Genomic DNA, 144,179 nt, shown 5'->3' with positions numbered 1-144,179 from the left:
AAGCAATTATTGCGTGATCGTATTGCTTAATTATTGCCATCCGTTGCTATTTGATCACCATTGAAGCGTAGTGTCATTTTCTGATAATAATAGGAATAATCATTAGCTAGTAGAAAAGCTAATATTTTTTTTTTTAATAAATTCATCGTAAATATATAACTATAAATATTGTTCTTATTGTAAGGATGTTACAATTTTAAATATTCTTTAACTATATAAAAATATTTGCAAGTTAAAATTTGGCACGTAAATTTGCATCAAATCGTTGAACATACAATTCCTCTACTTTTAATGTAAAAATAAAGCAAGTTGGGCACCATCGCCGCGTTCAAATGATAAGCGTCCGTTAAAATATTAATACTCGACTTTTAATGAGAGCTGCTCATCTTCTCCCTTATAGAGTGCCACTGCCCTCTACCCTTCCCCCTTATCATTCTCTCGTCCTTCGACCTTCTCCCTTCCAGTTTTCTCCAATAAACGCTACGTAAAGAATCTTGAGTCGTGACTTTCTTGTCTCATATTTTCTTTGTACATGAATGTCATCGGCCGATGGAAGTTAAGTACAATTAAATAAAATATCAGATATTCGTACAATGTTCTTTGTATATGTTCGATTAAATTCTTAGTCCATCTATGGTTACTTCGAAGAATGATTTCAACGTGGATTGTATTGAAAAAAAAAAAAAAAGAAAAAAAAAATTCTTACAACTATATGCGATCGAAAGATATTTAAACGTTTTATAGACCTTGACATATAGTAAGAAACACGTCAAGCAAAGATTAATATGTGTCACATATAACCAATTAAATAGGCTTTCTTATAAAAGTCTCTTAAAAAGTAGTATCCATCAATCAAGCCTTGTACGAAACACGAACATACTTTCACGAAAATTTTGAAATCCATGGGATCGAAGGAGGAAGACCTTTACAATCTGCAAAATTACCATGAAAGGAAGGAAGAAAGAGAAAGAAATGAAGAAATGAAGAAAGGAAGAAACAAAGAAAAAAAGAAAGAAAGAAAGAGAGAGAAAACGTCCTTGTTGATAGAATCTCAACAGTCTTAAAAGTAGTTTCGGACGATGTGATAATGCGCTCCATCGAATGATCCAGGCATATCCTGTATCTTTGTTCAGCGCACGTTCAAGGACTGTGCACGACTATGCTATACACAACTATATATATATATATATATATATATATATATATATATATATATATATATATATACACTCAACACACATACATAAATAAATATATATATATATATACGTGCTATACTCGCATTCTTCCTTCTCTTCTCCTTTCTCCTCTCTCACTCTCTCTTTCTCTTTCTCTCTCTCTCTCTCTCTCTCTCTCTCTCTCTTTCTCTTTCCCTCTCTCTCTCTCTTTGTTCGCGTGTAGAGCCGCCGCCACCGGCATAGCCATCACCAGTGGCGGCATCGTCGCCAACTGTTAGTCCTGTGCCACCTTCTAGCATACTCTGTACGCCTGATTATGCCAGGACGTTTCCGCGCCTTCATGGCTCGCCGCTGGCGCCGACTCCATAAATCCCCCTTTTCATAGGGATGCTCAATAGTACATTCTCTATGTGCATCATCTTGTGAATTATAGTTAAACTCGATGATGTTATTGAACGTTTTACTGATTTTCTTTTTTCTTTTTTCTTTTTTTTTTTTGTTTTTTGTTTTTTTTTTTCTTTTCTTTTTTTTTTTTTTTTTCTTTTTCTTTTTTTTTTTTTTTTTTTTTCGTTGGACATTTACTATTTTTCAAAATGAAGGAAATTAATTGTTTGGAATGTTTTAATATTTTGATATATAACGTGACAGGTCAGACATTTATTTGCTGTAGAACGACGATCGATTAAAATTTTCTACATTAACGATATTTTTTTATTCGCATCACTTGTGAAAGGCATTAAATTTTCTGCATACATTCACTATGACGGTCAATGATAACTGCTTGTTTCCATCCATTTATCACGTATATCATATAAATGCAAACATACTACGAAACTCATCAATCACGTTTTTAATTATATCTTAAAATTATTATTAGCGATAATTATATTTTTAAATACATAATATCTATTTATAAGCTATAAGCATAAGGAAATGTTTATGAAGTAAATTGAAATAAGTATTTCGTGAAAAAAAAAGAAAGAAACGATAGGTTATAATACTTAGAAAATGTTAAGGCAACTATTCAATAACTTTGGATAAAATCAATAAAGTAAAACTGCATTTCAATTAATCTGTACTCTAAAGATAAATAACGATTTCAAATCTACAACTTTTAAGTCTTCTATTTATCTATTTATCTAATTGTAGTATGTAATTTATTAGAAACAAAGGTCACAATTAGAGATTGGTTATATAATTAAATATATGAGCGGAGACAATGTAATTATGTTGAGTAACGAACGATTAACTACGAAGTATATTTTTAGAAAATGAGAGTATGAAAAAATTCAATTAAGTTACAATTACAAATGACTTGATTCGTGTCACTTGTTTCTTTTCTTGGACATATGCTTTTTACACATTTTCTATAAATGGCAAAGAGCTATCTTTTGCGATATATTACATTTAATTAACATACTTTTAATAAAATGATCTCATCACGTATTATAATCTATTTGATATCACGAATGTCTCGATGTTTTGTAAGCATAATGATTAAGAAAGAGCGCGAGCATGTGTACATGGAAGAGTGAATGAGTGAGAGAAAGAGAGAGAGAGAGAGAGAGAGAGAGAGATACACAACATACCTATATATACTACAATCGCACGCGCGTTGACATATACACACACGCGTAAGGACACGGACAGGACACACGTTCTGTATATTACAGACAAGATAGGTCGAACAATGGCTTCCATTACGGCTAAAGGCTGCCTGAGTTAATGGGCAAATTGTCTGCTAAGTCATTTAAAGGCCTAAGCTCGCCGTACGAGAGAAGCCTTGGTTCCAACCTCTTTACGCGGTTTGCTGACAATCGATGCAATTAGATCGATGCCTTCTCATTAATGTCTAATACGATCGTTAAGAGAAATCTAATTGAACTCGAAGACAATGACGATGTCTTTTGAGGGAAAATATTTCTTTTCAATTCTCCTTCATCATGTCATTAACAATCTTTCTTTCTTTCTTTCTTTCTTTCTTTCTTTATATCTTTATTTTGGTTTCTTTGATTTTTTTTTTTATATTATTGAGAATAGTTTTCATACATATGTATAATACATTAAGATTATCAAGAAATTAAAGTAAACTATTTCTTATCTTTCTATTAATGAATTCTTAATATTAATGTTCTCTTCTATAAAATATATATATATATATATATATATATATATATATATATATATATGTATATGAAAGTTATCTATGTTTACATACAGCACGAGTATTTCATTGATATCAAACGTGCATAAACAAAAACATTAAAACTTTAGCATTTAAATCATTTAAATTGGTTAATAATATATGACTTACGAAACTTGTTTAATAAAATATAATTAATAAAATTGTAAATTCTTTTCTTATAGATATCTGCTAAATTATATATTAGAAATTAATTGTTAATGAATTGTACTTACTGCATCAGCTTAAAAGATCTAGATCTAAAACTTGAAAGATCCAGAAGATTCCTTATGACACGTTGTCCTTAAACGTTCGATCGATTTTTATTCTATTCTTTTAAATTCTTCTCCGTCTCTTTATTTTATATTAAGTTCTTTTCACAATACACCACTTATAACGACACGGTATGAGAGCACGTGGTCGATTGCAACCAATCACCGGCACGTTTCGAACGTAGAAGCCCGCCTTTTTTTTTTTACGAAGCTTTCGAAAAGTATAACTATTATAAAATTTTTCCAATTTTAAACATAAAACGAAAAGAATAACATTAATTTGAGAAAACAAAAGCCAATGATATTTACGATCTCTTAAGTTAGATCGATTAACCTACGAGTGATCACATTCATCTTTGTACATATATACATATATATATTAACATGTACGTATGTGTATTTGACGGATGAGATACGAGTATATATGAATCACATTTATATTAAAAAAATTCGTGATAAATAGCAAGGAAGAAGAGAATGAATACACATGACTCCGCACGATGCCAGCTCGCGGCTAACTGACGTCGAGAGAATCGAGGAGCCGGGCGTGCGCCTCTCTCATATCCCCAGGGACCGACTGACTCGAGCCACGAGTGCGCAAAGGGCGAACTCTCGCTCTCGTTTTCTCTTCTGCTTTCCCTTTAATACTAATCTTTCTCTCTTTCTTTCTTTTGTGATTATATTATTGGGGTTGTCTTTAGAAGAAGAATATTTTTGTTTTTCTTTATTTTCGATTGTTTGAATGTTAAATTTGAAATTAAATATATATATATATATATATATATATATATATATATATATATAGAGAGAGAGAGAGAGAGAAAAAGAGAGAGATAAACAATAAATTTAGAAATTATTAAGTGATAATAAAAAAGGGAAAAGATTGTTGAACGTCGAAGAAACGTGTTCTCTCGTTTTATTATTGGCTGTTGCTTGTGGCGGGCTCTCTCACCCAGAAAAGACAACCTTACGGTCGAAGCGCCGCAACGCGACTGCCAAGGCAACGTGCAAAGAAAACGCAATGCCATCTATCGACGTCTGATAGAACGAATTCAGTCTTACTAGTTTTCCGTAGGCGACAGAATGAGAAATCATGAGCCTATATGGATGTATAGAAAATCTAAAAGAAAAATAATAAATTATGTTGGAATTGTAATTATGATTTCAAATTTAATAAAAAAAAAAAATTGCACGATTTAATGAGGTTAAGATGATGCGATGTAATTTTTTCGATATCAAGCTTTCACGGATATAATAAATTTTATTACTTTCATTCCTTTCTATTACGTTTATTTTCATTGATAAAAACGCATTACAAATTGAAGATTAAATTTTAATAGATAATCTTATTACATTTTTCAACACCATGTAACAACATTTCTATAAATAAATATTATATTTTCTAATGTATACGAAAGTTTAATAATTATTTAAAAATGTTGTTTATAAAATTATCTAACTTATTTGTAAACAATAGCAAACTTTAATCTATGAGAAAAAGATGCATTCATTTTTTTAAGAATCATAATATATCACCGCAAACAACGTAATTATATCTAATAGTTTTGGCGTAATAAAACATTTTTATTAATCAAATAAAACATAAAAGAACAAAACAATGGAAAAAGTAAAAATAAAAAATTTTTAGTAAAAATTATAAAAATTTTTATACCTGGGATTTCGCTAGGTCGTAGAAATTTTAACAAAAATCGAAGTATCTTTATAAATACGTACATACACGTATAGAAAAGAATTATGAGTAATCCTTCCAATTGGCCGATCAGCCGAACATCGAAAGAAAACGAACACGGAAGGTCATAAGAGTCAAACGTAAAAGCCGCAGGTGCATGTGGGCGGGACATGCAGCGCAAGCGCAGGTGCAAACCACACCTCCAAAAGCTCGTATAGGGAGGAGCAAGACACGAAAACGTGCAACGACTAGTACGCCATTGGGTGATCCTGTTCACCTGCTTGGCCCCATATTTTTGCCACGTTCGAGTCTCTCCTCCTACGAGTACTACCCTTTCGTTCTGTCTCTCTCTCTATCTCTCTTTTTCAGTCGAGAAGGGACCTATTAATACACCTGCATGACGTCAGTAATCACCTTTCCCCACGCTGAGTTCTCGTTCTCCTACTTCTTCCATCTTTGCAATGTCTCTCTCTCTCTCTCTCTCTCTCTCTCTCTCTCTCTCTCTCTCTCCCTCTCACTCTTTCTCTCTTACATCTTTCATCACGTATCTCTTCTTTAGAAATGCCTTCCTGATTCACGTGTCATGTATGATTTGGCTACATTTTAATTTTTAATTATTTCCAAAATATTCGATTGATTAGTATATAAATTTGATATTTAAATTATTTTCTTTTCGAGATGCCTCTTTCGAAAGTGAACAGTTAGATTGAATTTGTAACTTAATGAACATCCGAGGTAACAATGATGTATATACATAGCTATGATACCTACTGTGGAATTTATGAGCGAATTAATTAACCACGAAGCCACGTAAAGCACTTTGATGTTTCGACAGGCTTCCCACAGAATACGTAAGGTTCGAGATAATAAACGCTACTACTATAACCACACAATGAAATACTTGGGCTTATTGTTGGAACAATGCATATCTTACGTTATTATAAAATTATATATATTATTAGAAAAAATAAATGTCATCATTTAATTATGATCTAGCATTAAGACAAACGGATCTTATAGATATAACAGTAGCCACTGTATAATTTTAATTTTGTAATTAACGAGAAAGAAATTTCTATTACCGAGATAGGGCATATAAAATTTATGAAATATTGTAATTATTTTGAAAACAAAAATATTGCGAAACAATTCAGATTAAAATTTGACGGGGAAGAAAAGAAAATAAAAAAAAAGAAAAAAAAATATCATATACAAAGTCGAATAAGGAAAATGGTTTTCTCCTACTACTTGCACAAAGTCTAGAGAGCGGGATAAGAGTGGCGCTTGAAAAGACATTTACAAAACAACAAGACAAAAGCTTCGAGAGCTTTTTCTTCTGGCTGTTCGAAGTTTCTTTTGTGACGTGTTGTCAATCCCGTCTCGAATGCTTGAGTTTATTGTGCTTCATCATCCGAGCGCAACTCACCGCACATTTCATCTTGTGGAACACAGCGGATGAACGTTTTGTCTTTCACATGATTTTAAAAACATCCTATGCACTTGGCTGAAAGAATGAAGGAAAAATGCAGGAAAATACGAGAATTTTTTGTTTTTTAGCAATTTTATTTTCTTATAGAGTTGAAGAGATACTCATTAGAAATAACTATTCAGTCGTTGAATGACTAAATCTGAGCTAATGTATTATCCGTGATTAAATTCTTCAAAAAAAAATTTTTTTTTTCAACTACCATCTGAACTTTCCTCATTCCGATCTTCGATAGCAGCTGCATGTAAAATTCTACAATTCTATAATTTGAAAGTACGTTGAAAAAAATCCAACGCATAAAATGTAATAGATAAATGTGCATCTTTTTAACTGCAACGAAGAGATTAAAAATGAACTAAATATTATTTCGAAAAATAATTGATTTTACATCGAAAAACATGGATGCAAATTGGAGTTATTTAAAAAAAAAAAAAAAAAAAAAAAGAAGAAGAAATGAAATATAGGAAGTAAGGGATAAACAAATGCGGAAGTTTCTCAAGAGAGATAATATCTGACATTAAGCAACTTCAATAGTAATCTCGTTAACGACGTCTTTGCGGTGAAGCCTGTGCATGTCTCTTTCATGTAACACATAAAAACACATATACGCAAACGTTTACATCTTATCTCTGTTTCCGTCGTTAGTCCTCTCGTTATCGTCGAATCGCTCGTAAATCGAGCGAACAGAAGGGCAGAGGGTTCCATTCCGCTCGTTCACTTCACGAGCAATCGATTCCGACTCTGTGTCTACTCTAAATCGCAAGGAGAGATCACTTGAAAGCCTTTCGAGAGGAATCGTTCGAAATCACGCATCTCTCTTTTCCCTTTGAGATCCTCCTTGTAACGTCGATCGATGGATATACTTTTGGACCGAGGAGATTTTCTGTACAAACTGCAATATCACTACTAGCAAGAATATATAAAAAGAATCCAAAGCGGATATACTTGATAATCGAGTTACTTATTCAAGTTCAATTTCTCTATGTTTTTCAAGCAAAATTATGAGAAGAAGATGGGACAGTTTAAGTGTCGCTTAAAAAAGACAAAAAATAGAAGGACAATGCTTCGAGAGCAGAAAACCCCTGGGTTAGCCCTGTTCGAGGAAAAGGCAATGAAGAACATTATGGATTGAGCATGAACGGTGGATACGAAGTTGGTTGGGGGTTTAAAAATAAAAGGAGAAACTTTAGCCTTCCCATTCTCGACGTTATCGCGATTATCATTGTCGGGAGCCGTGTGCCACGGCTTATTAGAATAATACGCTTCCAGTATGTCGTGGAACGGGACGATGGCCAGCTAAATACGGAGGTAATTGTTCAAGGGATTGTTGTTCCAGGTTATTCTTATGTAAATCTTGACCAAGCACGGTGCTCGCCGCTGCGAGAGTGGGTATACTCTCTCTTTCTCTCATTCTACGTCTCTGTCTTTGTTAACTGTATCTGCTTCTATACGTTTGGAGTGTGCGAGAAAGAGAAAGAGAAAGATATAGAGGGCGTCACTGCCGTAAGCGTCTACGAATATTTGCACGGGGTAATTATTTCGTCCCTCGAGGAAAAGCCGGATTTCCGTCAGGGAGTTTTCCACGTGTTATTTCACGCCGAGCTGCGCTCCGCTTCTCGTTATAACAGCTATTGTTCTTTCCTTCAGTAGAACCTAGTGCCCACGTAGACGGTGAGGAAGACGATAACGATGAAGAAAACGACTTTACGATGTCCAAAAATTTGTAAGATCCTCATATTTGATTCTGCTGGATAAATAATATCGATTGAAGAAGTTTAGAGACTTTATGAAATTTTTCAATTAAAGATAAACGTATTAATTAATCAGCTTCTTTGTTTTATTGAATTACTTTTAAATCGACGAACCTAGCAATCTCTTTTCCTGCCTGTAAGTTAGTTACAAGATAATAAAAAAAAAAAACGAGAACGAGACAATTGCGCAGCCAAGCAGTAACGAAAATACAACGGTCACGTTTTCAAACTACCGATGTCGAACGAGAACGAACAAAAAAGAAACAGCTAAAAAGTGACAAAAAAACAAAAAAAAAAAAAACAAAAAAAAGAACAAAAAAAAAAAAGAAAGAAAAAAACAAGAGGCTAGAAGAGAGGAAATCGTCGAGGCAGGATTCGAGCGCGAATTTGACAATAAAGCACACCGGGCTAAGCAGAAAAAAGAGAGAGACAGTGCGAGATGAAGACGAGGGGATAGGTGGTAGGAGGGATCGAGGATTAACGTCGCGAAATATCGCAAAAATATGTAAATATATCGAGAGACGGGCAGTCGACACAGGTAGAAGAGGGATGAAGTTTCGATAGGGTTTTACAGAATCGCTCGAGAGTCGAGAGAGAATAAAGAGGAGAGAAAGAGAGATAGATTTCGAGAGCAGAGGAGCCCCATTGAAAGATTAAAAAACTCGCTCGTATACTCCATGTCGAATCTATACTCACGTCTCTCCTTCGTCCCTCCGTTCGCTCTCCCTTTTTTTTTTTTTATCCCTGGACGTACAAGTACGCGCGTAAACGGACCGTCCCGAGGAAAAGTGTAGAAGAGTATGAGGAGTAGAGAGAGGTGGTGGGTGGTTGGGTGGTTGGGTGGTTGGGTAGTTGGGAGGGAAGGGGAGGGTAAAGAGAAAGAGCCTCAGGTATTTAACTACGAAAATGTTCCGGAAAAAGCCACCATTCTGATCTCAGGCATAACCTAAGCTTCGCTCCCATTCGGTTACGTGGACGTCGTGAAAATACATATACATATACATGGACATAGGCACATACATGTGTGCTCTAACGGAGAAGGGAAAAAGCAGACGGCGTAGGTAGAGGGTCGGGAACGTTTTACTTCATTTTATTCCCCGGAACTCTCGGTTCAGTAGGTACGTATACTAGTAGGTAGGTTGTAGGTACCGCAGCATCGCATAAAATCTGCCCATTGTTCTTCCTTTCCGCGAAAGAAGAGCCACGTAGTAAAGAGAAGGCTTAGTTCTCTCTCTCTCTCTCTCTCTCTCTCTCTCTCTCTCTTTCTTTCTTTCTCTCTTTCTCTCTCTCTCTCTCTCTCTCTCTCTCTCTCTCTCTCTCTCTCTCTCTCTCTCTTTATTTCTCTTTATCTGTATCTGCCTAAATATTTCTATCTCTCTTATTCGCATTCGAGTACCGATCTATTCGTCTCTCTCTCGTACTCTTATTTTCCGTATTTTGCTAGGTCGTTTTAGAAAACGCTTAATACGACCGCCATGATCCAAACCGGCGTAGAATTATAGCGCAAAGCGTCTCGCGTCGGGAAATATCCGAGTTGCCGCTTTTTGCCGAACGTTAAGACCATGCTTGAAAAGGGAAAAAAATAGAAGAACTGGTAGATAGGTGCATTGCCGGGATGCTGTCTTCTTAAGGCGCGCGCGCGCGCACGTGCCGCGTTTCCACGATTGGAAGGGGTCGAGGCCTCTTACTTTTTTTGCCTCTTTCTTGTGCGTACTTCCTTTTTTCCTTTTTTCCTTTACTTTTTATTTTCAATTTATTTTTATGCCGGTGGATCCACTTTTTATTTCGTCTTTCAGACACGCCGACGAACTCATTCGCTCGCATTTTTCGTTGCGGCTCTATCATTTATTTCAGTCCGTTTCCACCGTTTCTACGGTTCTTGAATGAGGCAAAGAAAGAAAGAGGAGAGAGAAAGAGAGAGAAAGAGAGAGAGAAAGAGAGAGAGAGAGAGAGAGAAGAGAAGTTTATCCTCGTGAAAGTACAGATTCGGCAGAGATTAAGAATACGGTGAAATTTAATAAAGACAGACTTGTTAAAATAAAGACAGGAACAATTAAGCAAATGACTGAGAATGATCGGAAAGTTTATATTTTTCTTTTCACCTGAAAAAGTTATTTATCTATAAAGTATATTATTGTGTTATTTCATTTATTAGGAACGCTCGTTACTATTTATTCGTTTACAAAGAAAACAACTTCTCTAATTATTTACCATCATTCGAGCGCGTTAATGATATGTGTACATAAACATAATGAAACGTTGTTTATGAAGAAACAACGACTACATGTTGTTTCGAAAAAAGTTACCTGGTTAACGGGAAAACAAGAGAGGAGAAGGAAAAAAGTATTCTATGAGAATCGCAGGAAAAGGGAATGAAAGAGAAATAGAGAGAGAGAGAGAGAGAGAGAGAGAGAGAAAGTGAAAGAGAGAAAGAGAGAAAGGGAGGGAGGAGGGAGATGGAAAATGATTCGATAACGCAATCAATCGTATCAGACAGATCGTTCGTTAGGTTCTACGTTACCATCGCCTCTCGAATTGCAAATAATCAAAGTCAGGGAAAAACGTGTTTGAAATATAATATCGCGCGCGAGTTTGTTCGCATAGTCCACCCTTTGGCGAGTGCAGGGGTGTCAAAGTGAGCCCCTCGAGCATTTTTTCCTATATTCTGTTCAATTTTTCTTTATTCGCTCTATATTTCACGTGCGAAAACGGGCGCGCGCGCGCGCGCCCACTTCCATCCATCCAAACTTCTACCACATCTCCTCTCACCAAGCTGGTTTGAAATACCGATCCGCGAAATTTTTAGCATCGCACTTTGTGCGCGCGAGAGAGATTTAATAGGATAGAAGGCAATGGGATCGGTTTATCGAATGACTATGAGCGTACGTGTGCCGATCGTGTATTCTACGCTTTGCTTTTAAAATTGTGTTTTTTAAACTATATAGTTTTTAAAACTATGTTTTTTTTTGTTTTTCCTTTTAATTTTGAATAAATAAAAACTTTATTTACCATATAAAAAGTTTACTTAAAAGTTGCAAGACAGAGATGGATTAAAATTTAAAGGAAGAATGGTAGAAAGGTAAACGTAAGAGAAGAACGGAACGTCGAAGGGCAATACCGCGAGGTACATAATTACGGTTCGACGCTTGCGTCAGAAATCTCGGACTGGAGAGAAGCTATGTTATATGTGTGCCGGTGTGTTAGTATGGACTTCAGTCTCTCTGTTTCTCAGCACAGCCCTGCCCGAAGGGACGATTTCGATCTCTCCGACTATCATCCACGACGTATAACCTCAGTTCTCTCTCTCTCTCTCTCTCACTCTCTCTCTATCTTTCTCCCTCTATCTTTTTCTCTCTCCTCTGCATGTATATATATATATATCTATAGATGTATGTGTGTGTATGTGTGTGTGTGTATAACATCACCTCATCCCTTCTCAGAGTCTCTTTCCCAACATCACTACCAACATAGTCACGCGTAATAACCGCGAACGATTCGTTCCAGGCATTCCGTCGATCAGATTAGAGAATCCCAAGCTATACGTGCGTTCGCGTATTAGATCCTCGTGAGTGCGGCTTACCCAGATCTTATCGAGACGATCCCGAAGAGAAAACGCTTTCCACATGGTCCCCGACCACTATTCGTTACCAATGTCCTCCCCAACTACACAATAAGTTGGAATTTTGGTATACCCATAAGCTTTCGAACCTGTCGGATATGTACTACAATATTTCCTGTTTCATTTTTACCGATATTAGTCAAGAGAATTCATATTCCATATAATATTATGGTAATAAAATATATCAGAAATTAGATAGAAAATGTTACATGAATCATCTATGATATAGAATGAATTTAGATTTTTGAAAAAGTTTTAAGAACTTAGAAATTTATATGATAAGACCGTAAAAAATAATATTCTACTTGTTTTTAACCATTATAATTGAAGGACGAAAAACTATATGTGCTGCTCATCGTACATCGGTTTCTGAATATGAACGAGATGAAGGAACAGGATGAGAGAGACAGAAAGAAAGAGAGAGAGAGAGAGAGAGAGAGAGAGAGGCGGAGGATAGTTGGTTGGTGCGTTCCTCGCGTATGGTATGCGCAAGGAGGGCATAAACCGAGACAATAGTCGCCTTAGGGCATTCGAGATGACCGCCATTAGGCGCACGTCCCTCACCTCCTTCGCTTCCCTCATCTCCCTGATCTCCTTCCGCCCTCCCATCTCCACCTTTACTACTCGTCCTTTACCTTACGAACGTAACCACCAGAAAGGACAAACTCTCCTTCTGCTTGTTGGAATTTCATCCTGGTACGTCCACTCATACTCTATCTATTTTCCTCGTAGTAAGTTATTACAATCACAAGGATGGACAAAGCATTTTAATAATTCACGGTTGTTATCATTGTTTATCTAATTTTCGAGTCAAGTATTTCAGTAGGAACTCAGTAAATGGATCCCATCAATTACAGGATCATTCGATGCAATCAGTACGAACGATCCTGCCTAATCTACCTACAAATCACTAATCGTTAGTAAGTACATACTCACCGGAAGCTTAGAAAGCAGAGATTACGAAGGTAGTTTCGACGCGTGAAACTTTGCCCACAGAGAACACATTATTCTCGGATGCGATAATCGGCATATTCATTCTCTCTCTCCCTCTCCCTCTCTCTCTCTCTCTCTCTCTCTCTCTCCCTCTATCTCTACCTATCTATCTACCTCTCTCTTTCTTTCATGAAGAGGTAGAAAGGGATGTTACGATCTCGAGTCCGTTTTCAACGTGTTCCTTTCGAACGAGAATAGAGGAGGAGTTTCGGAGTCTCAGGGCCGAAGGGAGGTTTCCGTGCGATATATGAAAGTGAGGCTAACAGGATGGTGGAAGGAAGTTGCAACGAGAATCTACTTCTCTGTATCTATCTCTTTCTCGCTCTTACCACAAGTGAGTAATAAGTACCTGCCCGCCTTGAAAGCAGAGACTTGATTCATTTCGCGGTAAGTACAGAGCACGGCACACCGGCATGACGCCTTAGGCTCTCTCTTTCCTTCTTACTTGTTTTATGTTTCTTTCTTTGTTTTCACTTCGTGCCGTCCGTCCCACAGAAACGTAGTTATTCCCTTCCGAAGCGTACAACTCGGCACTTCGGAGGTGGAACCGCGTATTTCTTAGATCTTGGTATGCTAATGCTGTGTGCTTAAAAAAAAATTCTTTATGCGTGGAGATCTTATACTCTTGCAAGCACTATTAACTTTTTCTGATACTTTACCAGAAAGCATGAATCCTACATAGGTATATACGATTAATTATACTATTGTTTCATTATCAATAGATCGATGTTAAATTCATTACAGATTGTATTATCGTTAAATCAAAGATTCCTAAAGTAACAGGATCACGAAGCAGTCGATAAAAATTCTCTTTCTTTTCTCTAAGCCATTTTCTAAACGATCAGCCATTTGGAGTGATCACGTAGTAACATTTTGACGTTCCTTGATATGATTTTGCCAAAGAGAAAAAACATGAAAACGTGAAAAACGAACGTAGAGAGAGAGAAAAAAAAATAGATAGAACGAGGCGGAAATATAAAGAAATAAAGAGGGAAAAAGACAGGGAGAAAACAAGGGTAAAAGAAGGGCAATGTAGCAAAAAGGGGGTTTGCGGGGTAGGTGAAGGTAATTCGATTATGGCAGGTAGACGGACTACGATCGTACGTAGAGAGTTCGCGAAACTCGAATATGTGTGAGTGGGAGAACGTGCTAGAGAGAAGGACAGTCAGATGAGTAGCGAAAAGAGAAAGAGAGGAAGAGAGAAGAGCGTTGGAGGAGTACACGTAAAGTGGTCTGAAACGAGGTTATCATTTTCTCTGGGAAAAGCCGTCAGTCGAGGACCTGCGGGGATAGGATGCCGTTAGATGCACTGAAACTCGATGGGAGAAACGTTTGACGGACGAATATACCAAGTTTTCACGTTGGGGAAAACGTATACGCCGATATCCATGAATTAGGAATGAATCTCTTCTATCCTGTATCTCTTTTTCTCTTTTTCTCACATGCCATGGACCTCGAAGAGTGAAAAGTAAAGATGTTGGTGGTAGAGATAGAGAGAATGTTCGTTTGTTGAAACTATCATAGCTTTTGCTCCTTCATAGTTTCTTTTCTGCGCTCGTGTTTCCTTTTCTTCTGTCGCATATAAAAGAAAAGACGAGTAAGATTCTAATAAATGTGTAGCACTTGTTTTCTTTTTTCTTTTCTTTTTTTTTTCTTTTTTCTTTTTTTTTTCTTTCTTTTTTTTTTCTCTTTTTTTAGCAGGTGAGAATTTAAACGAATGATTAAGCACAATCATATTGTTTTCTCATCGTATCCTAACAAAAGAAAAAAGAAAAGAACGAGGTACTTTGAAGAAAAACAGTATCGTCAGATTTTTATTATTACAGTTTACCCTCGCATAAAGTGTTCTCAAAACTACTTGGAAAAAGACAATAATGGTGGGAGTAGTAAAAGGTAAGACAAACCGTTATGGATTGGAGCGTTTGCTTTTGCCGAAAGTACGCGATAAAGGCTTTCTCAGCCGAACGTATACCTTTCCCGATCGTTTCGCGAAATCGTGAAATATTCTGGAGTTTTGGGTAAGCCAGCTGCTCCTACGAGTAAAGTCGTAGCCAAAGCCGAGTAGGAGTTACATGCGCGATCGTCCTGGTCGTTTAGTACTTGCGAGACTCCAAGCGTGTAAAAGAAGAAAGAGAGAGAGAGAGAGAGATGGAGAGGAAGAGAGATAAAGGAAAGGAGAAAAGTTTTGAATTTTACAAAATATACCAGCAATAAAGTTTTCAAATATGTCGCCCTGTGAGCTTCTTAGAACGTTAAAAGAAATGCTTCGTTTCTTTTAGCAACGTCGGTATGGTAAGGTTCCACTTTTAAAAATATAGCGAACGATAGACAAAATGGAAATCTTCTTTTATATATTTTGGTTAATAAGATAATAGATAATAAAACTGTATCTCTGTATAAAAGATAAGAAAATATTCAAGTAGAATTTTCCTTTAGTCGAAAAAGTTAAAGAAATCTTAAGTTGCACGTAGATCGTTATTAATGGTCGTCTCTTTTCGTGGCAGAAAACTTAAGCAAAGTTTTACTACCGTAAACGAAAATAAAGCCTCTCTCCTTGTTGAAGAGTTTCGAAGGAAATATTCGTAGAAACGCAGACGGAAAGATAAGAACATCTCGAAGAGAAACACGAAACATTTAACACAGCGTACTCGGTATCGTGGCCGAGAACGAAGGTATATACGATGCGCGATAGTGGGGATAAAGTGGCGGGAAACGGTAGTAAGTACGAAAGTGACGGAAAAGTGAGTCTCGCGTTTCTCCAGTTTTCTTCAATGTGATGAAAGAGCAAGGAGCTTACCCGCAACATTTCCCAATGAAAATTCGCTGGTTTTATATACAAAAGCAATAGCCATCTTTTCCGGCGTGTATAATTTTCCAACACTCCAGAGACGAGCGTGTTGTTGTTTTCGCACTACGTAGCCCTAATAGCTGGAAGCCCTGGCAACTCTGGGATTTTTATGAGGATAATTTGACACTTGTTTTATCTCGGCGTTTGGTGAACGAGGCGTTCCGAAGAGCTTTTGAAGCGCGATACGCGAACGGCCGAACGTTTGCGACGAAGGTTTACGAGCGTACGTGTGTACACGTTAAGTGTGTGTTCGTATACGTAGAGAACGGCGACCCGCACGAAAACCCTTCTTTTTATTTTATCGTCTTTTGTCCGCGTGTAGGGTATATAGCGCGACGACAAAGCACGCAGTTTGCCGTGCGCATTACGCTCGTTATACCTTCCACTATAGCTCGTTAATCTCACGATAATGTTTTTCATCTCGCTTTCTGCGTTCGCGCTCGCTAATTTTCTAAAATAACGTCTGTCGACGGATTTCTTTTTTTTTTTTTTTTTTTTTTCAATATCCTTTTCCCGTTCTTTTAATTTTCCAGGAAGAGATTGTTTATCGAAATCTATTCAGGCTTATAATTTTCTTATAAGTTGTCTTTGTTTTTATATCTGTTGATTTTTATTGGAATTAGATCTTTCATCAATCCATTGATATTACGTATTTCTTTAAGTCATCAAAGTAGTCACGTTAATCGGAATAAGAAAGAAACGAAAATAGAAAATAAAATAAAACCATAAACGAATTCGATGTTTGCGTTAAATGCTTGCCGGCCAATACCTAGGAAAATACTAAAAGACGTATCAATAATTAACGATTTGACATCTTCTCTGAAGTACGTGACAGCGTATCTTTCCCCTTGAGGGACGGAGAAATTCCTGACGAGTCTCCGAAATGGTCTGAATAAAGAAGAAGAAACGCGTGAGGTTCTGGTATACGGTGCCAGTTTCTCGAGACCTCACCATACACCTCGTATATTTTTAATACACACCTCCTGTAACTCATGATACTAGGAAAAACCGCGAAAATATTTACGGGAAAGAGCAGATCGTTTTTTATTATTATTGCTGCGATGATGAATCGCGTAAATAACAAAACAAGATCAAAAAAAAAAAAAAGAAAGAAGAGAAAAAAAAGAAAAAGAACAAGATCATAAAAAGACTTTTATCGTTTCATTTGAAAAAAGATAAGACAGAAAAACGAATCGATTGTTTTAAAGTTGTATAACTTTTTCGCTCTAAATGTAAGTTCATTTTTTAAAATCAGCTTATTAGCTTTCCCTGAACAAGAGTATGATATTTAAAAATTATTTTTAGTTAATGACCTACTACTTCGAATTTTATGAATACAATGATCAGCGATCAACAAAGCAAAAAAAAAAAAAAAGAGAAAAAGAGAGATTATAAACCTGGACCAGAGACAGGTCAATATTAATAGCAAAACGGTTCGTTCGAATGATTCGATCAAATCGCACGAAAGAGACTTGTATAGATGTTTGAAAATACATATGCATATATGTATAAATGCGAGCATATACATTCGTACGAAAGCAGGTAGTATGAGTGAAAAAGCTGCCGGCGGGCGTGATAAGAGAAAGAGAGAGATAAAGAGAGGTAGAGAGAACTCAACCCCGTGAGGCTGATCGAACAGGAGGATCAGAGAATGAGAGAGAAAGAGAGAGAGAGAGAGAGAGAGAGTACGAGTGATAGAGGGGTGGGGATTGGGTAAAGGGAATTGATTTTAGCATCGGGCTTTGTGAAATGAAACCTGGCCGAGCCATCGCCATTAACAACGATAAAAATAATCCAATCCGACATTTGTTTGATCTATCAACGCCTATACCTTGCGTTCACTCTATTCGACCAATTGCGATCGTTTTCTATATCTTTTTCTCTCTCCCTCTCTTCTGATGAAAATATGTATGTATGTAGGTGGTATATAGGAAAAATATTGAATCAGATATGGTCGATCGTGTATTTTAAGATTTTACCAATCCAAAGAATGTGATAATGTTAAGAGTCTACAAATATTCGCAATACAATTGCTGAAGATTAAAATTGGTTAACCTCATCCCCCTTTTTTGAATTATGAATCATTCTATTTTTCTCATAAAAAAAAAAAAAGTAAACGTTCAATTGCAAAATTTTTCGGTGATCTTCACTTTTTGATCACAATAGGCCGTCCGAGAGTATCGGATATTGGCACTGATTTGGCCAAAGTCGAATCGATAACGCCATTCATTGAAATCGCCTGCGGCAAACTCGCAGGACAATCGTCATTAATAATTTGTCGACAAAGACAAAGGTGACACCGCGATCGGGCGCCGCGGTCTGCCGTGTGTCAACAGGAACCTTCCCGATGGAAGACAAACAGTCAAATGTTTGACGCGAATCGTCGAATTTCGAAAAATGTCTTTCGCCATACGACTCGATGGATTCAGTTATGAAATGTTATAGTTCGATTCGATAGAACAATTAATAAAAGAAAAAAAGAAATTTTCTGGATTCAATAACAATTTGAAATTTTCGATCGCGTCTCTTTATTTTTACTGGCATATTATTATTATTCTTCTTTGAGAATAAATAAAAAAAAAAAAAAAAGAAAAAAAAAAGAAAGAACAGAAAAAAGGGAGAAGACAAAGAAAGGGTGAAATGAAGAGTCACATTATAAGGACTGAACGAGAAGTGAGAGATGTGCGCTCGGACGAGTCCAGACTTGAAATTACCGTAATTACACAATTGTTATAATTGGCCGACTTCTTAATTTACTTATATGCTAATTTTCCTCATGTTCCGCTCGACTCACCATGTAGGGAAAAAGAGAGAGAGAGAGAGAGAGAGAGAGAAGGAGAAAGAAAGAATAAAAAAAGGAGATACACCTTCCCATGAAGACTACATATGAATTATTAATTGGAAAGCTATGCGTCTCAAATGACTCTATTATAATTTATTACTTCAAATCAATATAATGTTGCAGTGACACTCTTGCGAAGAGATTGGAATCTCTTTTTTTCTTATAAATTATATTTTTAACAGTATACATTAAATTTACAATTCTAAATATTTTCGAGTTAACCACGCATAATTCTGAATATATTCTTACTTTACTTTAATATCTTAATTCCAAAACAATTTTAACTTTCTGTTATATATATATATATATATATATCATGGTCATCGCTTAATTTGACACGTAGAAAGCATACTATAATTGACTAATAATTAAAATTATTCTTGCTCTAACGAATAGTATCGTCCTTTCGAAATAGGTCCTTTCTCTTTCTACTCTTTCTCCTCTTCTGAGGATCCCTTTTGATAGGTATCATAATGAGAAGGCCGCACTTCGCTCAGAGATCCGCAACTTTAACGTAGACTGCTACCACAGTAGAAGAGACGTATTATTATTTCCTAATTGGGCCATTATTCATGAAACTAAGGCCACGTGACTTACAATATGGAATGCGGAATAAATATGCATAGCCGATTAAATTTTTTGTGTTATCATATTTATTTAACAATCTAAAAATTGAATTAAATTTAGAATTATACGTAATATATACATTTGTGCATATAATTAAAATAAGAAAATACATTATACAGAATTGCTCCTAATATGAAAAATTAAATTATGAACAAATCGATTTATGTGGAACAAAAAGAAAAGAGTACGATAATGCGATTGAAGAAGTATGAAGCATGGAATCGAGTAGAGATTGCGAGAGACGGGATGAAAATTACAAAAAAGAAAAAAAAAGAAGACAGAAAAATCTCAAAATGCCACGTTTGAGTTCCGGTCGTAGGAACGAGCGAGCTATTCGTTCCTTGGAAACCTAATTTCAACGTGTACCATCTCCCTTCCTCTCTCTCTCTTCCTCTCTCTCTCTCTCTGTTCCTCTCTCTCTCTCTCTCTCTAACTTTATGTCTCAACACGTAGGCGGATACCAACACATCTATACATCTGGATACCCTCCGTCATTGCCGCAGCCTTAATTAAACGGCGTTCCACGGATAATTAGCAATGAGTTTCGCTACTTTTGCCGCGTGCGGCCCCAAGATCCACTTCATAGACAATCGGGGTCGTGAGAACACCAAGGTAGTCATTCAAATACGAACGCTCGCGCTTATGACTCGAGCCGCTAATTATATTTGCAATTAACCCCAGAGAGAGAGAGAGAGAGAGAGAGAGAGAGAGAGAGAACGAGAGAGAGAGAGGTCTTTCTTGTGAATGCGCGCGCGCACGCAGCCTCTGCTTAATGTCTCGCGCACGAATTCCAGTTTATGATTGCAAATGAAAGCCGACCTCCATTGTGTCTCGAATTAAGCAAGTATGGCGGGCAAGTAAGTAAGTAATTAGTCCGTCAAGAGCGTGCGTACGTTTATATACCAGTCCACCCGTTCAAGCGCTCGCGCGTCACGGAGTTAATTAGCCGGATTGTGTGCCAGGCAGTATTATAATGACGATTGAATTAGACATTGATTGCAAGTTCTTACTTCACCCTCGCTATTACTCTCTCCTTCTCTCTCTCTCTCTCTCTCTCTATCTCTCTCTCTCTCTCCTGCTCTACTTCTATCCTTCTATTTCGTTTCTTGAGAATTATTGAATTTTTACGTCAATAACGATTTAAACTCGATTCGTATAAGCCTATACTTATTATCTTAGATTACTTTACTTTCTCTTTCTCTCTCTCTCTCTCTCTCTCTCTCGTTCTCTCTCTAAAATAGCGAATTATTTAAAAAGATAACATCATTTCTTTGATATAAATGTACATCGTAACTTCACTAGATAAGGGACTTTTACATTTTCTAAACGTGTTAATGTGTTTCGATATAAACAAAGATAGATAAATGTCAAACAATTAATGCATCTATTTCCATCTCTTTCAGTTTCACTCCCCCAACATCTCTCTATCCCTTTAACCATCATTCGATCTGAACCATTATTGCTTTCTCTCTCTTCTTACTCCCGCTTATGTCCCTCCCCTCTCTCACTCTCTCTCTCTCTCTCTCTCTCTCTCTCTCTCTCTCTCTCTCTCTATCTCTCGTTCTCTCTCGCTCTCACTCACTTCACTTCTTTGGCTCGACCACTTAAGGGCACTTAACCTGTTTGCTAAAAATATTAAGCGCCGGCAAATATCGTCAAATAGAACAAATTCGTGCCGAGTGCTTTTGCGTGTGACTGGCTGGTGCGAGTCTCTTTGTGGAAAGGAATTTTTTTTTTTAAGCGACGCCGGTGTGCTTCCACCCTTTTAAACTTTCGACCTAACTCGACCGTCGTCGTGATTATATAGAGAGGTAGACCCTCAAACTTTGCATATGTGTGGGTGTATTTGTGTATTTATGTAAACGCACACGTATACGCACGTTCGTATTATATTAACGTTCGTTAAGCGTAGTTTAAAGGAGATCCCACAACATGATAATTCTCTACGTTCTCTTCTAAAATCAACCTTCTCAGTCAATACCTGCTACAATAATACATGCTATATAAAGCGTAACATGTATGTGTGTGTGTGTGTGTGTATGCGTGTATATAAACGAATCGTTTGTGTACGAACGTATGTGTGACGAGAGTTTATGTAAAATTGTTGGACCTCTTGGAATCAGCAGCGTCTATATCTTAGACTAACAAATGAGTACCGCTCGTCCGTCCATTCCATCCTATTAGATCCTCTCATGTCCTGTGTATCGAAAGTGAGGGCCGTCGTTTTGAATATTTATTGAAATATTATTTTTCTAAAAAAGCATATCTCTTCTCTCTTATATTTCTATCTGCCGTAATTTTTTTCTTTTTGTCTAAACAATAAATATCCTAAAGGATCGAGGCTAGATAAAAAAATATTTCAGACAAAAATGGTCCATTTTTAACGTAATATAATATGCCAAAGTTATAAAAATTATAAGTTTCTATTTAAAAAAAATATAAAGTTGATTTGAAAATAATCTTGAAAACTTCCATTGAATGAGAGATAAATAATACTATTACGTTAGTCGCTAAAAAACCAAATAACTTTTGTTTCAAACTTTCTTTTCAAAAATGCATTGTCTTTGAGATATTTAGGTGTTTCAATTTGAAAAACTCACCCTATATATTGTACAAACATATTAATTACAGGGATGATTTTAAACGAACTCCTATTCACCAGCGTTCTCTCTCTTTTTCACGAATACATAGGAGTAGCATAATACACGATACGATTACGCGTGCGGTTTTACGTTAGAGGTACAATTTCATGAGAGGCTCAGGATACGAAGCGTTTTAAAGGAAATCCCGTGGATTTCTGTTTCCTTCCTCTCTGGCACAACGCGAGACATACGACTATAACGTCCACGGTGACAACAAGGACGTAAGCCGCTTATCGTCCTATTGACATATAATATTCGCCTACCCCGTTTCCAATCCTCTTCTTCCCATCCTATCTTCCTCCCCACCATCATTCTTGCCCTACTACTAACTCCCTTCGAGGACATACGTATACATCCACTTATAGTAAAATCCACGTTTAAATCCATCGTATGGTGTATCTTTCATCTAGCATACCACAATATGTACTCACTTTTCCCTTCTCGCAAGATAGATATAACATAAACGATTAAACCATAAATGTAAATTTCATTAATTACATTAGACAACATCTCATTAACTAAGTACTTTTAAGAATAATATTAATAGATTAATTTTTCAATATTTATTTTTGTATCAGCAATAATGTAGGTTTATAGAAAAAAAAAGAAACATGAAGTTCATAGGATTCGTGTCCTATATTTAAAACTTCATACGATAAAGATCTTTCGAAAACTTATTGAAGAAATTATACAAAACCTCCCCTGGTTGAAATATTTGAGTTTGAGAATTATTCGCCCGTAAGAATATACACGTGTAAAGATCTCACACTATCAGTGACATATTCGTATACATCACGCACAGGTGGATAGATAGAAAGAGATGCTCCCCGATTCTCGGTGATATTTGCTAGTGGGAATCGACAGGTGTCCCTACCCTGGATGTACCCCCTAAGTACCGCTTACTAGGGAATTATGTCTGTCACGTCTGTCCGTTTTGCCCGATTCATTTCACATTGCCGTCTTTCCTCGACCACCTTCTCTTATTCCAGCTGTACCTGCACACGGGCTTCCATTTTCCTCTTTCCCTTTGAATTCGAACTGGCTTACGGCATTCGAGCGTGACAAAACGCAAATGCCTTCTTCAATACTGTAGTGGGCAATTTTTGATTTCTAGCTACATCACGAAATAGAAAGAAGAAATCAATGAAATAAATTCAATGGTGAGATATGGTAATGTGGTTATTATAATACTAGTATATTTTCCCGCACGGTGGACTACTAAGATTAAAAAAAAAAAGAAAAAAGGAACAAACATTTTTGTACTACTTCTTTTCACTCAATCAATTCATTTCTAATATAACCAACTTCACAATTTTATTTTCTCTCTCGCTTTGTATTTTACGTCGATCTTATCCCCATCTTCTCTTTCTCTCTTTCACTCATTAATGACATTGTAGCTTTTGTTATGGCTAATATCTATGCAAATTAATTAGTGTATACTTTTTGTCAGATCATAGAGAGCAATTATTCAAAATTTTATCATGATTGTCTAAAAATAATAAGAATTTTTGAAAAATTACAAACACACAGATAATAATTATTTGTAAGAATAGGAAATTTTAATCATACTTTTGGAAACTTAAATTATCCATTCTTTTATCTTACTTACGTGTAGATTTCGATAATAATACTATTTGACATATACGTAATTTGTTTCAATGCTAACTTCTGCTGTAAATATTGGGAAAATTGGATAAATTGGAAACTCTAATTTTTCTCACTCTCATACATATAGTACATGTACATTTCGTAAAACAAGAAAACACGATAATATCTATTGGAAAATGCGGCGATACGAGTTGCACGCCGTAACACCTAGCCTACACAGACAGACAGAGAGCCCGAAAACCTTTATAAAATCAATACTATTTAATCCTTTGAAATCTCCATTTTTGCTTTAACAGGGATTACCAGTATACATATTCAGTAAAAACTTTTGAACAATTCGTCGAAAAAAGAATTCTTTGCTAGGACTAAAAAGTCTCTATTAAAAGTTCAGAAAAATATTTTTAATTGCAAACTTTAAATGGTTCTTTAAGAAGCAAACTTGATATCAAAAAATAGAACACTTGAGAATGAAAAAGATTCATTGACTTTCGCAGTATTTTTCAAAACCTTTTTTTTTTTTTTTTTTTTTTTTTTTTTCTTTCTTTAAACGAATAGTTACCTCTAGAAATTATATCTCTTTCTCTTTTTCTCTTCGCCCCTACCCCTTTTTCTTTCTTACCTTTTCCTCTCCTTTCTTCTACCTAGAATAGAGTTAAACTCAAGCTTTGGATATGCAAATCGGGCAGCACGCGTGTGTAACTAACCCGACACCCCTTCAACAGTCTAGCCCAACCTACCCTATAGGATTTCTTAGGGAAGAAAGTCTCCACAACGTATTTATAACCTCTTCCTTCCTTTCTTCCTTCCTTCCTTCCTTCCTTCCTTCCTTCCTTTCTTCCTTTAGACTACGCAAGACTCGACTCTCCCTGATAAATGCTCATCTTAGATTTAAGTTTATTAAACTAACTTGCTGAAATAATGAATAATTCTGGAGCTATTGTGTTACCATGAGAGAAGAACCGGCAGTCGTACTTTTTGTTTCGGCTTTGTTACCAGAAAGAGAAAGGGTGCTCAAAATCAAACATTTCGCTTTTCCCAATATTTAAAGAAGACAATACGACCATTAAAAAGAAAGGAAGGAATGCAGAACGAAGATAAAATGATTGGACACATTTGTGAAAGGGGTTACGTTTTACATATGCATGTACACAGCGTAAAAATATGATATACAATATCATATATTTCTTCGTTTTATAAATTCCTGTAGATACGATACCTATAAGCTAAAAATTTTCATAATTTCATGTTTACTGAAGCTTCCGATAGAATACTTAAAATTATTTTTTTGTTTGCAACGTTACAATCCAAATTTTAGTATTTTATATTCATTATTCCGAATTTATTGTTCAATATTTCTTATTTTTTCAGAGCTATATAATCAAATAATTCCCGACCAATATTACTGAAAATAGAGGAAACAAACTTTATCTTCGATTTATATTTCAAAAATATTTACACATATACAGATACATACTTCGTGAATTTCGTTGAGATAAAAGTAGAGAAGAGGAAGAGAAAGCAGGATTGAGGGAGAGAAGAGGAGGGAGTGAAAATGCGTCGATTTCGAGAGGGATCAACGCGAAATCGTCTGCCCTCTTTTTCCCGTAAACACTTGAACGAGGTCGGATGGTTACGTCGATCGCACTCGACAATCGCAATTATCCGGCAGGTAACGATTTCCCGGAGGGGCCGCCGCTAATTAATATAACCAGCGACGATTCGTTCGCGATTGACAGGAAAATGCACGATGAGAAAGAAAGAAGCAGAGGAGAAATGGGAGGAGGGGAAGTAGGAGAGAGAGAGAGAGATAATAGAAAGGGTTGAAAAAGAGAGAAAGAGAGAGATATGGTTCTGTGACCATGGTTGGCAACACAACAACGAAACCAGAGAGTAAAAGAGAGAGAGAGAGAGAGAGAGAGAGAGAGAGAGTGAAGAGGAGTGGAAGTGGAGGGACAGAGGGCCGCAATTTGTCAGGTGACAGCCAAGAGACTGGAATAAATGGACAATTACACAAATACAATGTTTGACGTCATTTCAATGACGCGAGAGACACCTGTGATTGATTGTTAATTGCCTCGGTTTGTTACCCCGACCAAGCCCGGTTGGGAGTTCGGCGAGTTAGCATCCGGGGTGGGTGGAGGCTGGTGATGCCGGTGGTGTCCGCTGGATACGAATAATTTAATTGAACCGATCGATGCGCAGAATGTTTTCACTACTCTTTATCTACTTTTCGACAGAGGCCTCTCATTTTCTCCACGGTTCTTCTTTATTTCTTATGAATTTTTACTTGTATATTGATTTACCTACTTCAAATCTTATCTTACCGTTCACTCTGTTAGATTAATAACACATTTACTAATCTTGCTTATCGATTTATTGATAGTATGCGGTTCATTTTCCCATTTACTCAGCAATATAGTCCGTTAATTATCCCTGAAATTGAAGGATAATTAGCGATTATAGCGAGGTAAGACGTGGAACCGTGAAGTGGTAATAGTGATGGTAAATCTCTTGTCTCGTCCTTTGGTAAATCGAACACGACGCGAAATCGGGTTCTGTTGATGAGCAGTAGGTCAGGGTTCCTATGTATTGGTGTTTGATTGAGACCTCACTCAAGCGTGTATGTTGACTGATAGCCCCATTAACACGTTTGCCACGCTATCTATATTTACCAGCGTGTATTGTAATATGCAAGAATCACGTGTGGACTATGCGGATAAGTTAAAACCCCTCTATGCTTTCTGTTATCTCATTGAAAAGTAAAAGTTCCTTTTTATAATACCATCTTTGCAATATTGATTTGGTTTATCGATGAATTTCAATATGAAAATGAAGAATATATAGAATATCTCGAAGAAGTTTGATTAAGTTTCACAAACATATCCGTACTAAAACCCGACCTTTCACCTTGCTCACCATGTATTCGGCGATGACCGTCAGCGAAGGTTACCTATTCGAGGAAAATTTTCGCCCTCAGAGACACGGGACATTCGTCCGGGGGCTGAGTTGTCCCGTATGCAAATTCGTTTTATTGTCGCAGCATAGAGAGCGAGAACGAGAGAGAAAATGAGAGAGAGACAGAGAGTCGGCCAGACGTGGACCCGTGTAAACGGCCATCTTCGCTACCCGCCTTAATTTCATTAATGCCCCGCTGCCCCCCAACCACCCTCTTCTCCACTTTAATTACTGCCAATTGCCCTTGCCGCACGCGAATTATGTCATTTCCACATGAGCAGCATTTTAGCGAAATTTTCGCAAGGTAGTTAGAAACGAGACGACTGCAGTCGTTCTCTCTTTTCCTCTCTCTCTCTCTCTCTCTCTCTCTCTCTCTTTCTCTCTCTTTCTCCCTCCCTTCACGTCTAGCTCGTCGTAGTGCAGCGCTTAATAAGGGAATAATTAATTAACTGCACTCCTGTACTTCGTTTTTGCAGTTCAACCTTTTGCCGGAAAATAAAATGTACCATGTATACTCGGGATCTAGTAATGAAACGCTATGTGCATATTCCTTTGTTTTGCTCCAGTCGAATATAGCCCCTACTACGAATTTAATTTTCCAAATTATATCTTGACGACCGGTTCGATAACGGCTTCAAGTATTCGTCTCAGAGATCTCTCTCAAAATTGTATTTGAAAATACTTATAAATATTATATCTATATATGTGCGTTCCCGCATGATCAAAAATTCTCGTCATTTCACAATTTTCTTGGCTGAACGTTGCATGCTCGAATTTCCCGCGTCGCGAGTATTTCTATTTTCGAACAACGTCATTACATCCGGCTAACAAGGCGTTGTTCTCGTGGCCTACGCATGGATGGAAACTTTTTTTTGGGAACTTTTTTCATCCACCGTAGCCTTCACAGCTACGCTACAAATCAGTCCTGTCGGACTTGCGCTCGGACTAGCGAAATACAACACGCTGCGAAGTAATATCGCTAATTGAGAAAAATAACCCAGGTGCGATAACATGCTTCCGCGCTGATACCTACAACGACGACGACAACCCAACAACAAGAGTTGTCTTATACTTACGTCAAAAATCTTCGCGATTTCCATGTATTCTTAATCATTTTATTTCTCAACCAATCTAGTAATATTTCCAATTTCTTGCTTAATTAGGCCATATCCAATTTAATCCTGAAACAATTGCGCCATACTATTTGAAAGAGGGAAAAAGTGTGGATGCTGGAAGCATTAAATTTTCATGGACCTTCGCCTTGCAGCAGTTAGGATGTCGAAATGTCGTTGCTTGCTGACCGACCCGAGGGTAAGTACCAACTAACCTTCGCAAGGCTAAAAGGTCGGAAAGCTCGCGCGAGCTCATGCTTTGAGCTCATCTAATAACCTGAATGAAAGAGAGGGGCTGCTTTGTTGGATCTAAAAATAACAATATATAATTGAATCAACGACTGACATGGCCGTACCTTTCTCTATACACTTTTTTAATACAACACTCTTCCGTGCACTTTTTCTGCTTCTATATTACTTCCTTTTGACAGTCTCCTTGTAATAAAATTAATACTGAAATCTTATGAATACTAAACAGAATATTATTTAAAAAAATAATATTAAATGTGATTGTTAACTTTTAAAAGAAAATATTTCTTTCGATCGATAAAATAATGGTGGAGCAGAAATGATTTCACGAGAAGTTTAAATGAGAAGGTAAAGAAGAGTAGCGGAAGAAAGATAGAGGAGATGATTCGTCTAAATAGGCAACATAACGCGGGAAAAGTTTGAAGACAGTTCTTGAAGACTGTATCCATCGTCGTCGTCGTCGTCGTCCTCGTCCTCGTCCTCGTCTTCGTCCTAGCCGATCCATTAGTGTAATTGCAATTTATTTAGTAATTACTTTAATTAGTGAGCACCTAGCCGGTGCTTCAAGATTCCGCGGGAGAGTTGCATCGAGAACAGCAAGAGAAGAAGGGAAAGAGAGAGAGAGAAAGAGAGAGAGAGAGAGAGAGAGAGAGAAAGAGAGAGAAAGAGAGATAGTGGGAAAGGTAGAAAGGAGAAACGAAGGGAACTAAGAGGGGTAAAACGAGGAATGGAAACGTCTTTGCATCTCTAAATGCAGAAAGAGAGAGAGAGAGAGAGGTGAAATGAAGGAGACAAACGGAATTAATTAATGAATTAGCCTTAAGGGATAGGCGTAAAAACAAGTGGAAATCGGGTTGAAACGGGCTGAACGCGACCGATTAAAGTAAGTGGGGACCAAGGAACGTAAGTAAAACGAGTAACTAAGTAAGTGACGACTAACAGCCACCCTTAGTCCTTTCAATGTTAAAGCTGTGGGAGAAATGGTGCCGAGCGTAAACCGTGTCCGAGAATGAAAATTAATGGCAACTTCCCAAATCCTTTTTCAGTCGGGTCGCCGTTTAAATGCCTAACAGGAGCTGATTCGATGCAAATTAATCGAACGTAACTCGCGAGATATGTTCCATTCGTAAAAGCATCCAATTCAAATGGGGTTACTATGGTATTCTCGATAGATTTTTATCGCGGTTCTTTATTCCGTTTCACGTTCTTGGTGAAAAGAGATGAGGATCTATGAAATCATAAATAACAATATCATGAAATTATATTATCACAAAATACATTTCGAGATTGAGCCCTCAAACCCTTTTTGCTAGAGATTCTCCAAATCCCTCAGTCTTTAATCCCTGTCTCAGCTCTCATCTAAGGTAGGTACTCACGACGCGAGGAAGTGATAAGCGATGTAAATTTTCTTGCGGGTTACCATTTCGCTAACCGCGGATTGGTATGGAATAGTTCGCGAGTTGAATGAACTAGGCTTGCTACATGCCTGGCTGATGTATCTTCAGGAAATCCGTACAGCTCATGAGACACCGTCTTGTTTGTCTTGCGTTTTAGGTGACTCGAATACTGTGCTTACATTTCCACGTTGAAGACCGAGACCTCTCGGCTTAAGGATTTGATTCCACATATAAATATTAATGCGTATCTCTTTAACGACCTGCTGCTTCTTCAATACATTTGTAAACGGCTGATTAAACTGCGACGATAATTAATTTTATTCATATTTCTTATCCAATATTTTTCTTTTATCATATCAATGTTATCCTTCTTATTTTATTCTATAATGAAAATATCAATGTCACAACAATATCAAATATTTCCTTATTGTTATACATATGTATTTCTGTACTCAAATCGCGAGATCTTTGTTCACATGCTGCGAAAAGCAGAGCTAGCAGTTTCTATACGTAAGAGAAAAGGACGAAGGCGTACGTGAAAGCTGGTCGATAACACGACGAGCTAGCTAGTGGAGGTGGAAACGGCGGCTTCGTGACGAGGCTGCGACATCGGGATTGTGATTAGGGGCCGGTCGGCAAACAATGCCTAATTACATAATTATTGTGCCCGGGCCCGTAATTAAGACACATTACTCCTCTCAGCTGGTAATTCATTACGCTTAATGTCTTCCCTCGGTCTGCCTGCCGTTTCATCGCGGATGACAGTCGCGACGGTTCCAGCTAAATACCGTTACCGTGAAATATTACCGACTGGTACCTTAGTTGGAATCACTCTTCGAGAAGAAAGACGATTGCTATTTGTTGATTTTACTTCGTCTAATTTTACTATACTATATACGTTGATATTAATAAGTCTCAAATTAATTGTAACTTGTGCTATAATTTTGGAATAAAAAATTTTACAACAGTTATGATAGTATTACGTATGCAATATGAAAATTGAGTGGTTCATACCTGGTTGATGATAATTTAAATATTTATAAGAAAATATAATAGAATAGATCATCAAATTACAAAATTTGTCATAAAAAAAAAAAACGTAAAGGTTTGAAAGAGATAGACCTGAAAGTAGTCTACTAATGCTGAAGTCTAAAAGTAGACCTGAAAGACTACCAAATGCATCAGCATTTACATGCATATGAAAAACACAAGGAAAATCAGGAAAATAGAGAAAACGGTAAAAGAGGAAAAGAGTGAGAAACTCATATACATTATCCAGTGAAAAAAAGATTGTTCATATGCAAGCTCTTCACACGAAGGAAAGAGGTTCCTACAAATGAAAATTCCTGAAAAAAACAGCTTGCCTTTTATTACAGAAACTGATACATGCGACACTGAAGAATAATATAAGTAAAAGAGGAGGAAGAAGAGGTAGAAGAGGTAGAAAAGAGGTGTAGAATACAAGAGAACCGATATTGTACTACTACTTTTATTTAGCTAACGTTCGAATATGAAGGGGTTCGGAGTAACGCCATCGTTTCCCATGGGAGTCTCCCTCATTGAAATCTAGACGAAGAGAGTCGCTTTATGACTCTTCAGTTTTCTGGTAATCTCGAAATGCTTGAAATACTTGCGAGAGGCTAAAAAGGAAAAAAGAAAGTAGCAGAAAAAAAGATAAATAAATAAAGGTGATGTGACACGAGCATCAGGATTCCCGAAGGATTAGCCGAAGAATATTGATTGGTATAATTCGTAGTGTTTTGCATTCTCGTTTGGGAAGAATTTCCTTTTTTCGCACACGACATTTTCTATCTTCGTTTTTTCACCAGTCTTTTCTTTTTCTATGTAACAATAATTCATATTTTTTATAGTCTTCGTTATCTCATTTTACATATCTGATGATGTTATTCGCTATACGGTGATAATTATTCTGATGCATTGCTGGTTGATTAATTGCCTACCTTAAGAACTGTGGTATAAAATTTTTAACGATTACGAGTTAACTTTATTACACAATACGCAGATATATATCGCAAACTTACTGACACGAAAGAAAGATAAATTAAGGTGTATTTTTTATATATGTCCACAATTACGTTCATCCATCACACAAATTATCTTGAAATTGTTATATTCTCAAATATTATATAAATCATTTCTGTGGATTCAGGAATTCAATTAATATTATCCAGGATGATGATATCCCTGTTACTATTCAATTAATATTACCTCCATCTCTTCCCCCTTCCCATACTCCAACGTTTCCTCTCACTTTGATCGCAAAATTTTGTAATACCAAATATTAAACGAAAACACAATTTGCGGGAAATATATGAGCATATTCGTTTGATTATCGTACCGTGAATTGCGTGTCAACAAAACTTACATTTTCAATCAAAATTGCGTTCTAATTATAAGCGTATCTATTTGTATTGACCATTGAAGTCGAGAACGATACGCGCCACGAATTTTCAAGTTCTGCGAACGAATCTCGTTCGCACTCTACCACCCACCATCTCCTTACTCCTTAAGTAGCTAACTTCTCTAAGTTAACAACGAAGAAATAGGATTTCGTTTATTATTTTTGTCATGATAATTCGGACTATTCTATCATTAGTGAATATTTCATTGATATTATGAATCAATAGAAAAATTTTTTAAATAATTCGACATGTTATATTGATTGAACTGTGAAATAGCTTCGGTGGCGCCAACGCACGGTACGATAACGAGTTAAAATACGAGATGTAGTATTCCCTTGAGGATTAGCTTTTTAAATGAAGTGTTGCAAATTGGAACAGAATAGGTCAATACTGTAATTCTAAAATAATTGAATCTTAACTGATTATTAGTATTGATAAAATTTCTACGCTGTCATAATTCAGATCTAAGATGAAATGTTGACACAAATCACTCAATAAAATAATAACATCAGTTCTGTATCTCTTAAAAAAAAATGTTAGATCAATCATCCGCAATCCTATATAATAAGATATTATAGTTTTATCGTGTCTCGTGATAGTAAATGTCATAATAATGAATTCGTCCTAATACTTTGTACAATCATTGAAAGCTTTCTGGTTCGGCGCGCATAGACCGCCGTCACTTATAGCGTATTGACATCTCGTAAGCCGAAGCTTTCTGGGGTCCTTCTCGTGTCCAAACAAGACGACGATGCACCTTGGGAATTGGAAGTCCTCGTTTGCACGAATTCGCAAATATAGCCAGGGGTATCGGAGCCAACCGAACCGAAGAATTGATAAATTAGTTATTCCGTTAGTCGCTCGAGTCCCTCTCTTAGCCCCTCAACCCTCTCCTGAGTCTCGTGCACACCACCACATTTGATCTGAGGTTACCGGATAATCACGCTTGTTTGCATCTGGTTCGACTCCTTCGACTCCTAAATCGCAAATTTGTGAATCGTATGTAGAATACATGATTAGAGTATTTTAAAAAAAACATATAAGGTAAAAATTGAATTAACGAAGTTTAATATTCAATATTTATTACTTACTAAATAATCCACACATACGTAAACGCACTTTCTTCGTGAGGTTATACGCTGCAGTGCAAGCAAGAATTACAAATATTCTCGTTTACTTACCGCGCAAAGGATAATCCGAATCTCAAAGATACCTACCTTCGGCGCGAAGCCAATTAATTCCCAAAAGAATTCGATTCGTACTGTATGATAATTCCAAGATAGTGCGACGATAGTACGAGATTAGGAAAATACAATATTTGCCCGACGATTTCTATCTCTAATAGGGTGTATCAAGATTATTTCCTTCGCAGCTGTGGCCTCCGTTCAACAAGGCCAAAGCAATTACATTGGAAAATATTTCTTTAATCTTTTCATCAATTTCTAATAAGTATGTTGTAATAAAAAAGATTCAAAAGTTTGAGAAATTTTCAGCCATTCTCATAAAATCGAATTATTTTTGAAAATTCATATTTGAACATTTACACCAGGACAGGAGATCAGTAACAGCAATAAGACCACAAGATTTCTCGACAAGATCTTCAAAAACTGTCTCTATCTATCTACAGATACATATTAGATCGACTCGAACCTGACCCGTTCTATAACCATACGAGATCCTACATAATGTCGCTTCGAATTCAAGATTTTTGTGGCTGCTAACCCGTTGGCTTTGGTCCGCTAACGTATTTGCAAGATCCGCCGCGTTGATGGACATATAATGCGACGTGTGATTGTAGGCCCGCCAATCGCGGCCGATTGTGCCTCTGAAGGCCCGCTAACTATCTCAAACTAGCCCCATTCAAGCTTCACGACCTCACTCTATCCACATCTCGCTCTATATCCTCCATCTCTCTCTCTCTCTCTCTCTCTCTCTCTCTCCCTCTCTCTCTCTCTCTTTCTCTCACCTAGCTATCTTTCACTCTTTCCATCTATATCGTTCTCCTCGTTTGCCTCCTCTCTTTCCCCCTCTTTCACTGACATACACGTGCACACATATACCAACACATTGATGTGCACACACATACGTATACGTAGAAAGGTAGAGAGACACAATCACGCGCGGTGGTTACGTAGGTACGCTTCTCCACGCGACGTACCATTCGTCTCGGTTCGAATCCTCGGCCCTATATAGGTATCCAACGCACGTTCTACGTGGAAATTTCAAATCTATCACCGACCCAGACGAATGCAAATCGCGCATGAAGCGCGCTTAATAAAGCTTCGCACGCAGCCTCCGCAAGTCGCAATTTTCTTTCCAACGTGTGCTGCCATGCTCGTGCTCGTGCGCTCGCGCGCGCACTCACGAAAGCTTTTAATGAAACGCTCACGTAATGCGCTCTACTACCGGCCTTTCGAGCGTTTTCGTCGACCTACGAGAGAAAGGTTCCGCCGTTACTCATTATAATTATGAGACGTTTTTAATATGGTTCAACCCCTCGAGGAAGAAAAGTGAAAGAGAAAGAAAGAGAAAAAGAAGATATGGGAAAATCGATTTTTGGAAAATTCCGATATACCTACTACTCTCTTTTGGCTGTTCTTCTTTAGAATTGTGTCTCATAGATTTTTGATCGTCATTTACATCAGAGATAAGGAACGAAAAGTCTTAATAACACTAATCTTGTCTAGCAATGATCTTTTAGAAAATATCAATAATTTTAATGAAACATGATAGGTCCTGTATCACGTTGGTATTTTAAGATATGTATATCGGAAAATTGACGTAATCGTTTGATTTACAGATCGGCGAATGCACTTTGATGCAAAACGTTTTCGACGCGGTCAATATTATCCGAATAGATAAGCCACTAGTCGCAAAGAGAGAGAGAGAGAGAAAGAGAGAGAGAGAGAGAGAGCGAGAGAGATCTGTGGTAAGAGTGAGTGCAGATAGAGTAGTCGATACCTAAGCGTAGTGGATGGAACCTGACGCGCTCAGACAAATTGGACGAACGTCAAATCTAAGTCGTACCATCGGAGGGTATCGATCGGACCCTTCCCAGTGAGAACCGTATTCTCAGTCACTTCTCTCTGAGAAATATTGACTCGTCCAAGTGAGAGCTTTCAATATGATTAAACGCAGAACACATAAAATCCGGTATATGGGGTGTCTCTGAATAGTGTACATTAATTTTCGAAGAACTTGAAGAAAATCGATGCATATTTCTAATATCAGTACCTTCTGATCTATCGGTTTATTTAAAATGAAAAGTCCGCGTTTAGATTTGATTTGTATCAATGATAAACTCAATAATTATCTGATAAGATCAGATAAATAGTTACAATTGAACACAAAAATTTAAAGAAAAGAACAAAATGAAAAGATAAGACCGAGTACTTGATTACTTCATTCCCAGAAACGGATAATGTCACATTGCCGATTTCGCACCTTCCACCATCGTTAAACAAGCTTCGCCAACAACGCGATCCGAGCAAACTCGTGGCAAAAACTGGCGAAGCGTGTTGAGTGAAGGTACACGATCGGTGGTGCGAACAATATCGAACCTGACGGCGCCGCTTTTGACCGACCGCATTTCGGGTCGGCGAAAATTGAATTTCCAACGTCAGGGAGGTGTGTAGAGGGGTAGAAAACGAGAGAGAGAGAGAGAGAAAGAGAGAGGAAGGTTCATGTAGGTGAACGAAGAGAGCGGCCGGTTATTTGCGTGGCCTTAATAAGGACGTTTGACGGCGTTGGCTTTCCCTTAACAAGCCGGCTAATATCCTGGGGCCTTGCCTCTCCCATCGTCATCGTCGTCCGAATCTTCTCTCTCTCTCTCTCTCTCTCATCTTTCACATGGTAGCTACCGTCGGGAATCACCAAAGCTTGAAAACCGAATAAACTCAGTTAGAGAACTCGGTGTGAAGCGAGTGGACCGCTCGACCAGGAACACGCTACTTGACAGGACGAGTCCTTAGCTCTTTGGCTATGTTGCTATTCCTCTATAGGAGGAACCATCCCTCCTACATGCTACTCTTCGTCGTGTTCTTAACGCACTCCCTAGTACGTTAAACTTAAGTTTACTGAACTTATCTTTCGAAGAGATAAATCGACTTATTCTTAAATCTTGAACTGATTCCACAAAATTTAGGTTAGTTCGAAATAAAGTCCGAATGTTCAAATGAAAAGAAAACGTAATGATGGTGTATAAATTATTTACGAACATATAAAAATATATTTTTCCTTCGTTTCACACTTCGTTCTCTTTTTATAACATTATATACCCACTATGTTAGTGCGTCATTAAGGTTCTAACATTACATTTACATTCTACGTAATAAAAAATTAAAAAATCAATATAAGCAATATTTTCTATACATTTTTACAGCATTTCGATATAGTCAAGAAACTGCTACGTCATTTTGATTCTCTTTCTGAAAGCAATTCAAAATTAAATCCCAAATAATGCATATTTAAAGAAAAAAAAAATCTTTGAAGCTATGTTACAAAATAATTATACCTTTTTGGACGTATCACTACGTTTGGATTTGTTCGGTAGATTGTTTAACAAAAGATTTACCGAAGATTGAGGTTCAGTCGTTGATCGATACCATTCCTCGTTCTGATATTTTGGATAAGGTAACCACCTAAAGATTAAGACAAATATTAAGTATGAATCATATCATATTACCAAATAATTATGAAATATTTGTAAAAATATAAATACCTATGTATTACCGGAGACAGCAACTTTCTATCTATATAAGAAGGATCCTTTGGTCCCGTCAACCAAGTGACTATTCCTCCAACTACAATTACTATAAGCGTACCCAATCCGGAAAACCAATGATAGGACAATAGGTAAAGAGCAAACACATCTTCTTCGCTGAAAATAGAAAATATAATTACAAGTAAATATTCGTAATAAAAAAAATTTCTTAATTATTTGAATTTATTTACTTAGGATGAACAAATTGATTTAGAAAAGTTTGACTTATATTTCCTGGACACTGAGCGAGTGGTACCGGAAGCTTCTTAGGTACTATGACACCGGCACTGATCGATATATTTGCTCCGAAACATGCCCAACCAGCTATTAAAAATCCCACAACAGCACCTACGAATGCACCCTAAAAGTAAGAAAATTAAAACGCTGCATCACATATACTTTTTCAAAATAACAAATAGTCATTTTAATTAATTTATTACCTGAGAATTAGTCCATGGAAAAAGCATTCCAAGAGTGAAAACTCCAAAGGAAATTCCTGCGGCAATTGCGGCTAAACTGTTCGTAACCTACACAAATATCAATATTATTAATACAAAAAGAAAAATTATCTCCAAATCAATACTTTTTCTATATATCTTATTTAAAACATCCAATCAGAAAATTATTGTATACCGACCACTAAAATGCCTCCCAATGTTTCGATGAAAAAGACAAAAGCCAACGCGAATAAACCAAGAAAGATAATTATACTTTTAACTAAAATCGTTGAACAACGTTCGCTCGGTTGTAGACCAAAGCAACTCTTCACGAAGTCTTCTAAAAGAACTACGGAAGTGGAATTGAATCCTACTGATAGAGAGCTGAAACAAATATGTTAAAGATATATCAATTAAAAAATACACACTATATGATTGATATTTATGCAAAATTTCAATTTTAAATACCTAAGGGCAGCCCCAAAAATACCAGCAATGAAAAGACCAGGTATACCGTGCAAATAACCAGCAGCTTGCATTACGAAAGCTGGAAGTAGTTGATCATCGGCCGTAATTAAACCAGTTGCTCTTGGATCGCATTTTGGTGGTGACCACCAAGCTAAAAGAACCAATCCACACCAGCAACATAGCGAAATAAAAATAATTATGCCAATAATAGATATCCCTATAGCTCTGCAAACATACATATATTTACATTTCATTTCATTTCGATAAAACTGAATTGCAATATGATCAATCAAAAAAGATCTCACTGGTATACTCACTTACAATTTAGATGTCTTCATAGTTCTCAATGATATATACCGTTGGACCATCGTTTGATTTACGGCGATATACGCCGTAGAATAGAGCCAAGAACCAATTAGAACACTCCAGACAGTGTGTCTTGTGTACGGAGAAGAATCGAAGCTAATAAATTGAAAAAGGAAATATATGGAAATTCTTTAGTCTGATCACTGTACACTATTGTAAAAAGATAAAAAAAAAAAAAAAAAAGAAAAAAGAAAAATTGAATTTACTTAAAAAATTCTATTCTATTAGCTTCTCGCGCCTTCTGCCATATTTCGGATGGACCGCCGGCTTCCCAAGTGCCTAACACAGTCACGATGATCATGGCTAGGATCATTATTATAACTTGAAGCATATCAGTCCAAACTACTGCTTTTAAGCCACCCTAAACAAAAAAAAAGACAAAGAATTGTTGATATGATCATGTGATCGGTTGTCGTAGCGATCTAAACGATCAAAGGAATCACTCGTTCGCGATAAATTCTCATTAATATCTCCGTCGAACAAATTGCTTGGATAATTACGCAGGCCTTCGTAGGTAGGTAGCCGCTATTAATCACTTCAAGGCTGGCTTTGTGATCTGCTACTACCGACCAACAAGCGCACACCACTCGACGCCATTGTTTCAACGAGCCATTGTCGACCTTTTCAGTTTCCGTCCATAAACATTTCGCCCGTGCTCGCACGAGATTCTTCGCGGCATTGTCCACCGAAAATTGTTTCCTCCGGGGCCCTTTCCTCATCCCTCTCCCTTTCATCCTCATTCATTCTCTCACTCTGTCTCTTCTCTTTCTCTTTCTACCCTCGGCAGGTCGAAGGAACTCGAACCACGCAAACGAGAATTCGCTGACGAAGAAGACTATCCTCCTAAACTAGCTCGGTCCCTTATGGTTATTACAACTTAACAGGAAGCTATACACCGGAAGCGTTAGAAAGAAAATTTTGACAACGTTATAACTCACGTGATGACACGTCGTTCCTCGACGTTTTCACAAACGTGTAATTGAAAATGGAAATAATGAAAAAGTCTATTGATCTATTGATACTGATTTAATTAATCATGCAAAATACTATCAAAGTCATAGGATGGTAGTAAGAGACTTAAATAAGACAGATTTATAACAATTCCATTCTTGATGCCATTAATATTATATATAAATTCTTTATGATATTTAAAAATTGAAAGATAACTTACAAGAACCGTGTAAAAGACGCACACTCCGCATAAAATGGCGCCGATGAGATGCGTGTTGATATCACTTACTAGAATAACAAAATGATGAAATGTTTATTAAGTTACATTATATAAATTGCAATGAATGCTGCAGAAATGATATGGTATTTAATGAATAAATATTTTTAAAAGCCGATCATTTGTATATGAAATGAAATTATACTAAGAATATTATGATCAAAACAATTAACTATTGAATGCGTACATTTTTTAATATTTTGAAGATAAATAATAACTTAATTTAACTATCAAAGAAATATTTGTGAAATTACCTTGATTTAATGCCAACGCAGGCACGTAAACTACTATCGATTGGTAAAGAACCTAAAATATGTTTTTAATGAAAAGAAAAAAAAAACAAAGGAAGTACAACAAAATATTTATAGAAAAGATATACTTACTGCATCGAAAACGAATATCAGTGATATTAAAATTCTAACGCCCTTGTTAAATCTTATTTCCAGATACTAAAAAAAGGATAATACAATATTACACGCATTCATATAAATTTACAATGATCTAATATTTAAAGACGTACCTCATATGCCGAGTTTAATTGTAAATTTACAAAGACGGGCAAATAAATGTTTGCAACGACTATTCCGGAAAAAAGTAAAGATATTACAGTGATCCAATATTGTGTACCAAAATTATAAATTTCTGCAGGAGCTCCAACAATTGTTACCCCAGATATGAAACTATAAATTAAAAAAAAAAAAAAAAACTTTATAATAATTCCGATTCTTTTTAATAATATCATCAATCGATCTCGTCGATAAACGTTTTCCTTTTTTAAAAATTGTACATTAAATATGCTTGTAAAATTCATATAAATATATTTAATGATATCGATGATGAAATTATAAATGAATTTCAAAAGAATCAGAACTGTTACCTGGCAATCAGAGATGCAGAAACCGGCCAAAGTCTAAGTTTTCTTCCACCGAGCAAATAATTCTCTACGGAAGATTGTTGTGCACTCTTGTAATGCCAAATGCCAGCGGCAGCGGACATGGTTAGCATAATGGTAAAAACCAGCCAATCAACCCAATGAAAGTGTCCTTTTTCTGAACTATTCACGGACATCTTGAAAAATTGCAAAAAAAAGATAGAGAAAAAAAATATCAATATACATTCAGATCTTTCTTATGACGTCATGAATTTGAATAAATAACTATCGAATCATTAATTTTACCCAGTAGAATAAAATGAATAATGATAAAGGAACAACATAATATTTTCTAATGATTGCGTTCTCATCGGACGGACTTTCTTTTCAATATTAAAATAAGCTGATTAATAAAGTAATCAATATTTCAAGGGGAAAATCGTAAAAATTACTATCATTTGTACAAATAGCACCATACGATTAATGAACTCTATTAGAACGTGAAGAATGACAATGTGAAATGTTAACAAAGCCAAATTGACGATTTTTATGTCGAGTAACGCTTGTGGATTCTACATATATAGGACAATGATTTAATTAAATCATTCTCGCAGTAAAAATGCCCAGATGAAATTCACAATTTACTCTTTCGATTTACAATCCATCAATTGTCACGCTCACATTTTCTAATAGAATATCACCGATTGTTCCTTCTTAAGATTTCTCCCACTTCTATTGCTTCTACATGCGTCATAAAAAAATGTCTAATTTTAGCCTGACCATGATCACTGCAAATTAATAACTTTCAATATATCAGTTAGAAATATTTTTCTTTCAATCGTGAAAATAAAACGACAAGGAGAATATTTCATATATAAATATTCAATTTGAAAATAAAGAAATTGTACAAAAGGTGAAAAAAGTATTACCGATTGTAGTTAAAACGGAAAGCGACACAAAATTTTATTTTATAACAATACGATCCCATTAAATGAAAATAAATAATAATCTCAAATCATATTTTTTTAACAAATATTAATAGTTTTTACGTATAAGTTTGTAACATTCAAATAAAAGGATTAGAGTTTTTTAATCAGGAATAAGATATATAAAATGAATAGAATCATTACCGACTGAAATGATCTATCAATTACGACATGACCATTAGTCGATAAATATACTTACCATTATATTCTATTAATAATACTCGTTATATTTAGAAGATGCAACTCTAATACAATTGAATATATTTGCGGTCAAGCAAACTTTTGTTACTTAAGGATCGTTGAATTTTCGACGATACTGTAATCACAATTTTGCTTTACATCTGAGAATGTTGTTAGTATATTAAGTTTAACGATTTCAAAACGACCTTGATCTACGATCGATAAGCAAATTACTCAGGAAACACGTGTATAGTATGCTATATAGTATACATTTTTTCCAGATAAAATTTATTCTTAGTCCTTTCTTCTTTTTCTTTTTTGATTCGAATATAATTTTACATTATCGAACAATATACGATCCAATTTTTTTGTGTGACCACTTATAGAGTAGTTTTATGGATTCTTCGTATTTACTTATCAAAATATCTTCACATCTTTTCGTTTCTTTTCTTTTTTTTTTTCTTTTTTTTTTTTTTTTTTTTTTTTTTTGAATGATGCGTTCCAGATAGTAAAGTTTATAAGATTCCAGATAATAAAGTTTATAAGATAAAACAAAAAAAAAATGGAAAGTGGCAAGGAATATAATACGTTTAAATTGCTTCTGCAGTCATTAGAACGATATATTTATTGATATATTTATATCGCAGAATATTATGGAACAATAGTCAATCATTATAGGTTCTATTTATCAATTCTATCCTTCATTCTCGAATCAAACGTATCGTAAAGAAATTCACTATTAAATATTACGATAAAAATAATCTATTGAAATAAACAGAATAAAACCAATTACTGATCCATAATAAAATACTTGAAATATTACTTCTGCAATATACATATATTTATCAAACAACATAGAGAGAAAGAGAAAGAGAGAAAGAGAGAGAGAAAGAGAGAAAGATCATTTCTACTTTATCTTATTTACGATCCTTGTATTAAACGATTATAGTAAAATAAACTTCTTATTTCTTTCCTGTGTAAGAATAGACGCGTTTATGGCAGAAGAAACTTAAACACCCATTCACTCGCACATCAAAGATCGATTAAACGAAACGATCACGAGGCAAAGAAATCTTGGTTCACGATGGTTCACGATGGTTCACGTTGGAATGGTTACAACGATCTATCTAGTGATTGCTACTCTCTCGACTCGATCGCGACTGAGTTGCACAATCGAGTCTTCGTCGACATTGATCCTCGCTCGTTTTCTACCAAAGAAAACGAAAAGGCACAACGATGACGATGATAATAAAGATTATCTTTTACTTGCAACTATCGTTGGTTGGTAAGTAATGGATGATTTCGACCAATCAAGAATAATGTTAGGACATCGTAGGAGGAGTATCGCCATAACTATTTATCACTGTCTTTTTCTTATTGTCTTAATTATTTATTAGTTAAAAATATTAACAAAGAACTCGTGATCCTATGGAATAGACGTTTTCTGCAACCATCTAAAGTTGAAACAATAAACTCAATGTATAAATGTCCAATTAAAAATATAACAATTCTTACGTCTTTCCACAGATATTTTATCTTCTTACCACATTTCCACAAATGTTTCATTTCTTGTTTCGTAACTCAATTATGATTATCGAATAGAATTGTGTTATTAACTATAGATATTTATATAGAATGAAATATTAATGTACAAAATTTACTACACGTGACTTTCTTCCTTTTCTTATTTTAATTTAGGATATACGTACTATTATAGTGCGCTCGTTAAACCACCAAACTTATTTTAATATCAATATCTTATTATTTTAATAATAGATTAATAAGAATTCATATTATAAAGAATACAATTAAATCATCTCTTATAAGTCATCAAATAAATTGTATTAAAATTTATGACACACGTTCGACGTTATGATAAATAAAATGTACAATGAATTGAGAGATAGAAGAATCTCATGACCTAAAAATTGGTATGTTACATGTTTCATAGTTACTATGTTATATATTCCAATGGAATTTTACCACAAAGGCAACTAATAATCTTGCATTATTTCGAAATAGTTAAAAACAATAATTTAAAAACATGACCAAAGTATAGATTATTTTTATCATTTTAAAAATAGATTTAAAGTTGATAATAATAAATTTCATGAAAAAGTTATTAAACAAAATCGAGGAATAAAAATTACAATAACGTAAAAGTTTAAAACATTTTTCATAACTTCGACTGAATGATTTTTCTTTACTCACAACAAAGAATACTTTTTATTACAAACCTTTATATTACAATGATATACAAGAAGTGTCGTTCCCAAAGTAATACAACATTAAAAAAAAAAAAAAAAAAAAAAAAAGAAGAAACAAAAGAGGAAAGGAAATATAAGTAAGGATAAGTGTACAATAATATTCGTGTAAGAATAAATTTCAGATTGATAATAAAAATATATCTAAGATTGATGAAGATAAAAAATAACAACAAAATTTCGACAATCTTGAATGAATATGTTGAAATAACTTCAAAACAAAATTTTTAATATCACATATTTTTGATATATTTGCAACCAGCAAATAATTTGTCCATGATGCGATATTTTGTAACACTATCCTTAAGATTGGAATGCAATTGTTACTATATACAATGAAATATATTAACCAGTGCATTCCACAATAGAAATAACAACGTAATACTTCAAAACAATAACTTCTAAAGTTATTTACATCTCCAATAATTATTCTTTTTCTTTAGTGAAGCGAACGGAATGTGTTCACGTGAAAAATTGCAAACAATATCTAATGGAATTAAAAAAAGTAATTACAGTTCGATAGCTCATTGATTGTGAGATCGAATAATGCACGCTGGTTACTTCAGTTCATTTTATGTAATTATTCTTAAATATTATATTAAATAATTACGATCCAAAATACAGAAACTTTTAATTATATATTAATATATTATAAAATGTCTTGAGTAAAAAAAAAAAAAAAAAAAAAAAAAGTAATATAGCAAGATATACAATACCTGTATCAGGATTGATTTATTTAAAACGCGTAAATGAATTCGAAAAATGATGAGATTATTTTTATGCCATTAAAATGTCTTATTAAATTATTAGGCTACCAACGACGGAATAAAATTTTCATATCTGATGTATGCTACCTCATGTAATATTACTGATTTTTACATATATTCTTCATGACGTTGTTAATCATTTCATTCCGTATTCTTAAACATAAAAATTATTATTAGTTTTTCCATTATGAATATTAAAATTCATAATAGATAATAAAATTATGTTCACAGATCGCATTTCCTTGATTTTACAAAGAAAAAATCGAATTATGCCATTCTCTATTCGCATCGCCTGCGTTTTTTGTTTTGCGCGAATTAAAAGTACATTCGACATATATATATATATATGTATACTAGGGTGTCCCATAAGTTTCTTTCCTTTTTCTAATATGTAATAAATACACAATGTTTACTGTTTAAGATATTATTTATTTTGTTATAAAAGAATCCTTTTGCTCTATTACCTTCTTCCATCTCTCAGGAAGTCTCATAATGCCTTCTTTTCAAAAAATGAACAAAAAATAATCTTGGAGATGCGCTTTTATTTCGCTGATAGATTTAAAGCGCTTATCGCGAAGAGAATTTTTTTAAGAACAGAAAGAAGTAATAATCAGATGGAGCTAGATCTAAGAGAGTATGCAGAATGTGATAAAACATCCCAATCAAACTGTAAAAATTTTTCTCTTACCGCTAATGCAATATGTGATCTCTGTCAGTAAATGCAGAACTCAAACTTCGCAGCGATTAACATGTCCCATCTTAGTTAGGTGATTATGCACTGTTGTTTTGGGAATCCTAATGGCATTCATTATCTCGCACACACTATGTCGCGTATTTTCATCAAGTATGGCCTTGATAAGGTTCGTATCCGTCATTTTGGGGTGGCCGCTGCCGGTCTTCATCTTTCAGATTAAAATTTCCCCCACTAAATTTTTTTAAATCAATTGCGAACGATTGTAATAGTTATAGCATCATCCCCGTATACACGGTACAAATCTCGTCGACAGTATTCTTTACACTATCACCTTTTTTGAAACGATGAAACATAACATGCCGTAAATATCACCTTTCTCTACCCATATTTAACGCTGTGGATAAAAGTTTTAAAAGAGACTGTGGCACGAACGAAACGTATTGTAAAAGAGCTTTGGGACGACTGAAACCGATAACATACGGCTAATAGATCAACCTGCATATTTGCACAAGCAGAACCAGATAAGACTATTCATAACGTGATAAGAAAGAAACTTCTGGGACACCCTAATATATATATATATATATTCGACATATATTATGTATGTATATATATGTATATATTTATGTATGTATACATATATGTATATATATGTGTATATGTATATACGTATGTATGTATGCATATATGTATATATATATATATATATACATATACACACATACATATATATATATCAAAACTTTGACACATACACGTCTTCTCTTCGAACTTACTTATTTTTTAAATCACTACATATATCCATTTAAAAAATAATACGTTTATACTTTAGGTAACATGAGATACTTAATATTTAGTATGTAGACAAATTATCTCAATAAAACAAGACCATTGAGACTTATTTCTCGTGCGTAAAAAGTATTACCTTATAAATTATGATCTTATTCAGAAAATGTTCTCATCACAGTTTATTATGTTTTCCCTCTCCAAAGAGCCATAAACAAGTTCTGTCAGCAATATATGCAAGCACAAAGTCTGCCACAAGTATTTGAACCAAAACTCTTCGAAACTGTAATAATTTTGACATAATTAATATTTGCGGTTTCTGTACTCGTAAAAATACTTACATCATTTGGAAAATCAACAATTTCCAATTGCGAAGCTACGTCTGGTAATATTCCACAAGCTAGTGATAAAACAACAGCAGAACTACCCAAGAGACTGTACAACAATGATTTATTTTGTGCTAGACTCTCCATAAATGGTTGACCCTATAAAATGAACGTTTGCATAATAAAAAAAATAAAATATTTTTATTAAAATTTCAAAATTATTTTTTTAATTTCGCATATTCACGATAAGTGAAATATTTGATATTCTTCGTTAATTACCCGATAATTAATGGCAAAAGTGGATATTTGAAGTGCCATAGCTATTATATAAACAGTGCTATTAATTAAATTGGCCTCAAATGGTTTATCTTCATTATTATTAGAAGAATCAATAGAAATATTTTGATTTACGTCTGCATTGGTAGCAAAAGTTGCTGTTAATTTATCATCCCTGATTATTAAAAATTTATTATTCATAATATAATTAACATATAATCATTATAATTAAACAATATTTAATCGAATTATTTACCTTACAGATAAAAGCGTAGCTTCTTTTACTAAAAACACAAGACAAAAGAAATGTACAGCAAATTGCAGCAAGACTGTTGCAATAGTGTATAGATTAAAAATATTTGGCAGTGGTCTTTGTTTAGATAGAGTTTTCAGTGGTTTTGATCTAGATATAAATAGAAAACAGGATGCTAAAAGAATACCCTGTAAAGTCGCCTGAGCATCACTGAATTTAATACCATCCAAATACAGAACAGATTGACTATAAGCCAGTACTAATGCATTCAAAGCTAGAATTTTAAACATCTGCAATGTTGTAACTAACGTACATCGTCCTTGTTTAATTACATGGCATACTATAACATAAAAATTCACGTTTTAATCAGAGTATCTAATTGTGTGTGTGCGAATATATAACAAAAAATGTTTTTAATGAATTTACTCACTACACTGAATAGAAGACATTTTGCTTGTAAATGGTGCAGCAATAGATGCATCTCCAAGTTTTATGATAACAGATTGTTCCTGTTCTTTAAGGTCTTTCAATATTTTTTGTATTTTTGTTTGCATATTAGATTGTTGTTTCATATTCATCCGGGGTCCATTACTTTTTGGTGTATTTGTTACAGTTGCATTTGTATTTCCACTTGATCCACCCGATAAATTTTCTCGTTTCTCTGATGCTCTTTCAGGTGCACTAGACAAAATTGCAACACCTGAAAAAGATGATTTTATAAAAAATATTATATAATACTCAAAATGCGCTAACAAAACGAATTTTTTTTTTTTTATCAACTTACCCACTTGAGCATGTTTTAATGCACCTACATCATTTGTTCCATCACCACACATCAATGTTGTATATCCCAATGATTGTAAAGAAACAATAATAAACTCTTTCTGTTTTGGCTCACATCGAGCAAATATTACAATATGTGGTAACAACTTTCGTAAAAGATTCATATTATTTTCATTCAAATACGAGAGTCCCTGAATGAATGGAATAAAATCTATATTAAAAGAACAAGAAAAAAATCATTGATTTATTACTAAAGAAAATTACCTCTCCAGTTATACAAAGCGTATGTTCTCTCCAAATTTCGCTGCCTTTTGAATCAACATTTTTATAACTTAAAGATATTCGTGTTTTTCGATCTACACTTTCCCAAAACCATTCATCATCGTTTTTTGTTAAAATTAGAGTAACCGGTTTTTTTGTAAAATGTAATTCACGACTAACGTGACAGGCTGTCAAAGGATTATCTCCAGTAATCATAACTACCTAAATGAAGGATATATGCAAATCAGGATTATATAAATGTTAAAAATGTTATATTGATATTTTTGTAAAGAATGATATTTCTAATCAATTTATCTTACAGAATGAGAAGCGTTGAGGATTTCTTTTATAACTGCCTTAGAGTCTGGTTTAAGCGGACAACTTATAATAACAAATCCAGCAAATAAAAGATTTTTTTCTAAATCTTCCCGAGTAAATTCTCTCAATTCCTGGGCAGATATAGGAGTTGAAAGCTTACGATAACCCAAAGCTAATACTCTTGCACCACGACGAGAAAGAGATAAATACGTTGAATCATAATTATCAGGAATAGAAGATAACTGAAATAATATGTAACTTATATAAAATAAATTATTATATAAAAAGGAACACTTTAATTATAATATTATATAAATTCTAACCATATTCTTTATAGTTTCAGGTGCACCTTTTACTGTAACTATGTAATGATTTTCAGATGAACCTGGTGATGTATATCCTGCGACAACTGACATTCTTTTTAATGCAGATGAGAAATGATGTCTTTGTAAAATCTTTAGTACAGGTGATTTGCCTTTTTTTGGTATTACAGAATCACCTATATGATAACATAAATAGTTTTTTTTTAATAAAAATTATTAAGCGATATTAATATGATATAACATACTTTTAGTGAGGCTCCAATTTACAGCTTTCAGTGTAGCTTTCTCAAGTGGATCTCCGACTATTCCATCGTCCAACTGAACAAGAGAATGGCATGTTGCAAGTACTTGCACACTTTCTAAACGTGCATCTGAGATTGGCATAACATCTGTTTTACCACTAAAATACGTAAAGTATAAGAATCAATAAATTTACTTTTTAATTTGTATAATTACATACTACATAAATTATGCATACTCAATCCCTGCTATCCCTTCGACAACAAGATTATCACTAGTCAAAGTTCCAGTTTTATCGAAACAACAAATTTCAACTTTTCCTGCGAATGGTATTCTAAAAGGTTCTGTACAAAATACTCCTAAAAATAATTTGCATTTTAATATTATGCCTACATGATACATAAATAAGAGATGAAAGTTAAATATTAGTAACATTTTCTAAATACCTAATTTAGATAAAGCTAACAAGGAAGTGTTTACAGCCAATGACAATTCAATGGGTAATTCTGGTGGTACAACGGATGTAAGAATAAGTGTACACTCTAAAAATAACTTGTACTTATTTCTTGTCGGATCCTCACTGCCTAAAAATATTATTAACATAAGTTTTCTCCTGTAAAATAAAAATATCACGTTTGATTATTTTTAATTACAAAATTAGTAGAATTAAACCTTTGATCCAAACATAAGCCGCAGCACCAATTGCAAATATCAGAAGAAATAGAATGAATCCAAATGTTTCAAGATTATTTGCTGTAACACGTTTAACTCCAAATAAGATGGTTCTTAAGAGTTTACCCTGTGATGTTGAAAATCCAGTACGCAAAACATAAGCAACACAGCCATTATCAACAGCTAAAATGTACAAACACAATTTAATTATTCTCTTTTATATTTCAATCGTTGTTTTAAAATGCATACCTCTGAGACCTGACACATTTTTACTGGGTGGTGTATGTTGTACTACTTTTGTTCCTCCAAATAATACATGAAGTTTATCATCGCCTTCTATGTTTAAATCTCTATTTCCATCTATATCATCTATTGGTTCTTTCATTTGAAGAACAGATTCACCTGTAAAAAAAAACAAAATGACTTAATTGATGTAATTGATTTGTAAATATTTAAATTTATAAGATATTACAACAATTACCTGTTAGCATACTTTCATCCACAATACATGGGCCTCTTAATAATAACATATCGCATGGAACTAAATTATCATTTTGTGATCTTGTTATTGAAACAATATCACCGGGAACTAATTGATCAGTGAACATATAACGCCATCTTCTGTTTCTATAAACCTTGAATATTAAATTTACATCATTATAAAATTCATTGATATGGACTATTAATTATACTGACCATTATCATATATGGTTTGTTTCCCATTTTTCGTATTTCAGCCATGTTTCTGAGTTGCTGTTGTACAAGCGTACATTCAAACATAATAAGCATAATAAGAGTGAAAATACTATAATACCAATATTTATCAAGACACCAAAGTGCCACGCAAAATACTTGAAAAACAAAGAATGGTGCTATTGCTCTTTCCTTAAAAAGTTCCCAAAACTCTGGTACAAACATATCCAATCTAAATAAAAATAAAATTATAATATCTTGCTAAATTGATCTTTTTTTTTTTTTACAATATTATTAAAATCATTTTTAAATTATGAACCCACTTATTTTTACCACATTTTTCCTCAGCAGCTGTGACTTCCTTCTCATCAATATATCCCTTCCATTCAGCATAATGTTTAATTGATTGATTGATTGGAAATTGAAGACTTTTAAAACATTTTTCATTTGGCTCCCAATAATATTTCGTTTTTTGAAATACAAACCATGGTTCTTGTTTGTCTGCATGATTTAATTTGACAAGTTCTGAACTTCCATTATTTGGAACAGGCACCACCTTTGCTACCTTTGCTATATATGGATTCTTTTCCTAATATATCAAATTTTCTTTAATTACTACATTAATAAATGTTATATAATTTCTTTGAAACTACTACAAAATATAATATGAAAAGATCGTAAAGACAAATTAAAAAGAATTCCATATATTTCTTTTCGTTAGAATTTAAAAAATCATATCTTCCCGCTTTATTAGTCATGTGACTTCGTATAGCAGAAGACGAAACATTCGTTCGAATGGCAGCCACGACAGTGTACATATTGTTCCGGCTAATTGGATTTTGATAGTAAATAAATAAAGAGAAATGTAATTCACAAATCAACCATGTATACTTACCGAACTGCAATTTAAAAAGGTATGCACATGCACAGACCATTGACAGCACAAGCAGATAAAAATTTGTAGTACACTGATTGCAACGATTCCAATCAGACCTGCTTCGTAATACTCATTGAAACCGTAAACAAATATCCAACTATAAATCCACACTAATTGCAATACTATGAAAGGTAAGACGTAACCATTGAATAATAATTTTCGCGGATTGTGTAGAGTAACAGTTTGTACGAGATCGTCCAGTCGTTGTGATTTGTTGGTCGCCATGATTATGCTACGGCCGAACATAGCATATATCTATGTATTAACGTGAAGTTATATGAAATTCCTTCTTACACGAATCTCGATACTTTTTATAACGGCTGTGCTTTTTTTCGTTAAACATATACAAGAATTCTTATTGTTGAGTAAGAAAGCGAAAAAAAAGGTTACATCCGGTGTGACCACGCCACGGTATGCTAAAAGATCCCCCAGATGGAACAAACTTGTATAAAGAACCAAGATCTTCAGTATTGCTGTCTACCATGACAGGAGGTGCTGTTGTCACTATTAGTCGTGCTGCCTTGTGGTAAAGATTGATACTAGTAAAGACACTAGTGTCGAAATTTGCTGCTTCTAGGGTTACATTCGTATTACGATCTTTTATTTCAACACTCATTCACATCCTACAAATGTCATCAATTCTATAGGTATTTACATATTTATTTCCTGATAGATGCAATTGGTTAAATAGCGTCAAGATGTTTAGGTGATATCAAATAAAATGAATTAAAATATCAATTCTATAGAGTTAATGGCAAGATGTGTATTATAAAGATCAGGTACTAAATGTACGGCGACAAACAATGATTGCAGCTTTGCTTTCATTGAATAAATAATGATATTCAATAGATACTTTTGTACTTTATTTTGTAATTGTACAAAAACATGGTTAGAAAGTATTGCGATTGTTAATAGCAATACATTATTTACAATTCGTGACGAATTTCTTGATATAAAATAATTAATATCTATTAACAGTAGTTAATGGTATATTAAAGAGAATTATTTCAATTCGAAAAAAGCAAGAAAAGCAGTCACCATTTAATGCACGAAAAGCATTTAAGAAAGAACAAATTAATTTTGGACAACAAAATTATATACGTTCAGTGTCATCAAGAGTTGTAATTCTTTTTGTCCACATTAGATACACTTCGTTTTAAGATGGCGCTTAAAGCGCGTTACATCGCATTTATGAAACGAAGCGCATTCTAGAATTGATGAAAGTGCTCTCTAGTGTTATTTTGAGGAAACTTTGGCCAGAACTATGCTACGCCAAGTGGTGCTTTAGAAACACAATAATTAATCTATCAAAAATATATTATAAGGAAATAAAATAAGAAAATATATAATGTATACATAAGGATTAAAAAATGTTACGAAACTTTTTTTTAGATATAACTAGATATAAGTAAGTAATAAAAAAGGAACAATTATTAATACTTTGTAATAAAATAAAAATTTTCGACAAATCGTAGTTTTATATTATATTGAAATTAAATTAGAAATAAGAAGACATTTAAATTATTTATAATTATATTTGAGAAAAATAATAAAACGTTTCATTTTAAATAAATAATAGTTTTCGTTTTTCATTTTTTCATTTCTTCATTTTTTTTTCAAATTCTTTAAAGGGAAAGTAAAGAGAAAAAAAAGTAGAGTTACAAAGCGCATCGACCTCCTTTTGTCTATAAACTAGGAACCATAATGCGATTTTTTTGATGTTAATTAATTCTACGCGATAACTTCTACTTACATGACTCTTTCGTGGCATATTTGATCGTCTAATATCGGTGGTGGATATCTTTCTCTTCAAATTTGAGTTGTAAATGAGGTATCTCCCTGAGGTACGTCGTCGATGATCAAAGTGGATTATACCGCTTTGAATTTTGTTTACTTCACTGGCATGTTACGTGAGAAAGCTTCGATATCATACGAAATCAGTATGGCAATATTCTACTTTAAGTAGTAACAATCAAGATTATAGTCCTACATAATGGTAATTTGAAAAAAAACGAAATTTCACAAAGCGATAATCGTTGGTTGAATACTTTTCTAATCTCTTGTTACGAAGCCCGCGCCAACTTTGATTCGGAATCAGAGCGCGGGAAACAGCTTGAGATAATTAACGTATAAAATGTTTATACGAATATGCCTGGAATTCGTCCAATGTGTTTATGAAGCGAACGTTTTGCTTGGCCGATTACCAACTCGTTTTTGCACTGGACGACCTCTTCCAAATTTCTTTTCTTTTTTCTTTTTCTTTTTTTCATCCGTTTTTCTGTTCTCAAGCAGATCGCTATAAGGACGCGGGCGACATTATTAGAGATTTTTCGTATCCGCTTTGCGACAAAGCCATATAAATTTTTCTATTTTCTCCTTATCATTCGTTTTGCCATTTCTTATTCTCTTCTTTTCACTTAGACAGCGATCTTTATTCCGGATTTAATAAATCCTAAAGTACAAAGAGCTACGCTGAAGAAAAACTTTGAGCGATATTTATGCAGACGCGTTTATAAAGATTTTAGTTACAATAACAAAGCATTTTCTTCTTGAAAAAAAAAAAAAAACAATTTGAAAAGCATGTTTTGATGTAAATGAGTGATGCTTTTTACATCGAATCAAGCTTGAGATATTTCTTCGAAGAAGTCGGGATCGTCCTAGAACTTTCTTCCACGAATTGATCATTATAGGATTAAACTGATCCGGACATATAACTCATGTAATTCGGAAGGGCAACGAAATCCTATAGGAATGATAACTACCTAGATATAATCATAATAAAAGCAACTCCATTTATATTCATATCACGTAGTAGCAACCTCAGTGATCTCTTGAATGTATCCGATGGAATGGAATCGAATCGAAGATCTTTCGCTCGGTGATCTCAACGAAGACATTCGTTGAACGTTTAACACCGCAAAGAGAGAGAAAGAGAGAGAAAGAAAGAGAGAGAGAGAGAGAGAGAGAGAGAGAGAGAGGGAGAGGAAGAGTGGAAGAGCTCGGCTTTAGTTTAATACAAAGACGAGTTCGTCAATCGGGGCCACCGCATCGAAATGCAAATTTTCGTTCGAGTGACTTCGACCGAACAGGATATCCTTTGATCGCTAATGAAACATCCTAATGCATAGCCACGTTACGTGTGGAGAGCGAAACTCTACCTTTAGATGAAGCAGAAGAGAGAAAGAGAGAAAGAGAGAGAGAGAGAGAGAGTGAGAGAGAGAGAGAAAGAGAGAGAAGTGAGGGAGTTGAAGCAGGGGTCCGGAAAATCAATTGGGTCAATTGTTTGTACTGTTAGTAAAACAAATATTTGAGATAACCAACCATCAGGCGAACCCCCGTACATTGTGGAGAGCAACATTTCACCCTGGAAGGGATAAACTCCGAATGCTCTGTTACTACTCTTTCTCTTTCGTGACGGTAATATAGTCCGCACGGAACTAGTCTGCTTCTTTTTCATCCCTTAACGAGCACGGTGAGTACTCATTAACCTCGTTATGTCACCGTGACGTATTACCGTATTTCTCCATCGTATGTCTTTCAGTAATAATCGAAGAAATTTATCTGCTATATGATTTCCGATATGCGCACTATCTAATGAAGGGAATGAAGAAATTTTCAAAATGAAGTTTTATAAAGTATCGAGTTAAAGAATCATACTTTTTATTTGTATGACATACTTTATCATGACATATGACACACTGAAGCTCATTAATGAGTAGTTGGAAACGAGTTTTTGTAAAAATTGTCTTAAGAAATACTCAGTTTAACTAATACTCTCTTTTATTTAATATCTTATGATTCATATTGTGGTCGAATTAATTATCAAATATATTAAATAAATAGGCATAATAAGGCAAAGTAGGATCAATAAACATAATACAATTTATTGATCCTATTTTCGTATGATAAGGACGAAATTGGGAAGCGTTGATTGTTATCGCTATTGATGCCGACCCGTCCCTGCCTAACGTTGGCCTGTTTTTCTGAGGAAACGTAGTTCGTGTTCTTCAGCAAGAAGGGGCAAACGGCTAGACACAGAGATTGCCATGAACAAAAGCGAGAACTTTGATAGATCAGTAGGCCACAAGCTGGTAGGACCAATTTAGCTACCCAATTAACATTTGAATTATTATCTTTGGTCTCGATCTTGTATGGTCAGGTATAATTTATCTAGAGAGCGTGAACTCACTCTCTCTAGAAACAACGGACTTGTTCTTGAAATAGCACTGTTTCTCCAAGTGCTTCGTCCACAGTAGTAGAAGATTGATCTAATGGCGAAAACCAATGGTCGAGGCATCTGCAAGTGTAATCGTTCCTAACCTTACTGAAACACCTACTTTATTCCATTTCCCTTTCCACCGTGACGCTTATATAGAAAGAGATCTATTACTTTTGTATTCCCACACATTTCGATTCCCTTTGTTCTCTTATTCCTCAGCCTTTTCTTTCTTAGCTTACATATATATCCGTTTATATGCTTCCATACTCACGTTCTTCGTCACGGTCGATGCACAAGGCCCCGCAAAAGTTTGGCGATGCGCGGGCTACGTTTCTGGCAGCGATTACATATCGACAGTTGCGATAAATTATGGAAACTCCAGAACGAACAATCTCACCGACGATACACCGATTCTCTCGATAGTAGGAAGTGGCTTAGGGCATTAATCACAGTGGAGAAATGCATATGCGTAAAATTAATTACGCGAAGAAACTTGGAAACGTTCCGATAGAATTTATGTTTTATTGTCGTCGATTTCTCGATACTCTCAACTTTTACGTCAGACATCGAAGGAATAACGACCAAGATTATTTCGGTTAGTACGGTTTAATGTATCATGTAAGCATTATCGTGAACTCTTTTTCTTCTTTTTGTTGGTAAGTTACGATAAAACAAGATCGTGGAACTTTTCAAGTGGATACGCGACGTTTTATAGATAATCCAAGGGAAATAGCAGGCTATAGGCAATCTTTCGTTGATTATAAAAAATTCGCGTGTAGAAAATTATCTTGATTTTTTCGCTGGTAATGAAACTTTAACCATAACAGATCCACAAAAAACGTAATAATCAAAAATAAGTACGTTTTTAGAGATCAGTTCGAATATGATCCTGTAGTATAATTAGTGTCACTGGACTCTCCCTTTTTCTGTACTTTTATCTTTCAATGATATTACTCTACGTTTATAGGAACTACCTGTAACAATTATCTGTACATTAATGCAGCACCTCGTTTAAATTGGTTATCCATGACTATTTAATGATGTTGCATACGTAGAGTTATTTTTACGTACTCGAATTTATAAATTTTTTACGATAATTTTATATAAGAAAGAAGGTATCGAACAATTGTGTGAAAAGATCACGTGAGTCCTTGCATCGCGTGCGTCGCATATTTCGCGCCTACACATCCGGTGCGCGTGTTTCAGTGTTGTACAATGCGGGAAAATGTGGAGACAAAGAAAGACAAAGAGAAAGAAGGAGAGTGCATTGTAATCGTCTAAGAGTGGTGGTAATGTACCTGCTTGACGAGTCTGAGCATCCTCGAGTTTTTTTCTCCGCCATAGTTTATTACTTACGTTCGACTACCATAGTTCGACCATTAACTATTAACGTTTAAACGTATCATAGTATTAACCAACTTCAAGTAGAATAATAGCATGGATTTGTGAACATCAAAAAGACTTGAACGAAGATAAAACGAAACAACTTAGCTCGAATAAAAATTCAAAGATAATATTCTCAGAAGTTAAAGAGTCTTTGGGAATAACGTACAAAAGTGCGATGTAGTATCAATGTTCCAGAAAGACTGACGGATTCTGTACGATATCAAGCTGGTTGAGAAAGAGCGAGAAATATTAGTAAAGGGTTTTCATCCCTTTCTTAAACGGGAGACAGAAAAAGAAAGGGAGAAAGAGGGAGAGAGAGAAAGGGATAGTTAAAGGATTTTGCAGCAGGTGCTGCCACCTGCTCTGAGGGCGTGGCGCTAGTTCCAGCGGAGCTTAGTCTAACGAAAGCTCCTGCATGCGACGCACCACTGGAGCAGCAGCAGCGGTCGCTTTGAGGTCGAGCGAGAGAGCCCCGAAGAGAGAGGGTGGCGCGCGCGAGAGGGTCGAGGAAAGAGAGAGAGGGAGAGAGAGAGAGAGAGAGAGAGAGAGAGAGAGAGAGAGAAAGAGAGATATAGTAGTAGCGTGCGCGCGTGTAGTAGAGAGGGACTATCCTCGAAAGGATAGGACGGATAACGACGAGAAGGAAAGAGCGAGAGAGGGAGAGAGACAGAGAGAGAGAGAGGGGGGTAGAGAAGGAGAGAGAAAGATAGAGGTTGAGAAAGAGGAGAAGAGCGTGTGTGCGCGCGCGCGTTCGCGCGTAGAGACGCGTGCGTCCTCGTGTGTGCTTGCGACGTATCTCGAATAGCAGGATTGCACAGAGATGAATGGACGGTTGGTCTGCCGTGCCTTATCGCGACGATGATATCGAGAAGAGGCCGAATACGAGACTCCACCGAGGCGTCGTCGGAAGCATCGGGAGGACGATATGGCTCTGGGGCTTTGCTCCCTTCATCCTCCTTTTCCAGGACGAAATCGACTGAGGATACTTCGTTCAAGACGGTGGTGATTATCGGAGAGGAAGAGCACTGTAGCCGGCAGTGACCATGGCGCCTCTCGTCGCGTGCGTGTAAACAGTGTTCAAAGATCACGTTCGAATTGTGTCCTTCTTTGCTGCTACACGTCCCTTCCTATTCTTACTTGCATACTTCGATGTCATCCCCTATTCGTCTATCAAGTGTTGAGTCTTCCGTGTGTTGTACGAAGCATCGGTGTTACTGCGGGGAGAGAGAGAGAAATAAAGGGGTGGAAATGTTTTAGAAAAAGTCAAATGTATTCATTCTTCTCTACAAATCCTTTTTAGTAGTGAAGGTATGATTGAATGAAAGAGATCATAAAAAAAGAGAAAACGTATTAGGGTAGAAAACCTTTGAATTTCTTTTGTCATTTCCTTTTCTTTAAAGAAAAGGAAATGTCTCTGTCTTTCTCCTTCGTTATCTCTATCTTTCTCATGGGAGCTAAACGTGATATGTGAAGATTTCTTGCTGACTTAACAAGTGGAGAGGCAAGAATGGTTGTTCGGTCTTCCTTGGGGTCCTCATACGAATAATTTAATGCTAACAGAGGATCATCTCATCAGAATGTTTTTCTTCGTTGGGCCTTGGAATGAACAGAGATTTCTCCAATCCTTTTCGTTGAATTTTTGTTTCAGATTTTCGTTTCTTTCGACGAGAGAACAATTATTGCTTCATCGCAACGTGACCACAACGAGCACGGCATGTGCCTTATCCGTTTAAATGCGGATTCTGTGTTTCTCCTACTTGTTCTACATATTCATCCTCCATGTTGTGTATGTGTATGTCCGTGTATGTATTATCGTGTGTTATCACTAACGGTAGATACTCTCAATTATTTCATTCTTATCTAAGATAACTCCTATTCAGTATCTCATTGTTGTTGTAGAAGATAAAGGATCATAATATTGTGATAAGAAGAAATGAAAGTTTGGATTCTCGTCCGCGTTCCGTCTTATAGTGATGCTCGATGATTATCGATGCAAAAAAATTTATTGCACGAATATGTGTTTTAGGAAAGATTTATAGCTATTGTCGAGAACTTTTAAAATATTTATATTCATCATACGAAGTCTCGAGAATAGATGGTTTGGACGGAAAGAACATTTCGATCGAGGAGTTGCGATAATCTAGTAGGGGTGACCTCTTCTCTCTTCCTCTCTCCATCTCTCTCCATCTCTCTCTCTCTCTCTCTCTCTCTCTTCCTCTCTCTTCCTCTCTTTTTCCCTCTTTCGTTTTTTATTTGTCTCTATCTCTTTTTCTCGTTTAAAAGCGAAAGAAAGTTCTTTCTGAATTCGTTCGCTTTTTTCCAAGCAATGTTGCAAACGCAACGAGCACTCACAAAATACAAGCTGAAACTCTCTCTTTCTCCCCGTATTTCTCGTTCTCCTTTCGATTACATTGCAAAGTAAACAACAGCATTGTTGTTCTTCTTATTTCGCCAACTTCTCGAGATTAAATATTTCTTCGCTTATAGTTACTTCTTTCGATGGATAATTCAGTGAAATTTTAATCTTAATTGAAAAGCTCGCGTATGAGAGTTTGTTGTTAAAACATACCGATTAACAAAGTTTTTCGAAATTCAATATCTTTGTTAATGAACATTCAGTAATATTATCTGAATGATGTTGATAAAGATCATGCATTTATCCGTAACCCTTATCTTTCTTTCCACAAGTTCATATTCAAATGATGATTTTTGTTTTGATCTAAAAGATCGGATGATCGTTATACAAAAAGAATATGAAGGAGCAGCAGGAGTGACACGTGATTTAACAATGTTACAGGCGTAACGGCGGACGAACGTGTGTGCGGTCGGTCGACGTAAAAGCGTGACGATATCGAAGAGCACAGTGACTCGTTGCTGTTTAAGTATACATATATGTATATATGTATTGCATGTGTGATAGAGGAATTGAAGGATCGTGCGAGTGACGGATGTGGCGACGTGGGAAAATACGCTGACGATTTTCGTACGTTCGATCGGCTTTGCCAATTTCCAACTATCCCTAAATACCCTACGTGACTATCTCGTTCTCTCTCTCTCCTTCTCTCTCTCCCTTTCTCTTTCTCTTGCATATATAATTATCATTGTGTACAAAGTTCGCTCTCGTTAATCAAGTCAGTTGCAATGGTGTTGCACGAAGTGGTGATCTTCTACGAGGCCAATTTGGATAGAGGAAGCTCAGCACCTTTATGTCCACTGTTGTTGACGCATACTTACAGAAGACTGAGGTGTATCATCCCACATTCAAAACAACATATCGCTTATCCACCATAAAAGGTAAGAAAATGATTGAGGTCAAAGTTAGATCTGTAATTTTGCCCATTTTCAATCGACGTAATAATAAAAACGAGATTTCATCATATACAAATCATCTGGACGTCTTTTATTTATTTTTCATTGCACTACTTACCTATTACTATAAAATACTTTTCCAAGTATAAACGGGCACCGTATTAAAGCTATCGAGTCTGTAAACCGGCTTTTATCGTTGCGAGAGCAAAAGTGTTTTTTACTTGGTTACGTTGTACCTGTTCGCGTATAGATACCCCATAAAAAAAGGAGAAAAACGCATAAAAGAATCTCATTGCTTTGGATGTCGAATAATTTACTGAATTTCGAGAGTTAATTTCCAACTACTCTGGATTTTGGATTTTTTAACAAATCTTTAGTTCTAACAATCGTAACGACGAGGTGTTAAAAAATTAATTGCATCATGCGATCTTAGCACATTACCTTTACCTGTTGCATCGTGTTCGTGACGACGTGTACAAAGAGAGGGGGGTAGTAAAGAGAGTTTCGTGGTTAAATGAGTCGTGACGTTTGTAAGTTTTCCCTGACAATTTGCGACAGAATCGATTCGATTTGCGTCAACCGCTCGACGACTTTGTTCAACTCAGCTTTTAAAACTACGCGATCGTAGATCGCAGTGGGGATTACAATTGTCGTACTGCCTTTGTTTTCACTTTCAGAAGTTGAACTCCCTCGTGATTATATGTCAGCGATAGTTATTATCAGATTTCTTTCAATGGTTCGATCATTCAAAGTTACGTATTATAAAAAATGAAACGAAAGAAATTCATTTAAATGAATTATATATTGATATTATTATAAATTCTTTGATAATACTTTCTGAACATATTTCGATGATCAACGCCGAGAAATCTCGATAATTTCAAGTTACTAATTGCAAGGATACTCGAAATAATTCAAATAACGATACCGTGCATTGATGTAGTTCCTCCGTTCATGATGGCACAACACAAATTATTAGAGCACGCGCTGTTCATGGAAGAACCAATAAAGAAAAATGAAATTTGAATATGTTTTACGAGAGTTTTCAAATTAAATTGTTTTTTGAGATAATCGAAACAGTCAACTTTATTTGTTATTTTGATTACCCTCGAATCCGATTAAGAAAATGTATTCTTTAAAAAAATCATCTAATTTTCTTTGCGACGAACTTATTTTTCGGAGGATCTCATCCACCATTAAAATTATAAGACTAGGATGATAATTTGTTGGGCTAATCCTCTCGTGAGAAATAAAACGTGTCGGTAAGCGAGTTTACTTGTAATGTGGTATGTATAATGTAAGAGACTCCGAGGAATTAAGTGGACAAAATTTAACTCGGTAATTCACGTAATATCAATGATCCTAACTTTGTGAATTTTTTATTAAAAAAAATTCTCCGAACTTAAAAAATTAAATTTAAATCACACGAATCCCTAATTAAGAGAAAATCCCATTGGTAGGATGATATCTTGTGAGAATATTGACATTAAACAACTTTACGAAGTAATTACCAATAATAATTATAGTGATAACTATCGTCTTTATAGATACGACTTAGGAAAGTAGTTTCGATCTATTTAGTGGCCTCCTATTACATTGAAATGTTTGTCCATTATGATGCGGTCAACACCACGGTCGGTTGCATATAGAAGCGATCCTATTGGATAATAATGTTTGTTAAATAGTGAAACCATCGAAGAGATAAATACTTATATAATATGGCTAGATATTTATTAATGTATTATATTTCTTTTATTCAAGAATGTGCGACCATGCGTCAATATTTACTTTCCAGGCATACCTCTAATCCTTAAGAAAAGCCGATTGACTGTCTTTACATGGAACAACACTAAAAGTGTTTACTCCGTAAGTCTTCCTCCCTTTTGTAAATATTCATGCATAACTATGAACGCAAAGTACGCGAACAATATCTCGGGAATAAAATTCTTGCGGGTTTAATATTTAAATACAGTGACATAAGATATATATATATATATATATATATATATATATAAAATTGATAAAGCTTATACTTTTGTAAGTGTTTACAAATCAGGCATTAGGAAAATTGTTAACTTAACATATTTGTATTTGAGAAGAGTTTAAAATGTTTATATAATATAATTATTCAAAGAAACTTTATTTTAGAGGTGAATGTTAGATTTGACTTATATAACATTTAAATCTTCCTTACGCTTTATGAAAATTTCAAATAAATACGCATTAAGTTAGATAAGCATTCTACAAAAACCTTTTTCGCTAATTACTTACACGCTCATATTTAGGGAAGACGGTTTTAATTGAAAAAGAAAGATTAGAAGAAAAAAAGGAGGATAGAAAAGAAAAAGAATAATGGTTGAAATTTAATTGAAATTCGGTTAGATTAATTAGCAATTAGGGCTTTGCAATAAACGAAGCTAATTCGGAGTGGCATAAATCGACAGATGTGGGAACACAACGACGCGTGATGTTCTGGAAATGACCGTCTGTGAAATCCAATGGAGCTTGAAATAATTACAGGCTGGCATCCTCACAAAAGTTGTATGGATCGAGCTTGAGCGTATAAACTAATTTCTTACGAAGAAATTTTTAATCTATTTTATGAATATGTGATTTTTATTAATAACAAAAGAAAAAACTTTTGCAGCCATGAGATTGAAATATTCGCTAGTTGAAAAAAAAACATCGACTTTAATTACTTTACGAGATAAAAATTGTCACGCTTTAGAAAGGGCATCATTGATTCCCTGGATATTTGGGAGATGTGATCTTAATAAATTTCTTGTAATAATAATTTTTGATAAAAATATTTCTTGGATCACACTTTACATTCGTCTTGTTAAGAATAATGATTTGTTGCCGATTTAATTCACAGAACGTGTTGTGTGATGAACATCGACACATACAATAATTTCTTTCACGACTTTTCTGATATCCAAAAGATATTTGACATGTGTTTTACCCTCGCCTTTTAAATGTTCCTGTTGGCATGAAACAAAAGCTAGTACCGGTCTTTGTCCCGAATTGCATAGCAGTTATTATTACACATCAGTTATTTTCTCACATGCACGCTCGCGACGAATTGACTTCCATCGGGTTTGCTGGCATACCGTGAATGGTAGAATTTCGCCTTTCATCTTTTCAATGCACTCAGGCCGCTCGTACCATGACACTTGCATTCTCTAGAAAAGTATGACCTAGTCTTGCAGTTACTTGCACGAGTAAAACATCGCGAAATAAGCACTATCTCCTTTTTTTCGACCTTAGATCAATCGCCTTCTTCTAATTTTCATTTTCCTTTTTGTATTTTTTCTTTGTTTCTCTTCTTTCGTTTATCTTATAAATTAGAATTTCTAATGGTCGAATTCGTTAATAAAATTTGACCGAAGAACATGAAAAATAAGCAGGGTTTACATGCTTATCTTTTTGACGAGTTTCTAATTGCCTTTAAATAGTGGATTTGCTTATTGTTAGAACTAAGCATCGAGCCCTCTGTATTCTCAAGATGCGCAGTGTAAAGTTCTCAACCTCGTAGACCCACATCGTTATGTGAATCACAAGACAGTAGAACTTCTAGTACAATCAAGAATACATAATACTCTACGCATTATTTTACTTCTACATATTCAACATCGACGTCTTTGTCCTTTATCCTATCGAGCTCTTTCAACTTGCAACTTCAATAGTTTCTTCCCTAGTTTCTCTTAATTATTCGATTAAATCATTCCAAGTAGTAATTACGTAAATGAAAGCTAGTTCGGAGATAAACAATAAAAATATTTCACACTATAGTAAGGGAAAAAAAATAATCTTCTAGGTATTTCTGTGTATTTCGTGATAGGAATAAATTTATTCAGTTAAAGTTGGCAGATAAGTCGACTTTGGAACATCTTGAGATGGAACAAGGAATGGTGGGTGGAAGTTAAAACTTTCGTAAAAGCAATAACCCGTTACGTTCGGCACACGCTCATGGCTCGTCTTAATCTTCTTGTCTATAGCGTGCTATTAAAGTGTCACCATGTGTGCGATACATTGCAACCTTTAGCTTCGACAGCTGATACCGATAAAGATTTGGTGTTAAAATAAAAAAGAGAGAAAGAGATAGAACTAAACGCCAGTGAAAAAGTCGAACTTTCATATACTCGTGATTTAAACGTCAGATAACTTAATGTTATTAACTTCCCCGTTGAAAAATCTACGGATATAAATTAAAGTCTTCAAACTTTTAAGGAAACGATGCAAATATATTAATTTTATCATCCATTTTCTAAAATATTATTTTTAAACCTAATCGTCTACGGAATCAGTAATATTCTTACTCGAATATCGAATTTACTTATAGCTATAATCGTAATAATGGAAACCTCCCTTTCTTTCTCAAACGATATCCATTCAGTGAATCGTTCCCTTGTCAACCCTAGCTTATTCAGGGAAATTCGCATATCGATCGCTCGGAGTTTCGCGAAGGAACACACGGAAGAGACTACATTTATTTTCATCTCGTCACATTACCTATTTTTCACTTAGATTCAATAGATTTAATATTTTCTATAAAATCTCCTTAATCAAATATCTCGTATTCACTTACTCATGAGCTCTTTCCTTTTAATTACGTCGATTCAACGAAAAGAATAGAAGAAATAAAAGTCTAAAGGTACGTTTTTTCTCTAACGGATCGTTAGCCAATAACGAATGTCTGATCTTTCGTAATCCACAGATGTTCTTTTAGTTCTAAACGAAGCATTGTCCAGGTCTTTCGTGAAATTCGACGAAAGAGACTTTTCTCTAGATAGTGCTAATGTCGATCCTGATTTTGGTAAAAGAAATATTTGAAATTTAATAACTCAAACGATAGCTCTCCTTCAGGGAAGTTATTGGTATCTTCGATAATTGGTTCACCGGAAAACGAGAAGCCATCGACTCATACATATTTCATTCACGTCGTATTATTTCCGTAGTTGAAAGTCGAGGAAAATGAGATGCGACTTTTCCGAAGCGTATTTGGAATGTCGTTGGAAGCTATTTTGGATTCGTTTGCGTTTGGAAAAGTTACTCGACGTTCCTTCGCACATACATACCTTCTTCGCAAGTTTGCTCGCTCGAGGGAAACGAATGCGTAACAAAGTGCCAGAGGAGCTTGGGTTGAGTTCCTAACGAAATCTAATTACGTACCGAGTAATAGTTTTCTTGTTTTTTTATTTATGCTTAAGCGCGTATTATGATATAGTGTGATCTCGAGAGATATTATGAGCAAACTTTTATTGTTTTTTGCATGGTTGATTTTAAGATAGACATTACTACTTGATTTTAATAACCAAGAAATAACATAGAAAGAATTAATAATCCCTCTAAAAAACTTTTTTTATACTTATCGTATGAAAATTTGAAAATTCTTTTAAAATAACATTTACACGTTTTCGTCAAATACGAGAAAACGCCAATATATGATATGAGTTCGGTACAAACATAATCGACTATATTCTGTTAATTAATTCTTTCCAGATAAAGAAAGAACATCGAATCTAACTATTATTATATAACTTATCCTATTTTCGACACACATCAAATAAAGGTATATGAATATCCTAATTTAGGTTGATATATTTCTTTGCTTTTATCGAATATTCAATACAACCTTGTCCGTTCGAGTGGGCACGAAACATTTCTTTATCCCCAATAAGTCATAAAGATTAACTTAATAATACTACGTTCTTTTCCCGTGAGCATCATGTATCAAGACCTGTCCCAATCTTTTCTTTCTCTTTCTTTCTTCCATTGTTACTATGGCAAGGTTGTAAGTCATAACGTGACCCAAATTCTTTTTCTTTCTCTTAAAGTTTCGCGTAGATCGTGTCAGAAGCTAAACGTATGGGGCACGTTTTAAAAACCGAAAAGAAGCTGATTTCGAGAGTCTTTAGGAAACGGTTATTGTAGTGAAATTCTCTCGGGTATGTGGACCACTTAAAGCTTTAAATATTCAGTGTGCAGCGAAACGTCCGTGCTTTATTGGTTAGACGTTGGTCATGAATTAAGTTTTACACGTTCTGTTTCACAGTTCTCGTGTATCACTACTGAAAAGAGAATGATGTAAAAAGAGAGAAATATTGAATTAGCACATATATGTATGTGTCTATGTGTGTGTGTGTGCGTGTACGTGTGTATGTGTTTGAAAAGAAGAAGAAGAAGAAGAAGAAGAAGAGAGACAGAAAAAAAAAGTGAAGTATAAGGGTTGCGTAAACGAGAGAAAGAAGGAATGAAAGAGATGGAGAGAGAACGAATGTGAAAATTTACGCTTTCGAACTGCCTTCAAAATAAATGGAGTAAAAGTCGGTAGAATTTTTGTGCGACATTAAACCGGCAAAATGTTACAAATATATCCAGAATATATGTACGTATATTGGCCACATGGGAAAATAGCATCGATTCGTTTGGTGGTTTCAAAATGAGATATCGACGTTCCACCTTTTGCTTCTATCCTGCAGCACTGGCTGCTCTTTACTAATTCCAAAAATTCGATTGCTTCTATTGGCTCGATCTATGCTTTTAATGTTAATGTCTTTATTTCCATACAGAGTGCTAACGCATGTTCCTTTCTAAAAGTTATTGGAAAGCTAATTTTCCAAATTATTTTTATTTTAGATAGATCGATGTGTCGTTGGAAAACTGAAACCGTGAACTATGCGTTAGCCTCTATTCCATTGTGAAGAAATCGTGATAGAGCCACAAGTGGGTAGAGACATATGTAAATATATCGTATGTATCGCACGCGATATATATGCATGTATGTATGCTCTACTTGCTCGCATGTACGATGTTAACGCAGATTCCTTTATTAATGGATCACGCGAAGTCTCGTAGCGTAGATGTAATAACAATTTGTTGAATTATGGGTGAGATCCATCAAACCACTTTTGACATTATCATTCCTGATATTTACTCGAGTTGATTCGCAACAACTGATTAATCTAGGCAATGTTAATGGTATTTGAGTTATCGATTGATATTTCGTCGCTACGAATTTATTTTAAAGTAGAGCACATCGATCCTTTTTAATCGAGCCCTTTAATACCAACGAATCCTCTGGTTCTTAAGAATGCACTATATTTATTACGTAATGCTGTTTATTATTCCGCTAAATCGATTTCGAATTTCTTCACGAGTCCCTTGATATATGTATTCATCCCTTGATACATACCCTGATCAAGAAACTTTTATTATTATTTTTTCTAAATAACAACTATGGAAACGATAATTCGTGATTAATGTTTGATAAATTTCTCGTTGAACGAGTTCAGTGAAAGTAGTTAGCAATAAAATTGTTCAGAGCGGTGTTATATATTGGGATTTTCACGACTCGCTGGCAAAATTATTTTTTTGATTTTTCATATACGATTGATTACCCATACTTGATCATTTTCGATGAACTTTCAATTGGATCTTTTGATTTGTCAAAATCCTGACTCTCGATCACGTTTATATGCGTTTTCATAAGCGAGTGAACGAATCATGTTAAAACCTTGACAAAGAAATTCCAAAGTGATGCTTTAACCGTACGAGTGCACGGTGCAATTAAATCTACCTTTGATGATACTCTCTTAATGGAGGGATGCTACTGCAATGATGACGTAACGAAAAGATATATATATATATATATATATATATACATATATATATATATGTATAGACCTGTATGAGTACACGCATATACACTCTCTTTTATAGGGTCGCAGAACATTTCACGGAAAAAGTTTCGCTATTACGTTATCTTCTTCGTGAATCACGTTTCCTATCCACCCTTCGCCAGTCGTAATTCTATTCAATTTTCTAATTATTAACCGTCAGTCAGAATTATCGCGAATGATAAAGTAACGAGTATTGTAAGTACTTGTACCCAAGTACTGATGTATACTAGAATGAGCTGACATTATTTTAAATTACAATAGATAAAATCTTTAATGAACTTTTAATACTCATCTAATGTATCATAGTTATTATATATATATATATATATATATACAAATAAAAAGTACAATTTTCTCTTAGGTATTACCTTTAATATTTTTTTTTTACGATTTTCTATTTAATAATAATCGTCAGATTATATCCATCTTCTTGAGCAAATGAGATAAAGTCCATGACAACATAGAGATGCATACATTGTCTGTACAAAAGCAGTACATAGCAGACCATGTCGTTCTAGGTTGGAATAGAAAGGGTCGATAGCCCTCTCTGTACGGCGCTCGCGCCACCCTCGTACTCCCATAGATGTTTTCGAGTTCACATATACATAGCTACAGGCGAATACGCATGTGTGCACGTATCCACTATAGGGTGCCAAGTACTTGGAACCTGCTTTAGCACTTCCCTTCTGTCCATGTTGATTTAATGCCTTGTATCTCCTCCTGATCTCTTTTTCTTTTTCCTTCCACTTCTTTTTTTGTCGATGGTAGCTCCTGCTTCCATTAACTACATTCCTAACTTTTTATGTCTTATGCCCGTAATTCTCAATATGTCAATATTAGGTTTTAGACATTATTTCTGTCCATTAGAAATGTAATAATCATTAAATTTTCCTTGAATCATTTATTACAGCAAATAGTCCGGATCTATCGGTAATTGAGAAACGCATCGATTCACAAATAATCCGCCATTCACCATGTTAGATACGCTGGTAGACCATTCTTGATCCTATACAATAACGCAGATACCCATTGATATATCATTGTGTAAATGGTTTAATGGTGGTCTATTGACTTCGAACAATGTGCTATTTGGGATCATGTATTTGGACCTTGATTATTTAAAATGAATATATGTATTTTTAAGATATATATATATATATATATATATATATATATATATATTTGTTATAGATGTAAATGTTTCTAATATCATTGAATAATCGTTATTCATTTTTAACAACGAAATTATACGGTTCACAATAATTTCAAATACATGGTACAGAAAGCGGAGAATTGCAAAGTGGGGAATTGTAAAGATATATGCGTGCGCGTGCGCATGCGAATGTTCACTATCTGCACTAGCCTCGCATTAAACGTAAGTCTAAAATCGGCTCTGCATAATGACTTCGTTACATATACGAAGTTCTTGGTCCACGTACCACCAAAGTTTCGAGAGCGCGCACATTGCAAAAGCAATGGGGTATAACTACTCTTTGCTTTTCATGCATTACAATTTGTAGGAATGTCCCGTAAGTTTCAACTTTCGAGTGTACAGCTTTGCAATAATTTAAAATCATCTTCAAAGCTTAGACGTGTTATTCATTTCATGTTATATCAAATTAACAATGATGTCTTGTATTATGAGTATAAAATATGTGGAAAAGAGTCAAACGAAATCGTATTTGTATCAGGTTAATATGAGTACTATAATATTATAGTCAAAGTTCAATAAATTATTACACATATTTCAAAAAATTCTAACACGATTGTTTGATAAGTTCGTGGTATATTGAAATATTCAATTAGTATGATTGTTCGATATCCTAACTATTATTTTCTTTCAATCTAAAGATCGACGAAAAAGTGGCAAGCGATACTTACGATTGTCAGATCGCAGTTATATGCAGGCTTCGTTTCTGTAAAGCCAAGGACACTTGTTGCCCATCAAGATCGTCGAGCTTGTCGAGCTTCTCGTGCGTGAGTCCATTGCACGTAAATAATTCAATACAATTTTTTGAGAGGATCCTTAGAAAGCTTCGGATTTTTCCAATTCTTTTGCCGTTCTTTTGTTCAATTTTTATGGACATTGGTATTATTCCTCCTATACATCAGTTAGAATGCAAGCTCATAGGTATTGAAGCGAAGTCACGATTCAGATCTCGTTTTTATTCACATTTTACGATCTTAAAAATAGGTTAGTTTATCACGCGAAATTATACACGATACTGTGGGTGTAGTTCGCGTGACGATAAGATTTCACTCGCGATCGCCATCTTTTGTTCGACCTCGAACATATTTTTTTTTTTTATTATACTCGCGATAAGTTAACCCTCTATCACAATCAACGTCGAGCTAATTAAATTAAACGGATTCATTCAAAAAAAAAAAAAAAGAAAGAAAAGAAAAGGAAAAAAGAAAGAAAAAAAGAACAGAACATTATACGCCAACGGTTTTTTTTTTTTTTTTTTTTTTAATTCCTACCGCAGCTTCAATAAAAGCATTTATCGAAGTTCGCAAGTACTCACGATGAATATTCGACGTTTAAATTTTCATTATTTAATTAGTAAAAAGTTATATGTGAAGGGCGTTTTGTATTATATCAACCTGTACCATGCTCTTATGTTGTATGATTAATGCTTAATGGACTAATTAGGTACTTGTATTTCTCGAAATAGGAGTTGCGTGCGTCACGGATGTTTAACGAGGTGAAATATATCATTTTTTCAACGCACTATTCTTCCGTTTAATTAATTATCAAATTCTCAGGCTGATCGCGTGCAATTCCATGAAGTACGATGTTCAAGATAGATCGAAGTTCTTTTTTTACACTGGATAGAATATGAATGCTAACTTTAGTCCAAAGGAAACATTATACGTTTCTTTTATTTTGCTTCTGCTTTTGTAAGAAATACTCGAAGAAATCGAATATTCTTTCTGCCTTATAGATAGAAGTACAATAAAATCGAAGATGCGTTCGACAAGAATTGAACTTCGATAGATGTGTTTAGATCTAAAGAAGATATTCTGTTATATTCATGTTCGGCTTTTTTAAATAGAAAGAAAAATTCATTAAAAGTAAAGAAAAAAAATTGTTAAATCTTTTTCTACAACGAGATAGATTGAAAAAAAAAAGTTATACGCTCATTAACAACTTAGGTATCTACTTGATATTCACAACTTTCAAAGCTTTCGAATGAATATTCTTAGAAGTTTGACGATTAATCGAATGATCAAAAAGGAATACATTTTTCTCTTTGTGCCAAAGGCCACTTTATTAGGCTCGTTACGCCGGTCACCGCTTCCTTGAAGCTCTTTCGCTATTCGTTTACAGTAGATATAGCAAACTGTTGGACAGCTTTCGAATTGGATTAGCTAGTAAAGTACGTGAGGGTTCAAGAACATACCACAAATGTATGAACCTTCCAATCCCTCAGATCCCTCTCTCGAAATGGCTACTGACAAGCCACAAGAGACAGTCACGGTTTCGCTTGCGTTTGACCGTTCAATTTATACCGACAGATGCAACCAAAATCATTTCTCTTTTACGATCCGTCTGAAATAAATCGGAGAAATAATTTAGAATATTATTAATACGAATAAGAAAGAAAAAATATATAAATTACAACTTAATCAATTTTTCTCTTCTTGATCTAACCGAAACTAAATACATCGATAATATTCATAAATGATTCGGATTTTCATCAAACGCGCGTGTCAAATTTATTGATGAATTTTATGATAATGTAATAATGATATATCTATGCATGTTACTGAATATTCTATGTCAATTTTGGTAAAGGCATTGAAATGAATTTCAATAATCCAAGTGGACAAATTAATAAATAATGACGAGACAGAACGGCCGATGTTCTGTCGAATGTAATGCTCTTTTGCTGTTGCAATGTAAACATCGATTGTACAATATGGATGAACATTTGAATGAAGAAACTAAACTATGAAAAAGAATTAAAAAAAAATACGTATCAATCCTGATGAAACAATCGGAGTTTAATTGATAGTCTGGCAAGGAACGATCGATGATCGGCCTTTGAATAAAAAAGAAGAAAGAAAAACGAGGAAGTAATCAACCGTACTCTCTTTCTCGAAGTTTAAAGGAACTTAACCGTCTACTTCTCTTTACTTTATCCTTTGTCATCCTATTTCGATGCCAGGAAAAATAAAAAAGTAGATCCAACGGCTCAAGATAAACAAGTAAGAAAATATTGTACCTCGGAAAGACTCTTTAGCTACTTATTGTCACATTAAGATAGCTTTGACATCGTCTATCTTGCATGTTGAATTGTATTTTCAAAAACACTTAACATCAAATCATTCGTTTATTGTCAACAATTTTATTTGAGCCTTGTTTTTCTTTTTTTTTTTTTTTTCTTTTTTTTTTCTTTTTTTAGGTACGTATGATACTCTCTTGCAAAAAAATTATAGATCTATATATCCAAAGCTTACCAAGCCTAGATTGCATTAATTTTATTTCAAAATGCACTTTAAAGGCAACGTATCTATCTCTTTGATAGAAGGAAAATATTCATTAGAAGAACATACAAGATCGCTTTAATATGCTTCGTCTGGCTGTCCCAGATGCCTCGCATTAAGAAAAATCGAGTGAAAGAGAGAAAAGAGAGAAAAGAGAGAAAGAGAGAAGGGAAAGGTTATAATGCCGAAGTCTCGTGTAAATCACCACACCCTGTTGTGACGTCACGTTATTCACCCTGACCCGAAGGGGCGAGCCCGTGAAGAAAGAGAAGGCGAGAAAGCTTCGCTTGAGATTCGTGTTGCTTGCTCGAACGCGCGCCAAGAGTCACGAAAGGACTCCCACTCATTAATTAGCATACCGATATCGGAACGCTTACCTGTTTCACTACCTGCCTAACTACCTGTCTACCTCAAGAATCGTCAGGAATACTAAATTCGAGTCGGATACACCCTCATCCCGTGCTTCTCAAGTTTTCCAAACATGCTCGATATAATTCGACGAGTGTCTTCTAACTTTCCTTTGATTGTTAATTAATGTGCAATCCCTATCTATCAATTAATCCATACAAGATGATAATACCAAAGAAGGGAATCCCTAATGGAGTGATCAAGATCAAATTACGTGTTCAAAGTTTTCTCTCGGTTATTTGATATCAGAAGAATTATTAATTTATGTTTTATGTAATTTATCATCAAAAAATTTCAAAATGATTCTTGAACCCTTGGTTGGAAATGGTAATAATTTATGGTAAAGTTTCTCTCTTTCTCTCCCTCTCTCTCTCAATGATCATCTTTTTTCTTCTCAATGATCATTTGTTGGACATGGTATTTATACTTGTTCTAAACACGCATATGTCTTTTTCCGCTATATTACTTGTCATACCAAGCGCCATTAACATGATACATACTAACCATAGCTCGTTGGCTCTCCTCGACGTTATTTGTACAGAAGAACGCAATTGTTATTTTCGTAATGCGAGTAATATATTTTTCAGTAGAATACGTCTGTGCTTGTCAGATACGAGCCAAGAACCAAATTTAAATATCGCGAAAAAAAACATTTTATCGTTTTGCGACCAAAGAAAGAAAGGTTAGAAGGTGTTTGGCAATTATCTTAGCTTATCTTATATTTATTTGAACGAAAAGTGAGATTGCAGCGCTATGTATAAACGCATAATAACGAAAGTAGAGCACTCATATTTCACATGTTTGCCCGGTCTAACACGTCTCTGACACGATAAGCATGTTTTTAGAATCCTTATATATAATGGGGAAAGTACCATTCCTTGCTTTTCACACGATTATTTGGCCTAAGCTCTATTTCGAACGTGTTTGGAGGGATGAGAGAAAGAAAAGGATTACAATCATTAAGTTGTGCTTGTCGACAAAGTCATGGTCAGGATGATATTAGCATACTCCTTTCATATATTATAGCGATAAGCTAAAACTGTACCACGCAAGAAATTTCACGAATCTAATGTTAAAAATACAACAACGTCAATGTTAACTTTTAACTATTTTTTGTGACCTTCAAGACTCATTAAATTCGATCAAGAATATTCTTATATTATTACGATTCAATCTAAAATAATTTACTATATGAATGAATTTTTGTTTTTAAATGATTAACGATACGAGGACAAGACGGCCTATTGGAAAAATATCTTGACCACGTGATAAGCAAACTCCTTTATTTTGGGAAGAACAAATATTGTTTTAGTATCCGTTCGCCTGAGAGACATTATCGTGAATTTTACGAGTATCGTTCAACAAGTGGTCATTGTGTCAATTTAGTGTCATTGTGGCCAATAGTTACAATGAATAGTTACAATGGATTGCAATAGAGAAATTTAATATTCCATTAACTATTATCAAATTGAAATATTATTACGAATATGAATAATAAAAGGAGAATAAGAAGAATTCCACTGATCTTTATATTCCAAGTATTTTGGACTATGACTATCAAAATAGTGGTTTGGACAGCTGACGTGGAAACAATATGTTCGTTAAATATTCAATTAATATTGAAATCACGGAGATTTTAATCCAGAGAAATCGGTGGGCATTTCTATCTCTTTCTTCCGAGCTATCTCACGACGACTGCGGATTTAATTTTAAAGCCACGATATCCTATGAGTTCTTAATAAAGGCTCTTCTAGAGTTTTCAAGAAAAATGATAGAGAATTCCAAATGGAAGATAACCTTAATAGCTTTGAAAGCACAAACCCTTCTCGACTAGCAGGTAGACTACACTGGAAGTGGAGCGAGAAAGAGAAATCGAAAGATAGAAGAAGAAGAAATAGAAGAGAGAGAGAGAGAGAGAGAGAGGGGGGGGATACATGAGGGTAAAGCAAAATGAAATCCTTCAACTTTTCTTCTGCATCCCTCTTTCCTATCCCTATTCGTCACGATCGACGTTACTCTTCTTAAGCTGATGATTGTTTTCACACTTTTATCCTTTTTATTTCATTTCCTTTCGAAGCGACATAAAGCAAAAATCCCTTCGAAGAATCAATGCGTGCTTATGAAATACTAATTAAATAAAAATTACTATTGTACTTGCAGTTTTTATAATTTAATAAGTTCATTTAATCAATGAGAAAAAAAGAGTTTTAAAATAAGAAGAGGAATGAGATTCGTTATGAAAAGGTCATCCTTCTCTCTCTCTCTCTCTCTCTCTCTCTCTCTCTCTCTCTCTCTCTCTCTCTATCTCTCTCTCTCTTTCTTCGAATTCTATCATTGGGATTTTTACATAAAGACAAAATCGATGAATGAACTTGAATGTCCTGAATTGAATCTGATAGAAAATCTTAATAATTTCTACTATCCGTTTCTCTTCATAGGAATGATACTAACGAATCTATAGATTTTTTTTAAAAACAATAACTCTACAAATTACATTGTAATTTTTTTAGATGAAATTACGCTATTAATAACTATCACAGAAATGCATTGGACATTATGAAAAATCTCAAATTTCTTTTGATGCCACTTAAGATTAAGAATTAAGAACTATCAAAGAAGTATGCACGCTCGAACTAACTTATCGACATGTCGAATCAGTGCGACGAAATCGGCTTAATCTTTATGATGCATAATACTCTCGTAATATTTGTCGACATTAACTACAAGCTACAATTTACAGTTAAAACGTTTGCCATATTAATTCTCAAGGCTGCTTAAACTCTCGTCATCGGCTCGAAGGACGTGCAGATTTATCGCATAGAGTATCGTTTCTCATCGGACCGTCAGGTCTAATTCGTATGTTCGTCTTGTGTCGATAGTAAAAAAGTTTACGACTTTCTAAACGGCGACATATAAAATGAAATTCGAAAAGTTTATTGCTGTGGTCGAAGGTTATCCAGGAAGAGAGAGAAACGGTCATTAATTCGTCCGAAAGTCTCATGTCGGCTCGATAACGGTAGTTACTACTTGCCAGATTGTTCGTCAATGTACAAGCCAATAGTGATAGTAGAAACTGGTCAGATACAACTATCATAACCGTAGTTATTATTTGTCAGACGGCCATGCACACGCCAATAGTAATGTTCGGGCATTGCTCGGTCAACGCATCACGGATATTACTCACGTAGCGATGCATCGTCGTTCTCGTTGTTATCGGTAATAACGCTCGATACCGTTTCTCGTGAAGCATCAGCAATACCTTTATTAGCTTCTATTTAGCTGAATAGCCGAACGAAATCGTTCACGGATAATCGAAACGAACTACTGCTACTTTTATGATTGTAGAAGTCAATATCAATGTTATCCAATGATCGAATTACAATAGTTCTTATTCTCTTTATTGAAAATCAAATGGTGATAACAAAATGTTTAAAACGTTACATAAAGAAGTAATTGAGAAATACGTACAGAGGACACTTTCTGGCCTCACTTTCGATCTTTCGTACAATCGTGAACGTGTAATCTCTTGGCAGAGATAAAACTAGATCTCTCGGTCTTTTATTGTGACGTAACTATAATTTAGATGCGTTCACTTGGCAAACTCATTGACAGTCGGCCTATCCTTGATCATCTGCCAAATGTCTTCGTATCAGGCATAAGAGGAAAGTGGACCTTACGTTTCTTTATTTTCTACGACGCGAATTAACTTTTCCAGAATTTATTTTCATCCATGTCCTCTTTCATTCTGCATGCCACGCGTTTTCTTTTTTTCTCCTCTTTTTTTCTCTCATACTACTTTTTCACTTTTTTTCTGGGATACGTGCTCAAGGAAAGTATTCAATTAAGGACTTACAAAAACACCAGTAAAACTTTAATTATGCATAAAGAATTTCAACTTTTTATACGATAATTTATACGACGATATACGAAAATTTATATGACGATATAACTTTTGATAACGATTTGCCTTAGCGATTGGTCTTTTTATGGTTAATAGCAAGATTTTTGTATACAAATATTTTAAAGATATCTTATATACTTTGAGATACTATCGATAACAGTAACAAGCTGTTTCTCTATATCCTTTATTCACGTTTAAAGTGCACTTACATAAACTTTTCGTTGAAATCGAAGGACGAACATGACTCTATTTGACTCTATTCGATGATATAGAAGAAATTCTTTGAAAAGATATCCTGTACAACGTCTGGAATAGAGAACTCTTTCAATTGTAAGGATGTGAAAATCCATTTGGATGAGAGCCGAACAATTTTACGAAAATTTGAGAATATTCACAAAAGGAAAACTAAATCGATCCTGGCTCGATGTTCTTAATGTTTTTTTCTTCCATCTTTTTTATTTCCTTCTTGAGTTTTCTTCCTTCCACTTTTATCGTGATAATTCTAACGAAGGTAATAAAAAATAATGACGCATCTGGATACTCGGACGGTAACAGGCTATAACGATGAGACGTAAGGATATGTCAAAGCATTGTCGCTTGTCATCGAATCGCCGGTGTAGCATTTCGCATATTATTAAGTTTCTATATTTTTACATGGTCTGCTGATGTTGACGATGATCAAATGATTTGTGATAGTCCCTCGTAAAAATAACCGATGGAATAGATAGTTTCGGATTCGTGTTTGCCACGATTCTTTTTTCAAATTTAAATTCAATGTAAACGAAATTGTTCATCATCTATTAAAAGTTTATATCGAATTAAGGACATTGCTCGTTAGGTCCTATTTTCGAGATATTTTCGAAATATCATCAATCATCGTTCAGACAAAGAATAGATTGACATATAATCTCAGACGTCCTTCAGTTAAGTGTCGAATAGATGGATCGTGAATAAAGTGATTTTTATGCCGAAATTCTATGATGTTGTCGTCGTTTCTCAGACTCGTCGATATTTTCGTAGAATAGCGCATCTATCCTTCACGCTTTTGCATTCTATGTCAACAGACAAATTTTCCTTCTATAGAATTGATGATTTTACGTCGTATCTGTAAATATCTTCTTAAAGTCCGGAAAAATCTTACAAATGCAAATCTTAAGTGATACATTCTATATTAAGTCCAAAAAAATTCGGATTTTGATTACTTAGAACTTTTATGATTCAATATCTATTTATTCATATTGAAACAATATATATATATATATATATATATATATATATATATATATATGCGTTTCTCTATTGCTGACCACTTATTTCTCTTGGGATTGGTCAATCTCGCTTGGTGGTAAATTGGCCTGTCCGTTAAGTGCGGGCAACTGAAGCGATTCAATAGCTATACTATTTTTTTCGTTACTGATGCAATGTCATCGATTTCGTTTAAGATGACTTCAACGGAGACGAAAGTAATCGAAGCTTCTTAATTGGTTGTTGACATTTTCTACGGAAATGAAACTTTTTCTATAATATGGTATATGTTCCTTCGGTTGATAACTAAGGTATTAAGCTTGATTACAATCGATAACGTCGATGATATTAAGGTGCAAGAGAGGAGCAAAGATTTTATCAAATGTTTAGAACTTCTGGCTTACTATCATTAACGATGAAAGGAGTATTATCGTGTGCGCGAAGTATAAAGGATATAGTGAAACGTAATATCAGAAATTTCATTCTAGATAGTTTAAATTGCAATATAAATAAATTATAAAAATCAGAAAAATTATTTCCCACGAAGAAACATTTAGAATCTATTTTTGAGATAGAAATTTCAGCTTGAAACAATGCCTACTTTAGTACGTATCGAAAAGCTTGTTATTACAAAGACAAAATCTTTTTATCGTTCTTCCGTCAGATTGATATGTTTCCACAAAAGATTTCATTCACAGAAAGATATGGAACAATAAATATTTGTTTAATCCTCTTCAAATATTTTTTTATATTATACGAATATATTCATAAAAAAAGCGAGTTTGGGACGTATAAATTTTACTTTTGTTCTCTGATTTAAAAACTTGTATTACGTTAATTTATAATTGAATAATTCAATTAAAATCAAAGGGAAAAGTGAAATTTTTTCCAGTACGTTAATAAAGAATTTCAAGCAATTAAAATTTCCAATTTTTTCAGTCTAATAATAACAGATTTTATTACAATATTTCAGTTACTGAAATAATCATAATATTTTTAACAAGGGCGTTTATTAAATTTTCTTTATTTAAAAATACACTATTTTGTTAAAAGAGATGGACTTGAAGGTAATCTACTTTTCATTGCTGTTACAGATGGAAACTTAATTACTGGGAGAAATAGTTGCTGCATTTTTCGAACTAATGGTAGGATAATATCGACCAATTAAAGATACAGAATAATGTAGAAGTTTGCATAACAATTATTTTGAATATAATTAATAGGATAGCTCTTATTGGACGGCATGGGCATTTATTTGGGGCTTTCGACCGTGTTTAATGACGATCCTTGCTGAGTTAATACGATATACGGAATGTCCCACTTTGTCCTTCTATATTGAAAGGACAGTGAGATGGACAGAGAGAGAGAGAGATAGAGATAGAGAGAGAGAGAGAGAGAGAGAGAGAGAGAAAGAGAACGGAAAACAAAAATTATTTTGTGTGAGAATGACGCCGAGTGGAATCATTTGGAATCCTTGGAACAATGAACGTACTTTTCACGGCGTCGACGAACAGAATTTTCGAACGCTCATCCCTCGGACTCCCATTAAAATCGAGCTCGGCTTACGCGCATAAAATGGGTCGTTCGAACCCACCAAAATATCGCGACGCAAGCGTTTATTTCTCTGTTCAAAATTAAAGCATACTCTCGACGATTGCCTATTGTATTCGTTCTCAGCGAATTTTTTATTGTCATTTATTTTAACGCGTAGTTTTCCCATAATTATTCTACAGGTAACAACAATTTCAAATTTTTGACAGGAAATGCGAAATTTTTTATTGAAAAATTATTTTGAACGGATAAATATTTTCTCGATGTTACACTTAATGACGTGTTAATTAATTTTTATTGTGAAATCGAACGAACTAGCATAATTATATAAAAATCGATTTTTCACGAGATGGAAACAGTACATTTTACATCACTAATTTACATATCATTTGTAAAATGTAACCGCGATAAATATTACCATATATATATATATTACCATATCGCAATAAATATACCATACGTCAATGATTGACAATGTGAAGATTAAGAAAGAATACTACACGTTGAGATATCATCTAAATTTTTCTCCCTTGATTTTGATAATCCACGGTCGAATACATTTAGTCACATTTACAATTTATTATGCTCTATTCTCGTCCAAAGATTCATACAATGATTTATATTCATTGTTGATAAAATAGCCGGAAAGAAAAAAGAATGAGAAAGAAGATTTTTCAGCATAAATTAATGCAAAGTAGACCAGAGGTGAAATTTCATAATTGATTAATTTATATAATTTATTTAGATGCTATCTCGTTATTCTAAGCGTCTAATTAAAGTTAGACGAAGAATATGAAAGCAACAGAGAAAGAGAGAATTGTGATAAGCTAAGGAATTAATAATATGAAGAAACAAAAAAATGAGAGGTAGAGATAGCGAGAACTAGTATCAAAAGTACAAAATAGAAACAACCGTTTCTATGAGTTCGAAATTCATACGTTACGTGTGATAGTACGTTCGTTGCACGTAATTATGCAAGCCGAGTTGACGTGAAATAGAATTTCCGTAAAAAAGAAAGTTGCGGCACGATCGATGTTAATGAAAAGATCCGTCGTGCGGTCGGTGATAAGATCGAGTTTCTTTCCTCCTCTTTCTCTTTTTCTTTTTCTTTTTCTTTCTCTCTTTTTCTTACTCCCACATTATTACTGAAAAAAGGGAAAACGGAGTGTTTAATGAAACGCGAAATAAAGCGAGCTGCCGACGGAAGAACGAGAGAAAGTTGGTTTCCGCGTAATAAAAAGTTACGCACGCACTACCACAGCAAAGAATATATATATATATATATATATATATATATATATATATATATGTATGTATGTATGTATGTATGTATGTATATATCGTAATTGGAAACAGATGTTGGCCGTTTCTGTTATATTTTCATTTCTTTTTTCGATAACCTTGAATCAATGAAACAACAAAAGATACGAAAATTTTGAATTAACTATCGATATTCTTTACCATGAATGGTAATTCAAACATTTGTGTAAACCCATTCTTTTATCAAAATATTTTTCAAGGGAAATGCTGATTATCGATAATTCATCTTAATTATTAATTATACATCAAGTAATTAAAATCATTTTCAGATATATACATTTTCACTTTTTTCTCCTGTTTTATCTTTTTGTCAAAAATCATTTTGACCATCCTAATCAGCTTTTTCCAGCTTGTTTTGCCGATTGAAAGAACTCACACTCTCTGTTTCGAACAATGAAGATACCTATATGTTGACGTTATAGGATAGATATTTTTGACTTTATTGTCGCGTAAACTCGTATGAAATAGCAGATCCTGTAGGTCGGAATAAACATTCGTTCTCGGTATGGTTGAATTAATGATAGGGTTGGTTTTGCGTACGTGCAATAGGTACTATATGCCAAACAATCTAAAACATATCGTCCAGGAGTAAAAACGGAGAAAACAAACAGATGATATATTATCTTGTTTTTCATGATTACGAAATATTTATGAGAGTAGATACCTTTGTACCTCTTTAAGAATTTACTAATTATGTTCAAAATACGCAGATTAATGTGTACAAATGTTAAAAGAAAAATAGTTTATTCTTAAGGGAATAAAAGAAAGATACGTAAGATATTCAGTAGTGCTTCGGGCAAGAACATAAAAGTTTCTTCGAATGTCTGTTAACTCGAGAAGATAGTACACGGATACGTCGACCCGCTAACATTTCCTTGACATTTTCCTACCAACAGCCTCTGAGCAGCACGCCGTAAACCGTCCGGAAGGTTTCACGATGTCCATCGTAAGGGGAGATATTTGTTCTATGACACGAGAAAATAAAAGGGTTGGAAAATTCACCCTGCCGCAAGTTCCGGTTTCTTCCATCTATTGTGCACTTTTTCAATCGCTTGTTAAAGCTTTTAAATAGGTACTTGAAATAATTGGAAGATAAAGTTGTACAAAAGATATACCTACATGACAAATTTCTTTCGTAAATAGAGCATTCAAACTCATGAAAAATATGCGATTAAATTAAAAGTCATTAAATTAATAATTAAGCTAATCAGAGAAAGTTTATGAAGATCTTTCAAAAGTTATGAACCTTTTTTTCTAATCACTTTTGATAAAATCGAAGGGACAGATTCGAACGTAAAATAATATTTGAGCTTTTCGCTAAACAAAAAGTCAAAAGTTTGATATCTCGAAAAAGAATACGTCGGAGAGAATTTACATGTCATCCTGTAATCACTGAAGTTGACATACAGTTGCGCATGATCGTTCGTTGTAACAACGAACGGAAAGACCGTGCGATTAAAAAAAAAAAAAAAAAAAAAAAAAAAAAAAAAAAAAAAAAAAAAAAGAAAAAAGAAAAAAAAAAATAAGAGAGAGAAAGAGAGGTATATTTGAAAGCAGAACGGCGGAGGGGAATCGGGTCAGCTTGATAATGCTGGGGGAGAAAAATCGATGGAGCTAAAAAGTTTTCGCCGTCGTAGGAGCCACCGAAAAAGCATGTTAAAAGTACTTCGATGCGCCCTATGAAGGTTCTTTGGACATAACTTTTTCATTTCTTAACAACGTACTACTTTTTGTATGATCTTGGAAAATTTATTTCTCATTGATTACTGAAGTCAGACCATGATACAATTCGAAATTGAAAATGTTTCCCTTTGTCTCATCATGCACATTAATTATTTTCTAATCATATAAAAAAAGTGTATTCTTATTATCTTCATACAGATATAATTAACTGAGAAAAATAATTATAATCATATTTTCTTTATATTTTGTTTCTTTACTTAGCACTAAATAAGCAAGACATATAATTATTTTCATTGAATATTTATTCGCACAATTCGTAAATCTATGCCTTTCTGATGATAATTGTTAATTATATTAATTATATTAAAATTAGCTAATTAGTTAAATGGAAAAACCTTTGTAAACTTAATTGCACTGACAAAAAGGATAGGAAAGACGATACGAGTACGGAATGATTTGGTATAACCGGTCGATCGTCGATACTTCCGCTAGCTGATGAATCGTAACGTCAAAGCGGAAATTCATCATCGACGTTCCTTTCGTAACTTACAATTTCGGTTAAAAAAAAAAAAAAAAAAAAAAAGGAGAAAGGAAAGAAATGAAAAAGATCGAATCTCATTCAACACGCATTTCCATGTTTCACTCGATACTTCGCCGTTAAATTTCGTTATGGTTGTTAAAAACGATAATTTAGTTTTATGGGACTCCTAACAGAACTATGTGCATGTCCACTGTGTCAAATTACGTTTCTATCTCTAAGTATAACCACTGCTCTGAAAATAAAGTTTTACGATGCGACTTCAGAGTTTAATGAATATTTATTCAACAACAACAAAAATGAGAGAAAAAGAGAGAGAGAGAGAGAGAGAGAGGGTAGAGGAAAACAAAACAACGATAGGGTTTTGGTTAGGGAAACGACGATGAATAATTTCAAATGTTGGAAAATATTTATGATGCCCTCATAAACAGGGAAATAAGAGTCACCGCGAAAAAATCGAACGCATTCCATTGCCGTGCTTTAATTAGCGCAATTAGTAGTCCTCGCTTATCGTCGTTAATATAATTGAAATATCAAAGACAAGGAAGTCGGTGTTCCTTTGATGAAATATTCATAATTCAAAGCTCCTGATATTTTGAGCGTGATACGTTGGAAAATTGTAACAAACTTTTTCGAAATTTATCGAACCATAAATCTGGACTTTTAGAAAAATTTGGATCTTTTTCAATGTCACAGAATAAATCGATTCTCGATTTTTCTAAGTATTCGAAAAAAATATCTTTCTATGATCGTCGCAAGCGAGTTTGTCGAGTTTGAGCGACTACTTTAAAAGTAGAAAATTAGTTTTCTACAAAATTTGGCAACTTGGAGAATTATATTAGAAATGTGAACTATGTCAGTAGAACATTGTACGAACTCCTTTAAAGTCGATTCACGTAAGATCAACAACAAGAGAAGCGTCGCAATCTCGGCTCCTTATGTGTTCGCCGATTACCTGAAATTCCAGATTTAATGGAGAGAAACAAGTCCCACGTTTGACTATACCCTCCGTCCCTTCGATCAAAATTATACATACGTGACCATCCCTCAATATCATCTGCAATTCTACATTCATGAATATTAATCATTAGAAGATTACTTCCTCCACAATCGAATGTTGAATTATTATCCAAATGAAATTTCTACGAGGAAATGGCAATACTGAAGATGGATTATATGTCGGACAGCATTATGAAATTATATTCGTCAATTTGCCCTTTAAATACTATCACTTTCGCTTGGTATGTAAATGATTGAAGAAATTTCGATTTATATTTTAACGCACCGCAAAAGAAACTTTGTTATAAAATGATTCTTCCTCGTACGAAATTCTATTAAGTTTCGTTCTAATGTTAATTATCTTCTTCCTTCATTCTCAAGGATGTTTAAAAGAGAAGTTCAGTTGGAAACCAAGCATCCACGATCTTATTAATTTGTATGCTTTAAAAACAGAAGGATCGTCTCGCGGCTAGATCAAATCATCATTATCATTATCGTTAATTTCCCTTCGTGAAAATTTGGGAAAGTTAATCATCGTAAAGCAAACTGTCGGATCGATTTAGTTCGTGGTTAGAAAGAAAACTGTTTAGGATTCTTATCGTTCGATCTTAGCTCGATACTGATCAAATATCATTCGACATTATTTAAGAAGATTTCTTTTGCCATTGAGAAGAAAGAAAGAAAGAAAGAAAGAAAGAAAGAAAGAAAGATAGAGAAGCTTGTTTGATTGTCCTGTCATTTACGATAAGTCACGGACGACGTTATTGACTAAAGATGATTGTACGCGTGGTAGAAAACAAGAAATACGATATAAGGAGCGACATTACGACATGTCGTAAATGAGTAGAACGTTATATAGAAAAAAAAATTATACCATCGAGATAAATGTGTGTGCTTAAGTGCAAATAAAAGTAGTAAGATAAATCCTACGATGCTTTCTCGAAACTTTTGCTTTTTGCTCAATAACACGATTTGTTTTCTAGATTCCATCGGAAGTATTGAAATGAAAGAAGACAATTTCTCTGAGTATTACGAAAAGATAGAGGAACTTTTGATAAGAAAAAAAGAAAAAAAAAATTGAATAGAATAGGGGAAAAGAAAATTGATCTAGCGTTTAGAAGATGAATAATCGAAGTTGATATCAACAGTACAAAGAAAGCTATTTTTCAATGAAAATATTTTTCTTTCCGAGCTTCCATTGAAATATTTAAATGAAGAGCACTTGATGAATATATGACAATTCATATTAATTACTATGTAAAAGATTGACCTATCGTTGTAATTGACTTTACACCCTTCGTCCTCTAAATTTCCTCTCGTGTCATGATTACTCGAAAATAAGCCGACACCTCACGCGACGCTTTTTTGCTGACTCTTAACTTTCAAGCACATGACACCCGTCAGACACTTTTTTACAATCTATTCTCTTAAGTCTATCTAACAGTAAGAATTTATAAGTTTTAATGTTCATTCATTGCAATTTTTTGATAGAGATCATTTATTTCCTCCAAGGATTTTTTCTTCCTGTATTATAAAAATATTATACATAGATATACAGATGTTATTACTTATGCAACATATTTTGTTCAATTAAATCATATTAAACGTAATGCATTGAACAATTCTTAAGTGTTATTATTTATCTTGAAGATAAAAAAATTTTTGTTACAAAAGATCTATTTGATTAGGATCTTAATTAGTTACGATAAAAAAAAAAAAAAAAAGAGAAAAGGTATGCTAAATAACGTTGGATGCTCTTATCAAACCCACACGTTCGAATAGAGGTTTGAATAGAGAGACTAGGCCGACAAGTTCTTGAAATAAGATATAGAGTGCTTGTTCTAAGTTCAACTTCAAAGACGATAAGATCGCCATTTTTGCGTCGCGGGTAGTCCAGTGCCGAGTTAAGGGCCGATGACGAGACCGATTGCGTCAAGATGTTATTTCGAGGGCAAAGAGACGAGAGGCTCTTCGCGTTGACCGGAAGATACCTCACGGAATCTTTTTAGTTGTAAGATCGATGAGAATTCAAGTTGGAAGAGAGAAAGAGAAAGAGAGAGAGGGAGAGAATCTCGAGTCACGCAGTCTCATCGTGACCTTCTAAGATAATGAGATTTTGATATTGCATCGAGTACGAAGAATTGAACATGCTGTAGTAACATGCAAGCGATCTTATTTCGATCTTATCGCGATCTAATATCTAACCAATTTGTAAACGTTCACAAGAGTAATGTTAGAAAAATTGAAATTAATACAGGAATTTTATTTCTTCGATAATAAAAATTAATAAATATTTCCTTTTCGTACTTTCAATTTAACAGATCTAAAAATTATAGGAAAGTTTCATCGGCTTAATTTTAAATCAATTTTGAACGTAGTAGAACCAATGGATCGTATAATTTAGCTTGATACGACAACAGTTGATAATGAATCTATAATTTTCATGATTGAATGACCTTCCAAAGGCATTAATTGTAATTGCTCTAGGTATTATAATGATGAAATTTGTTAATCCTAGATTGAATCGGATCAAGGTATAATTGCTCGAATTTTTTTATTCAAATATCATACCAACGACACAATGCCTATGGCGAATATCGTGATAATATTTATTATAATCACGATAAAATTAAAAGAAAATAAGAGAATAAGGCTGAAATGCGTAGAGGATCGCGATCAAATTTAATTTACGAGAATGCTTTAGAATGGTTACATACCAGGATTTTTAAAATCCTTACGCCCGCATATGCAGGATGAGATTCGTCACGTGTTTGGGATTTTCGAACAAACCCATGCATGAGAAAGAGAGAAGAGAACGTATAAACGTGTGTGTGTGTGTTGTGTTACGTCGCTTTCTCTTTCTCCCTCTCTTTCTGTCTCTTTACTAATGTATTTATGTGAGAACATGTATTCACTTATATTGCCTAAGGTCATTTCGAATTTCTGCATTAGAAAGGGATGCAAAAATTGAATGCAGATCTCACATCTAGCTCGTGTTCATGTAAAAGAACTCTGGTACATACAATGTATCAAACCTTTTTAATCTTTATTCCCTTTTTCTCTGTTCCTCTCTCTTTTAAAGGACGTTTTATCTTTAAAATTTTCGATTAGTTTTGCAAGCATAGAAGACAGTAGAAAGCAAGAATACAAGACAGTAGAAATGATTCCTTATTGGAACAACATTTTCAAAATTGTTTTAATTAATTGATATTTGTTCATTTTCTTTCATTCGAAGGAAACTCTGATACGCAAAATTTCACGAAAAGTTTAATATAAAGTTATTATGACGAACTTAAATTGAAATAATTATGTTATCTTCGAAACAACTGGAATTCAATGTCAACCGTGAAAGCTCGACAAATTTAATTCCACGAAAGAGGTGACTTTTAAAGGGAATGGGGAAAGAAAAGATCATATTACCTAGATATAAAAAAATTCGACCGCTTCGATTCAATTGGAAAGTAGACCTTCGGAACCTAAACTTATTTCAGCTTGAAACAACGTCTCGAGCTTAGTACGGAATCTAACGTGTGGAACGGGTCGAGCGGGCCTTAAATCTCTTATCCGGATGGTAGCGAATCTAGAAAAAGGTTAACCCGATTTAACGTAAATCTGGGAACTAGTAGCTCGCCGGAAATTGACTTAATTTCCTGCGGAAAACCTTCTTCTTTCCCGACGAAAGGAAAAATTCTTTAGCGTGACTTTCCAGTTCACCTGTCCAAAGTTTTTTAAAGACTCTAAATTCTCCCATTTAATAGTATTTCTTTGACAAAGAGATTTCTATCTTTGTCAGTTCTTATCACTTTCTTTTTAATCCTTTTATCAGGAACACACCTGTAAACGTTTATAAATGAAACGTTAGAACGATTATATTTTATATATGTATATATATATATATAAAATTGTTTAAATTCATAAGATATATTCGGAATAGATCAGATCAACAGTTTTCTTATGTAATAATTTTCATAAGTGAAAAGTAGAAGGGTAGGAAGCAAGGATTCTTGGAAGAAAGGATTCTTGGCACAGTGACGAGAACTAACGTTACTCCTTTCTTTGCAAACAGAGGGAGAGAAAGATATTCGCCTCTCGTGAGACCATCAGAGATACGAAATCAATGTCGCTGGACTAAAGAAAGAAAAAACATCGGTCCGTGATTTATTGGACTAAAATATATATTTACGCCTCAGCATGCGACCCATTCTGGAACGTCGATTAGAATTTAATGCCAATGCAATTCGTATAGATGTTGCCAAATAAGAATATATACATTTATTTATTCGAGATAGTACTTTAAAAAGTAAAAAAAAATTTTTTAACCAATCAGAGCTTCAACAATTTTTTTGTTTAAATAAATATATTTTCTTCTCGGTATTCCATAAGAATAAAATTCAAGATGATAGTTCTTGACATCGAATTAGAGAATAATCTTCTATTATAACCACGAAATTATACCATGAAACCGAGCGAACGAGAGTTTCATTACAGTAAAACCACTTTTTCCGTCAGTATCACGCAAGAGAACGGTATTATATCTGTATATGTGTCTTATGGGACGTCCGTGTTTTCCAGTCAGCCTGAATGAAGATTTAATGCAAATGCAATGCATTCGTTCCAGTGTGCCATTTCTCTTACTCTCCTTTATCGTCTTCCAGCATCGCTTTTTCCTTCTTCTCCTCCATCTTTCGTGGTCGTCACCCGAGCGACCAATCCTCATATCACGCACGAGTACATCGAACCATTTGTATATCTCTCTATGTATTCACCTATGTAGATTGCTGCTATATTTCTTATTCTACTATATATATCTATATCTGTATATATGCGGATATACACATAGCCGGACATAAACTTATGCGAACAATTTGATTAGGCATTTCCATCTGGACCAAGTCGGTAGAAAGTCAAGTCAAAAAAGTAAGTCAATGAGTGCGACAAACTTTCTACTTAAAATGTTATTTTTCCTTATCCTATTTATATCTACGTATATTTATACACTTATATATAAGTATATATATATATATATATACCTCGTATATTCACGTTAGATGAATACATATGTACATTATGTATTAAATTAAACGTGCTTTCATTCGATCCAACCATTTCAACGAAGATCTGAGAAATGAACTTGTGTACGCAAGTAAATGGATCGAAGTCGTCTTTCTTGTTTCTTTCTTATAGGTTATTTAAACTCACTCCCGTTATTATTGCAAGATATATAATGAAAGCTTTCCTATACATGAATTCTCAATTTTAAGATAAGTGATTTTCTTCATCGTTCTACTTCTGAATATATTTTTGTATTTTCTATAAATATCAGTCAAGTTTGAAGTCAACAATTCTAACATCGATCTACATGTTACGAAGAAATCGCTGTTGAATCCTGTGAGTTAATTTTCCGAATACTTTCTATCGTTTGTTCTTCTCTCAGTCCTACTAGTCAGAAATTTCTTCTTACTATTCGTCGAATTGAGTTAGAGGGTTTAATCCTTTCTCACATAAAGCTTTTGGTTCGTTCGAAGCTGGATATCGAATTTTCGAGGGATTCGTGATGTGTGATATGGCCGGCCTTCATGTCCTCATCGTCGTTGTTATACTTCAGACATTTGCATCTAAATTTACGCTACCATTTAGATTGTAACCGCTCGATGAGAGACCGTAGAAATCCTTGACTTTATTTACTAGACGGCTTCGATCCACGTGGAACAGTGATGGGATTTAAAAAACAAAAGGAACCACAACGACGCGACTTTTCGAGGCGAGGCGTAGCGAGGAGAGACGAGGCGAGGCGAGGCGAGACGAGGCGAAGCGAGCGAAAATTTAACGCCAATTTATTTATTGCCTTTCTCTGTCTATCCCTTTCGCTCTTCTAGTTATTCCTGTTTTATTTTCCGACACTCGACGTGTTGGACATCGTACGAATGCACACGCTCACATACGTATACGCTTCTCACGTATAGACGTTATTTTCACGAAAATAAAGCGTATTTTCATGAAGGACAAAATGGCCAGGTGAAACTTTTGCACGGATAAAAGGATTCGTGGGAATTGGAACGACGGACGGCATTGTTTCTATCGATATTTTTCGTTTCTCTTTTTAGAAATTCCTTCGAACACGATATACTTCTCTAGAAAAGATGTTAATCGACAAAGATAAATATTAAGTAAAGTAACTTTCCTCGAGTTTCTTGTCGAGAGTTTTTATTTCTTTCCTTTTTCCTTCCTTCCTTCCTTCCTTCCTTCCTTCCTTTCTTTTTCTTCCTCGTTATGGACGAAAGAACCGGAGCATCTGGTAGCAGCGGCCTCCAAATTGGACGGTTCACTGGGTGGCAGTCAAGTGTGAAGAATGTGAAAACGTTCGCCGCTGAAAAATCGTTAAGCACCTCGACCGTTCGAGATTTACGTTCCATTCTGTTTCATCTAACGCGCTTTGTCCGAGTCTTGCTCCTTCCACAGCGAGAGAATGAGAGAGCATAAAAAAAAATTTACCGGCTTGTCCTAATTCTTTAGTCGATATAACAACGAAAATATACGGTTAAAGAGAAAAAGAAGAAATACGAAAGTGGGAAGGAAAGAGAGAGAGAGAGAGAGAGATAGAAAGAAAAAGAGAAAAAGGAAACCGTGAAAAAGTAGGCCAGCATTTGAGGAATACCGATCCGCTTTATCGAGAATCTTCCTCCCATCTGCTCAACGGATCTAAAACTTTTTGATCGAGACCGAGTTGTTTGGAGAACACCGTAGACGAGCATAAAAGTTGAAACAGTTTTGATCGGGAACTCTTTAAAAGTAAAAGCATCACCACATATCTTTCCTCTTGCGTGTTGGTTTCGGACGTTTCAAGAAACTAGACGTCCTAATCTTTTTGCTGCTTCTTTTGTGTTATCAACTGTCGAATGAACTTTTGTAATGTCAAAAGTAAGAAAAAAGGATTTTAAGATTTTGTTAACTTTGTACATATTATCGCAAATCGATTTACCGGTATCTTGAACATCCTTCAAACACAATTCCAAATCGATTTAAATATTTATTTTCTAAATGGCTGAAGTTGGTTTAAAAGTAATACTAGAGATGGTCAGGCTTATTTCTTTGTCGTACGTCCAACCAGACAGTCCGTTTAACAAAACGCGCTGATTGAGCCAAGATAACCGAAGGTAATGACGCGGCAAGCATTTTATGAAGAACATGACATAAGCAAATGGAGCGCAATAAGGAGTTCCATGAATACGTGGATGCATGAATCGCCTGATATTTTGACCGCCATAGTCTGATTTGCATTCGACTACCGCTACAAATTCTTTGTCTTTTCTTTTATTCTCTTTCCTTTTCTTTTCTTTTCTTTTCTTTTCTTTTCTTTTTTTACACGAGAAGGCAGTAACCATACGCTCTTTCGGTATTCTTATCTTTGTTCACCTTTCAAGTCGTTAAGGAGTTCTTCCTTCTCGTCTACTACCACTTTTCTTCGCACCAATTTGCAAGTCATCATCTTTGAACGTTCCGAGCCTTCAAAGGAAGACCTTGCTCGAGAGCTCAGGATCTCGTTACGAAAAGGGTTTCGCGTGTACGCGCGAGATTCACACAAGAAAAGTGTAGGAATTTGAAAATCGGTCGGGTTATATTAATTTCTTGAGTGGTACTACATGTCCTTACAAAGGGAATTCATTGATCCTATAGTCGATACTCCTGAAAAGAATTTATTTCGAAATTGCAGCATTTACATTTCCCACAACTGTACAACTGCTAGTTCTAAAAGGGTTGATGAATTTCCAGTTACATCTTTTTATCTCGCCTCTAACTTTTTCATCGAACGTTTCAACAGGATGGTTCGGACGAATCCAGTTAAATCCCCTTCTATTGGACATTTTCTTTGCCTTTTTTTTCATGTTTTTTTTTCTCATTCTTTTTTTTCTTTTTTTTTAATTTAATCGAAAGTCAGCTTCGCTTTTGTATATTCAACCGCAAAAGGAAATAACGCGGCTGAAAGAACGTAGTGAATTACGAGTGGTGAAAGAATCGCGAGAATGTTCGAATCTTTTGATTACTTTTTCCCAGAAAAAGTAATCGTCTTTTCTCTCTCTCTCTCTCTCTCTCTCTCTCTCTCTCTCTTTCTCTATATGTCTGATTACAAGCGTCAAATATTTAATTTTAATGAAAAATCCTGACCTCGTCTTTGCGATACGGCTCCATGACTTTTCAAAGCTAACGCGACAAGTCTAGACAAAATATCCAGGGCGATTCATTCCGTTATAAATGAGACGTTCAAGAAACGAAGGATCATATATATTTTTCAATCCAAATGGAAAGCGAACGATACGTCTTGCTAAAAAATGAGAGCACGTCATCGGTCGTTTTTGGGTGATTGATCGCCTGCCCTAAACATTTCCAAACCCCTTCTCTTAAAAATCTTCTTCGACGAATGGTAATCTATTCGATGTTTGTTCGTTACTAGAAATGTCGATATTAACGAGAATAACACTCCAGCATTGATTCGAAATCTGAAATATATCAAACTTGAATGTAATTTGGAAGTTACTTTTTAATGGCAGTTTAAAAATAGAAGAGGATATTCCTCGAAGGATTAGTAATCCGTGTTGGTTATATTTACCAATCTATCGGCTAACGATCTAAAATCACGAAAATGCTCTACTCAAATCTCATTTATTCATAAATGTAAGTTTAGAATTGTCGATATCTAACGCGTTGATATTCGCAAAGACTTAAAACATTGCGATTGTGATTGAGGTCAAATTGGATGGGATGGTACTTACCAAACGTATAGAAAATAAATTGCGTCTAGACAATATATGTCGATAGGCACGTGAATATTTATTCGAGTCGAATCGAGTTTGGTAACGTACGTGCTTAAAACAGATGCCTCTAGAGAGTTCGATCTAAGATTAGAAAATAATACGTTTCTGGAGTTGTCTCTTTCTTCTGTAAAACTTTATAATTTTTTTCTCTCCACGATACCAAGATATCATTCGGAGATACGAATGATTTTTTAACGAGATTCCTAGTGAAGAAAAAAAAAAAATTATCTCTTTTTCGTTTCAACGAAGCAAGTACTTCCAAGAAGTTAAATAAAATACTGTAAAATGAATCACCTTATGAGAACTTGAATAGGATAGCGAAAATCGAAATACTCCATTTTAAAAGCCTATCCGTGAAAATCTACTCTCTTTTAAAAATCCCTTCCTCGAAGGAAAGATGACGTAGGAACTAATGAACGCTCACCAAGATTATAGCGATTAAAATATTGAAATAAAGGGTAAGAAATGAAATCCGTGAAAAAGAACAGGGCCAAAAGAACAGGTACGAAGGAGCAGGGTCGAAAGAGCAGGGTCGATCGAAAGTATCGTGGAGAAACGTGGTACGTTTCTGTTGCAGGGGGAAAAGGGTGATGGCCCGTACCACGCGCTCGCGACGAAAAATGGCGAATACGAGCGATGCTCCCTCGACTGCGAGCAGCCTTTTGTCGAGCACGACGACAACTCCTTTCAGCAACCCCACATCAACGACCTATTCAACCGAGGGCTATACCTTCAATTACAGCGACCTCGCGAATTTCGCTGGATACTCCTTGGATGAACTGAATCACACAGGACTTTGGTTAGACGTGTGGAATGGTACCGAGGCTGCTAATAACGTGACTGAGAGGTTAAACGCCACTGTATTGATACCAGGTGGCTATTGCGACGAGTGGGAGGCAGCCCAGCACAAGCTCTTTCAGGTGAGTTTGTACCGGCGATTTTTTTTCTTTCACATCCCTAAGATGAAAATAAAGCTCCAAATTCTACATGTATATTCGTATTCTTGATTAAGAATAAATACTTGATCACGTTGAAAATAACTAAATTCCAGAGAATTTTGCTTAATACTCTGTTGCTTTCGTGAGTTTATTTTCGATATCGTATATATCCAATCGTATTCTGCTATTCTGCAAAGGGATTATGTTCGCAGTAAAACGATTTGGAATTTAAGCGATAACGAACCCGTGCCGATCCTGGATGAATTTGTTCGAACTCTCCCTCACTTTGTTCGCTTCTTGTCGAAACTCTCAGCAAACAGGAAAGTTGGCAGTGAATCCAAATCGGTTTCTTAGAGTTCCAGAAAGAAACTTAATTTCACGTGATCTCTTTCCAGGCAGCGAATATATTCTTCATGGTGGCCTTTCTGGTGCCGCGCTCATTTAAGGCCTCCGTCTTGGCCCTCCGTACATTTCTAACGGCCGGATTTATGCTGGCTGCGTTATGGGCCGGTATCACCATATGTGCTCTCGACGCCATGCTCTGGTGTCTCTTCCTCGGCCTTCTCAACGGCATACACTCCTTGATACTAGCTTGTCGATTTTTACCGCCTGCTCTCAGTCCGGAGCTTGCGGAGCTGTACCTCAAGCTTTTCAAACCTTACAAGGTCAGCAAGAAGCACTTTCAAGAATTGGCCAAAGAAGCGAGGATACTCAAATTGGATGCTGGTCAGACATACGCGACCGAAGGGATCACGCCCGCGGACGAAAGGCTATCAATACTTTTGCGTGGACAGTAAGTATTTACTTTTATCTGTGTAATTACAGATTAAATCAGCTATGTTTTTTCTCCTTTCTTAGAAGAGAAAAATTCTCCTTTATTTTCTTAGTGATAACATATCATTTTAAATGACATTATTGCATGTTATAAAGAAGTATTTCAAGTCCTTTTTATACTGTATAAAATCGATTTAAAAGGTTCTTGGTATCAGTAAAAGCAAGAAATATTGAGCACAATAGACTTCATACTGTGGTCAAGTTATTTCAAGAAACGTAGATTTATAGGGTGTGCGTGAGCGAAAAACGACTGTCTGGATTTCAGGCTGAATGTAACGTGCGACGGTACCCACCTGCACCATGTCAGAGCTTATCAATTCGTCGACTCGCCCGAATGGGAAGCCACGCACGAAAACATCGATGACGTCTTCCAAGTAACGATACGAGCCGAGGAATCCAGCACATACATTTGCTGGACAAGGCTGAAATTGCTGAGGGTATTAAGGCATAGGCCATTACTAAAGATCGTTCTCAACACCCTCATCGGTAAGGACATTACGTCCAAATTATACGCCCTTAACGAGCAACTCGCTGACGTTTCCACGGTCAGTGAGAACACCAGGTCGAATCCTTACAGAGGCGTCGCCAGAAGTCTTAGCGTCGACGCCGTAAACACAGAAACTGCCGGAAGAGTTCGTTCGACCACGTGGAAGGCGCAAAGGAGGCACAGTAATCCGCGTAGCGACAGTAAGAAATATTTTTAATTAGTAAATTAACGTCAAAACAATCATTATACAAAATCACACGTTCGTAATACTTGTAGAAATTAAATAAACATCTAGTTTGTCTGCTTCCTTATACTTATATTTACTTTAATAGTTGATTTTATATATATATATATATATATATATATATATATATATACATATATATATATATATATAAACCCATAGTTATAAAATACAGCATACCATTAATACGAGCAGTTATCAAAAACTTGCAGCAAAGCATAGGAGCGAAAGTTTGCGAGACAACAATCCTGCGCGGATTTCTCAACTTCTAATAAACTAAATATCAGGGATCTATCATAACGTGTACACAAACTCTGAACGCTTTCCTGTTCCAATTCTCCAAATTGTCAGTATTGTTTGTTATATTTTGATGGTCCATAATATAAACAACATATTCTCCTAGATGGATTCTCAAAATGTTTTTAAATTTTGGCTCAGCATTCATCCGAATTTCATCTGAAACGCTTTATCAATATTTGAGTAATGTTATAGTTTAAAAAAATAAAAATAAAAATAAAAAAAAGACATGTCAAATGGAATATTCATTATTTTCGAGATACGAATGTACGAAATAGTTGCACTCTCATGACTTCTATCAGAGAAATTAAACCATTGGATATTGGTTTTGTCTTTAGGAAGTTCACCAGCCCGATATTCTCATCAGTATTGGGCGCCTGTGGTGGCAAATCATTTTCCACCGACTTCGCCCTTCACCCAGGGCCAAAACCTCGGGTATTCGTTACTGCCGCAGGGTGTTCAATTCTCGCCACCACGGCGGGCGCCGCTCATGTCACATCCGCCACTGACGCGGCAACGTAGTGGCGGTGCGGGTGGCGATTACACCTTGCTACCTCAAACACCGAAGCTCGATAGGAAGCGCTCGAAAAAGGGCACAAGGGAGGTAAGTTCTATGTGTGAAACGAACAAATGTCGTATCAAACAATGAAATATACAGCGAGACAGTCGGAACGGAAACGAAATTAGGTTGAAATTGGAATTAGTATGACGTATCTTTTTAATCTGATTAATTACTTTTTGTTTTATAAATGTATCTAATTTTACATTTAATTGCCCGAATATTTAATCCAAGCATTTAATCTTAAGGAACTTAAGGCAATATTTTTATCTGTTTCTCTCCGACATTCAGCGTTTTTTTTTTTTTTTTTTTTTGTTTTTAAGATTAATTACGCTATGTGTCGTAAAGTCGTAAAGTCGAATGAGAATTAGTTCCTCCGTAAGAACATTACTATAATTAAGTGCTTTCACGTTTCTTCGAATACCGGAACGAAAAGAAAAACTTATTACTTTGGCAGAAAGTTTCCTTATTTTCAAGTGGATTTATTCGGCGATAAATTACCGAGTCCTTTTTAAAGCAGATTTCTCGTTCGGTGTTCTCGATATGTCTATTGCAACAAAATATCCAAAAGAGGATGCAAGAAAGCTCTATCGTATTAGCTGCGCATAATTCAAAGGAGAAAAAGTTCGGTCGAAAATGTAGCGACGCAAAAACTCAATTATCGTTCGTTCGCGAGCCAGAAAAGTGACTTGATATTGAGTTAATACACTGAGCTGCTTTCGATGGTCTCAGCGAGAAGAGTTTCTTCGGGCCAACAAAACTCGTGAAGAAGATAGGATAATGAAATACCTTCCAACTGTTGCCCACGCGCGAATAGAGCAGCTGTCATCACGAATAGGGGTCAGAAGAGACTCTTCAATTTCTCGCGAGTCTCAGAAAATTAGCCTCAGTGTTGCTCCGATCACTGTTGATGACTAATTTCCGTGTTATCGTGTTAATTTTTGCCCAATAAAAAAAAAAATAGCCTGAATGTTCGATTAGAAAAATTATCTTAAGATATTAATAAACACGTGACGATAATCTTTAATTGCAGCAATTATATATAGTGAAAGTAAAATTAGTGAGATATATTAATGAAAGAATTGAATAAGTGACTTTCGTAAACTTTCTCGCAAAATTTCTGATACATTATTAACTCGTAAATATCCTAAAATAAGTTGTATTCTAAGTTAAATTCGAAGTCCGATAAAAGTGTACGGTATAAGAGTTAGGAAGAGAGTAAACGCGAAAATTGTATGACAGTTTCTTTGCAGGCAAAAGAAAATACATAGAAATAGCTACGATAACATACTTCAGAAAGAGGCGTTAAGTACTTTCATAGATAAAACAATATTGTTTGTCGGACTTTCGTTATCTTATCATTAATATGTAAAGGATAAATATATGTTAAGTAATTACTATCATCCTTGTTAAGGTTGTGATCTCTAACTTTATCGTGATTATTCGACAATTGTGTCGGTTAAAAAGTTAAAGCTCGAGTGTGAGCATTCTGAACTTTGAGAGCTTTTCATAAGTTTTCCGCGTTAAGCATGAAATTCGTTTGACTTCCTAACAATAGAAAGTTCAGCATGTTTTACTTGATTATTGATTACTATTATTGATACGATAGTTACACGAAAATATTAGAGCCCTTAACATAATACGATTATTTTCCGATATCTTTAAGGGTTCAATAAAATCTAAGAAAATATATTTACAAAAAGGAAATATAGAAATGTCTTGTTAGAAATTTAAAAAAAAATATAGACAAAGTCTGTATAAAAATTTTACATTACGAATGATATACGATTCTATAATTATAATTAGCAAATTTTTATTAGAATATTAAAAGAGTATTGATTTTCAGGTGACATTCGAGACACCGGTATGACGGTCGCTCGACGGGGAAGGCCCAGCCAGCGTGCCGCTTCTTTCGCTGTCGCCGCTACGTTTTGCCTAGCCCCGTCGAGGTTTCGAGAATCTTAAGAAGCAAGTCAAATTCAAGAAGGGATTCTCATTACTCGAACATTCACCTCCTCGGCGTCATTTTTGGTGGCGTCCAGGCAAGCAGACGCACGATGGAGGAAGAAGAAGAGGATGCCTATTGGCCGATCGTCGAGCCCCAACCTCTGACCCCTCCTCCTGTTCGATGTCTATTCGGACTTATCAGGATGATCCGGACGTCGAAGAGACGACTCTGTGGTTCTAAAAAATGCAATGAAACTCCTTCCGCGTGTGCAGGCTCCCTTTAAAAATATTTGCACTAGCTCGGACTCCTTTTTCAGACTCTTTCGTAAATATCGTGAGTGATACGAGCCTTATACACACACACACACACATACACACACTTACATACAAAATATAGACCTATATACACGCAGGTACTATTCGTACACCCGAAAAAACGTAACTTGCTATAAGAAACAAAAAAGAGAGAATCCGCGAACGAGAATGCATCGAGGTCGGACGAGGAAGGGAGTCGAAGGACGAAACGCGGTAAAGGGATGGAGGAGGGGAAAATGGAAGAGCTTTTTTACCTTCACCGGAAAACGTCCTTCCTAATTTTTCGAGGAATCTCTATTTATACGTCTCTCTCTCTTTCTGTTTTTTTCTCTTTTTCTCTCTTTCTCGTAGCTAAAAAATGTGAAGAAAGTTGAAAAGAGAGAAAAAGATGAAGAGAAAGGGTCGAAAGAAGAGATTGGAGTATATCGCGTTATATCTTAGACGTGCATAGCCTCTATGTACTTACACCCATACATCGACTGTGATTATAACGGATATAATTCTTAAGTCTTTCAAGAGGTATCGCAAAAAATCGATTATATTGAAATACCTGTTGAATTGTAAGTCTCTCAGCGACATCGATTTAACTATTTTAGGGAGTGTCTTCGTATCGTACGCGTTCGAGTCATTGCATCATGGACGCGTAATCCCAAACATTTTCTTCCATTTAAATTGCCTAAAATATTTGCTTCATTGTTTTTCCATAATCAAGAGACATATTCTTCAAATGTTAACATGTTCACTGTTTTTTTTTTTTATGATCTATTTTCTCAGAGTTAGGAAAATTTTTATTATAAGACTCCTGTATAATACGTTGTTTAGAAACGTTCTGAGATTAATCTGCCTAAAATGTGATTCACGTATGGATATCTATTAAAGGACAGTAAATATGTTAAATTTGTTAATCTATTTCTTCCTTTGGTTTTGTGACTTCTTTTTATAAGTTCATTGTTAAAGTATCGTAAAGGAGTCAAAGTATTTACTATTTACTCTCTCTCTCTCTCTCTCTTTTTCTCTCTCTCTCTCTCTCTCTCTCTCTTTCTCTCGCTCTTTCTCTTTCTGACGAAAAGAAGAAAATCATTAGTCTTCCTCCGGGTTTTTCATCGACGTGTCCAAGCCATATCGATCGTGGATAGTTGCACAAAAAAAAAAGAAATAACGAAGTTCCACTCGTCGCAAAAACGATACCTCGACTCGACACGAAGATCTCTAATCACAAGCGAACTGATACTTGCACTATTTCAATATACCATGGGCCATTTTCACCTTTCCGCCACTCCATCACAATTCTCTTAACTCATCGACTTTAGGACAAGCGCGTTTCGCGTTACACGAAACGTCAAATATAGAAACTAACTCAATGGACAAAAATGGACACGAGACATTGAAGTGAGTTATATTCACATATATAATGCAATAAGTGCTTTGTTTAAAAAAAAAAAAAAAGAAAAAAAGAATTAAAAAATCTGCAATAAAGTGCTTCGAGAACAAATGAAAAAAAAAAAATAAATAAATAAATAAAAACAACAAATTGTAAAATAGTTGATTGCGAATCGAATTAAGAGACGAAATGATTTATTATTAACATAAAAATTGAGGTGAAAGGAAGAAAAGCAGGCGTGCTAAAGTAGATACACATATGTAAAGAGGAGAGAAAGAATAAAAGGAGGAGGAGAAGAGGGAGGGGAAGAAAACGACGAAGGAAATAAAGAAGACGGACGACGATGATGACACAAATTAAGAAAACATGTGTGTTTGTATGTTTCTATGTTTATATAATCCCCGCGTGTGAGAGCAAGGCCGAAGAAGATCTAGAAAAAAAAAAAAAAAATAAAAAATAAAAAACAAAGACGCATAAACGATTTAAACAAAAGAAACATTAAATTTCAAAAGTCTAGAAGGACGAGTGAAAAGTATTGCGAAAAAAAAAAGAGTGATGGCATAGTGATAGGCAAACGAAAATATGCGAAACGGGTGGAAACGTGCGTGTGTGTCTATGCGTGCTTTGAGTTACGTTGAAGAGATATGGGATATGCCGAAGAGAATAAAACGAAAACATAAAAAAGTTTGTAGAGTACGCTTGCGAATCGATCAAATGAGCGTGCGTGTGTGATAATTAATAATAATAATAATATTAATAATAATAATAATATTAATAATATTAATAATAATAATAAAAATAATAATAATAATAATAATAATAATAATAATAATAATTAAAAAATAAACCGGAGCAAAGGATCTTACACGTCGGAAAATATGTTTCGTACCTGATAGATTTTGCCTGACATTTTAACATGTAATATACCGCGTTTCTTAGATGATGTTTTATTCTACGAGTTCTTAACACTTGCATTGCGTCATATAAAAATAAGACAAATACGAAAATAATTTAGTAAAAAGAAAATATATATATATATATATATTGTCTTTCCTTTTTTTCTCTTTATTCTCAAATTTTTGATGAAACGTATACGAATCAAGTTTATAAGAATACAATAAAATCAGTGATGCTTTTTCTATTTTTCATTTGCGAATTCGCAACGAAAGTGTTAAGAAATCGATCCGATGATCTTCGCAAATCGCGTAGTAAGAATCCTTATTGTAGATCAATGGTTTTACTGAAGGATATATTTTGCTTTTGACTTCGACTAGTGGGCGTGTAACTAGCAATCATATACATACATATATTATATCGAGTCGCAATGATATTTATATACGAGCATCGTTATATAATTCATCGTTACGATTTTTCCATTATAAAACGAAGTACAAACTATTCGTTGTTTGGTTTCCGATCGACGTGCCTAGTCAGCATTTTGCGTTTTAGAAAAGTAGAAGAAGTCGTAAAATATGGTCTTTCCTCGTTCGCCATAAGCAATAGCGTTTAAAGACCTGTGTAGAATTAACACATAACTCGAGGAATTAATCGATCGATATAATGCACACACACACGCGCGATAGTTGTTACGGACTCGAATCCATCGAACGCGAATCATTTTTTCTATTGTACATAAATATATTGAGCGAGCAAAAATTTCGTTATTGTAATGTCAAGTTAAACAAAGAAAAAAAAAAAAAAAGAAAGGACAAAAGAGAGAGAAAAATGTGTTTTATCATTTTTAAAGCGTTACTGCTTCACGAAGGACGGAGAAATTGAATGAAAATTGGAAAGAATTAGTTCAAAAGCGGCCCGTCCCGATTCTTTGACCACCAAATCAGCCGCACGTCGATATTGGCACGAGACCAGCCGTGCGAAACGCAAGGGCCGAATTTCTGGCTTGATTTTAGGCTGAGTTATTTACATACGAATAGAGACCGAACGGAATATATTTGGCAAATATTTCTTCGTACGCTCGATCGTTTCGACGTCCGCATATGCGTTCGATGTACACGATACAGACAAAAAATATTTCACAGTCGCATATGCGATTATGAAATATAAGTTACGAGCTCGAGCTCAAAGTACCCCACCTCTCTTTCTCTCTTTCTTTCTCTCTCTCTTTCTCACTCACTCCCTCACTCTCTCTCTTTCTCTCTCTCTCTTTCTCTTTCTCTCTCTTTCTCTCTCTTTTTCTCTCTTTTTCTCTCCCTCTTTGTAAGAAAAGTACATACTCTTTCGATTTATCTGCCTTTAAATTTTCTATTTCATACTACCAGTGGCAAATATTAATTATCAGCCGATCGATACTCGGCTGTGATAATATTAGAAAAGACGCGAAATAAAGAAATCGCAAATAAAAAAAACACATATCAAACGTAGGGTGCTAGGATAAGCTATTGTATATTCGAACAATGGTTATTTTTTTTTTTTTTTTTTTTTTTTTTTTTTTTTTTTTATTGAATTATTCTCCTGGAATGTAATTTTGTAATGATCTCTGATAAATTTGCTCGATAGATGAAGAATATAAAATTCATGTATTTTGTTAAACTCTGATAGAAACTTATTGAAATCAATAAAATAAAATTTTTACATTTGGTCATCCTACTTAAGCGTCCAAATTCCTAGAGAAAGAATTGTTAAAAATACTTGTTTTCGAGAAAGAGAAAAAGGGAGATAGCTTGAAAAGAGAGATGAAGATAAAAAGGGAGAGAACTCGTGAAATAAGAGAACAATATATTTTCCGACGTAGGATCGGCTTTAAAAAAAAGGGATGCGTCTGAATGTGCGCGAGTGTCTTTATCGATGTTGTGAACCGTGTTACCAGAAACAAATAAAATGAACAAAAAAAGAAGAAGAAGAAGAAGAAGAGATATAATGAGGAAAATAAAACACAAGAGACTACAGGGGCGACTGCAAACAAAAAAGAAAAAAAAAAAAAAAAAGAAAAAAGAAAGAAATAAGAAAACGTACGTAAAGCCAACAAACACACCAACGTGACTCACGATTACAATAATAATTGATGACGATGTTTACGACGAAGCGAAAAAAGAAAAAAAAAAATACACTAACACCGTACCATGAACAAAAACGACAAGACACTGTATATTATTGCTATTATTTATTATTACGATATGTTCGTTGACTATTATGTTAGAAATAAAAACTACATTGAGAAATGACGTCTTTCTGTGTGATTCATCTCGAAGTATTTGTTCTCCTCATCCACCTATTCGTTCTTTTTATTACTTTTTTTAATTTTATATATATATATATATATATTTTCTTTTTCTTTTTTATTAAAAATGTAATGAGAAGAAAAGAAAATGCCTGTGGACCAAGATCTACTAGTTACTGCTACTAAAATAATGAAATGGAAAACGAGAATATAAGAGAGGGAGAAATAGGAGAAAATAGGGAATGATGTACGTAGAGATACTGGAATGGTGATATAAAAGGCGCTTCAAGGATTATAACCCTTGAATCCTTTTTCTCATTCCATCCGCTCGTCTCTTTTCTTCCTTTTATATGTATCTCTGTCTCTTTTTATTCTTCTCTATTTTTTACCGTCGTCATTACGACTCGTCACTCGACTCAACAAGAGTAAATGGAGGAAAAAGGAAAAGAACGAAGTATTCTGACGTTTCCGAAGGACGAAGAATCGGTGATGTCTTTCTAGATGTGGCGTCGTCGTTAAGAAAGGTCTAGGTAAATGCGGATGGATTTCCTGGCAAGGAGCAGCCTTAAATCTGGGTCGTCCAGGATATTTAGTTGCCAATATTCGATACACCATTCCTCCAATTGCGACACAATTCTTTCTCTGTTTCTTCGAGTGAAGGATGTTTCATAGTGGGGAGTTAATATTTCTGGATTTCTGAATTCTCTCATACAATTTTTACGTACCATATTTCATATAATATACATTTAGGTATATATATATATATGTCTTCGCAATAAATTAATATTTTAAAAAATGGCCAATAATAAACAGTGCATAAATTATACGAAATAAAAATAGAAAGCATATGCCATTAAAAATTCATACTATATCTGATTCTCGTTTTTCCTAACTCTGCAGTCGATTCGAATATTAGATATAAATATCTATCAAATTTGTACTGTTTTATCGTTTAAGCTTCCTTTCTCGATAACTAAAATATCGAGTTAACAAAGATTCAGTCTTCTCTATAAAGATCGTATGAGTTCGATGATAAAAAAAAAAGAAACGATTGTTTCTGTCATACTCATCAATGTTATTGGATAAGTATGACATATAATGTTACTGAACGTCACGAAGTAGAAATAATTCGATCAAACTCCCTGTACATATCTTTGAAAAAATAATGGTGGCTCGGAAGTCAACCAGTTTGTCTCTGCAGTTCGAGTTGGTAATAATTTCTTGTTCAAAAATATCGGCGTCTTTAATATGGTCATATTATTTTTATCGGCTATCACGATTCCTTTGTCGTCGTCGATTCTCGATATCTTTATGTGCACCTTCGAACCTGCATCTTCTGTAACCTATAAATAATAAGCGCATTTCTCATTTGAGATCTAATTTTTATGTATATTTAAATGTTATATACATATATATATATATATATATATAACATTTAAGTAGGAAGATTCTTACTTTAATTCGTACTTTCTTCTCACCGATATGAAATGCTCTCGAAGCAAAATCCTCGTCGTGATCATTATAATACCGATTTCCAATGTAATCATGATCGTGCACATCATCTCCATCGTAATATTTCTCATGATAATGATTTCTACGTTTTTCTTCACGTTTCGGTAGCTGGATGATTATCGTGTATGGTTGATTGTCCGAGACTGAAGATTCTTCGTAAAGAGGAGCATATCTAGAAAGTATTATTAACAAGCAAATTATATTAATAATATCACTTACAAGTATGATTTTATTTTTCACGGTAATAACCATGATTCCTCGAAACTTTTCTGATCGACATTTATTACAAGACGATCGTAAATCGTCCGTATGTATGATTTTACAGCGAAGTGAAAATATGAATAGATACGTGAAACCGGTTGTATTAAAAATTTATGATCAATCTAATGTCCAATTTATTTCAACGATTCTAAGTATTTATATTGATTATCGTTGATGAATATTTAACGAAGAAACAAAATAAAATAAAAGAACGTGATTAAAACGACAACAAAGTTTTAACGATTCAATGAAAAGATAAAACGTAGAAGACTTTACAATGTGTGGATTGATTAATGTTCCTTATAATTAATGTCACCATTTTATTTATTACACGCATATATATGAATTCATCGTAGCGACAACGTGAAATTTATTACACATTGTGGTAAGTACTCATGGCAGGTTACACGGTCGATAACCTCCAAGATTACGCATAATGAGAAAGTATCCGTCTGAAAAAAGTAGAACGAGTTCCCTTTATCCTCGAAGAACAGACTGATTTCGTCTGAAAACGGAAGTAGAGATCAAGAGACTGGTAGAAAACTGGTATCTTTATAGCGATTAGACTACATTTGGGAGATAACGAAAACGAGAGCTTGCAATTAGTCTCAATGATAATCACGCCCATCGTGCAAGATTTTGAATAGCCTTTTTAAGTCGTACTGTTGTAATTTCGTGTGGTCCTGAAAGTGGGTTACTAAAAGATAACGCAAAAAGTGTTGGTAAAAAAAGTATAAAAAAAGAAATAATAAACTAAAAGGTTTAGTTATTACTAAGAATAAAAATGAAGAAATGAAATGTTCTTATGTAACGATTTCCTTTACTGCGAGTTATTAAAATATTGTTCTAAAGACAATCAAATGAAATCAAAACAATTATAATACGACTGACTAGATCACTACAATAAGTTCCATATCATTCGGTGGTAACTTCAAGACAATCATTATAGATTTCGCGTTACTAAGTAACTATAAGTGTTACTAAGTAACTATACAAGTCCATTTCTCAAAGTTTCGAGTTCTATTAGAAGCACTTGCAAGATATGAGATATGTACGAGTAAATCACATAAGAGGGTGCCAAATATCCATGGATGTCCAACGGTGTTGTAAGTGCGAATGAGGTACTATCGATTTTACGCAAAACCATGCCATGTATAACTACGGTCGTCTAGCAACGAAGTCTCATTCAATTAATCAATCGCGGATAGCTATTTAGTCTAATTAGATTACGCGCTCACGCATTCGTGCTAAATTCGAAAATTTACAAGTATGTCTATCAATCTTATTTTTTAATCTTTTTAATAGATCAATATCGAAAAGTATCGAACGAAAGTAATAAAATTTACGAAAAATAAAATACGCTGTGAAGTAGAGCGAATTAATAACGTGAACGATTATTACGATCACGTTTGTCCGATCATAAAATTGAATCGATCGTCGACTGATGATCTTAATATCTGGCATGTTAATTGTAATGTAAACATAAGACAAGATTAAATTATATCGTAATAATATTGTAATTGTTCCATGTGTTGTTTATTTTAATAATCTTACCTTTGATATGCAGGATGAGAATAGTAATGATTCTTTGTAGATTTTTTTACTCCATAATATTTCGGCGAACGAGAGATCCAACGTGATCGACTTCGTGACTTTGGATTGTAAAATTTATATGACCTTACGTATTTATGTACTTCGAAAAGTTCGACGAATTCCATCAAGAATATGAAAAATAGAACGAACGCTAAAGCCTATGAAGAAAAAAGTATTTTACAAATCAAACGTCAATTTTTTTTTTCTTTTTTTTTTCTTTTTTTTTCAATGAGAATTTTCTACTTGAAATAATTTTAATAATCATAACGTTAGGAACGATTACTCGCTTTTAAGTTCATATTCGTATCTTGAAAATATTTTACGAAAACGTTTTTAATCTCGAATTGTTAAAGACTTATAAGAAAATCTTCTATTTTCATGATTTCAATGATCATGCTTAAATGATTTATTATTTATTTATGTAATTCGATGGATGTATGATGATTTTTTGAAAAGATACTAAATACACGTGCTTTGACGATGAATATAGATAGACCGACGTCGAATAACTTGAAAGGTATTTCTCTATGAATCTTCTTTTATACTTTCCCCACCTTTCGCTTCGGCATTTTCAAGATACTGGAGAGAAAGAGAGATAAGCGTTTCTTTTTTTTGATGTTAATTAGACGGTGTCTAGTGTCATTCTACGTTATTACGTTTCTTCTTTACTTGTATCGTGATCCGTTAGTTTTTTAATTGCAAGTATTGTAACTTTTTAGAACAGAACGACGAACTATAAAAAATTCCACGATTTTTCTCTTTGATGTTCTTCTTTTAAATTATATTGAACAAATTAATAATAATTTAAAAATGCAAAATTTTTCCGAAATAATTGGATTATTGATATTAGATTGGGATTAGATTTTTTGACAAGATCTGTTGAAAAATATGAATAAAAAAATGTATATGTATGTGTGTGTGTGTGTGTGTGTGTGCATTCAACTACACACACGTATTTTTCTTTTCAATTTTATTTCTTTATTATGACCTAGTAATAAAAGAAATCCATGGTTTCGATGCAACGCTCTGTATCATCAATTTATATGTGATCCAGAGAATCGAATTTAATATCGTTGATTGATATTACGTGCATCTTCGTTCTTTCATCGGCACTTTAATGTTTTTGAGAATGAAAAGCTTGAAAGTTATGACAGAGAGAGAGAGAGAGAGAGAGAGAGAAAGAGGGAGAGAGAGAGAGAGAGAGAAAAAAGAAGAAATCGGCCTCGTAGAATAATAATTTCAATTTCTCGAAAAATTAGAAATCTAAATAACAAGATAACGAAAACTCGTCGACGGCGTAGTGGTTCATTTGCCGTATTTAATTTTAAATTAAAAAAAAAAAAAAAAAAAAAAGTGAAGAAAAAATAAAGAAATAAATAATGTTTTGAAAAACGTCATGCTCAAAGAAATGAACAATTTACAATAGATCTAATAAATGCTATTTCGTTGTATAAAACATTCACGATATCTGTCGTTAATTCTTTTCTTTTCTTTTTTTTTTTTTTTTTTTTAATTTCATTCACCTAGATGCGACAAATGAATTACTTTCCGACGAAGACGAAATCATATTTTCTTTTTAAATGGGTTATGATTTTTATTATATTATCATCGATATAGCGACTCTCTTTTTAATGTTCTACTATTGAGTGTCCATTTGAAAAGACATACCTTGAAGGAAGGAGTCCGATGCCTTTGGAAGCACTTCTTGATGGATGATAAAGCAAAAGGATTGTCGAGTCTCGAAGGAAAGCCTTTTCATTTCCGATTCAGTTCGCTTCCGTGAAGTTTTGAAAAGCGAAGCAATCGAGAAGTCGCGATGAGAGACTTTCCGATGTCATGACATTGGAGACGATGAATAGGAAATGGGGAATGGATCAACATGGAGTAAGAGAAACAGAGACTTCTGTGGATTTTGCGATCGATAATTAAAGAGCCAGAAATACGACCATCCTTGCCTCATCATCGAAAATGAAACTGTAATTTATGCTATCGCACGCTTCTTTTTTGAGCAAAAAATAAACGAGAACGACGATCATAAAAATACTCTTAGTTTCACATGGAGATTATTCAATAGAATGAACAAACATGTAGAATGACGTATATTAACTCATCCTAACGTACACTATATAATTCGCGATAATACTAATAAATATTGTTTAACTCTGTTACATCTTCTGTGCTTTGATAAATTTTGATAAAAGACTGAACGAATGTTACCATATAATTTATTTAATTTTTGGAAGAGTTTGATGCGCAAGTACATCGTAAAATTGTTCCTTACATCACAAGATACTTTAAGTACAAATGCATATGCTTCTATAAAACGTACTCGATTATACGTATAAGTTACTTAAAATAAAGGACATGCTTAAACGTAACAAGCGATAAATAGCGCATAATATATAAATTTTATATACGATTTTCAAGCGATAATTGCACTAATGGATGCTTCTTGATATTCAGAGAATATTACGGAATACCAACGACAAGAATAATATAATTATCGAGATCTTTAGTTCGGGATTTATACGCAAAGCAATTTTTCCCTAATACTTTCATCAACGTGGACCGCATGATACATTCTAATATTTTAAATGTGACTCCTAAATTGTATGCCATTCGAAAAAAAAAAAGATATTATTAAATATATACACCTATAAACAATACTTGGATATATAATTATCGAAAATTTTTCAACGAATTGGCATGCTGTTCTCTTCTCATGAATTATAATAAAATACGATAACCTCGATGGTTTGTATTAAAAAAAAAAATATATGTATATAAGTATAAAAAGATTATTGTTGAAGCTACAATTCGGGCTCGTTTCTATTCTTCTACTTATCGATAGCGCGTTCGGAGAGAACCTCATTCAACTAAATGCATACACTTAAGAATATAGATAATTATTAATAATGAGCACGTCGAAACTGTGGCACTAGTTCTTTGAAGAACTCCAAGGAAGCCTTGCAAGTCTATGAATTTATTTCTTGAGTTTCGGTGCAATCTGTAGGCTTGATTTCCAGCCACCAATCGTTGGGATAGTGATACTTTTGTAGTTCGATGCCCTCTCTTGGTACGGGCATTAATCGGCCACCAAATTGTTTTGCTGGTAAGGGAGGAATCACCAGCTGAGGCGGAAAGCACTGCAAACTCGGTGAAAACTCGCAATCCGGTGGTAAGACCCTTCTCGTCCATCCTACCCTTCTTACCATTTGAGTCTGGAAGCGAAAAGCAATAGGATATTTCACTTAAATAATAATCCCTCAAAAAAAAAGTACGGACAAAGGAATCCAGTTCTAAAGACAATTCATGTCACAAAAGTTTTCCAATAATTTCACAAGTAACGAGGAGCTCTTTAACCTTTGCCGATCTTTTCAATGGTTTTATGAGAATAAAGAGAACCAACAAGAAGTGAAATCTCTGCTTTAGGAAAGTTGGCAGAGAAATTTTGACAAGAGCCGCCAGTCGTAATAAAACGGCGCCGTGATTTACGGAAACACGTAAACGGGAAGTTCTTGCTGTCATTTTACTACCGAATCTGCTGCCAAGGAATGATTTTCGGTTGGCCTGGTTACGTGATATGAAAATACGCGACGTCAATATAGTAGTTTGAAATTTGTTAGGGAGAGAATTTTTCATATAACGGATTTATAAGGTAAAAATTTATATTCACGAAATGTGAACAATTCATTGATTGTAAGAATAACAAGAGAGAAAAGATGATTCATTTTATGATTCATTTTTATCGGAATTATAATTTCTAGACTTCTTTACTAACACAATTTCAATATACATCACGATGTTCTATTATATTGAATTTCTCCTCGTATTCTATTCGGTAGTTAAAACAATCGTCTCATTAAACTCCCTACAGCGACACTGTCCTCATATTATCGGAAGAATGAACCTTTTAATCTATTTATCCAAATTTCACATAATTATTATATTATTCAACATATTATGATTTTGTTGTAATTAACGTAAAGAAAGGAAAAATTAATTACAACACGTATATGCATTTGTACCCTATTGATTAAAGAGACATTGTTATAAAGTATTATAATTACCACAGCATCCTCTTCAAAGACAACGATCTCCACTTTAGGAGAATCTTCGCCAACCTCATGTTCCTGAACACGATAAACTCCAGCAGCGTGAAGATACGTAGCACTTAAGCCTACCTCTCGAAACGCTTTTGTAATGAGAACGTCGTCTCTTAAGGTATCAACCAAGCAGAGTTCGACCTTGCGAGCCCAGGGCAGTGCCCGACCTATTCGAACTTGACCCCAGAGCGCGCCCAGACACAGAAAATGCACGATGCCCAGTTTAGCTAATACCAAGTGTGCCCTGTTTCGTACGAGAATAAAAACGAAAAGTAGCCATATAATAAAACAATGATTGAAAATAATTTTGAATTTGTGTTCAAGAGAAATTCTTGATCACAAAATGAGTCGACCAAAAGTGAAAGTCTATAGTGTACGACATGAAAGTATTTCTTGTTAAAGAAGACACAATAGTATTTATGTTTGCAGTAACTTTTATACACAACATGAACGAATTGTATGTTTGATGTAACAATATGTAGGCTATCATAAAAAGAACTCTTCATAGTTCTTAAATACTCGTTAAACGGTAAAAGTGATCTATTTGATTGAAATAAATATTGATCTTAACTACTGTTGATTATAATGTTGAATGATTATCTATGCATGTTAAATTTAGATTGATTTATCTACCATCGCTAAGTTTCTGTCTTATCGTCAGATGGTTATAACCATTCCCAAGAAATGAAATAAGACTAACCTGTAGGCAAGTTCATGCAATTTCTCAGTATACTCTTCCGGAACACTACAGGGTTGCTGTGGTACTTCTTGCCGACCGAGACTGTACCAAAACAGCACGATCATGAAGCAAAACGCTGCTACAGCTCGTAGCGGCGTTATACGGAATCTTCTTCGCGGCCAAAAACTCATGCTGCTGGTAACCTTAAATAAAACATAATGACAAAATCTTAAAAATTGATTATATTTTTAATCGTCCAACTTAATAGATCAATGTAATAGATTATTCATCGATAATACAAATAAATCAAAAGATGTTTCTACAAACCACAAAATATTTCAATAAACGAGGACACAAGAATCTCTTGTTGCTGATCACTCAAACGACTCCACATCGTTACGTAATTCCGATAAAAACTTCAACAGTTAGCTCATAAAAGCGTTCTATTCTTTTACGATTGCGCGTATTTCGAATGAACAAAGTTTCCATGGCCCACGTGCACACCGAATACGTCAAAATTCTTCCCCTCGAGACACTGTTTTTTCTCACCCCTATCGTGCACCACCGTCGCCTTCGCGTCTCCTTTAACATCAACCCCTCCCACCGCCAAAAATCGTTTTTCTGTGCACTTGGCAACATTGCAAATGGACGTCATTGATTAGTCTGTTTTATCGGCGGAGTTGAATACGTGGTCAGTGGCGTCGCCTTTCGGTCATTTTATTGAATCCAACGATCTTGTGTGGCGAAGCTTCGAATGGAATTTGAATCTATTATTCTTTCGAGCGAGTAAAAGATGGAGAGAGCGAAGTACGAAAATAAATTCACCGACGCTCTACGCAATCGTCTTTTTTGTCTCTCACGGAGGGTGGGAACTTTGTCATTTTGACAGAAATGGTGGCGAAAAAAGAGAGAGAGAAAGAAAACAGAAAGAGATAGTGGAGGTCTTTAAGTCTGACATGTGAAGCATTGACTACTGATAAAATATTTCAACCTTCTTTACAATATCTATTACAATTTATAAAATCTAATGACTCATTAGTAATGAGCAAAATATTAATTCCAATTTTGATGAGATAAATGTTCGAAAAAATAATAAGAAAAAGTTTTAATATGAATTCCTTTAAAAATCAACTTTTGTATTTACAAATCTAAAAAGATTTCTGTTGTCAACATACCTGCTTCTCAGTCCATTCACATTTTTCTTTATTCTTGTTTGAGGAACGACTAGCAAGCATCCGCAAATTCGTCAACACGAATGGCCAGTTTAAAAATAAGATGTGCTCCCTGAAACGTGGTAGCTTTATTGGCGTTTGTGCTCATTAGGGTAATTGAGTGGGCTCAAGGCACTACTGCGATAACTCATTCGAAGAGAGCTCTCCGAGAAAAAGTAAATAGAGCGAGAAAAGGGTACATGAGAGAAGTACAAGCTGGAAAGTCTTTGACGTGAAAGAATTCTTATTCTTTTTTTTTCAAAGAAGAAAAGAAAGAAATGTTCAAGTAAAGTCCACCGTGTTATTATCCATAAGGATTCGTTTTTTCATTAAAATCTTAACTTTTTCTTTGCAGATTGATCGTTAAATATCAACTTAAGACATTCAATCTTTTTAAGTTGATCAAGAGTCAAGTGTTAATACATTTTAAGTGTTGTAGAAACTCACGGGTCGGGCACGAAGATTCCTCGTCGAATAAAATCGTTTTTCCTCTCGACTCGCGAAGGAGAAGAAAAAGTCTCGCGCGATGTCGTAGAAACGACCGAAATTCCAAAACAAACGGTCGGACTCCTCGCCTTTCTCTCCTTCTAATTTTATCTTGTCGCTTCCCTCCCTAGTTCTTAGCGTGTATTTTCGTAGCACGTGTCACTTACGTATCGGTACCTTATCTTCGTCTTCTTCTTCGTTACTCCCTACGAAAGAGAGAATAAGAGAAAGAGAGAGAAAGAGAGAGAGAGGGAGAAAGAGAGAGAGAGAGAGCCTGTTGGCGATCTTTCGAACACGTGTATACTCATATGGCTGACGAGCTTCCGCTATTACAACGTTGAATCCTTTTTCACTACATCTTTCTTTCTGCTTACTTCAAACTTGCCTTATTCGTATAGTTTCACTACGAGTAATGAAGCAATCATCACAAGAGTCAATTGGCCAGTTTATTTGCAAAAACTACTATCTGGTATTAAATCTCGATAAAGAGGAAGATCGATTTCTTTGTCAGACGGTTTTGCTATTGATAGTATTAGCTAGTTCGATGACGAAGATAATTACTTCACCGACGCCTTGATCATCGTCAAGCAGAAAGATCTGAAAAGAAATTGAATCCTGCTGTTGTACTTACTGTAGTTTCCAGTAATAAAGTATTTACTGCGAAAGAGAGTTGAACTAATCACAATTGAACACTATATCAGCGATATTGCGATTTCAATTTTTCCAGTAATATGTCTATGTCTTCTCATTTCAATTAAAAGTATGACGTTTTATAAAGCTTGAAAATTTATTGAAATTATTAAATAAATAAAACATGAGCAATAATACTCTCCATATTATCCCAATAAAATCAAGAAACATATTACGAAATGTTTATACGGGAAGAGATAGTTGGATCGATGAAAAATTTCCATTCCGCACGGAATAATAATCTTTGATCGTAACTGTCGATCGTCCGAACGATCGATCGATGGATTCCAACTCTCGAATTATCTATTAGCGTTTCGTTTCGCACGGATAATCGTTCGGCACGATTTTCTCCTGCGACATAGCACTGCAATCGTTCGACCAAGCACGATCCTGCGTTTTTCCACGATAATGAACTCGGTTAATCTCGAGTGTGTACGCCGGCAATGCTCTTTGAATATGCCGACTACGTCCGGTTTCTAGAAAGCCACGAGTCGCGATTCCCCTTAAATAATGCAACTCGCGGAAACCTCTGACCTGAATGGCTAACACGTTCAAAGAATTGGCACTCCGAGGGTTTCCCTCGGAAAGTCTAATGACGTTCAAATTATTATACACTTTTTTCCCCATAAGAAATCTCTCGGCATTGTTAAGTTTCTAGTTTACAAGACTGACTTCGCATTTTATTAATTACGCATCGCTCTGTATTCCTATTTCTTTCGTTAGGAAGATTGTCTCATCTTAAAACATCCAACGAATTATTGTGGCACAACGGGAAACGTCTTCGCGGGAAGATCGTTCATTCATTTTATTTCGGTTCAACGTCGAAAGAGAACCCAAGAGTCCTTAAAGATTTCTTGTCCCGTTCTGTTTATAGCTCGTAAATAGATTTAATGCTTCACTTTTCTTATCTCTCTAATTAGGTATATCACTTTAGTAATTGATGAAGGTTTTATCGGATACGAACGATTATTTATATGGTCTTTTTTATGGAATTCTTTTCTCTCAATTCTCTATTGTCTCAATTATTGACTGTAATATTTTCTCTCTATATATATACGTGTCAACAGTGAAACATCAATAATTAATAAAAGACTTCGATAACACGAATAATTAAAACTTCGACAAAGTTATAACGAAAATTAATTACTTTATATTTTCTTATTTTCGATGACTTAATTGATAAAACGAAAATTTGTCTGAATTAACAAAATCTCACTGGGTTTCCCGGAAAACGGAGAAAGAAAGAGCGTTGAGTTCCGGGCGACAATAAATCTAGAGAGTCGAGTATCTTGATGACATTGTTGCCGCCTCGCTTTTAGGTGGCTATAAAATTCGAACAGGTTTAATGCGAAATAAATGAACAGATTCTCCGGATGCCGCGTGTGGTCAACTCGCTCGTTCCTGGCGGTCGCAAGGACAACCAACATGCTCGCTCCCTTTACGACCTATAAACTATTGTATCTTAACTCTTAACCAGTCATGCTTTCAAAGATACCTTTTCCAAGAGATAATATCAAGAATTCGTGCGAAGTTTGTGACCCTGAATAGATCTACCTACTTGCAATTTTTGCATCTTGGATATTATTGTCATCAGTATTGTAATCAAAATGTAAAACTCTGTAAACATCAATAGGATTTATATATTCCGAGAAATTTCACCGGCACATTGAAACTACAAACAAGAATTGTTTTGTGATTTTGAGTATCTTGAGAAAACGAGCACAACATATTTACACTTATTATTAAAAGCGAAAGTAGGCCTCGAAAATCAGGCCGTTTGGAGGTGCACATTCTTCGGGGTGCACGACCATGGCTGCGGACACGTCTGACTAAGCACAAAACGTGTTCCCGAAATGGCGGCGCCTTTGTGGGCCCTCTTTCAAAGCGGCCATCGCCAAAAGGGGTTTTTACCCTCTTGGAATCCACCAAACACTTTTACGTACGCGTTCGCCGCATTGAAATGCAAGTCGCGATCAACAACTGGGCCATCAGCCCCTTTCCAGCCCCGGCGCACCATTCCTCCTACTGATCTGACACAACTCAACCCTCCTTCTCCTTCTGTTCCTCTCTATTCCTCCCCGCGATCGAGCTACGATAAACCGCTAATCTGCCTCCACCTCCCTACTGTCCTCGCGATCAATCTTACGCTTTTTCTCAGCACTCTTCCTTCACGTGAAATATCCTTCAGAGTCAAACGTAAGTACCCAACGGATGGACAATGAGTCTGGGATAGAATAGGACGACAAGAAGGACGTTGGGCATTCCCGCGAGGCTTATTAATCCTCCACGGCCAACGTTTATTCGACTGCCATTATTTATTGTCCAAGTCATAGTCTCGTTCTTCTTTCAAGATCTTGTCAAAAGGTACTCATGACAAATGCTAACAATAGATTACAAAGCATTATTTCAAATTATTTTAACAATCATCAGGACTCCTCAGGGACCAAATAAAAAGATAGATTCAAACGAGAAAATATTCTAAAATTTGCCTAAATAGGAATATGCAAAAACACTCCATGAATTCTTTTTTTATCTATTCTCTAAAAAATCCAAGATATTTAGATGTGATTAAAGGTAAAATAAACGGATTCGCGATAGGACTAGCGGGAAGTAAACCGACGACGTTCGCATTTTGTTCGGAGGGTCTCCCTCAGCAGGAAGAGAACGGAGCACGTGGAGGAGACGCTCGCCGTCGCGACGTGAGTTACGCCGACGTGAAAACGGTCCCTCGCATTCGAAATAACCGACACAACGTTCCGTATATTCGCGCGGAACGTTAAACGTTTATCTCGAGCGTTTAAACGCGCATTGACCACATGGTTCGCCTTAACGTTTGTCAACGCTACCCTTTGCGCTGGTTCTCCTTCGCTCTTTTAAACATCGCCGCTTCGTTAAAGCTTTTCGTATCCTTTTTCCTTATCTTCCTTCTACCCTCTCTCTCTCTCTCTCTCTCTCTCTCTCTCTCTCTTACTCTCATACAATCTTCTCCTTCTATTCACGAGCCAGAGAAGCAGAAGCGGTAACGAGCATTCCACTATCCGTAATCGCGAAAGCTCAAGCGGTTAAGAAGTATTTCGGTACGTGCGACACGCCGCAAGAACGTACGCGATGTCTTCGGATAATCGAAGTCGCTTCCGACCTCGGCGTTCCACGCTCGATAAAGTAAGTCCATGTAGGGGAGGTTGTCACGAGGAGTGACACGCCGGGACCCCGGTGACTGCTTACTGTCTCTCTTCCAGCATTTCATACTCTCCATGATCGATTCAATATTATTATTCAAAATTCTTTTTAATGAGAGAACGTCCTCGATAATATCCAATCAAAATCAATGAAATAAACACATGTTAAGCGTAAACTTGATCTTAGTACCACTAAGATGAGTTCTACGACGACTTTGTTAAAACTAATAATTGCTTAAGATATTCAAAGAAAATCATCCAATCTCTTTAATATAGAATCCTTGCATTCGATCACAACGAGTAACAACGTTATTCTTTACGTTCCATGAAAGAAGTGTATTAAGTGTTTGACATCGCAAAAAGTATCGGACGAAGAAGGTATTGATCTCGCTTTCGATTGCATTATCACGGGTGTCCGTCTTTTCTGCAAGGTAGCCGCGTGCGCAGAACGCCTTTTTACGAAAGACAGAATACATTGATACGACTCCAATCATGATCGAAATACCATAAATAACCTTGCATTGAACCGACCGGAGTCCAAACATCGGTCGGTGCGGAGAGTCTGGCTCGATGGTAGTCAGCTGCACGATCAGAATGGCCGTTGCGATGCGTGTCGGCGAGATACGCCGAGAAACGACGTTTCCCTGACAGTAATCTATGCAAGAACACAATTGCTGTTACGCGAAACACCTGTGTCTTTGGGAATCGCTTCGAAAATACCGATATCGGATCGTAGACGAGATTCGTGGACTCTCATGCTTATCGGCATAATTAACTTCCTCCGTAATTCGATTAATGATTTCCTAGACGGAGACCAATCCTTGCTATCACAAAAATGTTCAAGAGACCAGGTCGCCTATTTCCTTCTTGCAATGACATTTTCCATTAAATTAATATTATGATATCAAGAAAAAAGTAAATTTTTCTGTACAACTGAATTCCTTTTCCTGTTGAGCTTCAGGAAAATATACCCAAGGTCAGAATCGGCCTCTTTAACCTCGTCAATAGTCCTCCTGATTCAACGAGGAGAGACACTAAATCTTTCCTTGGTATAGGAAGGAATCAGTATACCCGACGATCGAGCAGGAGTGAGAAATACTTTAGATTGCTCGTTCGATCTGTTCGATGGCAGGCGTTCTCGGCATCCGGCAAACGGGTAAAAGCAAGAATTATCGCTCACTCGGTTGATCCCTCCTAAGAGAAAAGCGGCGCGTGAGCGCTTTTCTACGACTGTACTCTTTGCTTCTTCAAGAGTGGAAGGGGGAGTCAAGAGATGGACAGTACCGATGGACTTTGATTGGTTGCGAAATCAATATGGCGGCGACCATCAATCGGGGTAATTGACAAGGTAATTGGCGCGGTTTCATACCTCGGCGTAGTCGGCAGGACCCAGCCGCGACTACTTCCAACGCAATAAGCAGAAAAACCTGGCGCAAGGAAAATAACGCATATAGGGAAAGTTGTCTCGCGCGACTCTACGCGGACGCATGAGTATTTTTACGATATCCCTTCCCCTTTCTTTTTCCATTTCTTTTCATCCTACGCGATAGCTTTGCGGAATCCCATGACGAGCGCGCGCGCGCTGCCTTATTCTCTGGACAGTTTCGAAGAGGTCTTCGTATTCTCGATGAAAGCTGAAAGAAATATACTTGACTGATCTCTGAACGTTTTTTTGATCATTAGTACTTAAAAACTCTGATATTATTGCTGCGGACTTTTTTTCTTTTCTTCTCTTTTTTTTCTTGTTTCTTTTTTTCTTCCATCTAACTATGCCTTACTTTACTTTAATTCCATGTAAATTGGGAAGTTATGCGCATTAAATTTTTTTCTCTTTTGTGTCGCTACATCGTCCATACTATATTTGTCTTGGAAGGTGTGGACTTTTCTAGAGCCGACAACGACGTATTCCCGTCTCCACCCTCGAGTCCACCCTCCCGGAAAACACGCTTTAATATCCGCTTATGACGGCTATGTTTCACGGGCTGGGATACCCACTCGTCCCCATTCCGCCCCATCAACCCCTATAGTGCGTTTAATTTACGTGTTTTCGCGAGTTATTCGTCCCCACCCAGCCGTCGGAGAGCCTGGTCGAAGAGGGTCGGTCGCCATGGTGACGGCAACCCCTCCCGACGCCCAATCGCCGTCCGCCTACGACGAGACCCGTACGATGTTCACCATCAGCCCTACGATGCCGCACGAAGACGATAATAATTGATGGTGGAACGTGAAAGACAGCCCTGCAAATGCGAACCAAGAAGGACGATTCTCCCATCCTTTTTTCCTTTCCTTTCTTCTTCGACCTAGAATAAATCCAATCATCACCCTCCGATGTTTCTTTTTATTAAGATCATTTCTCTAGATGTCTAGGAGCAATTTCAAAATATATGTAACCTTATAAACATTCTACATAATTTTTGACAAATCCTAGATCACAATGTATATGAAAAACTATCAGCAAAATTACGATCATTTTTTACGATCTTATAATCATCGAACATCATCAATATATTAAATACATAATTATGAAAAATAAATTATTATCTCAAACATATTGTCCTTTGAGAAATTCTTAAAAGACAAACACTCAGAGAATAAGTGGAATGGGTTCGAGTTTAACACCTAAACTCGTTCTGTTGGTTCACCACCGCATAAACGAAAAGACATAATAATCTCTCTCTCCTGTACAAATCCTCTCCGCGTTGCATACCGCGCACGGAGACGAAGTAGTGCAAACAGAAGCTGAAGTTCAGCTCGCCCGGCACGCTACTCGCGCTACGAATGCAGTCGAGGGAAGTGGAGCATCTTGAGAAGAGGGTCGCTTGGATGCTGAGAGGGATGCGAAGGATAGGAGGGAGGGAGGGAGGAAAGGGAACGGGTGGATAGTGGAGAGGGGAAGGAGGGAGAAGAGCTAGCGAGTGCTTCGGACGCGCGTATATACAGAAGCGAATCCGATCGCGACGAGACGCGTATCAAGCGTTGACGACGAGGAGAACGACGAGACGACGGATTCTGGTACTTCGAGGGAGAAAGAGAAGCCGGATCCGTGGACCGTGAGGTACCCGGGCTATGCAACGCTCAGATTCCGTCGACTCGTGGTGTCACTCGCTGAATTCCGCTCGGCCTACGACGATTTCCTGCTTGGAGTCTGCTCGTGCCTTCACTGTCCTTCCTCTTCAGACTCCCTTTCCCTTCTCTTTCTTTTGCTCAAATATATCTAGTTGAGACGCCTTAATCTGGAAGCTTCGATTCTCAAAAGAGCCATAATGAGAACATATTGTTCTATCTATTAAAAAATTTCATTCAAATAATCAATCAAATCAGATATGCGATTAAAAGAAATTAACCCACGTTTCGCTGGATATTTAAAGTTTTAACATATTTTTATGAAGCAATTAACATTCAGAAACGGTATGATGTAAATTCGTCCTAAGATAATAACGTCCTATTCCTGCACATGCTTAACTCCCGTCGATAAACTCGTCTGGATTCGATTAAAAGGGCTGAATTGAAAATTCTCAAGGGTCCCGTCCGCGGGTCCAATAAAACAGAAGTCTCGACCATCGATTCACTGGGAAGGAGCTTCCGAGATTTTATCGCGCTTAATCGGCAACTGATCGCATGCAAATCCACAGCAATAACACGCGCGAAAGACGCAACGGTTGGCACGACGAAGAAGAAGATCCCTCCTAACCCTCCTCTCAACCCTACTCCTTACTCTTTCTCTGTCTCTCTATGTTTCTTCTTCTCTTTTCTTATTCTCTTGGCTCTCGACCAGAACGCGACTCTAGATCGAGCGTGCGAGATAAAATCTTTCCTCTCTCTTTCTCGATTCATTCTCTTTTTATTTTCTCTCTTTCTTTCTCTCATTTGCTTCTTCAAAATGCACGATCTCAATACGCGACTTTACACTTGCACTCATGCCCTATACTTTCAAACTTCCCTTCGACGATTCGCTTGAACATACGGAATTTGAAATTCGCGTCTTTTCCGTTTCGAGATCACGATCGATTAGTTTGCGAATTTGTAATACCAAAATCGATAACATGGATCCATCACCGAAAGCTATTTGGACTACTTACGTAAATATTTTATTAAGATTCCGTAGATGTATTATGTATGGTTTAAAAATCATTCATTACTTTATCATATCTATATACTCATCACAATATGTATTATCACTTGTCTATTGCAATCCTAACGCTATCATTTATAATAAAATTATATATAACAATATTATCAATATTTAAAAAAGTTCATTAGTAGTTGCCGTTTTTTAACATTTACTTTAATTGTTGTAACAGTTGGTTGTTCAAAACATTCAGACAGATTAAACGATTTGTTTTACGTTCATTTGATATCTGCGTTTCCAGTTTCTTGCGTAATAACAAAAGTTCACCGTATGCGATATACTTCAAAATATATTTTGAACTTCGATTAGAGATTCGTATTAAATGAGAAGGGGGCGCTTTACGTCAATGCTCTTTAATTTGTACAGATGTGCTAACGTTCCCATAATCACTGGTATAAATTCGCCTCTTTGATAATTAAGACGTGACATTAAGTTTTACGAGCTCTCACAGCAAAGTGCAACGTTAAGGTTTACGACTGGTATAGCCATCCTGATAAATCATGTTTCACGTAAGTGAACGGTGTTTATTAATGATCGCGATGAAACGGGTTGATGATATTGCGAATCGTTTTATCGGATAAAAATTAATTAAGTACATCGGACGATGAATGCAACGCTCGCTTGATAATACATTTTAAGTGGTTTAATACTTGCTGTATTTATCACACTTTTGTTGTGTTATATGTAAATTCATACATGACGAGTTAATTAATTACTTTTTTTATTTCTTTAATTCTTGAAGAAACGGAAGATTTAATAACTAGCAATACCAAAAGACTCAACTTGTATTGAAATGAAAAAGCTCGATCTAATTTTTACTCGAACTCGTTGAATCTTCATGTACTTTAATTCTCATAATAATGAAAGTGTTTCAAACACAACAACAGGTTCGTGATAAAAAGATGTAAAAGAGAATGCGGTGTAGCTGATGTCATGGATCGCGATATGATAAACTTTGGAATCGTTGGCCTTCGTGCTGATACGTGCGAAGCATAATATGTACGACGTACTAATTAACGCGTGACTCTTTTATAATACTCGTGCAAACATCTTGTTTAATCTGTGTCTTCCATCCAATCAATCTATGTTTTCGAACGGCTCTGTAATCCTGTATGTTTTCTTTGTTAATTAACATTATCAAGCTGACAAGCATTGCGTCGAAACTCATGTATTTTTCGTTAATCGAATACAATTAACGATGAATTTAATTATAGATTAATCATTAAAATTACAGATCTCCTGGAAAACTTTGATCATCCTATCCTATTACACGATAACATTGATCATGTTTTTCAACCGTAATAGAGATGACAGCTACATCCCGCTGAGATTCTAATCAATTCTTTTGGATTTGTAAGTGCTCGCCTTTGGACCACTCGATGTTCAACTATTAAATCAAGAAAGACATGGAATCGAAGAGCTAAGGAGACATATAGAATCTTGTTTAACCTGATGATCGACTCACCATGCATCTACCTTCTACTGTCTATAACGTCAAACTCGCGACGGGGTTGATGTTTTCGAGAAGAGAAATGAACGAAAAGAAATACAAAATTTAAAGCATATCCACAAGGCATGGTATAACTCCTTTCGATTGAGGTGATATCGTTTCAAAGACCATAAATCCACGTCGTAGTTGTCGTTGTCGTCGTCGTAGTCGCGAAACTAAAGAAAGAAAGAAACGAAGCGACAAAGTCTTTGGATAGACATACGGCGCACGTATCATTGTATGCATAGTAGACAGCTGGGCAATGAACGAAACAGGGAAACGTCCTTCATAGTGGTCACTTCGCGTTACACTTGCCCGGTTTAGACGACTTATGACGTGGATTTACGAGGCACCTGGAGAGTGTAACCGATCGCACGTATAACTCCCTTGACATTCCTTCGAGTTCCCTCGCTATCAGGCAAATCAAGCAACGCGTGCCTTCTCGTGAACAGTATCTGGCTGAAGAAGGAGTCAAACTATTAGTTGAAAATTAGCTGGTTTGCGTTAAGAATAGATTAATTATTCCGGTCATGGTTGACCTAATCGTATTCTATAACAATAAAACTAATTAAGATATTATAGCTTCTTTATTTATACAAAACTAAATTAATAGAAAAATGCTTTTATCTTAAATATTCATCAAGATAAGGGATTATATGAATATCATAGAATTAGTATAACTTAAATGGATTTAATATTGGCGATTATTGGTATTCTCGTCTTTCCTATTCGAGTTATTTGCTAATGCGAATCCAACTGACTCGATTTTCTTTCCGAAGAGAACGTATCGGTCTCTTCTTCTCCATGACGTCCACCAGCAGGATGAGGATCGCGACGCGGAGGAATGCTCGAATCATGCTCCCTAATTCTTCGATCGAACCGAACGATCGAGAGTAAGAGAAGCCAATGGCGTGCACATGTACGAGAAAGACAAAGTCCTTGGCAAGCGACACAGAAGGCATCCCGCGGAGCAGGTAGCTTCGGAGAGACTTTCTGTCAGCATTCAACATTATCTAAGCCTTTATCTACCTCTTCGTCTATCTAACCACCCCGCTCCCCCTTCTCAACTCTGCCTGCCATCTTCTCCTCTGTCTCTCTGCGGCTTCTAGAATGTCTGTATACGTCGCGTGTATATAGCCGACCGTTTATGTAATAGCAGGTAGACCTGCCCTAAACGTAAGGATTCCACCTGTGGCAAAGGATCTCCCTCGTAAATTCACATCGTGGGAGAGTACCTTCACCTTGCGTGGGGTCCAACGACTCGATGAATTTTAATTACTCCATCGTAGAAATTTTGAAGAAAATTCAAGCCTAATGAATAACGGTAATAAGAAATATCGCGAGTAACTTGTTTTTAAAATTGTTTCTAAAACTCATTCTCGTGGGAGAGTGCATGTCTCTTCTGTGAGGTCCACTCGAAAGACAAAGGTCAGTTTCGTCGAAGTATGGACCGACAAAATCTTTTGTTTGTCTCTTTGTGACGTACAAAAGAGATTAAAAAATAAATAATTTAGGTAGGTTTGAAATGTCGCCATTCGATCTTTTAGTTAAAATTCCTTGAAATATTTGGTGTCGATATTCTTATCTATTTTACTACTCGATATCTTTGTCAACGAGACAGTGGAATGTAGTTTAGATGATCAATGTCATTGACGATACGGCCTTCTGCTTACGAAATAACTTTAGTTCATCGTTGCTGCGTGCCAGAAGAATTTTTAAATCAATCGATAAGTAGGTGCGATGGATTCAAAGAATTCAGTGAATACTAATTGTAAGCGTTCTCTCTCTCTCTCTCTCTCTCTCTCTCTTTCTCTTCGTCACAAATTGGATTAAGTTCTGTACATATTCAAGAATCTTATACAATCGATTCAATATCCAATTATCATATCATTGGAATTAAGTGATAAAAGTTTTTTTACTTCTTAAGATACTCTTATTATAAGCTTTCGATGCTAATTATAATATTCCCACTTCATCTCATATCTACTGTCAACAATATTCTACCGATAAGAGTCAATTGATAATATCGATTGAAAGTCTCACGATATCGTGAAAAGCGAAAGATCGTTAGAGGATCGTTAGATTAGAGCGCGAATCTTCCTTGATGACGGCTCGGTTCGATGGGGAAGCTCACCTCGTTGTGTTTTTGCTCTGCATAAATGATGAGCCCGGGTATTTTAATGAAGACATTCCATGGCTGCTTGCCGGCTTCTTGGCGTACGAGAAAGAGAGAAAGAGAGAGAGAGAGAGAGATAGAGTGAGAAAGAGAGAGAGAAGGAGAGACAGAAGCTCTGCGAAGCTTAGGTCGAATAGATATGTTCTTGATCATCAGCTTTTGCCTCTTGCTATTAACGTATTGTTATCTTCAATCAATGGAATATACAAAGATGGACGTCACAAAAATATTTTCACTAACCTTCTCTTTCACTCTCTCTCTCTCTCTCTCTCTGTCTCTCTCTCTCTCTCTCTCTTTCTCTCTCTTTTTCTTACAGCTTTTTTCCCAATTAACATAGTACAAATACAAATGCATACATTCAAGTACCAATTGCATACAAATACGAATCGACAGACAGGCAAGACTTTCCAGTGCTTAGCCATCTTCGTATACTCGATGAAGTCTTGACACCTTAAAGGCTCAATCGACGCTTTATCTTGATTCCCTTTTCAAGAGTAAGCATACTCGCTCGGTTAACCATCGTAAATTCAATTCGAGTTATTCGCATAAGAACGAAATCGTGAATACTATCGTGGTTTTCGAGGTGCCCACAAGAGAAACAACATTCGTGTGCTTAGCTCGTCGAATGGTAGAAAGGATAAAACTAGCTTGGCGAATAAAATGGCGTGAACACGCTAAAGAAAAAGGTAAGAGTAAGTGAACAAAAGAGATAGATCGAGGGAATGTTTTAACATCAACCGATTTACGAATGCACAGAGCGTGTTTCGTTCGGTGACAATGCTTAAATGACTGCAACGAGCGCACGTGTTTCAAAGCGACAAGCACCGCAACAGAACGTTCCTAACTCGTATCCAAGTCACGTCTCATTTGCCGTATTCAACGATGTATCGACGGGGAACTGCAATACGCAGAGGGAGAAAAGCGAGTGAGCGAGAGAGAAAGAGAAAGAGAAAGAGAAAAAAGAGAAGTAAAGAGCTTGAGGAGATTAAAATACAGGATGGGCAAAAGAGCAGGTGCATCATGATTCGTGAAAATCAGAACCGCAATACTGATCTTACTTATTAATAATGTCTTTCCCGTTATGAATATTATTTATGATTTAATTCGTTATAAGAGGTTATATTTTCTACGCTTAGTTGAAAGAAATGTGAAATGCGATAACGTAACTTTAATGGATAATTAAATTAATTTACGTGTTTTATAATAAGTAATCGAAAAATGAAAAATTATATTGAGTATCTATACTTATCGTATTACGTTTAATGCTTACTATATTACGTCTATCTTGTACGAAATATAACTTATCAATGAGGGCTTATATTTGTTTTGTCTCGACCTTTGCGACTCGACTGTTTATATCTTCTTCTCTACAATTCTAAAGACGTTCATATCATTGTATTTATTTATATAACTAAGATAATACCACGTCTTATATATAATGTATACGTATGAATATTTTATATTGTACACTATTCAATATTTTCATATTGTAATGTCTAGTGTCATGATCAGAAAAATTTTTGGTATAATTCAAGATTAATGTAACTTTTGAAATCTATCCTAAACTCTATCGAAATGAAATTGAATTAAATAAAAATAACTTCTCCTTAACATTCCACCCATCGAAAAATCCATTCTTCGAGAACCTCTAAGAGGTCCATCCGGAAGTACCGAAAACTGTGATCGGTCGTTCAAAGGGAACGCGTCGGCTACTGGTTTTCTGGTAGCCTTTTGCAAAAAGTAGAAATGAAGAAGAGAGGGTGGAGGAAAAGGTAGCGGAGGTGAGTTTGGGAGGGAGAACAACGTCGTGTAGCTCTCTTCCAGGACATCGTACGTCAGTGGTTCGAGCCCGTGGGAACGAGAGGGTAGAGACACCTCTCAGGCTCGCGAGAGGGACGCGGCGCCGACCCCAAGTCGACCTGCAGGTAGACGAAGAAGACGAAGGAGAGAAGAAAGGGAAAAGGAACGAAGAAGGCTTCGTGCGAAGACGAAACGATACTTCTTTAGAGTAAAAGAGGTAGAAGAGAAGTAAAAGGAGGAAGAGGGATTTAGATTTGCCGGACGAAGAGAGAAAGGAGTTCGAGAGAGATTTAGGATAGTGAAGGGTGCGAGAAGGAGGAAGATTCGAGTTCTACGAGGGAGGAAGCCGCATAAGAGGAAGAGAGGCGGATAAAACGAGGACTCTTCTCTGAGGTGACACCGCCGAAATATGTCCCGTCGGCATTCCTAGACGTTTTTTCGGCCTTTGTCGAGCGCGCCGTCACTATGTCATCGAAGCCGCTTCTTGGATACGATTGGACCAACGATCATCTTCTGATTCTTCTTCGATCGTACCAATTCCTTTACGATTATACACTAATTTCCAATCAACTTTTCAATTAATTGTTCTGACTATTGTACAACTGTACAATAATATGAATGAATTTACAAAAGGATTATTCTTTATTATTAACGAACTATAAAATCCACATTCTCTAGAAGTAAACGAACAGTGACCGTGGAAGAAAGAATACAAGCATAACGTCGATGACAAATGGTAGACACGGAGGTCGGCCAAGTAAAATTAATATTCATATTCACGGTTGGCCCATTCATTTCCTCGTTGCAATATCAATAATCTGACCCTAGTAGCTCGTGCGAAGGGTAGGGGAGTTTGAGTAGGGGATTCGTGGATCCCACGTGCTCGGTATTTAATTACCAGAAATCGAGGGGTGCGCACAAGTGTACGACTCGCTTTCACCTCCCAAATAATTTTATTCGTTCGTCCTGAGTATCGACAATTTCACGATTAACGATCGCATCATATCTATTGTAAATATATTTAGAAAACTCCTCAAAGGATTCTTCGAGTATTAAAAATATTTATGTTCCTATCTGTGAAACTTTTGAGTCAAAATTTAGAGAATAATTCAATTCAATTATCATTTTCTAAACACATTTGACGTTTTGAATCTTAATGAAATATCATCGTTGTGTAATACGAGTCGATGGTCACGGTGATCGTTCTTCTTTCCCGGATGACTGCATATCACGTGGCCCTCACGTGGGCTTCCTGCTTGTACTTTTTCCGCGTCTAGCCAGCATATGCACGATTGCGTAACAAAACACACAAATCATACGCACAGCATAAGAAACTCAACAGACTGATTTATGCTCGCGGGGCAATGTTCTGTATCCATCTTGTTCTGTATCCGACACGAGCTAACCCATCGAACCACAGAACAGGATGAATCTTACTTTTTTTTTTTCTTTTCTTTCAAATATATTCTCATTTCCGGTCTGCATACTCACTGGCATCTAAATTGAAAAATAAGAATGAAGAAAATATTCTTTTAATGGAAATATTTAGTTACGATAAGTATAATTCAATACCGTTATATATTTGTAAAATAAATAAACAATTGCCTTGTACAGGAAATGGTATCGTCAAAATGATGTTTTTTTCTTTATCAAATTAATTTTAATGACTTTAATGGGGTCATAAAGATCCCTGGGTTATCAAGAAGGGAATCCAAGATACGTTTTCTAAGTAAGTATTGCTCTAGGGTAAAGCATCACTGAACAAAACTGAGTTTGGTAATTACAAGAGGTTGGAAAACGTTTTAGGTCGAGCAGTAAATCTCTTTTCCTTTTACCTCTCTTCCTCTTCTTCCTCGTACATCTCTTGTTCTTTCCTTATCCGAACATCGAAGCTAGCCCCTCCCAGACGTCTGAAGGATTTATTTTATTATTTGATAGATTTAATACTATGACTACTGTTTATTACCACGAATTATCAGAACTTATAAGGATGTTGAAAAACTATATTCCTTTTAACCAAAACTAGTATCTTGTCATGATAGTTGTCATTGTCTAAATAAGTAATGACGTGTACAATTATTGAATGAAACATGAAACCAACTTAAATCTAAAATAAATCGATTGCTTGAAGAAATACTTAGTGTGAAAAAAGTCGGTAGATCATAAGGATCCTAATGCCTGATTTTCTTTGAAGTCCAATTAACGGACATATGTTTCACACGTGATTACACGCAAGTCGATCGGTCAACCGCAGTCCCGAATCGGTTCCGCCTCTCTACTCTCTCTCTCTCTCTCTCTCTCTCTCTCTCTCTCTCTCTCTCTCTCTCTCTCTCTCTCTCTCTCTCTCTCTCTCTCTCTCTATCTTTCTCTCTTTCTCTCTCTGCCTGTCTCTTTGAGGTGACGAAGTTAATTGCTCACTTTCTCATCTCGTTAATGTTACTTCCGCAGCGCAAGCTGCTTGTGACAATTTAGGAAACAGAAAGAAATGAAAAGTCTAGCAAACGAGGCGTTCTACGGAAATCATTCGACGATCAGCGCAGATGGCCGGACCTATAAGTTCTGAAAATGTTTTTGTCTACCCTCATTCATGCTATTTTTATGTTCAGCGTTGTTTCTAAATTATTTTCTTACCTAATAATTTGTGAATAAATAAAAATAAAGAGAATGTTTGTACGTACCTGAAGTTTTAAAAACACTGCTGGAGAATCGATTGTCTATCTTAACGATAAAAATTGTATTATCAATGTGAGATATTAGGAATAGCTTAATGATTAACATAAAAAAATGTCATGTTCTGGTAAAAATGAATATAGGAACGTTTAGAGTCATGTGATGTGTTTAGGAATTTCGCTTGACGAAGACAATTATTGTGGTATTGACGAATTGTTTATTTTATCATCTGCCGACGAAGACAGTTTGTCGTTAAAAGCAATGGCCATGCTGCGCGAAGCGATCGAGGATGTAGGTATAAAAAAGAAAAAAAATGGCGACACTTCGGGTATAATAACTATCTCTCTTTTTTCTTCGTTTTTTGTTTTTTCTTTTTTTTTTTTTTGTTTTAATTCGCCAACTTGGAGATGTTTCGGAATCTTCTCGTAGCGCCCAGCTTGTTATGATACAATAGTAATAGCAATATATAATATATGGCAAGGTCATTGGTCAATAAATACTTTACTTAAATCGCTCGCATCTAAATTCGCCAAATAACACGCAGAATCGTACCAATTATTTTCCGATGACTTCTTTCTCTCTCTCTCTCTCTCTCTCTCTCTCTCTCTCTCTCTCTCTCTCTCTTTCCATTTTATCTATTATCACAATGACGATCTAAAATAAAAAACATACGTGTAGATCGTTTCTTTATTATTCGATAAAAGTAATCCTTCGTCCGCGATTATTTGGAAACTTTAGATTCGCAAAAATCAGGACAAACTCCCTCAAAAATTTGCGCTTACAAAACGCATCTAATCTATTATTTCAAAGGATCGGTTTCCATTTTCCAGCGATTTGGTCCAACGAATAAAAAGATCGGAAAAAGATTTCACGCCTGCAATTTCCAATTGACGGAATTTGTCCTCGACGATCTAATTACCTACACGCTATGTGAACTAGAGATTCCTTTCAGCATCGAACAGCAGTCACTATGAAGGTAATAGTGCGCGCAACCGTTTCTCTAATACTATTTTGAGTTTACACTAATCGTAGATCCTTAAAAGATTTAGGTAACACTATGTACACTCCAATTCTCCTTCTTTTATCTTTTTCATTCATGTTTCTCTCGACGTTCCTAACAAAGTTCCTCTCCTTTATCGTTTTTTTTTTCCTTCGTTCCGACTAACAATAAGCTCGTACGAAATTCTCGTCGAAAGAACAAACGACGAACTAAAATGGACTCCTCGCGTTCATGGAAAATCACGCGATTCATCAGTTCGGTTCGCGAAACTTCGGCGCTCGCTTCTAGAACCAGTAGAGATCTTTGGAATCCTGCACTTGCGACTCGAGACCTGAAACAAAGAAGAATGATTATTTAGTTGATATAGAAGATTAAGATCATAATTAATAAAGTAATGAAATTATTTAACGAAAGACGATATTCTTTTTTTGTTCCGAAGAATATAGTAATAATTAACCAGTATAGAAATATCTAGCAAGTACGTAGAAAGCGTCCTACATAGCATGGGTCGTCTGTTCGAATTATTTATCGGCGTGCCGCGTAATAAAAGAAGAGACAACGTTTTGACGGATGCGAGGGTGCAGAACTGGTGATGGCACCCGCTGAGCAACACGGACGGACAAACCGACGGACGGAGAGAAGGAAGAGAACCGAAGAAACAGACACAGACGGACGAGCTTCGAGCGATGTCACGAGATCGAGCAGTTAAGATCTCACGTTCCCTTACGACGGACGCCAAGCGTGCGCGCGCGACTGCATGCGTCCGAATTTATCTCCGTACGATCTGGATATCCCAAAGGGTGACCCCGCAGATATTCGTCCACTCGATGTCAACGTTTTTAAACGATCCTCTCTGACTCCAAATCGATAATGCTGCGTAATCGAACGAACGCATCTCGGCGAAGTATCATTGATGAGAAAGCCACTTCGATCGGGAAAATTGATCTTTATCTTCGATCATTGCTTTTCGTTTCTATTTAGTTGCTCGCTATATTTTGACAAAATTTTGTTAAAATCGACGAAGAAATAAATTATTCAAAATAATCCTTCGCCTGTAATTTATAATTTTTTTTACATAACGTTAAAATCTATTCTTATTCGACTATCTATCAATTCTCTATAATTCGCACGTGTCTATTAGAATTAAATTTACGATGTAATAATTCTTTAAAAATCAAAGATCATGATTTTTGACATTGTTCCTTTCATTAAATTGTCTAATGATAAATAACATCGCGTCGATATTTAAAAAACAAAGTACTGTGTTACACGGGCCAATAAATCGCAAGAGATTAGATTCATGTAAGGGTGGCACGTGTCAGCGCGTGGATCTACCTGCTTCAAAGTCAGTAACGTGTGCTCGTCGCGAGAGCAGACTCGTACAAGTGGAAGCACAAAAGATATTATCGTAGGTAAAACGTCATATAGGTATCGTTTCGCTCAACGGTGAAGCTAGAACGGCAAAGTATTATTTGATGGAAAGTCACTGAGTTGAAAAATGATCGTAGAAGGTAGCGTGAGAAGGGAAACAGGTTTTCATACTCGCCCGCTTTTGCGTGAAAACCTGATGCATGTAACACCGATCTCTCTTGTTTTTTTATTGACCGTTCTACGTAACAATGAATCTCATCGATGACATGTTATAAACGGAAAATGATTGAGTTCATAGTAGATAAAGAAAGTTATCTTTATAAAACAAGTTTTGTGTGTTCCTAAATATAACGAAGTTTCTTAATAATATAATTTGATATTTAATTCTAATGATTCAATATCTGTATAAATAAAGATTAATCAAAAATGTCTCTATGGCGATTGACTTAACACACAAAATTTAACATGAATATTGATTTACTATTATTGTTCAAGAATATTCGAAAATCATTGGATCGAATCCAAACAAAAATATTATAGTGCACAGAATTAATAGCTATAACGACGAATATGATCACAAGTGAAATGGTAAATTGGGAGATCATGGTCGATCGCTAATAGCAGATGATCTTCCCTTTCTTTTCTCCCCCTTTCACGAATATCGAAGGGTCGGCTTCTGCGGGTGACTCGACAAATACCGGCAATATTGTCGACGTTATCCGACGCACCATTTACCAGCTAGTGCCTCGTCCATTTTGCCGAGGGCTTGCGAACGATTACGCGAATATGGTCGGAGCGTTTCTCTACGTGTGTGTGTGTCTGTGTGTGTACGTGTGCGTATGAGAAGAGCATAAATCGTCCTACACGTATGACACTTATGGCAACGTTATTTGGTGACCACGCTATCGAATTAGAACTGACTCTCACGAAGATTAGACTTGGACGAATCAGTATTATCTAAAATTTCTAATATCTAATATCCCCCTATAATTCATAAGTTGACACTATTAATATCATCAGAAATACTTGGAAAATATTTTCTGCAAATGTTTGAAACTAAATGTCTACTGAAGTCTCTGAGATATTTAATTTGAAAATATTTGGAAGAATCTCTATAAATTTATTTTTATTTATTTCCGCAAAATGATTTTTCAAAGATACTATTGTGATCAATAATGGAATAAATAAACGTTTGAAATAAAGATATAAAGGATACCCAAGATAACATATTTGTCTTTGAAAGCTTCAACTGCCGACTACAAAGTAACGGACGAACGCACCTGTTATGAGCGTTTCAGTATTCAATATCGCGATATCAAAGAGCAACGGTGAAATGCTGTAGGAAGGAAGAGAGTTTAGAGAGCAAGAGGAAAAGAGGGGAGGAGACCTTTCGTACAAAGTCTAAGGAAACTGGGAGACAAATGTTACACTCGAAGCACCAAGAATTTCAGCAGAGTTTGCCTCAACGGTATAATTATGTGGACGTCGTTGTTTTACTTTGATCGTTATATTCGTTTCTAAATAATATAATTATTAAACAGAAATTACATCATATATATATATATATACATATAATTAAGTAATAATGAGAAAAATGATATGATAAAAAGTTAGCAATAAGATGAATTCGTGCGAAATATATTTCACAGGATTAAACTCTGAATTATATTCGATAGCGTAAACACTAGTTTGTCCGTAATATTTGAAACTCAACAAGCTATTAACATCGTTCTCAGTTGAGACCATATATAATTTGATTGGTTACACGTACTTTATAAATAAATAGTTTTTAGATGTGATAATTTAACGTCATAGGAAATTCATTTTCATTGTTTCTTATTCTTTTCAATTATCTATCCCTCCTCTTTTTAACTTCGAAAGAAGCGAATCTTCATATCGGTCGAATTTAAGAGAGGGTGTAACTTCACAAGTTTCAGGTTGAAGAACACGAATCGAGCGTCGAGATTAAATTAAAGCGAACACCCTCGCGTTCGAAAACCGAAGATTCACCCCCTGCCGGTCGAGCCAACCCTCTTTCAAGGGATGCATACGAAAAGCATTGTGATGACCCTTATCAATGGGGGTCAGAACCCTTCGGAGTTTGGAATCCAATATACTCGCGGTAAAGGAGACTCTCCCTACTTTAACATATCCACAACTCTCGACCCTTTCTAAAACTCATATGCATCAATGTACGACTATTAGGTAGGCATTATAACTTCTAGATCATCGATGCACCACGAAACAGATATTACGTTTATTCTTTAACAATTATGAACTTTTTAATTCCTCGATTATATTTTATTCTCAATATGTTGTTTCAGATAAAAGAAATATTTTTAATTATTAATCTTCATATCAATCCTTCTTTGTTAAATCGTTGGGAGAATTGGCGAAGGGATACGAATGAAAACGAAACACCATGTGTGCGTATTCGCGAATGCAATAGGAACCCGTAGGAGAACCGAAACATTCCAATGCTCTCATGGAATGTTAGATGAACCCTTTCCATAACAGGATGCTGAGTGGGATCGTCTAAATATGGCTAACTTGCTGTAACATGCTCGTAATACACATCTAATAAATAAGTTCTCTCTCAAAGAAGTACCAAGTGCCACTCTATAAAATTATATAGCTATAAGAAACAAATTATTTTATACCATGTCATTAGAAATGTCACATTTGATGACGTGATCATTGAAATCCAATTATTTAATACGTGTTGTGATCGCTAACGAGATGAATGTTGGAAAGATGAACACTGGAAATTAAATATCAGAAGTTTAAAAATTTGATTAAATGTTATTTATCATGTATAGCAGCTTTCGAAAGAGACTAGAAAAAGAGGGGAAAAAGAAGAAACAAAAGGCGTTCGCCGATCTGGCAAAGCTTTCGGTTCGCCGGCCTGTCTCGCATCGAAGGAGAGGAGAGCAGAGTTCGAGAGATCGATATAGCCAGTGAGTCGACCACTCCCTCCATTCGGTAGACTGACCAATCGAGACTCGCTGGCCATCCCCGTGCTGACTCCCGGCAGCCGAGTGCTGCGACGGTGTCTCTCTTTTACGTTCTCTCCTCTACCTCTTTTGCTGGCCACCACGGTTATATGTGAGCTGTGGATTACGTGACGTCAGTGTGCGACGCCATTTTCGAGGCGCGTGCCAGAAAGCCTTCGGAGTAACGCTGCGCCTGCCGACTGAATAGTTCCCGTAAAATCTCCCGCGCCTTCGACGACTAGTTGGGATCATCGACTCTGATCGAGTTTGATTATCGATCGGTCTGCTTTCGCAGAAAGATTCCTTTAAAGAACGGAATTTTAGAGAAATCAATAATTTATAGTCATTTCTTTGAGATGTTTACAAAAATAATATATCCATTCTATATCTGCAATCACATTTCTTCATAGCAATAAAGATATATCCTTTGAACAAATCGTATTTGAAGAAAAGAGAAAATGACGATTACTTTGAATGAAACTTTCATTTAAACAATTTGTACACGTTAAGATAAACATTTTATGGATAACTTAATATCCTTGAGTTAAAAGTATATCCAATAGAGGATTCAACTTCCTTTTAAATAAAATGTAAATTTAACTATTTTAAAAGCTGCACGTGCGACGTTCCATCCCGCAAGCGAGTAGAGATTCGAAAGAGGTAGGCAGGCAAGGAAAAAGCGTCGAAGGGTGGCTCGTTCGCCGACACCTTTTCGTTCGTCGGAGAAAAGAGAATCGGCACTTTTTCCAATCCTCCTGGAAGGACATCGAGTGGCGAGCTCGTCGCACGAAACTGTCGCAACGAAAAGCAATGCGACTTCGAGAAGAAGTTTTGCCCGCTTTTTCGCCCAGGCATTTCGTATATCGTACACGGTTAGTCCTATCTTGGAATCTCGAAGGGGCGGCGTCTCGAAGGACGAGAGAGAGAGAGAGAGAAAGAGAGAGAGAGGCGAAAAGGGAAAGGAGAAAGAAAAGGAGTAGGGGAAGGAGAAGGATAAAATTCAGCTTTGATTTAGAGACTCGTACCGACGCGGCGCCGTGACCGCTTCGTACCGCTTTCGTGCTTGGAAGCAATACCTTCCCAAAACTCGGTTCCGGTCTTTCGAACTACTTTGTCTGATATCGTGAAAATTTGTGATTTTAAACGATCTATAAGGTCGACTAAAAGATACATTATACAGCAACATGGATTCTATTATTATCTGAATCGAGCTAAACTTTCAGACAAATGATAATATTATGAAAAACATTAACGTTAACAATTTTTCCATGTGCTAAAACGAGAATAAAATTTGTTGAAAAATTTTCCACCGCCGCGTCGTCACATCGCGTCGGTACAAACACGCGAAATGATAAATTATTCATCTACGTCCGATCGAATTTGTCCTCCAATGAAGAGGACGCGAATCGACAATCGTTGGGAAGTAGGGAGAAACTCAGGATGGGTGGTGAGGGTGGAGTGGGGATAGTGCGACGACCAAGATGAGAAGAGAGTCGGCGTTCTTTCTGACTCTTCACAAACGTCAGTCGGTAATTGCGATTTATTTCTCTTAATAGCGGTTAAACACCGGCCAATTTATTCCGTTCGAGTTAATTTTACACAATTATATAATTATCACGAGAGAAGAGAAGAGAAGAGAAGAGAGGGAGAGAGGGAGAGAGGGAGAGAGAGAGAGAGAGAGAGAGAGATATTGAAACGCACACAGATCGCGTATATACGCAACCTAATCGAGAAGACACCATCGCGAGATCTCGTAATGGTCGACACTTAAATTTAAAGACGGCAACTCCCTGTTAACCCTCCGTCGGTTTCCGTCTCCTGTCATTCGTCGACCAAGACTCGTTAACGAGCAAGACTATCGCGTCGATCGAGCGCCGATTAAAATCGCCTCGCTTCTCATATAAACGATCGATTAAACTCGATTGCTTCAGAAGTTTTTTTTGTCTTCGTTTTCTCGACGAACCAACTTTGTTATCCATCTATATACATATAGCGAGACGCTAAAATATTTAAACACTTTTGGAAATTGAATAACTTGTTCTACTTTAAGCAAAGATAAAGGACACTTTGAATTTTTCTAAATCAATGCTGAGATTATTATTCATTAGATAATAAATTTGCTTTATAAAATGAAAGAAAAAAAATATATATAAAAAAACAATTAATTAAAGTGATTTTCGCGGAATATGAAAAATTCATGGATAAACGAGAACTATGGAAGCATCTTTTACATAAATTATCTTGAATCGCATAAGTCTCTAATTAATACAAACATTACTGGGAAACTCGCGACGAATCGAGATCGCGTAAGATCGCGGAATCGGTCAGCAATTTCGTTGCTCGCGCAACGATTCGTCCTACCAACAAGTCCATACTTATTTATTCATTAATTTCGAGAAGTGAAGTCGAGTTTGGGATTACTTGGAAGGAGGGAGCACAGAGAATGAGTTAGAGAGAGGTCTCTTACAGTAGCACACGCCAGCTCGAAATGTTCGAATAGTGAACGTTGTCGGCATTCCGCTAAGCAAATTCTTGAAAACTCGTTTGGTCGGTCCGGCCGCTTGAACCAACTCTCAATCTACACCGTAAAAGCAAGGCACGTGTGTAAAAGCTAACCGTCTCCTAAATTGGCCCTAAGTCTCAACTCGTTCTCTCTTTTTCTTTCTCTCAAAAGTAGAATACATACTTCAGGTAAAACAATTGAATTTCGACCAATCTATCATCGATATATTATCCATACACTCAAGATCAATGAATTTTCTCATGTTACAAAATAACCTGCTATTCAATAATTATGTATCGGTATCGTTAATAATAGATAATGTTTAAGATGAAAAATCAAAAGTATCGATTAAATCCTCTTAAGAGAGGGTTGAAGAAATGGCTGCCATGAGTTAAATCAGTGACATCTGGAGGAATGATGGTAGGGAGCCGAGGTCTTCTATCGATTTTGAAGTCTCCACCTCACTAAACCTTATCATATCAAAATCTTTTGATTTTATTTTCTTTCTACATCTATCCTTGCCTATTAACATGATCTTGCTAATCCGTATTATTTATGAAATACTTGTTGAATGTATCACAAATTCTATCGTTCACAAAAATATTTAAAAAATATTTTTTAATCGAGTAAAGAAAATTTTCAAACTGTAAAACTTGACGTTAGAGGATGTAAAAAGATCTATTCGAAAATAGGAATAAATTCAAAAGAGGAAAACTAAAAGGACAAAACGGAAGGCGTGTATTTCGAATGCCAACGTGCAGACAGATGGGAGTGGTCTCCGCAATCACGATGGGCGTGGTGTTTTCACGGCATGTTACAGCTGCACCCCGCAATGTAACCACGAATCGTGCAGTACATTTACATACAAACATGCAAGCAAATTGTGCAAGCCTTCATCCACGCTACGGCTTATTTAACGCGTTAGAGTAAGACCAAAGTTCTTCCCTCTTTGTTTCTCTTATTTCCCTCTTATTATTCTAACTTTAATTTACTATTCACTTTATTTGAATAGCAATAAATGCATACATTGAAAATCATTTTTGGTACAGCACCACTTTTATACAGCTTTTGTTCACACGCTTTGATGGATCGAAAGAAAGCAAGAATCAAGTTCTGCGAAACTGGTTACCTGGACATTTTTATGTCATTTATGAAATGAAGAGATACACTGCCGAGCGAAGCGGTTTTTCTGGATTTCACGAGCTTCGTGAAACGATTGAAATTCTTTAACTTATTTATGTGCTTTTCTCTCTCTCTCTCTCTCTCTCTCTCTCTCACTCTTTCTCTCTCTCTCGAAGCAATCATTTATAGTAAGTAACCATAAGGAGTTTCGAGTCAGTTCAGATGTGTTTTGGTATTCTTACACATTGATATAAATGATTAGTAATAGTATTCCCTAACTTCTTTAAAAAAAAAAAAGATTGAGAATATAAGAAATAAATTCATATTAAAACATATACCATTTGAAATAGAAGAAAAAGAATGATGACTTTTCATCAATCAAAGTGTCTAAAATTTAAAAGAATCATTGTTTTTTATCGAACATTTGTAAAAGAACCTATCGGTTTCTTTGTTATCTGATCAAAAAGAGATCCATATAACTGAAGAGAGGATATAGTCGTCGAGAGAAAGTTAAATCCCGTACCGCAAGACAGCATCCCGTTGAAGAAAAGCAAGGGATCGGAAGATGTAATCGCAAAGACGACCAAGAGCGCCGCATGTATCCTCTCTCGGAGAGCGTCGAAGTGGTCGTAAGAGCTCGAGTTTCCTCGTCTTATATAATCTGTAGCAGAACGGATCGCCTTTTTGCTTGGACGTGTCCCGAGCACCTCGCTTCGAGCGAAGCAAAATGTTTTACGGTCCGGTCGGGTCTTTTTGCTATCCTCCTTGCGATTTCGGCGTGGGAGAAAGACAGAAAGGGAGAGAGGGAAAGAGAAGAAAAATCGAAAAGAAGAGAGAAAGGGAGAGAGACAGAGAGAGAGAGAGAGAGAGAGAGAGAGAGAGAGCATGCACTATATCGACCGACTTGGTCCCCCATTAAGCTCTTATTAATTGCGAGCATCTGAGGGACCGCTCGGCCTTTCTTGCTCTACCTGGACGCCATTCTACTCGAAGAAAGCCGACCAACAATCTCGGCTTCCTTTTGCAACTTTGATCGACCGCTTCAACGAGGATTTTCATATAAATAAGAAGTTGGGGCTACTCTACGACCTGGAATCCCTTTCTTCTTGCAAAAAGTCGAATCATTCAGGGAGTGTAGAAAGGGGAAGCAGAAGTGATGCACATTTTTTACATAAGTAAAGCCACGATTCCTTATCATTCTAATTTCGGTCAGATTATTGTGAGGATTATAAAAAGAACTACTATTTGAATCGAACATCGATTCAATCCGATGTTATCCGATTCGTTTATTGCGGGTTGTAAAGGTTCAATAATACTCACCGGAGAGGGAGGCATAAGGGCCATGAGGGTAGGGCGGCGCCGAGGATACGTCTACGAGCGACTGAGATGGCGTTGCCGACGTCCAGTCCTTATATGAGGCCGCGGCGTGCACGTGGTGTGCCGCGTGGTGAGCCGCGTGATGCGACGTGTGATGTCCTCTCGCACTACCCAAAAGCAACCCGCTGTAACTCGCTGCAGCGGCCATGTTATGTTGATGATACTCGTGCACCGCTCTGGAACCGGGAAGAGATTTCGATTAAGGCCAAGGTAAGGAAGATGGATAGAGGAAGAGAAGAGCTGAGTAGCGAGTGGTAAAGTCGAGAGGGGGAAGGAAGGAGAAGAAGGATGAAAACACAAGAGGAAGGTTAAAAAAAAAGAGAATGAAGGAGAAGGAAAGAATTCTCGATACCGTGGCCTCTTCTCAAGCACGGTGACAGACTGGTAATTTATACGACGGTCCGCGCAGCATCAGTGCTAAAGATCTTCCCCCTGGTACCTGCTGCTCCCGACGGTTTTCTGTATTTTTCACGTCCACTTCGTCCTTTGGCTCTTTTTTTCTTTTTCTACTCATTTAACTCGCCACGGATTATATACCGAGATCCTTCCTTTTATGATTCTTTATTTCTTTATCAAGATTAACTTTTGTTGCTACGAGATTTCTTTGCACTGGGTCCTTGAACTCGTAAATGCAGTTTTGCGGTAGGTTAAGAGAGGATGCTCGAGAAACGTGTCAAAATTATTATTTTTAATGAGTTGTAAAGCTCACCTATGTTGGTACGGAGCATAATGCGCGTGCCATGGATCCGTTGGATACTCGTAAACATCACTTGGATGCTGACTGTTCCAGAAGGATGGTGGGAAGTTCCTCATCGACATGGGAGAGATATTTTCTGTAATAAAAATCAACGAAAAGATTTCTATCAATATTGTCAAAAGATTTATTAACTTGATAATCGCCATTATGTCCTATATTTTCGATTTTAATAATATTTCTATTGAAAGATTATTGTCCTCATCATATCTATGTAATCTGAAGATTATAAAGAATAAAAGAAAGTGTTTATTAGAATATTTCTACGCTTTCCCACGAACGTTTACGCGATCCTTTGGAAGGTTTTAGGGTTTATAAACGAGTGGTAGTCGGACTCCCACAGAATCGAACCGTGCGACAGAAGGGTACCGCGCGGTTGTTTTACAAGCACCCACTTCGAAGCCAGAAGCTTGTCCCGTGTTTTCTCCTACGGTTCCACCATGGTTTGCTCACGAGATTCCTTTTTTTTTACTCCTTTTTTTTTCTCTTCTCTATCTTCTTTCCTCCTTCCAATCTCAGACGTAACCAATTCAAAAGTATGGTCGAAGGTTCAACCAACAAGATCGATCGCGAAAGACGATTTATTTTTTTGATTCCACACTCGTGCCATTCCAATTTAACTCACTTGGATCCATCGACATAAGTCATCATCTCTATTTACTATTTCCAATCCCATAAAGTCTCCGATAAATACTTTGGCATCGTCGATCATCATCAGTGACATGAGCGAGTCAGCGGGATACTGTGTGACTGGCGCTAGTACTTCTGAGAATCGAGGAAGATTCGTAGTCCTCGAACTTGTTAAAAAGCGTCGAATCATCGTCGTTTAACAATGTGAACGTCATGAACTTGATGACCGATCAAAAAGAAATCTTTTGAGCTGGCTAGTATATCGGTTTCGTCCTCATAACTCGACTAACACTTTCGTCGTATAAAGAAGCCATGAATCACATTGTTTCCCACGTATGGAATGTCGTCGAAGGTTAGTAAGAAAGAGAAGATTAGAGAAGAGGCATAAAATATCCTTTTCCAAGCCATGTCCAGTGCAACCGGCCACCGATTGGCTTAATCAACGATTTATTATAAAACAAAATAAGTCTCTACTGTAGTTAACACGAGTTAAATAGTTTGCTGAGAGTTCCACGAAGCGTCCAATATCGAATAAATCGAAGATAGATTGCTCTTATGTATCCCCACCATTCTCCATGAGATCCAGCACGGCCATCCCCTTTTCCTTCTCCTCCTTTAGATTCACGGCGATCGTCGGTACCAACGGAGAATGTCCTTTATTTATTAACGCAATTAAAGAAACAGAGTGTCGAGCGTCCGCGCTTGCCTTTCTTCTCTGCCGATGCCGCGAAGGGGACGGAGGGATTCCTTCTCTCTTTCTTTCTTTCTTTCTCAGGACCGATATGCGGATGGAACGGGCTGCTCTTCGGCCCCTGTCAGAGTCAGATGTGCCAATAAGCGTGGTAAAGCACGTAAAAGGATAAAAGGTTTTCGAATCGGCGTTCCTTTATCGGCACGGATTCCTCGTGTGAATCTCTTCTGTTCTGAGTTCAGATTGCATAAGCTACTACTAATTGAGATAGACCTTTCAATGTTTATACAAAATCATAATCGTCGCTAACTACAACGCATCTTAATATACATATTTATCGGTGAATAGTATTGATTATCTTGATATTATGTTAATACCAAGATTAAATGTTAATTTTTCATTTTTTTTATGTTATATCGATGTTACTTCTTTTTTTGCATATTTTTAAACTTAACTGATAAGAGCTAACTGATCCTTGTTAATATTCGCAAATTGGCTTGATCACCCTACTCAATTTGAATCTAATCAGAATGACAACTATAAAGAAGCCACGGGACCCTTTTTAACAGTTCATGTGCGAGAATTAACGAGAAGTGATCTGGTTCGAGATGAGATCTGGCGTGGGTCCATGAGATAGCTCATATAAAGACGTTCGGAGAGACGCGATTCGTCAAAACGTAACGGAGAACAGATTGATGTGCTGCTGCGACTGGACAGCTTGTTATTCCGATTCAGAGTCGGCATATATGTATATACTGAGAAGAGAAAGAGAATAAGGAATAGGAGTTGGAGGCAGAAGAGACGAACGGGACTTGACTCGGATGTATCCGCCTTGCGCCTTCTCGTCCGTCGCTTTGAAGGCACTTCGTGTCAAGTAATTGCGTTTCTGTAACGCTTCACGATGGGATACGGGGCGTTAATTTGACGCCACCAACTGGAACGACGCGCTCAATTTCTCGGACTCAGTGATATTGCCCTTTTGAATACGCTCAGTTCACTCGACCTTTTCCCTTCAAGCACGTAATTCGCCTTGCGTCTATCATTGTTCTATACTATCTCCTACAATCTAAGTTTCATCAGTCGTACTAGTCTTTAAGCGCACACACACACATACATACAAACATATATATATATATATATATATATATATATATATATAAATGTAACAATAATTCTAGATTAATTATGTTCGTAAATACGTTTTAGTCATTTGATCAATCAGAAAAATTGCATTCTATAAAATTGCGTTTCATCAAGATTATCTCTCTTAAAAATACACATTTTTAATACAAAAATTCTGTTAACGTGAAACCTTACAAACGATGAGACAGTTTACTATATACGATCTCGATTCCATATCAATGAAATTCTCGATACTCGTTACAACATGTTCAATTCCGTGAGAGCACTAGATCGCACATTGCTTCGATATCGAAGAGATTCCTTAGATTTTAGTTGAGACTCGCAGTTCCTCGGTGGGCGTACAACCAAAAGATTTTAACTGTTACTATATTTTAATCCATATCATCGTCTGACACAGTTAACTTACATCGTTGCCGTTATCGTGGTCGTTTACCTAAATGAAAAAAACCGCATTGAAAGTACCTCGAGAAGCGAGCGCCCAATCGAAAAAAAATTGTGAAGAAAAATAGACAAAGATGGCCCGATTAAAAGCTCTTACACCGTGATAAGTTCATAACGAGCGAATTCTTTACTTGAAAAAGAAATACTAGGCGTCTTATCGAATCTATATTAATTAATGAAAGTTTATAAAAGATTTATAGGAAAATCTGAGAATTTAATAGTTGTTGTCCCTTATAACGGATAAAAAATTATTCTCAAAATTGCTAATAAAGATCTGTAAAAACAAGATGCATATAAATTAATCAGACATCTGGAAAAATCTAAATAATAAGTTCAGAGTATAGCATTTGGTACGAATCGAAAAGTTTATCCACCTTCTCTTTTAGCAAAAGGTCGATCGATAAATCGTAGCTTCGAGGGTCAACGAGAAAAGGATGCTCGATCTCTATACGAAATCCCTTCGTCTCTTCTGTATTCTCGATAAACACGAGAGAAGCTCTCCACTGTTCAGGCAGCGTTCAGACCTTTTACGTACGTTAGCCGGCATACCGCGGCTAAAACTGTCTCCGGCTTTCTCTCTCGCTCTCTCTCTTTCTCTCTCTTTCTCTCTATCTATCTATCCGCCTATCTCCTTCTCTCTCTCTCTCTCTCTCTCTCTCTTTTTCTCTCCTTACCCTCGAGGAGAGGACGGTTTGCGTCGTGCATCTTAAGGCCCGCCAGTGGAAGCTCTTAATTTACCTTTGCTACACTCTCGTGGTCGTGGAGAGAAGCTGAAAGAGAGAAAGAGAAAGAGAGAGAAAGAAAGAGTGATAAAGACAGCGAGAGGAGAAGAAAGACAGCAAGGAGAAAGATAGAGAAAGATAGAGAAAGAGAGAGAAAGAGAGAGTGGAGGTACAGAAGCGAAGGTGCGCAAGGCACATAACAATTAGGTCGTGTTGTCTTGAATTCTAAGCAGGCTAGTGAACTGATCCTGAGCACCGAGCGCGGGATAAATGCGGCCTTAAACGACACCGATATAGACGGACCGCTAACGTCGTTCGCGCTTGCCAAATCCTCTACCATCCTCTACCCCACCTCCAGCTTCTTCTTATTCTTCTTCCTCTTTTTCTTTTTTCTTCCTCCTCTTCCGCCTCAACGACAATCCCGCGATCCCCGGCGCGATGTTCCACGATCTTCTCCGACTTCGAACTCTCCCTACCCTGTGTCACCACAGAGTCAGGTTTTAAGTCTTCGAGTACCGACAACGACGGTACGATTGTTACGGGCCTTGTTAGCGTTGTCGCAAGCTAATGGTGTACTTTATTACCAGGGTTTCGCGCTTCCTTCCAAAAGACGATGCTGTCGTGAATGCAAGACGAGATTGAACGTTAGCAACCTCTTTTTCATGTATTCCAAAACGCTTTTCTTTGGTACTTTGGTTTATTCTGGACTAGCACTTGTTACTATTACTCTATATCATCCAGTTAATTTTCTTATAAACATTAATATAAACCTATTGAAACCATAATATGAGATAAATTTATATGTACGAAGAGGCAATACGATATCCTAAAATTAATCATTCTTTTTATATCTATTTTGTCACCTATCGATACTCATGCATGTTAACAAATTTGAAACAAGATTTGGAAACATACCTTTGGGCTTGTCATGAGCCAGTGCCCTTTGGAAATGTTCCTCAACCTC

General features: G+C 35.8%; 7 protein-coding genes and 2 long non-coding RNA genes across 36 annotated transcripts in view; 3 read left to right on the top strand and 6 right to left on the bottom strand.

Moving 5' to 3' along the window:
* LOC124952839 overlaps nt 1-4,245 on the bottom strand; it is a 92,608-nt gene extending 88,363 nt beyond the window's left edge. For 3 of the 8 annotated variants that reach the window (XR_007102022.1, XR_007102021.1, XM_047503334.1), the window contains exon 1: nt 3,597-4,223. Coding sequence is in view for 2 of the 8 variants with exons in the window: in XM_047503334.1 (XP_047359290.1) it covers nt 3,597-3,601 (5 nt within the window). In the remaining 6 variants the exon portion in view is untranslated. Of the gene's footprint in view, nt 1-3,596 lie in introns of all 8 variants that reach the window. The other 5 variants (XR_007102023.1, XR_007102024.1, XR_007102020.1 and 2 more) reach the window with 4 other exon arrangements.
* Nucleotides 4,246-34,996: 30,751 nt separating this feature from the next.
* On the top strand, nt 34,997-37,020 carry LOC124952844. The gene is made up of 3 exons (XR_007102039.1): nt 34,997-36,018; nt 36,256-36,728; nt 36,832-37,020. It is a non-coding gene; the product is annotated as an uncharacterized LOC124952844 (long non-coding RNA).
* LOC124952835 (sodium-coupled monocarboxylate transporter 2-like) lies at nt 36,066-45,026 on the bottom strand. Of its 7 annotated transcripts, none has more exons than XM_047503321.1 (16): nt 42,084-43,307; nt 41,192-41,633; nt 40,013-40,203; nt 39,656-39,815; nt 39,519-39,584; nt 39,390-39,441; nt 39,079-39,146; nt 38,114-38,268; nt 37,863-38,003; nt 37,542-37,766; nt 37,274-37,457; nt 37,077-37,163; nt 36,828-36,997; nt 36,595-36,753; nt 36,388-36,514; nt 36,066-36,301 (listed from the first exon to the last, which is right to left on the bottom strand). In XM_047503321.1, exons 2-16 carry the CDS (start codon nt 41,192-41,194, stop codon nt 36,269-36,271), a joined length of 1,821 nt encoding a protein of 606 aa, XP_047359277.1. In that variant the 5' UTR covers nt 41,195-41,633; nt 42,084-43,307; the 3' UTR covers nt 36,066-36,268. The 7 variants fall into 7 exon arrangements, with proteins under 7 accessions (XP_047359277.1, XP_047359279.1, XP_047359280.1 ...); XM_047503323.1 differs by having other exon boundaries at nt 41,192-41,308; XM_047503324.1 differs by lacking the exons at nt 41,192-41,633; nt 42,084-43,307 and adding an exon at nt 44,892-45,026.
* On the top strand, nt 41,255-49,441 carry LOC124952843. The gene is made up of 4 exons (XR_007102038.1): nt 41,255-41,424; nt 42,160-42,457; nt 48,280-48,366; nt 48,475-49,441. It is a non-coding gene; the product is annotated as an uncharacterized LOC124952843 (long non-coding RNA).
* On the bottom strand, nt 43,645-51,273 carry LOC124952833 (endoplasmic reticulum transmembrane helix translocase). Of its 4 annotated transcripts, none has more exons than XM_047503316.1 (19): nt 50,724-51,273; nt 50,152-50,417; nt 49,832-50,060; nt 49,617-49,770; nt 49,385-49,537; nt 49,136-49,318; nt 48,910-49,047; nt 48,702-48,822; nt 48,469-48,623; nt 48,224-48,399; nt 47,903-48,142; nt 47,586-47,804; nt 47,323-47,512; nt 46,969-47,238; nt 46,726-46,878; nt 46,542-46,569; nt 46,289-46,460; nt 46,025-46,168; nt 43,645-45,966 (listed from the first exon to the last, which is right to left on the bottom strand). In XM_047503316.1, exons 1-19 carry the CDS (start codon nt 51,009-51,011, stop codon nt 45,859-45,861), a joined length of 3,387 nt encoding a protein of 1,128 aa, XP_047359272.1. In that variant the 5' UTR covers nt 51,012-51,273; the 3' UTR covers nt 43,645-45,858. The 4 variants fall into 4 exon arrangements, with proteins under 4 accessions (XP_047359272.1, XP_047359271.1, XP_047359270.1 ...); XM_047503315.1 differs by having other exon boundaries at nt 43,645-44,356; nt 45,823-45,966; nt 46,542-46,878; nt 50,724-51,272; XM_047503314.1 differs by having other exon boundaries at nt 46,542-46,878; nt 50,724-51,272.
* Nucleotides 51,274-56,838: 5,565 nt separating this feature from the next.
* Nucleotides 56,839-98,050, top strand: LOC124952794 (blood vessel epicardial substance-like). Of its 6 annotated transcripts, none has more exons than XM_047503190.1 (8): nt 56,839-57,430; nt 59,168-59,353; nt 59,503-59,664; nt 92,885-93,227; nt 93,641-94,038; nt 94,345-94,766; nt 95,446-95,711; nt 97,513-98,050. In XM_047503190.1, exons 4-8 carry the CDS (start codon nt 92,898-92,900, stop codon nt 97,534-97,536), a joined length of 1,440 nt encoding a protein of 479 aa, XP_047359146.1. In that variant the 5' UTR covers nt 56,839-57,430; nt 59,168-59,353; nt 59,503-59,664; nt 92,885-92,897; the 3' UTR covers nt 97,537-98,050. The 6 variants fall into 6 exon arrangements, with proteins under 6 accessions (XP_047359146.1, XP_047359145.1, XP_047359147.1 ...); XM_047503189.1 differs by adding an exon at nt 78,501-78,551 and having other exon boundaries at nt 59,168-59,664; XM_047503191.1 differs by having other exon boundaries at nt 56,839-57,372; nt 59,168-59,664.
* A 3,737-nt stretch (nt 98,051-101,787) lies between these two features.
* LOC124952796 lies at nt 101,788-107,910 on the bottom strand. 3 transcript variants are annotated; one of them, XM_047503197.1, is made up of 4 exons: nt 107,522-107,910; nt 105,815-106,011; nt 103,943-104,171; nt 101,788-103,830 (listed from the first exon to the last, which is right to left on the bottom strand). In XM_047503197.1, exons 2-4 carry the CDS (start codon nt 105,976-105,978, stop codon nt 103,621-103,623), a joined length of 603 nt encoding a protein of 200 aa, XP_047359153.1. In that variant the 5' UTR covers nt 105,979-106,011; nt 107,522-107,910; the 3' UTR covers nt 101,788-103,620. The 3 variants fall into 3 exon arrangements, with proteins under 3 accessions (XP_047359153.1, XP_047359154.1, XP_047359155.1); XM_047503198.1 differs by having other exon boundaries at nt 103,955-104,171; XM_047503199.1 differs by having other exon boundaries at nt 103,631-103,830; nt 103,966-104,171.
* Nucleotides 107,911-108,061: 151 nt separating this feature from the next.
* Nucleotides 108,062-111,248, bottom strand: LOC124952795. Its single transcript, XM_047503196.1, has 4 exons — nt 110,966-111,248; nt 110,660-110,841; nt 109,924-110,203; nt 108,062-109,074 (listed from the first exon to the last, which is right to left on the bottom strand). The coding sequence occupies exons 2-4, from the start codon at nt 110,827-110,829 to the stop codon at nt 108,829-108,831; spliced, it is 696 nt and encodes a 231-aa protein (XP_047359152.1). The 5' UTR covers nt 110,830-110,841; nt 110,966-111,248; the 3' UTR covers nt 108,062-108,828.
* A 17,399-nt stretch (nt 111,249-128,647) lies between these two features.
* LOC124953153 (protein vestigial) overlaps nt 128,648-144,179 on the bottom strand; it is a 53,965-nt gene continuing 38,433 nt past the window's right edge. For all 5 annotated transcript variants that reach the window (XM_047504113.1, XM_047504112.1, XM_047504114.1 and 2 more), the window contains 4 exons: nt 144,131-144,179; nt 139,544-139,667; nt 138,778-139,010; nt 128,648-129,799 (listed from right to left, as the gene is read on the bottom strand). The exon at nt 144,131-144,179 is cut by the window's right edge. In XM_047504113.1, the coding sequence (XP_047360069.1) occupies nt 129,753-129,799; nt 138,778-139,010; nt 139,544-139,667; nt 144,131-144,179 (453 nt within the window). In that variant the 3' untranslated portion in view covers nt 128,648-129,752. The remainder of the gene's footprint in view (nt 129,800-138,777; nt 139,011-139,543; nt 139,668-144,130) is intronic.

Source organism: Vespa velutina, chromosome 11 (assembly GCF_912470025.1).
Source record: "Vespa velutina chromosome 11, iVesVel2.1, whole genome shotgun sequence".
In the NCBI taxonomy this organism is placed as follows: Eukaryota; Metazoa; Arthropoda; class Insecta; order Hymenoptera; family Vespidae; genus Vespa; species Vespa velutina.
This window is presented reverse-complemented; position numbering and strand designations above follow the sequence as displayed.

Bases quoted from the DNA above. Each gene is read 5' to 3' on its own strand.
- LOC124952835 (XM_047503320.1), bottom strand. The intron at 36,754-36,827 runs GTAAATAAATTC...TTCTATTTTCAG, and splicing joins AATCAATTTGTTCATCCTAA to CGAAGAAGATGTGTTTGCTC. The intron at 36,302-36,387 runs GTATAATTATTT...AATTGCTTTCAG, and splicing joins GTAGTGATACGTCCAAAAAG to AAAGAGAATCAAAATGACGT.
- LOC124952833 (XM_047503314.1), bottom strand. From the start codon at position 51,011: ATGTTCGGCCGTAGCATAATCATGGCGACCAACAAATCACAACGACTG. The intron at 50,418-50,723 runs GTAAGTATACAT...TTGATATATTAG, and splicing joins CCTTTTTAAATTGCAGTTCG to GAAAAGAATCCATATATAGC. The intron at 47,805-47,902 runs GTAAGATAAATT...TCCTTCATTTAG, and splicing joins TCCTCAACGCTTCTCATTCT to GTAGTTATGATTACTGGAGA.
- LOC124952794 (XM_047503191.1), top strand. From the start codon at position 92,898: ATGGCCCGTACCACGCGCTCGCGACGAAAAATGGCGAATACGAGCGAT. The intron at 93,228-93,640 runs GTGAGTTTGTAC...ATCTCTTTCCAG, and splicing joins CCCAGCACAAGCTCTTTCAG to GCAGCGAATATATTCTTCAT. The intron at 94,039-94,344 runs GTAAGTATTTAC...TCTGGATTTCAG, and splicing joins TCAATACTTTTGCGTGGACA to GCTGAATGTAACGTGCGACG.
- LOC124952796 (XM_047503197.1), bottom strand. From the start codon at position 105,978: ATGGAATTCGTCGAACTTTTCGAAGTACATAAATACGTAAGGTCATAT. The intron at 104,172-105,814 runs GTAAGATTATTA...AATACTTTCTAG, and splicing joins TCTCATCCTGCATATCAAAG to ATATGCTCCTCTTTACGAAG. The intron at 103,831-103,942 runs GTAAGAATCTTC...TATTATTTATAG, and splicing joins AGAAGAAAGTACGAATTAAA to GTTACAGAAGATGCAGGTTC.
- LOC124952795 (XM_047503196.1), bottom strand. From the start codon at position 110,829: ATGAGTTTTTGGCCGCGAAGAAGATTCCGTATAACGCCGCTACGAGCT. The intron at 110,204-110,659 runs GTTAGTCTTATT...CGTACGAAACAG, and splicing joins TTGCATGAACTTGCCTACAG to GGCACACTTGGTATTAGCTA. The intron at 109,075-109,923 runs GTAATTATAATA...TTTCGCTTCCAG, and splicing joins TCTTTGAAGAGGATGCTGTG to ACTCAAATGGTAAGAAGGGT.